At 31.5% G+C, this 101,043-nt stretch overlaps 11 protein-coding genes and 1 pseudogene across 15 annotated transcripts; 5 read left to right on the forward strand and 7 right to left on the reverse strand.

Annotated features, from left to right (window-relative positions):
- Positions 1–2,556: 2,556 nt before the first annotated feature.
- LOC112708805 (uncharacterized) lies at positions 2,557–9,332 on the reverse strand. Its single transcript, XM_025760737.1, has 3 exons — positions 9,200–9,332; positions 5,634–5,763; positions 2,557–3,364 (listed from the first exon to the last, which is right to left on the reverse strand). The coding sequence occupies exons 1-3, from the start codon at positions 9,330–9,332 to the stop codon at positions 2,557–2,559; spliced, it is 1,071 nt and encodes a 356-aa protein (XP_025616522.1).
- Positions 9,333–14,827: 5,495 nt separating this feature from the next.
- Positions 14,828–16,753, forward strand: LOC112712879 (uncharacterized). Its single transcript, XM_025765756.3, has 2 exons — positions 14,828–14,929; positions 15,978–16,753. The coding sequence occupies exon 2, from the start codon at positions 15,979–15,981 to the stop codon at positions 16,672–16,674; it is 696 nt and encodes a 231-aa protein (XP_025621541.1). The 5' UTR covers positions 14,828–14,929; position 15,978; the 3' UTR covers positions 16,675–16,753.
- A 7,450-nt stretch (positions 16,754–24,203) lies between these two features.
- Positions 24,204–30,713, forward strand: LOC112710193 (dnaJ protein ERDJ3B). The gene is made up of 10 exons (XM_025762338.3): positions 24,204–24,534; positions 24,647–24,795; positions 25,355–25,490; positions 25,869–25,983; positions 26,496–26,612; positions 26,900–26,986; positions 29,163–29,222; positions 29,316–29,393; positions 29,782–29,853; positions 30,117–30,713. The coding sequence occupies exons 1-10, from the start codon at positions 24,455–24,457 to the stop codon at positions 30,273–30,275; spliced, it is 1,053 nt and encodes a 350-aa protein (XP_025618123.1). The 5' UTR covers positions 24,204–24,454; the 3' UTR covers positions 30,276–30,713.
- LOC112710195 (ADP,ATP carrier protein 1, chloroplastic-like) lies at positions 27,692–28,611 on the forward strand (annotated as a pseudogene).
- Positions 30,714–34,372: 3,659 nt separating the features above from the next.
- LOC112710196 (telomere repeat-binding factor 4) lies at positions 34,373–40,079 on the reverse strand. 4 transcript variants are annotated; one of them, XM_025762339.3, is made up of 8 exons: positions 39,668–40,079; positions 36,661–36,725; positions 36,132–36,375; positions 35,755–35,999; positions 35,501–35,585; positions 35,246–35,329; positions 34,706–34,994; positions 34,373–34,597 (listed from the first exon to the last, which is right to left on the reverse strand). In XM_025762339.3, the coding sequence occupies exons 3-8, from the start codon at positions 36,279–36,281 to the stop codon at positions 34,563–34,565; spliced, it is 888 nt and encodes a 295-aa protein (XP_025618124.1). In that variant the 5' UTR covers positions 36,282–36,375; positions 36,661–36,725; positions 39,668–40,079; the 3' UTR covers positions 34,373–34,562. The 4 variants fall into 4 exon arrangements, with proteins under 4 accessions (XP_025618124.1, XP_025618125.1, XP_025618127.1 ...); XM_025762340.3 differs by having other exon boundaries at positions 36,132–36,343; positions 39,668–40,066; XM_025762342.3 differs by lacking the exon at positions 36,661–36,725 and having other exon boundaries at positions 39,668–40,054.
- A 2,786-nt stretch (positions 40,080–42,865) lies between these two features.
- Positions 42,866–45,201, reverse strand: LOC112710198 (transcription initiation factor TFIID subunit 13). Its single transcript, XM_025762345.3, has 5 exons — positions 44,607–45,201; positions 44,419–44,456; positions 44,258–44,317; positions 44,055–44,129; positions 42,866–43,235 (listed from the first exon to the last, which is right to left on the reverse strand). Exons 1-5 carry the CDS (start codon positions 44,707–44,709, stop codon positions 43,098–43,100), a joined length of 414 nt encoding a protein of 137 aa, XP_025618130.1. The 5' UTR covers positions 44,710–45,201; the 3' UTR covers positions 42,866–43,097.
- Positions 45,202–46,651: 1,450 nt separating this feature from the next.
- LOC112710197 (phospholipase A1 PLIP2, chloroplastic) lies at positions 46,652–50,294 on the forward strand. The gene is made up of 5 exons (XM_025762344.3): positions 46,652–47,630; positions 48,059–48,547; positions 48,719–48,778; positions 48,895–49,311; positions 49,422–50,294. The coding sequence occupies exons 1-5, from the start codon at positions 47,013–47,015 to the stop codon at positions 50,004–50,006; spliced, it is 2,169 nt and encodes a 722-aa protein (XP_025618129.1). The 5' UTR covers positions 46,652–47,012; the 3' UTR covers positions 50,007–50,294.
- Positions 50,295–54,377: 4,083 nt separating this feature from the next.
- On the reverse strand, positions 54,378–57,793 carry LOC112710199 (uncharacterized). Its single transcript, XM_025762346.2, has 3 exons — positions 57,345–57,793; positions 56,580–56,799; positions 54,378–54,865 (listed from the first exon to the last, which is right to left on the reverse strand). The coding sequence occupies exons 1-3, from the start codon at positions 57,545–57,547 to the stop codon at positions 54,650–54,652; spliced, it is 639 nt and encodes a 212-aa protein (XP_025618131.1). The 5' UTR covers positions 57,548–57,793; the 3' UTR covers positions 54,378–54,649.
- Positions 57,794–61,883: 4,090 nt separating this feature from the next.
- On the reverse strand, positions 61,884–65,396 carry LOC112710200 (cytochrome P450 714C2). Its single transcript, XM_025762347.3, has 5 exons — positions 64,955–65,396; positions 64,432–64,658; positions 63,527–63,768; positions 63,047–63,422; positions 61,884–62,409 (listed from the first exon to the last, which is right to left on the reverse strand). Exons 1-5 carry the CDS (start codon positions 65,259–65,261, stop codon positions 61,984–61,986), a joined length of 1,578 nt encoding a protein of 525 aa, XP_025618132.1. The 5' UTR covers positions 65,262–65,396; the 3' UTR covers positions 61,884–61,983.
- A 907-nt stretch (positions 65,397–66,303) lies between these two features.
- On the reverse strand, positions 66,304–71,283 carry LOC112710201 (acetylornithine aminotransferase, mitochondrial). Of its 2 annotated transcripts, none has more exons than XM_025762349.3 (4): positions 70,956–71,283; positions 69,562–70,056; positions 67,473–67,907; positions 66,304–67,023 (listed from the first exon to the last, which is right to left on the reverse strand). In XM_025762349.3, exons 2-4 carry the CDS (start codon positions 70,006–70,008, stop codon positions 66,484–66,486), a joined length of 1,422 nt encoding a protein of 473 aa, XP_025618134.1. In that variant the 5' UTR covers positions 70,009–70,056; positions 70,956–71,283; the 3' UTR covers positions 66,304–66,483. The 2 variants fall into 2 exon arrangements, with proteins under 2 accessions (XP_025618134.1, XP_025618133.1); XM_025762348.3 differs by having other exon boundaries at positions 69,562–70,059; positions 70,956–71,260.
- A 7,667-nt stretch (positions 71,284–78,950) lies between these two features.
- On the forward strand, positions 78,951–84,096 carry LOC112710202 (uncharacterized). Its single transcript, XM_025762350.3, has 3 exons — positions 78,951–80,335; positions 82,353–82,614; positions 83,584–84,096. Exons 1-3 carry the CDS (start codon positions 79,404–79,406, stop codon positions 83,761–83,763), a joined length of 1,374 nt encoding a protein of 457 aa, XP_025618135.1. The 5' UTR covers positions 78,951–79,403; the 3' UTR covers positions 83,764–84,096.
- Positions 84,097–88,925: 4,829 nt separating this feature from the next.
- Positions 88,926–91,038, reverse strand: LOC112710203 (large ribosomal subunit protein eL43). The gene is made up of 5 exons (XM_025762351.2): positions 90,912–91,038; positions 90,778–90,817; positions 89,800–89,888; positions 89,626–89,708; positions 88,926–89,260 (listed from the first exon to the last, which is right to left on the reverse strand). The coding sequence occupies exons 1-5, from the start codon at positions 90,912–90,914 to the stop codon at positions 89,197–89,199; spliced, it is 279 nt and encodes a 92-aa protein (XP_025618136.1). The 5' UTR covers positions 90,915–91,038; the 3' UTR covers positions 88,926–89,196.
- Between the last annotated feature and the right edge of the window lie 10,005 nt (positions 91,039–101,043).

Raw genomic sequence — 101,043 nt, forward strand, 5'->3', positions numbered from 1 at the left:
ATAAATTAAATAATATATTATACACAAATATATTAGGCCTAATTTGTGGTATTTACATAGTATGTTTTATAAAATCTTTATTCCAACTATTTTTAAGTATTTTTTATTTTTTCTAAAAGATGTTTTAAAGAAAGATTTTTGGATTCGGAAAGAAATATAAGAAGTTTTTTTTTATATTTTATTCTGATAAATAGAATATTATTGAAATACTATACCCTTTACATTTTATTTTTTTTAATAAAAGCATTATCTTAACTTTAAAAACATTAATAATACCCTAGTAATTTGATATCTCCATGGAGGAAACGGTTAAGATCCTATATCATGATTTACTCTAGAACTTTTATTTATAATCTCTATATATATCTTTATAACCTTAACAATTTAACATTCATCTTCAAAATTATTTGAATTATAAGAGGGTGACTACTAACACATAAACCAAGCATCATTGTTTTTTGTTTATTTCTTCTTCTAAGGACAGAGTAATTTGCAATGCAAGAATCTTCTTCCTCTTATCAGAAGCCACAAGCTGATTCAGTAACTGGCGGAAGATATGAGTTTTATAAACTCATCCACAGTAAGCAAAACATGGCAATTTTGTCAGCTGCTGCAAACCTTTCCGAAAGCGTCATCGAGACCGTCGTGCACGAAACTATTAATGAGCTTCAATCCAAGAATCTAATCAAGAAAGAGTTCCAACTGCAGGAGGAAATCATCCCAGCTGGTGAGAAATTAATCCTTTGAAAAAGCTTGAAAACTTTGAGACAAACTTAAAAATACATGATTATTCATATTTGATATTGACCATAATAGCTACATTGTTTCTTTTTATTTTCTTTTGCAAGATTCTTCTTCCTTTGAGGGTAAGAAAGAAGAGAAGCTTTGGCCGCCGCCCGCATCAGCAGCGTCTTATAATCTAACTCTTGAAACGCGTGAAGTGTACGATTTAATCAAGAAAAAGAAAAACAAGGGAATTAAAATAGAAGATATGATCCGAGAAATAAACTTCTCGGAAACCTTCGTCAGAGAATCTATTAAGATTCTTCTAGCAAAGAAAATAATTAGGGTGGTTGTGATTTCAGGGGAGAATTGCTTAATGTTGAAGGAATACGAACCGGCCAAGGAAGTCTCCGGCTTCCAACCATACTCTGGAGGAAGATCACGTTGTTATGAATTCTACTTCTTTGAAGGTTCTATTAATTATTAGTTCTTGGTTCGTTATTTTTCCTAATTTTGATGTTCGTTTACTTTGGAAACTCATGTAGTTTTATGTTTTAGTATATGAATACATTAATCATGAACTGTTGAAAGTAAAAGAAAGATTTAGATAGTAAAATTAAAGAGGTGAATTAAGATTTTCAGTTTACACCAAAATACTAGGAGTAAAAGAGTTGAATAAATAGAATAGAATTTAGAAAGTATGTTGTGTTTAGGTATTAGTAAAGATGAATTTCGTGTTGATTATAAAATTTTGGTAACACTTAGAAGAGACATTTTTTTAATCTGGCTAGGTAACCTACTATTGTTGAAATTAGAATTACATGCCCAAACTCATATAATGTTTGTAGAAAGGAAAAATAGTAGTTGCAAACGAGCAACAATGAGATCATGAGCAAATAAATGGAGTTGTTAACTTGTTCTGATTTCTATTCTTACTTTTCCTGCGAGGTCATAGTTCTTTTGGGGTAACATCCATTAGGTTGAGCCAACGCAGTCAATCAGCAATTTTTTTTTAGAGAAACTTGAGCTTAAACTATAAAAAAATTTAAAAAATAAAATATATTAAAAATATTAAAAAAAAAATTATTTTAAAAATTATAAAATCAACATAAAAATTCTTAATAATAAAAAATATGCGAAACATTAAAAAAAATTAAAAATTTAAAACCGAATTAGAGTTTGACTATAGAGTGAGGGGTAGTGTGATTGTTTCTTTTATCGTCAATGAGATGAAGGTGGAATTAGAGTTTGACTCTTTTGGGTGTTACTTTTTTTGTGTGTATTGGGCCTTTTCTTTCTCTACTTGACTGCTCCACCAGTTGACTTTCTTGACTTTGTGTTAAAATTATAACCAATTTAAGTATATATTAAAAGTTAGTTACCAAATTAGTCATATGTTCAAGATATATGTTAATATTTATATTTTATTAAATTTTATTAATTATTAATATTTTTATAAAAAATTAAAGTAAAATATTTTTATTGTTTGAAAATATTTTTAATTTGATTATATTTTTAATTTTTATTTTTAAATTAAAAATGTCAAATAATAAAAATATGTGATGTAATTTTAGTGAGACTTTTTTTATAGTTTTCAGAATTTTTATAGCTACTACTGTAATTATGATTATAATAGAATTTACCATTCATAAAATATTAATATGTGATTAAGTTGAGTTGATTAAGTGATTAATTCATTTATTTCCTTAAACAATTATCGATATCGAAAGTTTGAATCAGTAAAAAATTAAACATAAATAAATAAACATAAATATTTGTGCAAGAATGTGAAAATTTTTATTTATTTTTGAGTATAAAAAATGATAGAAAGTGTCATGAGAGTAACCAGGAAACGATATCATCAATTTGATTATGGGGACCCAACATCTCTGCCAATTTAATGCAATCGCTTTCCCAGTCATCTTCCCACAGCCATGTCAGCAAGTTCTCTCTATTCACAGACCCATTATTAAACTCCATAATACTCTCCATATCCAAGTGATGATTATTCTCATTCATTCCCACTTTCCAGCACTCTCCACTTTCCCCATTGGAGCTCATCTTGTTATTCACATTATCATTACTACTACCCTCTCTAGTTTGGTCCACACCCAAACTATTATTGCTAGTAGTCATGCTTTCTTCATTTAAGATTCCAACCTTATGGTCAACTTGTTCATCTATGATTTGTTTCTCATACATTGTTGTCCAGTGTACTTTTTCTTCGTCGTGGTCGTCATTGTCGTCTTCGTCTTCTGCTTTCAACACCGTGGTGCTAAGCTTCATGAAATCCAAGTCCATGTCCAAGACCATGAAATCCTCCATGGTGTTGAACAAAGCCTCACTATATATGAAAGGAGTTGAAGGTGCTGGGATAAGAAAGTCTTCATCTTTGTTCTTGTGAGGTGCGGTTTCTTTAGGGTTTTGTGTGTTATTGTTGATGATGATGGATGAACGGCTTGATCTGATGCCACGTGGTCTTGGCTTAGGAGGAAGGACATCGGTGAAGCCCGGGAGGGTAGTGTGTATGGTAGTTGCTACTCTCGGGAAACAGTAGAGTTTCCTGCTGAGGTTAGAGTTCCAGTAATTTTTTATTTCATTGTCTGTTCTTCCTGGCAAATGGCTTGCTATTGTTGCCCACCTAAACCAGTTCAAGCCCAAATATTTCATCCGAATAAATGTTAAAATATAAAATATATATATTATAAGTAAAGTTTCATAGTAGCATAAAAAGTGGTGGTTAAAAATGATCAAAAATTGATTAATTTATAAAAAAAAACAGATGAGATACAATGAGTTGAAAGAGAATCTATAATGCTCCAACTCTCAGTAAGTCTACTATGTTTCATATGCTCTGCCACTGCTAAGTGTCAAATTTGTGATATTTAAAAAAATTTTCACTTTAAAATATTTTGGAAATTTTTCTAAATATCACAAGCTTGACATTTGGCAGTGCTAGAGCATATAAAATATGGTAAATTTACATAAAGCTAAAACATTGTAGATTTACCTTTAACTTATTGTATCACCACCTCTCCTGTTCTTATAAGTTAGTTAACTCTTAACCATACTTAGCTACTACTTCTCATACTACCATAGATTAACACATATATCGTGTATATTAAATATGTGATAATATATCAATAAAAATAATTTTTAATTATATTAATAATATAAATAATGATCTAAAATAATAAATGTTATTAGATTATTGTGTAAAATATTTTATATTATTAATATATCAAAATAAAACACATATAATTCACTCATATTTGTTAAAAGTTTTTATAGAGAGATAGTTTACTAATGCACAGGTGAATTGCAATAAGAAAATTTAGGTGATTACCATTTTTTAGTTAATATATAGTCAATAAATTTATTTTAGCTAATATTTTTCTACATATTTAATTTTTTTTAAAATCATTAATTATCTCGCTGTCTCCTTTAATTTTTAAAATTCAAATGTGTGAACATGTAGTCTATTTTTTCTTATTGATTATTCTTTTAAACTTTTTTGTTGGATATATGTTGACAAAAATATATTATATTATTGTGTTTAATTTTTATTTTAATACGCGTTTTTAAATGCTCTTTAATTAGTAAATAAAAAGTGTTATAAGTGCATCCTTATTTAGTATGTGTTTCTATTTTATATTTTTATCTTAGTATTTTTTAGTTTTAAGATTTCCTGTGAAAAAAAAAAAGAAAACAGAATTTTAACTATTTTATTTATTATATATACATAGAACAAATAAGTATGTAGGACATATAGGATTTAGGTTGATATGAGTTCTCTATGGATAGAATGCAGCATGTTTCACTATTGAGGGATGAGGCCTACAGGTAAGTTAGCTAATTAGTAACTCAATAGAATGTTAAGGATTCTTTTGCTAATTTTTTTTTAATTGAAACTCTTTTATTTAATTCCCACGTACCAAACTAAAAATAAAATACTATTATTAAAACACAAAAAATAAAAAATTGTTTCAAGAATATTACAAACATTGTTCTCTTGGACTGTTTATTTATAAGAATCGATCACAAAATCATATTTAAGATGTGAGATATAGATAGAGATTAAATATTGTATCCTAAAATACTGAACTAATATATTTTATATTTTTTTGGCTAAAAAAATACAAAAACACTAAGTCGAAACATAACTTATTTTTAAAATTTTTTTATTATTACTATTAAATTTTTATAATTATATTTTTTATTATTTTATTTTTTATTCTAATTTTTTATGAAAAAAATAAAAGTAAATTAGACTTTTTATTATTTGTTTTATCTTATATTTAATTTATTACCCAATAAAATATAAAAATATTAATTTTTGTGTTTTTTTCATTGTCTTGTCTTTTATCATATCTTAAAAAACATAGTCTTTGATAGCATTTAAAAAAAAAGACAAAAATTAAATTAAATTTCTATATTATATTTAGTGTAAAATATATAAGACTAAATTATCTCTCAATATTATAATTGGTGGAAATAAATGCACGAGTGAAATAAAAAATCAAGGTTAGAATAGAAATAAAGTTGGAGACGTAAAAATGATGAAAAGCAGAAAAGGGTAGAATGAAAATTTTAAAAATTAGATAAAATTATTTTTAAAAAATAAATATTATTAAAATTTCGATTTTTATTTTTATAAATTTTAGTCCTTTTTATCCTCGCTTTTTACAAACACCGAAAGAGCTAAAATTTTATATCTTAAAATTAAAATTTTAATTTAATTCTTTAACCACCAAACACATACTTAAATTCCAATTCTCCAATTAATCTTAATTCCAATCTTTAAAACCACTTCAAGTATTCTAAAACATTCTCCAAATTTAATGAAGTGGGTTTAATATCCTCTTTCGTTTTATAATTATTTATGGATGAATGTTGTTATTGGGACAAACCTGTTGCCAAAAGAAGCTTGCAAGTTGACGATGGTGTCTTCCTCTTCAGCTGAAAAGTTCCCTCTTTTGATGCCACCTTTCAAATAGTTAACCCACCTCAGTCTGCAACTCTTACCACATCTTAATAATCCTTCACAACCCCAAAAACATCCTCATTATTAACAACCCAATTTTTCGCTTCATTAATACAAAAGAAAAGCATTGTTTTCCCTTTGTAAAGTGTATTTTTTTCACCTCTACCATATATAAACAGTTGGGTAAAGTATATTTTTTATTTTTAAACTTTGGCAAAAATTTTTAAAATATCCTTAAATTTTATTTTGTTTTAATTTTGTCTCAAAAATTTTCGATTTGTATCGAATATACTTTCGACAGTTAAATTTTAAAAAAATTTAAGACCACTCTAACAATAATACATAAAAATTTTACTTGATTTGCTTATGTTGAGGGTTGTTCTTATGAAATTGTTGTTGAATTTATTTTAAATTTTTTGAAAAATTAGCCATTAGGAATATATTTGATGCAAATCGAAAACTTTTGGGACAAAATTAAAACAAAATAAAACTTAGGGATATTTTTAAAGCTTTTGTCAAATTTCAGAGACAAAAATTATACTTTACCCTAAAAAATTTTAGTTGTATCACTAATATTTAAAAATTTTAATTTTACACCTAATATTTTAAAAAAAAATTAGTTTAATTTTATCCCTACAGCCAAGGTTATGTAAACCACTGAAAGTAGATGCTTATTACGTTGGCTGTAGAGGTAAAATTGAAAAACTTTTGTAAAGGTTAATAAGTATAAAATTAAATAAAACTTTCCAAACTTCTTAAAGATAAATTGAGAATTTTTTGAACATTTAATGTAAAATTTAGACTTTAAAAATTAAGAAGAAATTTTATAATTTTAATAAATTTTATAAATAAAAATATATTTTATCATACCTCTTTTTTCTTATAGATAATTAAATATGGATAACTAACTCACATGAACCAGAAGGTTACAGAGACGGTGTTAAAATTTCTGGAAACCAACTAACAAAACAAGCATAACTAAATAAAAAATCAAAAGATAAAAGGAAGGAAGAGTATATCATAAAAATAAAATATATTAAAAGTCATGATTCATTCTCTTATTTATTTTTTAAAAATTTTTAAACAAAAATTTTAAATTTTCATTCTTTTATATTTTTAAAAATAACATAATACTCATTTAAGTATTAAGAGATAATTAAAATAATAAATTAGAACTCTAATAATTATATGATAAAAATTTAGGTGAAGTCGACTTCACATAAAATTAATACCTAAAAATCGTTGGATAAAAATTTAATCAAATCATCTAACGACTCTCAATATCAATTTCACCGATTTCACATGAACTCACCTAAATTTTCTCGACTTCACGTGAACTCGAGTTCACCTTAATTTTTTCCTAATTATATGCACATACACAAACCCCTCTCCCATCAAATCATCACCATCGTCAGTAGTTTGCGTGGCCACCTTTCTCACCACGTTCATCTTCAATATCTAACTTATATATACTACGTAAATTCGAAGTTTAAGGTAAAAGTTTTTAATTGAATTGGTTAGTATAATTTTTTGGGAGTAAAACGCACTAATAAATTATTTCAATTTTAAAATTATACAAATCGAATACACTTTTCAATAATAGCTGACGATTTATTATATATATGCCGTATATAATAAATTAAATCTACTTGATTCGATTTATTGTTTGTACATAGTATTAATATTTACTACTTTTAAGTTAATTATTTATTTTTTTATATTACTTTTAAAATATAAATGTTAATATTTGGTAGTAATTAAATATTAATAAAAAAATACTTTCATTTGTAATTAAATAAAATATAAAAAAATTAAAATAAATAAAAATAGAAATCTAATTTTTATGTTTTAGTTTAAATTTTAAAAAATTTATATTTTTATAAATTTAAATAAAACAATAAATAATTTTTAAAAATTTTTAAAAATTATCTTTTAGTTCATTAGTATTTAAAATATTATTATTGAAATTTTTTATGTTAAAAAATTAATATAAAATATAATTTTTTAAAGTAATATAAAAGTTAAAATTTAATTTTTTTTATAATTAGAAGTAACAGATAATAAATCCAATCAATTAGAAACTAAGTAATATAGGATGTCTCATTGATCATATAACTATCCAATTCCTATACCTTAGTCTGTGTTTGTTTCTAAGAACAAGACAGACACTGAGAATAGAATAGAATAAGACATTGATAGATAGAAATACAAAACTTTGTATTCTTATATTTTGTTTGATGATAAATTAAAACAAATTATAAAAATTTAATTTATTTTTATTTTTTTATTCAAAAAATTTGAGATGAAAAATATAACAATAAAAAATATAATTATAAAAAATTAACAAGAATAATGAAAGAAAAAATGAAAAATAAGTTGTGTTCTTTGTTAGTGTCGTCATGTCCTTTCTGTTAGGATGGATACAAAATATACTAATTCAGTGTCTCTAAATACATTATCTCTTTTCATATCTTTTCTGCCAAATATGATTTTATATCTCTATATTTATGTCTCAGTGTCTTGTCTTTATAAATAAACGCAACTTTCGCTAGGAAAAAAATATTAATTAGAATAAACATTTTTCAGAACAATGAAAGAAATTCGCTGGCATGTCTAGGTTTTCCGTGCAAACATTCCCTTATCTCAAAATTTCATAAAAAATTATACAAACGATTATAAAAATTATTTAAATAAAAACGTTTAAAATATTTTTTTAAAGATATTTTTTAATAATTAAAATTTAATATAAATAATTAATTAAATTATATTATTTTTATTAAAATTAGATGAGATAAATTAATTTAACTAAAAATTGATAAATTATACTTTAAACTAATTTAAATTAATACTTTTTTATAAAAATAATTATAATATTTTTATTATAAAAAATAACGGAAAATAGTGAATAAATAGAAGGAAAACTATAATTAATTCTCTCGAATTTTGTTCTATACACAATTCGACATCTTGAAATTTCTAAATATTTTTTTAGAAAAATAATTGTTACTGAACGATAATTTGTCAATAAAATACAAATAAAAAAATATTGAAATATATTTTTAAATGTTAAAGTATCGGCATACACATTTTAAAAAATTTTGGATGTAATTAAACCGCAAATAAGAAAGTTTTAAAAAGATTAATTATAGTTTTCACTACATATTATTTTTAAAAGATGTGGCCGGGGGAATATAAATTAATAATGGAAACAAATATGTTGTATATCTATCTACATTTCTACATATTACATTGAAATTCAGGTAATTAAAAAATCGTATTTATGTTTTTATGAAAGACATGCAACACTACTACACAATAATATTGATATCTCCCCTTAAAATATATAAATATTTTGAAAAATTAATAAGATAAATTTTACTAACTGAAATAAATTACGGTAAAATCATCAATTTAATTTACCCTAATGCAGAATAGTAGTAATTAAATAGCACTAAAAAGATATTAACTAATTAATAAAGTGATAATACCAACCTGCATTTTTGGGCAATGACCTCCATGAACCTTCACCATTGGCTTTTATATACTTTGTTAATAGTTCATCCTCCTCTTCTGTCCACTTTCCCTTCTTCAACCCCACTTTTTCACAACAAGGAGCCCTTCCCATATTGAATTAGAAGAATGATGATCAAGAAATAATCTATTATTATATCCACTAAATTAATTTTCTACTTATTTATTTATAAAATAATAAAAATAGAGCAAGCAAAAAAGCAGATTATTTACAAGTGGCAGTACAATCAAGAAGAATACTAAAGGATGCATGCAAGAAATTTGTGTGTGTATGTGAATTGAATTGTAGAAAGGCAGATAGGAGTGTGAGTGATTTATAAGGGTGTGTTTATAAGTTTATTATTAATTGTGAGATATGAACGGTGGAAGATTGTGCCACGTAGAGTGTCTATGAATGATACAGTGGTAGCTCACCCACTGTCGGCGAGAACCTCGTATAGTAAATATGTGGGTCAAATGTCAATCATGCATGTCCCATGTTACGTTACGTTTCTATATGGTCCTGTTTATTATTACTACATAGGACTTCCCATGTTACGTTCATGGTCCTGTTTATTATTACTAAGTTCATGCTCTTATTTAATATTTTATAAGAATAATAATGTTACATAGTCCTCGTCTTTTTTTTTATTTTTATGCAGATTTTATTAGAACTTTTTTTTTAGAATTATTTCTGTCTAATTTTCTTTTTTTTTTTGTTTGGATTTCAAATCCTGATGTCTTTAAAAAAAACTTTTAATTAAATTTTTAAATTTTAAATTATAAATTTTAATAATATAAAAATAAATTATTAACTAATATTAATAAAAAGTATTGACTCTTAATATCTTTATTTTATATAAAATACTCCTCCTTTTCTAGCAAGTGAAATAGTACTAAAATGCATTAACATATTTGTCGGGAATGTATGTTCACAATCTAATATATCGTGTGTGAAATAATTTACTATTGTTATTTAACAAAAAATTAATATAATAAAATCTTTGAATAAATTTAAAAAATTATCATTAGTATAGAAATAATAATATTGAGTAATAAATTTTTATAGTTCAATTTAAATTATTTTTTATCATATAATTATTAAAAATATATTAATAATTCATATATATATATATATATATAAAGATTTTTATTGGGTGAAAATTAATAAATTTTATTTAATAAATTATATATACATGACACATATAGAGATATATTATATATGATCATTGAATTAATTTATTCTAAACATTTTTAAGAATTATAATTACTATATATTTGTCAGTAAAAATTTTTTATGATGAATATGATATTAGAGTTTTTTTTAACTTGTGACTATTATGGTAATTAACAAAAAATTTATTATACTTATATTGCAAATACCTAATATCTTAAAATGCTAGTTGTATGGATATTGGATATGATTTAAATACTTATAAAATTAATAAACAGTTAATAAAAAATTTGTCAATTCTCAATAAAAAATTCGAACTATATGATTATAATGAGTGAATTAATAAAGCCTTGGCCAAGAGAATTGAGTTATTAAAAAATGAATTTCTTAGGACATTCTTAATTCATTATAATAATGATAAAATGTTAGAGTTTGACAATTATTTAAATCATATTCTAAGGTTAACCAAAGTTGAAAAGATAAAAAAAAGTTATATATACTTTGTTATTCTTTGATTCTAATTAGTAAAAATAGATCATTTCGTATCATTGGATCATCAAAGAGTATTATTAGACACTAACCTTAATTGATAAATTTAGCATGACTATTTACTACACGCATAATGTTAAATTTATGAGATTACACATACACTAACGAGTATTTTAATTTTTATGTTGCTAAAAAATTATTTAATTATTACTTTTATTTGATTCCAAGAAAATAATTTTCTTAAATCAAATAGAATATTATTATATCTTTTTGTTAGCATAAAAAATATAATAAAAGTGATAATTCATGAGAATGTTAAATGGTGATTAAGAATAATTAATGAGTTTTAAAATTTGAATTTTAAGTTTGCATAAGATTCTAATTAAATGTGTTTTAAATTGAGGTGTGATTTGTCATAAGATTTTAATTTAAATAAGATAAATTTAAATTTAAAATAAAATAAGATTTAAATTCAAAAATTAAAATTAAGAATAACATATCATACTATATATATATATGTAATCATGTAAAGGCACTACTAGAAAAAGATAACACACAATTTGTTTTTTTATCATAACATATATAAATATATGTGAATTTAAGTTTTGAAAAAAAAAATTAGTGCAAAAAAGTGTAAATTAAAAAAAAATAATTCAAATCATACTTTTATTAGACGATAAGTTGATAATAAAAATTAATCTCCGTGTGAATACGCATAATCCCTTCGAACAATCAAAAGAAGAAAATTTTTTAATCTATTTCATCTCGTTCTTTAACCATTTATTTACATGGTTGGAGGTTCATTTTGCTGCCTAATAATTTATATTTTTGAGATACTACCACATACAGTACAGTGAAGAACTTGGTCATCGTTATCAATGATGGATCTTATGATAATTTTGGGCAAAAGATGTACGATAAGCCAACACAGCTTTGAATAATTATAACTTTCGTTTTCTGTCTGTACGATAATAGAAGCTAAGTAATCTGGGATTTTTCATTGATCATGTAACTATATATCCATTTCCCATACCTTAGGTAGTGAAGGAAATATTAATTAGAATCAACATTTTCAGAACAGCGAAAGAAGTTCGCTGGGATGATGTCTATGTATTCCGTGCAAACATTCCTATTTTAATTTTTTTTTGTGCAAGTATAAATTTAGAGAAAAAAATAAGATAGAGTTTGGCTGTTTGGCAAGCCATATATGATTATCAAAATAAGTAGGTAACTAAGAATACAAGTTTCTCTAGGGATTTTTCTATTAGTACCATGGATGGTGCACTATGAAAAATATGAAAACGTTCAGAAGAATTTAGAATGGTGAAAACTGGAAAGAATCAATTTCAATTTTTTTTAATAGAGAATGGAATGTATTAAAAGTGAAAAATAATTTTTTTGAGCTCTTTAAAGATTATACATTATATGTTCATAGGAAGAAGTCTCCACGGTTGAAACCAATCAAACCAAGTTAAACTTTTTCTTTTTCATGCAAATCGGTTCGGCCAGAAAGAAGAGTGATAACCGAATACAATGACCAACATACAATTACCTCTGGGTCTTCCTTGGTCACCAATAAGCATCAATACGAGCCATCCCTCCTTGCTTGCATTCCAAGAAAGACTCATAGCCCTTGATGCTTCATGATGCATGACAACTCCTCATGCTCTACTTTTGATTCCTTCTTCACGTAGCCACCCTAGCTACCTTCCGTGATGAATGAACTCAAAAGTAGAGTCGAGCCATCCTTGAGATCTTCCTCTGACCGAAATCTTCATCATCCATTTTTGGTATGCAGAAGCCAAGATCTCTTCACCAAATCTTACCATTCATGGTTGAAGATCTTAGTCACTACATACTTTATGTTCTCTTTTTCTTGCCATCATTGTGATGGTCTTGTAGCGTGCTTCTTCTTCTCTTCGGTGGCTAGTTTTAGCTTCCATGATTGCTGCTGTGATATGACCGAAAGTGAGAAGCAAATAGAGAGAGAAGAGAGAGTAGGAAGAAAAAAATTAAAGGTGTTTGAATAAACTAATTAAAATGAGTTGCTTCTACTTCTCTTTGCTGAGTTGCGTGTAGCATTGATGATTCCCATTAAATCAATTTCTCTCTCATTGTTCTAAGGTATGTATTAAATTCACTTTAATGAAATTTGAATTCCACCGCATAGTAAAAGATGAGATCCGTTGGAGACAATAAAATTTTGCTTTCTTTGCTTAATGGTTTTGGATCATGCAAGCTTGCCTCCAACAGCAAGCTATTCAATTTTGGGCTTAGTTTAACATGGTTCTGGCTCAATTAATAAAATATTTCAGCCAACATTCATATGACAAAATTGCATAAGGCTGGATTTTGATTTTATTGGGTTTATGATCTCTTCTTTTCATTTCGGCCCAAGAAACAAAATTTTATTTTAGCCATGGTCACACCAATTTAATACTAAGGCTAAAAATTGGCGCAACATAAAACCTGCATTGTAAAATCATCTTAATCTACATATAATAATCTTGCAATTAATCATATTTATATTGTTTGATCATCACTAAATTAAATTAAAATAGAGTTTCCAAACTCATCAATTTATTTAAATAATACTCTCAAATTTTTATTAATAATAACATATTTTATTTCAAAATATTTAAAATTTAAATAAATATAATTAAAATTTTTAAAATTTTAAACCTTATTATTTGGATGATATATAATTTTATATATTTGTTAATAATTTTTTTTAGTGACTTAAAAGGATAAATGCAAGCCTACATCACAATGGACAAGCATTTCAAAGGTTTGGCCATGTCATTGTCAACAACCATTTAGTGTACTCAACTTTTTTTTAACTAAGTTCAAATGTACTCTCTATTTTGGATTATTATTTTAAAATTTTTTTCATCTTTTAAGTGTAAAACAAATAAGAGGACAAATTATTGAAATAAAAATGACATTCTACCATCATACCACTTATTTTAAATTGGTATATAGAGTGGAACTCAGTGCGTGCAAAAATCACTAGATTCTTTTTACAGTTTATGCATGTTTTGCATCCTCACAAAAATTGTGAAACCTCTGCTACGGTTTCTTTCCAAATGCTTCATTAAACGTAAACTGTGAAACCCCTCCAACGATTTACGTGTATTTTAAATCCGTAGACAGATTTATAGAAAGTTACATTTTTGTATCCAAACCGTAAAAGTTGCATTTCTGTAAATTTGGAAGCCAAATGTTTTATTTGGGTGATTCGCCCTTAAAAAAATTAGTATATCATATATAAAAACCAATGAGATTACTAAAATTTATTTTTTTTTACATAATTTATTGATTGAGGTACTGTATAAAAAAATTATTGTTACTGGAGATTAAAAAAATTAGTGAATTTTTTTAAATTTAAAATAACTAATATACAAATTAAATTAAATTAAATAACTATTGTCATTATAAATCGTTCTAGCCTTCTTAAGATTACTAATTCGAAGATAAATTGTGACTGAATTTTGAGAATTACTAAAATTGAGTATAAATCGCTCTAGAAAGTTTAGAGCTACGTATTACATGTAAATCGTACTAACCAAATGTTTTTAGCCTCAAAATACATTAAACTCACTAGGCTACTAGGATTTATAGCCAACTTTAAACCCTATTTATCATAGCACAATTTACACCTTTTTTCAATAAATAATTTTTGAATAGCATAGTTAAATAGTTAATATATTATATAACCTCATTCCCTAGAAACATTTATATAATAATAAAAAGAAGATATTCACGTTTCAAAGTTTCATTAGGAGGAATCCAACAAATTTGGCTTGAGTTTATTTTAAGGTTTGAATTTGTTTATTCCAAAATTTACTTCACTTACGAGCCCATTTAGGCCCAATAGTAAATAAAATTTCCTAATTCCTATATCCACATACAATTTTCTGTATCACTCAGCGACTAATTCATTTTTTCTCCCACTCCTTATTTTATTATTTCTCAACTGAGCCTCTCAAGTCTCAACACAAGTGCAAGTGTCTAACCCACTCAGCATCGCCGTTACCAATCGTCATCAGGTTTTTATGCTTTACAATAACTGTTCAATCTCTGATCCTATTCTTTATTCTCCCCATCTATAATTTCCTTTTAATTTGCTATCCACTTTTTTTTTTCATTTTTGATGTTAGATACTTTGAAAATTCTCCGTTTCTATTTTCTTCTTTGGATATTAGGTTTTGAAATATTGTATATAGCTATAGAAAAATCCAATTCTTTAGACTCTATTAATATTTTTGCGGTTTAGTTTGATTCTGGATTTTAAAAATAACAATATATTTATTCGTTACTACCTAGACTACATATCTCTGTATTTAATTTGAAAGGCAAAGTTTTTTTTTGGTTAAGAATAGCTTGAGATATCAAGAAATAAAATAATTTTTTTCAAAAAAATTACACACTTTTAAAACTCCGTTGAATACGAAACATTAGAAGGTTTAAATTTTAAAATGTTCTAATTTACTTTCTTAACATTTATTAGCTAACTTTCTTTCTCATGTATGTGTACAAGTCAATGTCAATAACTTATTGTTTGTTCAATGTGTTAAGAAATTTACTACTTAACCAGTTATTATTTATTAATGATCATTTATGTGAACTTGTATTTTACTCTTGCTAAAAATTAGTGTTGAAGGTTGAGAATCAACAATGTGTCCCTATACAATTTTGTTTTTAAACGTAAATCTGTCGTCATCATATCATTTTGGTTCTGTTTAGTGCTGTTGTTCATAAGTTTTTTTCCCCAAAATGAATTTAATTCTGAGGTTAAAACTTAAAACATTCTGAATTGTTTTTTGAGTATAATTTATATGTACTGATACACTTATTTAATTATATTTATATGTTTAAGTAATTTTTTAAGTAGTATATTTAAAAAATGATTATTTTTAACTAATGTGTTAAACATATAATTGGTCAATACTCACATGCAGTTATTTTTAAATGAACAATTAAGCGTGAAATTTTACCTGTATGATTAGTTGTTTGACGAGACATGAAAATTAAATTCTTGTTTTTGTTTCTCAAGTTTTGTTGAATGTACATTTTTCATGGTTGTTTTTGTTGAAGGATGAATAAGCGGAAGCGAGAAGGGTTGGCTTCAAATTCTGATAATATGAGCGATGCAGAGCGCATAGTGTATAACGTAATTCACAGCAAACAAAACATGGGGATTTGGATAGCAGACATAAAGCGAGAAACATCTCTCCCTGAAAGCATGATCAAGAAATCCATTAAGATGCTTCAAACCAAGGGTGAAATCAAGGAGGTTGTTAACATTAAAAACAAGAGCAGGAAGCACTATATGGCGGCCGGTTTCGAACCGGCCGACGAAATCACGGGTGGGAGTTGGTATTCAGAAGGAAAACTTGATCAAGAGTACATATTTCGCTTAAGGCAAGTATGCCTGAATTACATCTCCAGGAATGTCATCGCGAATCGTGATGGCATTTTGGAGTTCATCAACCGAGGAGGCTATTTCTCTGGAACCACAACACAAGAGGTAGATCAGATTCTTGGAAATTTAGTTTTGGATGATAAGATTATAGAGGTGAAGAGCACTGGTTATGGGGATTATGAGAAATTCCCTGTTGGTAGAGTTTGTTATAGGTGCAAAAGCAAAGGAGGTGTTAATAATGGTGAAGGAAAATTTGGTGCCATGGCTTCAATTCCATGTGGAGTTTGTCCAAGAATTAACTTGTGTTCACCAGATGGCTATATTTCTCCCAAAACTTGTGAGTTTTATCAGAAATGGTTGGACTTCTAGGTGATTCATGTGTTAGTTCTTTTTAGCTTTTAATTTTGATACTAGTCTAAAACAGCTTTATACATATATTTAATTATAAAATACAATATTTAAAAAAAGTTACCTTTTACATTATTTACGTAATTAGTCATTTAAAAGAACGAATATAATTAGACATTTGTGTAAAATATTTTATATTATTAGCGTATTAAAATCAAACTATTATTTTTATTTACACAATTTATTTTTAATTTATAATTATAGAATAAAATATGAGTGTGCATGTTGTTTATGAGTTTATAAAGTTTATTGTATCAAATTCATTCAAGAAGTTGATAATTGTGTTTGAGCATTCAAAATAACATTCATTTGACCCTTAATAATAACAACGATAAATTTATTCATTTGTCTAGGTCGTTTATTTACCTGCGTAGATTCAAAAATACTGTAAAAAAATACCTTTAGAATAATGTTATTATATATATTTTAATATTAAAAGGCACATGTTAAAATTATTATTAATAAAAATTTTAAATTTTTTTATCTTAATAAATATAAAAAATATATTAAAAATTAAACTTTGTACTATTTTTTAAAGAATTTTAATTGATAATTTTAATTTGTATTTTAAAATACATATTAATTAAATTCTATATATAATTAATATGTATTTTTCATATTATATAATTAATTTTGACTGTGGATAGGATTGGTGCTTCATGATGAGTAAGCATCTTAGGCTCTCTGCTAAGTCTTTTGGTTTTGATGAGTTGGTTCTTTAGGTGGGTGTTCTTCTGATTTGGTGATGGAATTGGTAAAATAATGTTTTGGAAAGAAAGGTTTTTATGTTGGGTTTTAAATGAATGAGAACATGAGAGGCATCGTGCGCATTCATTTAATAGTATATATGCTAATAGGAAAAGTACGAGGAACCAATACTCTTATTATACAATAAGGTGTGGTTAGCAAGTGATGGGTTATTATTTTTTTTTCACGATATTTTAGTCAATGAGTTGTTGTATATACAAGATGAAATTCGAACATAATACTTAATTAATTAAACTAGTAAATTAACTACTAAACTATTTGATTTGTGATAACGAACTCATTCTAATCTTATTTTTCCATGAATCCACTTTTCTTTAAAGTAGAAGAAAATACATGATTTTGATATCTAACATGTATTTCTAACAAACTAAATAATTTATAGTCTTGAACATGATAAATTACATTTATTTTTGTAGATCACAAACTTAGACCATCAACTACATATTCAATGGCCAAATCTAATTAAACATGATACATAGTTTTGGGATCATAAACCTCCCAAAAGAACCTGAACCTCATGTTTAGGTTTAAAAGCAACCAATTTCAAATAATTCTTAGAAAAAGTGTCATCCAAAACAATATAATTATATTTTTTAACAATACGCTATAAAAAGGTTTCCTGATATCAATGGAGTGAATTACATCTCTTATTCAGTCACAACGTGTTGATTGTGCCAAAATAATCTCTTTCAATTTATCCCCTGATGACATCAAAAATAATATACTATAAATGTTAATAAATTACTTTTCTATTTTCAGAGACAAGTAATTATTTATTCATTTTATACAATTCTTTACAAATATTATTTCTTTCAATACTATCAATTAAGAGAAAAGAAAATCATTTATATTTCAATGTTGGTTATGAATCTAACAAATAAAAAAATATGGTTCATGTTATAACTAGTTTATGTTATACATACTAGAGGTGCTACGTGCGATAGTTTAATGGAGGATTTATAAGTCTTAAAAAATGAGAAAAGCTAAGGATTTTATCATCTGTCTCAAATATATATAAATATATATATATATATATATATTATTTTTTTCCACCATACAACCGTCTATCAAATAAATGACAAAAACTCAAATACAGTTATTATTATATAAAATTAATAATAAAAATTTATTAGATAAAAATTTAATTAAATATATTAAATTATTTAATAAATTTTAAATATTAATTTCACATAATATGTATAATATTTAAAATTTTGATTTAATTTTTAATTTTTTTTAATATTACAATTTTAAATAAGTAATGAATTTTACAAAATTTATACTAAATTTTATTAGGACAAAATGTACAATTAAATCAAATAGAAGATAAAATTACATGATTTTACTAAATTTAAAAACGTTATCTGAATCACCCAAAACCATCTTCTTATGTAATTTGAATGAATTCAAATTAGAAAAACCAACAGTAATTTAAATTAGATTCGAATTATACATGCATGAGAGTTCAGGTAGTTCGAATCAGATTGATTCGAATTATACATGCATATAGTGTTAGAGTAGTTCGGATCAGAGTGACATAATTTAAATAAATTTACTAAAAAATTAATAATTTAAATATTAAAAATATATATTTTATTCCATGCATTAAAAATAAAGCTAACAAAATATTTAATTACGAGACTTTTTTAAAATATTCATGAGCTATCAAGAATGAATGGAAGAGTATTGTATGGAATTTGAATTGATAGCTCATAAATATTTTGAAGAAGTCTCGTAATTAAATATTTTGTTAGCTTTATTTTTAATGCATGAAAAAAATATATTTTTTAATTTTTAAATTATTAATTTTTTTAATAAATTTATTTAAATTATGTCACTCTGATTCGAACTACCTTAACACTCATGCATGTATAATTCGAATTAAGCTGATTCGAACTACCTATTGGTCAAATTCGAATTACAAACATCACTACTAATGTGAATTGGCTCATTTTTTTTTTCCCAAAGGTAGAATATAATATTATTGATTGGAAGATTAAGCAACAAATAGAATTGGTCCAACTTTGGACAGCACAACAAAAGAAAACCAAAATAGGATATACTCCCACTTAACTTACTTTAAAATAACCGAGACTAAGGTACTCCCACTTAATTTACTTTACTAACGTACTCACACTTAACTTACTTTAAAACAACCGAGATTAAGAACTCAATAGTTACTTCATTCATGTAATGTCCTTGTAGCAAATTTCTCTTCCATCTTATCTGCTATGGAGAAAACTTCAAAAGGTGAGAAGTTCTTGTCTTCGAAGATCTTCATGTTACGCACTTTTCATATTTGCCAGAAGGTGAAAGTCATCTTTGCTATTTTTCTGTTTTCTCCATCTTCTCCCATCATCTTTCCACTCACATGCACCCACCATTTTCAGAATATGTCGTCATCTCCAGCCATTTCTGATGGTTGGATCTTTGCCAAACACCATATCTGTCTTGAGTGAGAGCAAGAGGCCAAACAGTGGATCACCGATTATGAAGGATTTGGGCATCTAGGGCATTGTGGCAGAACTGTTGGGAATCGGTGGTTCAAATTCTACCAGAAGACCATTGTGAAGAGCACGCCAGAGAAAATTTTTTACTTTGGGAGGGCATTGGATCCTCCAAGGAGCTCGCCACATTTGTTTCTGCTGACATCGTGGAGCATTCTAAAGGCATTGGTGTAACCAGATTGAATAGAGTACTGTCCATTTGCTGGACAGGTTAGCAAGTCTTCCCCTTCATTTATTAGAGTTTGTAGAATAATCTGTGCAATGTTTGGTTGAAATGTTGCTTCTATAATGTCTCTTCACCATTGTTTGTTGTGATCTATTAGCTGTGAGACCCATTCAATTTGGTTGTTGGCAGTAGTATTGTTGTGAATTGAGCTATGATCCACCTGTTTTAACCATCTATCCTCAAAGACCCTAACTTTTTCACCTCGTCCTATCCTCCATAGACAGCCTTCTTCGAGAATTTTCCGCCCTTCCAAAATACTGCGCCAATCCCATGACGAATTGTAGTCTGTCTCTGCCCTTAGAAAGGAAGTGTATTTAAAGTATCTGCTTTTTAGAACTTTACTCAATAGAGAGTGAGGTTGAGAAATGATTCTCCAGCCTTGTTTTCCTAGCATAGCTAGATTAAAGGCTTTTAAATCCTTAAAATTCAATCCCCCTTGAGTATGAGGTCTACAGATTATATCCCAACCAATCCAGTGTTGTCTTCTTTTATTCTCCTGTTGTCCCACCAGAATCTCATTATCATACGCTGTATTTTGTCAATAAGAGTCTCAGGCAGCTTGAAACACCCCAACGTATATATCGGAATGGCAGTGGCTACGGCTTTTATCAATGTTTCTCTGCCGCTGGCTGATAAGAGGGATTTTTTCCAATGCTGTAATTTCTTCCCACCCGATTCTTAATATAATTGAAGGTTGCTTTCTTTGATCTCTGTATCACTGAGGGCAGACCCAAATATTTATCTTGGTTCCCAACATGGGGAATGTTGAGAATATAAGATAAAGTCTTTCGAGTTTCAGGATTGGTATTTTTGCTGAAAAATAAGGATGACTTTTGTAGATTAACTAATTGTCCACTCACCTCACTATAAGATTGTAGGATCTTGGTTATGTTAGCACATACTTGGGGTGTTGCCTTACCGAATATAATTGAGTCATCTGCAAAGAATAGATGAGTAATGTAAGGACATCTGTAGTTCAAACGAATTCCAGTGATCTCATTCTTCTGTTCTCCTCTGTGGAGCAGATGAGAGAGTCCCTTTGCACAGAATAAGAATAGATAGGGGAAAAGGGAGTCGCCTTGTCGCAATCCCCTACATGACTTAAAATAACCATGAGGTTGTCCTTCCACAGCAACAGAGTAGGAAACGGTCGTTACACATTTCTTCATCCACTCCACCCACCTTCTACAAAAACCCAATTTCTCCATAATAGCCCAAACGAATTTCCATTCAACCCGGTCATAGGCTTTGCTCATATCTACTTTCAACGCTAGTTGTTCATCCCCAAACCTCTTATTCTTCAAGAAGTGCATAAATTCGTGAGCAATCAATACATTATTACTAATGAGCCGACCCTTTATAAACGCACTTTGATTATCGCTAATAATTCTATTCATAGTATGTTGTAATCTATGCACAAGAATTTTAGAGATAATTTTATAAAAAACATTACTAAGACTAATTGGCCTCACCTGGTTCATTTTGCTAATGTTGGGGTCTTTAGGAATTAAGCATATGTGTGTATGATTGAAGACTATGAGCATCTTTCCTCCCTCAAATAAGCTATGAACAGCATTAAGAACATCCCTTTTAATAGTGTCCCAGAAAAACTGATAGAATTTTGTAGTAAATCCATCATCTATAGGTGCTGCGAGAGGATTAATAGAGAAAACTGCATCTTTGATTTCTTGATCCGAGACTGGTCTAGTTAGCCTTCGATTGGTATTGTTATCTACCCTTCTCGTCAACCCCTCCTGCTCCTCAATCGGTTCCTTTGGTTTAGAAGTAGTAAATATGTTTTCAAAATATTGCTGCGCAATACTAGCTATTTGTTCTGGATTAGTACCAATCTCACTCGAATCACTTTTCAGCCTGTGCAACTTGTTTTTGCTGCTCCGCATACGAAATTTGGCATGAAAGAATTTTGTGTTCTTATCACCCCACTGCAACCACTGCATCCTGGCTTTTTCTTTCCAGAATCTTTCCTCCCTCTCATAATCATCTTCTAGTTTCGCCTCTAAGACCCGAATCATAGTAGTGTCAGCCCCTGCACCTTTATCCTTCTCTGCATTTAGCTTTGAGTTCAATTCAACAATATTTTTCTTCGAGTTAGTAGACGAATTTTTCTGTCATGCCACCAAATTGGGTCTACATTGTTTAAGCTTGTTGAATAATACAAACATTGGAGATCTTGCAACCTCCATATGCCATGAATTTGCCACCACATGCCTAGCTTCTTCGCTATCATACTATCTTTCCTGAAATCTAAACCTTCTCTTTGTTTTAAAACCTCCTCTATCCTAGGAAATCAGAAGCAGTCTATGGTCAGATCCTGTGTCATCTAAGTGCACCACCGAGCCATTTGGGTAATTCTGTTTCCACTGCATAGAGGCCAAACATCTATCCAATCTTTCTCGAATAAGGTTAACTCCTGCCTGTTTATTACTTACCTTCATATCCAAGATCAACCAGGCTGCCTCCCTTAATAAAGTCTCGAAAAGCTTGAATAGAAGATATAGTTTTCATTCTTTCTCCTTCTTTTTCACTAAAGGCTGAGATAGCATTAAAATCACCAGTAATCAAAATATTTTCTCCAGCTGTATCCAATATAATTAAAATCTGATTGTATTGAACGTTTCGTTGGGCCTCCTCATTATGCAAATGTACTCCAAAAATCTCCCAAATTCTGTTCTGCACATTGTCTCTCCATGTGAAATGAATAAAAAAATTATTATGCTGAATAGTATTAATATCTTCACATTCCTTCTACATTAATACCAACCCTCCTGCTATTCCTCTTGGTTCAACATAATAGAACCTCTGAAAACCTGCTTTTCTGCCTTGTTTCTCCACAAACGAAATAGTATTTTTGGTCTCGCATAAGAATACCACTTCGGGGGAATGGGTTCTACATAACCCTTTGATGCTGTGAACTGTTAGGGATTTCCCCAAACCCCGACAGTTCCACATGATCATCTTCATGAACCTTGGGGTGCCGCTTTTGGGATGGCACCCTGAAGTCCTTCAGAATAAAATTCAGTGGATGAAATAGAGTCTTCTTCGATCAAGGACTCATCTTGTTGCTCTAAATTCCGCTTAACACCAACAATCTTGCTCCCTACCTCCGTCACTTCCATATTTCTCGCCAAATGTTTGATTTTTGGTCGTTTACTACTTCTTTTAATACCTCTCTCCGTGCTGCCTACGTGAAACACCCCTACTTCTTCTATCCGTATCGAACCTACCATACCTCCTGGCACCGGTTCTGTTCTAGTGTATGGAGTAATGTTTTAGTTTTCCTGCGGATTTGAGATATGATACTGAGCTGATGCTTTTAGAATGTTGGTTTGGTTTAGGTGTATTTGAGAATATGGTGGATTATGGATACGGTTGGGGTTATGGTCATTGAATGATAGGTTAGAAAGGTTTTTTAGAAGGCTTACTGATGTAGGTTTATTACGAGGTTAAAATAATTCAGGTTGAGAGAATTAGCTCATTTGAATTACATAAAAAGATGATTTTAAATGATTCAGGTAACGTTTTTAAATTTAGTAGAATCATATAATTTTATCTTCCATTTAATTTAATTGTGCATTTTACCCTAAATCTTATGATTTGATTTAAATCTTGTTACAATTTTTATTTTACGTATTTAATTTATCTTTTTAATTTAACACAAAATTTCAAAATTTTTATATCTTGATTGTATCTAAATTTTCACTTAGATCAAATTTGTTTAAAGTAAAAAATTAATAAATTAAAAAATAAAAACTTAATCAACATTGAATTAAAATAATAAAACTTACGCATAATAAAAATAATAAATTTAACCGTAGTTAACTTTTACGTTATTATTTTACAATTATCTTTGGCTTAGAGAACTTTAGCACATAAAGGGAAGACTAGTGAAGAAAAAGAGAATCTTACGTGTGAATGTATTATTGGCTCGAACTGACAGAAGGTGTTACGTGATTGGCCACGTTGGACGCAACACACAATCACACTTGACAGTTGACACTTCCCTTCCTTCCTTCCTTCTTCCGTGTCAATCGGAGCAGCAACAAACAAACAAGGAATCAAATCACTCACTCAAGTTTCTGAAACTCAACACAACGAACACACTAAGCCACATTGTTTTCATTATTCCAAAACCCCCCAAGATCTGTGGATTCTATAATCACATCACACTCTTAAATCTCAGATCCCTAATTAACGACCTATCTTCCATTCGTTTCATTCCATGGAGCATCGAACACCCAAGCTTTTCTTCCTCCTTCTTCTATGCGCTATTTGCTATCATTCTCTCAGCGCCATCGCCATGTATTAATTTATTTCCTTTTTTTTTTAATTGCGAGTTTACCAAACACGGCACAAGCATTTTCCGTTGGAATTTTGCAAATTTTCGTTGGATCTCATTCTTAATTTTGCGCAGAAAGAGCTATTACGACGTACTTCAAGTGTCGAAAGGTGCGAGCGATGAACAGATAAAGAGGGCGTATAGGAAGCTGGCATTGAAGTACCATCCTGATAAGAACCAGGGGAATGAGGAAGCCAATAAGCGATTTGCCGAAATTAACAATGGTAGTTACTTAAACCATATACGCTTCTTTGTTTCTTTATCTATGTTTGATTCTTTGGTTCTTTGGCTTTTGCTATGCTATCATGTGTTTGGTGATAGAGCAAGTTCTTCATTTTAAGTATATATGAGGTTAGTTTCTATGTGACATCCAATCAAGTGCTACAAGGTATAAATTTTATCTTCTTGATAGCACCTGATTAGATGTTACTGTGAAAGAGTTCAGCTCATTGACACTACCTACAGTGTGATATTAGACTAACAAAGAGAGTTTTATCCCGTAGGGTCAAAGTCAATTTAGCTCTAGCCGAATTAGCTGGAATACCCTGTCCTAGATACTAATGATTTAGAGTGAAAGGAGAAAAATTGTATAAATGGTGGCTTACTGCATAAGTTTTGCTTCCAACTAGTTGTCTAGGAAAAATAGATGAGATGTCGTAGCTTTATCCCTACTACCGGAGTTTAAGAATATTCTATGCCTCAACACAGTTCTTTTCAATTTTATTCTAAAACCCCCCGTCCAATCATACCCTCAGAGGGTGTTTTGTTTTTTATTGTTGTCAGCATATGAAGTGCTGTCGGATAGCGAAAAGAGAAGCATCTATGACAGGTATGGCGAGGAGGGTTTGAAACAGCACACTGCTGGTGGAGGTAGAGGTGGTCCTGGAATGGGAATGAACTTCCAAGACATCTTCAGTAGGTAAGTCTATAATCCATGCATACATACTTATCTTCTACACATTGACTTACTGGCCTTAGTAGAAAACCTTGTATCTTATTTCATGTTGAATTTGACACTGTGAATGAATATATGCATGTGCTTGCAAAAACAATAACAACCAAAACTCTTTTCATACATTGGAAGTATATATTATAGTTAGTTGCTTTTAATTCCCAATATCCGCATGCGTTTTAATTGACGGCCTGACCTCGCCCTCTGACCATTTTTAGAAGTTATGTTCATATGAGGAACTTTTTCAAGATCATAAATAAGCAAAATGCGGCAGCATTGAGTTTGTGTTTTCTCCTGCTACACTTCATTTCATGATCATAACAACATCATGAATTCTTCTTTCAGTTTCTTTGGTGGGGGTCCAATGGAGGAGGAGGAAGAAAGGGTTGCAAAAGGTGATGATGTGATTGTTGAATTGGATGCAACCCTGGAAGATTTATACATGGGAGGTTCCCTTAAGGTGAGATCATGTCTAGCTAGTGTTTTGGTTCCATGCATAAAATTCATATGCCTATTGTTAAGACACATCCATCACTGAGATATGGGATATTAGCATGACACCATCTACCAACTTTTGTAACATCTTTTTTGCCAAAGATAGATTCATATAGAATTAAATTTAATACAATCAGTTTCACATGAAGTTACTCTTATACTGACTAAATCAACCCATGAAATGAATTAAAAATAAATATTAGCGCCATTACATAGCAGAACTGGATTTAGAGCGGCTAAAATGATTCATGTGCACATCACACTCGATCTCATTCACCTTTTGCACATTTTTCATTTGCATATGGCAGAAGATTTTCCTGGAGGATTCCCCCTATTGCCTATTATGTTCTATTTGTTCAGTAAGCTGATACTGTAGCACACAGGCATGGAAAAGTTGTAGATTATCATACTAATTAACTATTGTCTGCCTACTTGTAGACCATTTTTTGCTCTTTTAATTTACATTGTAATTATCAGGTTTGGAGGGAGAAGAATGTTATTAAGCCAGCACCTGGGAAGAGACGCTGTAACTGTAGAAATGAGGTTTATCACAGGCAAATTGGCCCTGGGATGTTCCAACAGATGACAGAGCAGGTAAACATCAATGTTGAAAGATTGATCTTTTCCTTATTTTCTCTTTTTCCTGCCAACCTCCCCGGCAAACAAATGTTTAGGATACAGATTTTATATTTTATGATAATAAACATAAAACATTTCTTGGTTTATGGCATCTGTCTTATATGATTGAAATTTTTAGTCAGTTTCAAGCCAAGTTATTTTTTCCCGTTTTATGGGGATAGATAGAGAAGATGTTCCACTTTATTTTATTCTTGTCAACATATGTGAAGTTTTTCACTCATCTTTGTTGATTTACCTGTTAGGTCTGTGACCAATGTGCGAATGTTAAGTTTGAAAGAGAAGGTTATTTTATCACGGTTGATATTGAAAAAGGCATGCAAGATGGGCAGGTACGCTTTCTCACATGCATGTGTGTATCACCTTTTAAGCAATAACCAATCATGAATATTTCGTGTTTTGTTGCCTATTTTCATATAAGCTTTTCTCTAAGCTATGTCTAATTATGTCTTATCTAACTTTTGAAGACAAGAGGCTACATTTAGATGGTAGAATTAGAATTAACGTGTAGTTTATAAATCTGATATTAATCCTACTGGAATTGAAATTAGTTCAAAATTTTATCATTGTATGTTAAACTTTTGGTGGATCATTCATGAAAAGATAAATTTAGCATTTTAACTTTTAACTGTATCTTACTCAAAGAAAGTTTCTGGGGTGAAATTTATCTTGGTTTTATATACCAAGGGATTTTATGAGTAAAGTAAAAAAAAAAAAAAAAAAGTGTTCAAGCTGCAGTTAATTGTCCACAAAAAAACTTTTATTAGAACTTGAAATGGAGAGAGAGGCAGACAGAAAGATTTCATGTATAAAGAGAAACAAAGAAGTTAATTGATTGTTAGGTGTCCTAGGCTAAACTAAAATTTTGATACAATATTTTACAATTGCTTGGTGCAACGGAAAGTTAGCATTGTTGAAAGAGAATTGTCCCCCCTCCCTCTCCCTCTCCTCTCTCTATAGTTATTGTTGAAAGAGGAATGTAAATTGGTTTCACTTCACCTCCACCCATTTTTGTTACAATATTCTTAGGCCAAGAATTCGGTAACCCTCTATAAAGAGATGTTATAGGTAGTCCTTTCAAAATCAATTATAACTTCAACATCAACATTTTTATCCAAAATTTCAAAAGTTCCCCCAAATTTTGATATTTTCTTTTTTTAACCCAACCTTTGTTGCCTCCATGGAGGCTGTCCTTCAATCAAAGGGCTTCTCGCTCTCTCAACAAATCCCAGAAACTAGGGTGTTTACTCATCACAAGGCTTGAAGCATAGATTTTTCACACCAAAAATCAAGAATTCTTGATGGTTCTTATCTAACAACAACAAATGGATTATTCTCTAAAACCATTACTAGGTTCCCCTCAAAATCCAATATTAATAACGGGTTTTCACAAAGGACACAACTTTGTTCCACTACAAAGTTGAGGCTACTACAGTTGTTGATGGGTTTGTTGGTGATGTTGAGGTTGAAGTTGAAAAGCAAAACTTTGTGAGTATTGAGTTATCCACGCTCAAGAAATTGTTCTATTGGGGTTGATTTTCTTTTCCTTGTTCAATTACATAATCCTAAGGGATATGAAAGATATTTGTGTTGCTAATGCAAGAGGGAGCAGTGCTAAGCTCATACCATTCTTCAGAGATGGGAATCTTTCCGTAGTTGTTGGGTTCATCCGTTCATGTTGTTGTACACAAAATAGATCAATGTTTTTATCAAAATTACAAGCACTTTTTTACACTAGTTGTTCCATTCAGTGCTTTCTTTGGTGCCTTTGGGTTTGTTTTGTACCGACTCACCAACTACATCCACAATGAGCAGCAACCTTCTTAGCATTCTGGGACAAGCTGAAAGAAACAATTAGACTATTAGAGTGAAAGGGAGGAAAGTTTGGTTAAAAGGGAAAATCAATCCCACTACATGTACACCCTTTATAATAAACACTGTTTTGACTCTAGTATTTTCTTAACAACCATACGTGGGTTCTCTTTGTTTTGTTAATTAAAAAATAATTTAAATACGCAATTAATTATTAACAACTGTATTTTTATATGGGTGTCAAGAGTTTTTGGTGTACATAGTGTTTTTTCAAAGAAAATACATAATTTAAGAGAACATTTGTAATTTCAGATAAAAGGAGTTGGAGCTCAAATCATAATTATTTTCGGAAGAGCTATTGGTAATATTTCTTTTGAGCGGCTACTGAATCATTGGCCATCAATGACGGGAAAGTGAACTGAAAAGTGTTTTCCCTTCATCAATCAAGCTCAAAGGAGAAAAGCTTAGAAGCTTTCCATTTGACTCCATAGTCCAAATTCATACCCTTCCCATTTTTCACTTTAACTAGCATATCCTAAGTAACCAAAGTTATTAAATAACTAAGCCTTATCTTTGTAACTGGAGTTGTATCCATTGGTTAGACTAGGCCATTGCATTTTGTTATAAATCATATGTACAAATTTGCATGGACTGTAATGCAGTTTAGTCACAATCTGATTTTTTGTCCTTTTTCAGGAGGTACTTTTTTATGAGGATGGTGAGCCCATAGTTGATGGAGAACCTGGAGATCTAAGGGTTAGTAACTTAGTTTCTTTTCCAATTTATATAGCAACTGTTTTGCATTTTATGTGTGCAGCATTCTAACAACATAGATGGTATTTTGAACAGTTTCGAATCCGAACAGCACCCCATGACATCTTCAGAAGGGAAGGCAACGACTTGCACACAACAGTCACTATAACACTGGTAAATACTTTTCTAGGCTTATCGACTAATAACTGAACTTGCTGGCCTTGAGTATGTTCAGTAGGTCCATGGCATATATTAACTAGTAAATTACTATTTTACTAACTCTTGGCAAGTGGAATCAATGATTTTGCAACAATTAGGACCTGTTTGGTTTTTGTTTCCATGTTTTATTTTCATTTTCGGTGTTTTCTATTTGGTAGAATTCAGCAAAAATAGTTAATTCAATAAATTCCTGTTTTCTATATTCATTTCTGGTAGAAAATCTGAAAATAGAAAAACCTTGGAAATGAGAATGGAACCAAATACTCAGTCCCTTAGCTGCTTTGTTTTTAGTGTCCACAAACCTCTGCATTGTGAAGTTTTTTTTTTCAACCTTTATCTTCAGGTCCAAGCCCTTGTTGGTTTTGAGAAGACTATTAAACACCTAGATGAGCATCTAGTGGACATAAGCACCAAGGTAAGCAATGAGATTTTCTTGTTGCAATTCTAATTGTGCACATAGATTAAGGAATGATTGAAAAATCAATATTGACTGTTGAGTAATTATTCTCAACTTCTCTCTGTAAAAACAATATTATCTGTGTTTTTTCAATGGATAATTATTTGTGGAAAAGTAAGATTTTCAAACTGAATAGTTATATTGAATTGGAGGTAGATAATGTAAAATTATAAGAAAAGGCACAGATGTAAGACACACCTCTTTTTTTTTTCTACCATCAGGGAATCACAAAGCCAAAGGAAGTGAGGAAGTTCAAAGGAGAGGGAATGCCACTACATGTGAGCACAAAGAAAGGAAATCTTTATGTCACATTTGAGGTTCTATTCCCCACATCATTAACGGAGGAGCAGAAAACAAACATAAAAGCAATTCTTGGTTAAAATACAGGATGATTCTTGTTATCCCATCCTTAATGGTCCTTTTTAATGTAACATGATTAGGTAGTAAATGTAACAGACTTGGGCTTCTTGCCCACTGGCCCCCACCTACCCCCCTCCTCCCCTCTTTTTGGTTAGCAAAGAAATAGGTAATTTTTTCCTTAGATATTGAGGAGCACGCTATTGTCATTGTTGCCTAGTAATTCTGGTGGCAGTGCAATCTTGGCGTGCTATTTCTTTTTGGTTAAGATACCATTGATATATTAACACCGGCTGAAAAGACATGATTACATTAGCTTTGTGCTATTTAAATCATTACATGAGGCAAATAGATAGATAGTTCATATTCAATTATTGTTGCTCGTATGCAAGTCATGCTTGATCACTGACATAAATTACAATGTGTAATGCATTGCCAAGGACTTTATTGTGTTTTGTTTTTCTTTCTGTTTGTTATTTAATAAATACATGTATGTTCATATGATTAGGAATAGCTTATTTTGATTAAATACTTTTCTCCAGAAAGTTCATGCGATTCAAAACTGAATTCCGTTCAAGATCTATTGCCACAAAGCTCAGGTACTTTGGCTGCAACCTGCAACCAACTTGACTAGTAAAAACCATAGCATAGTGACTATTAACAGTGAGCACCACAAACGCTGCCACTAATATTTATGCTTTATTAAAAGTAAACGCAATTCTCGACTTGTCTTTGCTTTTATTTTATCTATTTATTTTGAATTTAGTCATATCCAATGAGCAGTATTGGCTACATATCATTAACGGGCGTCCTTTCCTTTTGATAATCATGATAACTAATGGCGAATTAAATCCTACTTTAATCGCTGAAATTGATGAGTTGCATAAATTAAGCCCCTAACTTTTCAATGATTATAATTTGGTTTTCTAGATGTAAAAAAGTGTACCAATATAGTCTATTGCATACTGTCCGTCACCAAAGTTCAATATCATTGATGATATGGTTTAAGTCTTATCATGCTGGACATATTAAAATAACGTGGTATGTGTTGTGGTGTTAAAAAAGGCATTAAATAACATCATTTAAGAGTTTGAACAATCATAAAACATTACACCTCTCCTTTTTTATCACTTCGTTTTCTCTTTTTTTATCATTGGGTACCCAACCCATTGTGGGTAGGGTAAGGTGCGGTGCGAATTTGCTTGTGGATAGAATAGGGTAGAGTATAAGTTGGGTGTTGGTTCAGGGTATATCCTATCCTATCATACTTGCACCCCTAATATAATATATAATATACATCTAAAAATTATTTATGTAGTGAAAAAAAGTGGATATTGAACCCACAACTTTTTTCTTGTAAAATTTCAAAATAACTACTAAGTTAATAATTTAAATTACTTATATAGTACATTTGTTATTTAAAGAATAATATTACAAGAATTTGGAATTAGAAGAGTAACAAAACATTTATCTTTATTTGTGATATTTTAATTTTATTAAGAACTTGATGATCATGCTATTTGTAATTTTATGTTTGATTTTTTTTAGATTTTATTATTTTAATTTTAATTTAAACTTAATTTTTTTTATTTTATTAATATGTATGAAATATAGAAGGATTGAATTTTATATTGGCTTGAAAAAATTTGATTTTCTTACAGGTAGGATAGAGTTGAGAACTTTAACGTATAAATAGGATTAGGGTTAAGAAATTTTCAATCCACGAATAAGATAGAATTGAATTTTAAAAAGATTTTCAACCCGCAAAATTAGAGTAGGGTCCAAACTAAACCCTACCATATCCATTTTGCTAGCTCTATCCTTCATTGAACAAGTGCATTATCATTGGCTAATATTCTCTTAGATTTTGCAAATGAAACCGGAGGTGCATGCCTCAACTTAAAAATGAGGTGTATAACATTTTAGAATTGTCCAAACCCTCAAACGACGTCGTTTAATGTCTTTTTTAACATCAAAACACGTACAACGTCGTTTTAATATATCTAACATTGTAAAACTTGAAACATGTCACTACTGGCATTAAACTCCAGTAACAAAAAATACCCGATAGACTACATTAATGCAATCTTTTAAATTTGAAAGACCAAATTATAACCATTAAAAAATTAGAGACTAAATCAATAGAATTCACCAATTTTAAGAACAGAATGTACATTTACCACAATGAGAAAAATGTGAAAAAGAAAAGTCACACTATATCACCAACATCTATTCAAATATACACTTTCTCGTCGTGAAAAAAATAACAATAAAAATAGAATTTTAACTACATATTGAATAAAAAGTTGATATTAAATATACATTTTATCTTTATCATTTTCAAAATTGTTAAAACTGTTCCTATATTTGATTCAATTATATTTTTTATGTTTGAAAAAAAATATTTTTTCATTTAATTTTTTTTAACAATATAATCATTTAATCTTTTAACCTATTTGTTAGCTGGAGGAAGATTAGCTGGGGTATAGTGGAGAAAAAAGACTCCCTGTGAGCCAGAGTGCTTCGTTCAAAATACAATTGTGGAGATGACATTCTACCAAAAATTTCTAGGACTAATGACTCTAATCTCTGGAAGCACATTTGTAGTCTGATTAAAACGAAACCATGCAGCTTGCAAAACAAAACAATAAACATGAGCACCAAATGAGCTCAGATAAAGAATATTAAAGTTTATAATAAAAAATAAAGTTAGTCCGATCGTTTAATTCGTTTAATTATTCAATCAATTAGAGTATATTTTAGAGATATTAGTGATTTAATTAGAAAAATGGATATTAACTACTTCTGTTGTTGGTTACTACAATGTTAGTTTCTTGATAGTTACTATCCTATATATAGTATCTCGGCAAAAGATTCAATGATCCAAGAACATTTAGATCATTAAATGATCCCATCACAAAACATATATTTTAAGTTTTTTAATAATGGTAAATAGTCCTTATTTAATTTTAATTATAAATTAGTCTTTTATATATTATTTAATTATAAAATTTATTTTTTTTTATAAATTATTTTTTTATCATTCATCTATCATGTTTTGAGAATTAAAAATTAAAACAATAATAAATTAGATCTTCCATTTATGGTAATAAATATTTTGTAATCTTAATCGATTATAATTTTATCATTGATCCAATTACATACATATTGGGTTGGAAAAATCGTGTTTGTCAGAAATTCAATCGTTTGGATGCACAAACCAATCGATTGAAATTCAGACTTTCCAAACTTCAATCGATTGGAATTGATACACAATCGATTGAAATCATCAAAGCAATCTAAGTTTAGTTAATTCAATCGATTGATTTCTGTTACCTCAATAAATTATTATTTTCGAAAATCCCATTTTTATGCAAAGCAAGTTCGCCGCACTATAATTTTTATAGAGTTAGCCTAATCTGACAGACTTCACTTCAAATTTTAAGAAGAATGGCTAACTCAAGTTTTTAAACTTCACAATAGACGATGACAACCATTATCATCGTCTCCAGAGTACATAAGAGTACACAAGAATATTGAGAAAATAATAGTTTATTTTTAATTTATAATGAGAAAAAATTCTTGTTAAATATGCTTGTGTACTATGTATTATTGTAGACGATGATAATGGCTTAAAAATTTGAATTTCGTTGGTTTTGAAAAAAATTCGACCGAAGTCGAGTGAAGTTCGGCGGGGTTAAGCGAACTCTATAAAAATTAGAGTTCGGAGTTAGGTGAACTCTATAAAATATATAGAGTGCGGCTAACTCGCCCTAAATAAAAAAAATTCGTATTTGAAAAATTAAAGTTGAAAAATGGGATTTTGGAAAATGATATTTTTTAAATGATAAGTAAAAATAATTTTAATGATATTTTTTCCTTCGTATGGCTTAGTATAACCTTTTGATAGTTTGACAAATATATGAAACTAACTTGTCTGGACTGGTAAAATTGGTAAGAAAAAGTTAAATGTAGCATGAAAAGCTAACTTGTCACTCAACATTCCATGGTGTTTTCTTTATTGGCCAAACATATAAATTTGATTTTTTCTTTTACTCTAAACTAATGAAGGCCAAAATTAAGTCCAAAGAAGTCTACTTGCAAAATACATGAACAGTGGTTAACATATGAAACTAACTTCATATTAGTTTGTATATTGCTTCGAGTTCGGATGCAAAATCGGTGAACTGTGTTACTAAATATAAACATCACCTAAGTGCAGCTTCAAGAAATGAAATTCGATATATGAACAACTATTTTTACAGAGAGCAAAATCCAGGAGTCCATTGATAGACCCGACACTGACCAACTTAAGATGCCAAGATGACAGCTTCACCGCGCGAACCTGCAATGTTAAACCCACAAGATCAGTGCTTATGAACCCAAAAGCAGTGATAACTAAATCAATTAGAGAATTCACTATTTAGTAGGTAGGATAGTTGAGTTGAAGTACAAGCATCATAAATCTGTTGTACTAGCTGTAACATCGCCTCAGCATCTTCAGCTAAGTGTGCAATTCGTTCTGCCTCCTTGACTGCTTCAGCGGCTAAATATGACTTGCTTTCGGCCTCAGCAATTCTGTAGGCTGCAGTTTCAGCAGCTTCCTTTATTGTCTCATTAGATGCCACAAACTCGGGGGGTGGTGGTGGTTGTTGCCGTTGTGGCCACACATTCTTTTTCACAGCAACTGGTGATTTTGGCACAGGTGAATAGTCCTTTTTAATCTTGTAACAGTTTTGTACCTGCATTCGGTGTAAAGAGTTGGCAAATCCACATAGAGAAAAAACAAGTTCTGAAATCATTCAGCCTAGATATGTGAAATTTCTTCTTAGGAGGCATGAGAGCAGTCTCAACATGAGTAATTTAGGTCAATGGCTTAAACAAAGTGCGGAACAAAAATATATTGAGGGAACTATACATCTAACAGTAAAAGCATGAGTTGAAATAATCAAGATGAATAACTATAAAAGTAAAAGGATCACATAGGACAAACCTTTTCAAGTTTCCCTTGACTAACAAGCCTCCTCAACCTGGTGCTCAATGCCCTTCTGAAATTCTGAGGAACCTTGTGTTTTTGCTGCATTTGACATAACACGCGAGAATATTGAAAACAGAACAATATGGACAACGGACAGTCCATATTAAATTTCATCCCCCCCCCCCCCCCCCATCGGACCATATTGAAAACAGAACAATATGGACAACGGACAGTCCATATTAAATTTCATCCCCCCCCCCCCCATCTGACCTCAATGAAGTTAACAATGGCATTCAGGTCAGATCCATTAGCATCTTTCAAAGCTGACAGCGCTTCTAAAACCATTGCATTGTACCTGAGAGAGGATAAACAAAGATAAACAAAAGCAACAAACAATTCAAAAGTAACAAAATACCTTTCTTATTTTGTTGAGGCATACAACAGTTTTAACCACAACTACAATCCAAATGCACATCATTTAATTGCACTAATCCATATAGAATTAGTGACATTAATTCATATACCTCGGACGATTCTTGGCATCTTCGTCATTTTGAGAAGAATCACCCACAGCAACAGAAGGATCAGGTTGATGAATCATAGTGGTGACAATAGTAGCATCTTCCCCGGCAACAACAATAGCATTACTAGCAGCAGCAGCAGCAACTGGGGCAGCAGCAACAGGAGCCCCAGCCTTGATTTTAGGAACCCTAGATTTTTCCTTGGACCCTTGAGTGCCATTGCTAACACTCAAATTCCGCCATTTATCCTGAATTACAACAAAAGAACAAAATTAAAACCCCACACTCAAATTTCACCGTTTATCCAGAAAACCTTAGATTAAGATAAGACGCGAATTTGAAAAACGAAATTGAAGAGGCTAATCGGGGGAATTTTGCACCTTGAGGTCGATATTGGAACGTGAAGTGAGAAATGGTGCGAATTGAGGGTCTTTGAGAATGTTCTTCCACTTTCCTGGACCGTGTTTTTCCACGCCAGCGATGAGTGCGTCTTCTTCATCTTGTGTCCACTTTTGCTTCTGATTACCCATCTTCTTCGTCTTCTTTCTTGAATTCTTCAGCTCAGTGATTCCAGTTAAGAGCTTCCTCCAAGCTGTGGAGGTAACCAAGACTTTGATATAAGGTCTGTGTTAATAACAATAAGCAGTGATGTAAATAATCAAATAATCAAATAAAGACAAAGAAACAGAAATAATCAAATAAGCATCCTTTTAGCTTAGATCAAGTGAAAGGAACCATAAAAAAATAACTATAATTGCTCCCACTCTATGCATTGCATATCACTGAATCCCGAACTAACACAAGTTCCTTATGCTTTCTCAATAGTCATCGATTCCGAATACCAATTTTAATAACAATAAACTTAAAATAGAAATCTAAGAACCCAGAAAGGGGGGAAGAGAGAAGAACCTTGAGGAGCGTCAGTCGTCACCGAGAAGCAGGGCAGCACCGTAGGTCGTCAGTCGAACGAGGAGCTGGGAGTGGGAGAGAAGACGAGGTCAGGGGTCAGCGTTGTTGCCTGTACACACCTAGTCCTAATTGTGTAATGTGTATGATGACTGGGCCGGGGCCGGGGCCAGGGCCGGGGCCGGATGACCCGAGATATGGCCCGGTCCCAGTTTTACTCTCTTTTTCAGATTTTATTTCTTTCTTCCTAGTCAATTTCGGGTTACTCGGGTCCAGGTTCGAGTTGGACCGGGCCGTGTGTTTGCCATGTATAATGGAGTTGCCACTAATTTTGTTACCAGAAATTTGAAGAAATTTATTAATTTATAAAAATATTTTTGTTTTGAAAAAACATTCAATTTGAAAGTTTGGTCAATGGTTATGAGAAAAAAATTACAAAAATTTAATTTTATTATATTTTAATAGACTTATTAAAAATAAATTATGTTAATTATTAGAAATTAAATAATATTTATACTTTTATCTTGAGACAATAAATTAAAATGAAATAACATTTTTACAAAATTAATGAAGAGTTTAAGGACAAAAGACATCATTTATGAAAAAAATATTTTTAATTTTATTGACGTGGTTACATATTTTCTAATGGAATAAAAAATTCAAATAAACATAATTTTTTAAAAATAAAATATTTTTTATTTTTAATTACACCTTATGCAACAAAACCAAGGTAAGTGTTTACTTTTACAATTTAAAAAAAAAACGTAAAAATGGTCTAATAACACAATCTACAAGATAAACAAAAAATGTATATAAAGAATTGTGAAAATTTATGTATAATTATTTTTATATAAAATTATTAAATAATTTAACATATTTAATTAAATTATTATCGGAAGTACACACAAAGAAAAAGAAAGATCCAAACGGTAATCAAAAACCAAATACTATATACTGAAGTACACAAAGATAAAGAGCAGCGCATTAGAATTACAATTTGAAATATATTATTTCTAATTATATTAATTATATATTAAAATCAGTTATCAAAATTAATTATTAGTATAAAATATATATTAAAAATAAATTAAATTACATATATACTTATATATAAATAAATAGTCACTAATTTTGATACTTAATTTTAATATATAAATAATATTTTTATATTATTTTAATGAAATTTTCAGGGAGAAAAAAGGTATTAGTATCTCTATTCATACTGTATTCTCGAATATTAAAAAGAAGCATCAAGTAAAAGATTTTTCAATAAATATACAAAAGACTGGAGCTTTATTTATTTTCGTATATATTGCAAATTTAGCATATTGTACAAACACACACAACTTTATTTCCAAATCAAACTAAAACATCCAAACACAAAAACAAAGATAATTATACATAATAACTTGATCAAGGAATATATTAAGATTATTCCTTATCTTATTTAAATGCCACACATAATACAACCAAACTAATTAACACCCCCATGCATTTAGATCAAGGTTTTGAAAACTGGACCAGTCATCAAACCACTTTAGTCACTGATTTACTAATTTATTAGTTCAACCGGTCCAACCAATGGTTCAACCGAAAAAACCGTTTTAGAATAAAATAATAAATAAATTATAAAGGACCAAAGATGAGGGTACTCCAAGAACTCCTATTAGATGCAACAGCATTCAACATTATCACATTCTCACACACACATACAAAGCCTTAAACAACAACCACTTAACTCAAACAACAACCACAGCAAGTGACTTGGAAAGAAAATGTAAACACCGAAACAATCACAAGCATACAGAACATGTGAATATTATTATAGCAAACATAATAATAAAATAGCTCTTCTAATGCGTCTCCGAAAATTCCCAAATCAAGAAAACTACATAATCAGATCCACTTGATTCAGAAAGCTACGTATATTAGAAAAATTAAGAATCAACTAAAAGAAAAAGAAAAGGAAGGCCTGGTTGATTCGATTCAATTGCCTGAGATGAAGAATCAAACAGGGCTGAGAAGCTGAGAGTTTAAATGTAGTGCAAATTTTAACAAAGTTCACCACAATGATTAACAACAAAAAGCACTGAAGGAACACTCAGTAATATAAGCAGTGCAAATTTTAACAAAGCTCATCACAATGATTAACAACAACAAAAAGTACTGAAAGAACAGTGAATCAGTAACATGGGCAGTGCAAATTTAAAATTTAAAAGTTATTAATTTAAAATTTATCATCAAATACAATCAGTGAGCAAAGATAATCAATCAAGCACTGACTGAGCATTCTGTTCTGATTCTGTGACTGGGAAGCAACAAATTCAAATTACAGCAACAAATTTAACAAATCCTAGTAAAGTCCCGATTTACAGCAAAAAGGCAAATTTATTGATTACCAATTCAGCAACATGCAGAAATACAGGGAGAAGGGAAATCTGGAAAAGAGAGAACACTAAACCAAAACATTAACCAATAATCACAAAACACTAAACCTTCACCCAGCAAAACCAGCAACTACAAACAAAGCCATCAGTAAATTTGAACAAAAAAATTAAGAGCCATCAGCAACTAACAGAGCCATCGAGCCATCAGTAACAGAGCAAAGAATTGAAAGCAACAGACTGACAGAGCCATCGAGCCATCAGTAAATTTGAAAAAAAAAAAATTACAGCCATCAGCAACCAGCAAATACAAGACAGATCCATCAGCAGCAGACAATTACAATTTACAAAACATTCCAAGAAAAACGGAACACAAATTAAACAACAATCTCAGAACTTCAAACGAAGAAGAAGACCATACAATCAGAATTCAGATATTTTCATAATATTGTTAATCAGAACTTCAAAATTATTAATTAACAATATTCAACCATTATTCAACCTATTATTCAACCTAGGAATTCATAGATTAATTAACAATTATTCAACCCATAAGGCCATAACAAGTTCAGAGATTATTCAACAATAATTATTCAACAATTATTGTTAAAAAAATAGTAAAATACCTAGAAGAACAGAGCTGGCGACGGAGGCATGAACAGAACTGGCGACGGAGGCAGGAACAGAGCTTGCGACGGAGGCAGGAACAGAGCTTGCGACGGAGGCAGGAACAGAGCTTGCGACGGAGGAACAGAGCTACGCGACGGAGGCAGGAGGCGAGCCCGGCGACTGTGCTTCCACTGCTGAGAGTGACGTTAGCTGAGTGAGGGACTGAGTGAGCTTCGAAGCTCCAACCGGCGACGGCATCAGGAGCAGTCCGGCGGCTGAACGAAAGGGAGGGATTGAGCTCGCCGGTGTTGAGAGGAACGACCAGCTCGAGGGTGAAGGGAGGGACGAGAGAGGGAGTGTGAGCTGCGCCGTTGGAGAGTTGGTAGGGTTGGTAGGGTTGGGGGTGTTTTACTGTTAAGCTAAACGGCTGCGTTTTGGCGTTTTTGGGCAAAATAAAAAAACCGGCCGGGTCCCAGTTCGGTTCGGTTCGACCGACCGGTTCTCGGCCGGTTCAGCGGTTTGAAAACGGTTTTGATTTACGGTTTTTTATGTTAAACGTAGCTTTCTTTCAATTTTTTCCTCGTTTATCTGCTACCATGGATTATAATAGTAAATGAATAGCATAATATTTTTTAAGTTGAAAATCAAAATCAGCTTATAAACTAATACTTAAATTAGTGAAAAAAAGAAAACACTTTGAAGGGAGCATGCAATAGAAGAGCAAAATTTATATGACAATTTTTATCACTACACTATGTGAGAAGGGGCAAAAAGAAAAAGAAAAAAAAAAGAGTGAAAAAGATCGATGGACCATAGTACTTAAAGCATCTTACCCAGCAAAGATATATTGACTCATGAGAAATTATGAAATAGCAAATGAACTAATCTTAATTCAAGGATCAAAGAGAAAAGCACAACCAATAAGTAGTTTTAACAGAAGGAAGTACGTAACTCTTGTAATGTAAAGCCAGAAAGTTTCAACATTTATCCACATGACTCAACACACCTAAACCTGCAGACTTGTTCTAATAAGCAAAAAGTGAAAAATTACAGAGATGCCATAACTAAGTTGCAATAAATTAAAAAAAATTCAACAGGAAGCATAGGTGTCTATATTGTATTAGTTATAAGCAGCAGTATTCTAAGCAGAAGATAGAAAAATTCCATCACAATTCTCCCCAACCAAACTTGCATGATGAAGAATAATATAACTAAAACAATTCATAAGAGCTCAATTTCAGCCCTCTACATGAAATGTCCTGTCACCACTATTTATAGCTTTAGTGTATTTGGTTGGAAAGGAATTCTAGAGTTTTAAAGCTTTCTCATTCTTGAATTTATTTGAGACAAGATTACTAATTTGGCAGAATTTATTTCAACGGTTAAAATTCGTTCCATCAAAACGATTTAATTTGACAAACTCTTGATTTATGATTTTGAATGTGGTGTTTTGATCTTAAGCTATCTTCAAAAATATCTCTTTAAATTTGTTGGAAGATTATGATTAAAAAGATGACAAAATCTTATATTTATTTTGGTTCTAACGCACGATTAGATTATTTTTTTAGAGAGGTATTTGTCAGTACACTTAATTGCTATAGGATTGATGACAATACTTTTTCCAAATATAATAAAATCTATAAATTTTTTAATTAGTAATAATAAAAATTCCCAATTCTCTTGAATAAAAAAAATCTCTCAATAGTTAAAATACACACTTAATTAGTATCTATAAATAGTAAACAAGGGTTTGTTTATATATATTGCACATAACAATTATAATGTGTTACCTACATAAATCCTTGTGCCTCTTCTATTGTTAATAGGATACCATGTTTCAAACATATACTTGTGTCCCTTTAGCCAAAATTATATTGTTTTAAACATACACCATTTTTAAAAGATTGTGTCAGTTTTACTAAATGATATTATATACTATTATTATAATTGACAATATATAAACGGTTGATAATTGTTAATTAATATTAATTAATTAACGGAAATGTTTTGTAGTCAAAGAAAATCAGCGAAAAACAGTCATAACTTCTCTTATTTAGCATTCATTAATTGTTGCGACAATTAATGAATGCTAAATAAGGCAAAGTTCTGTTTTTTTTTTTTGTCTATCTAGCATTACCCATTAATTAAATTTGTAAATAGTTAAATACCTTTCACCAACAACCGTACTTGTTCTCCATCTAGCAGTGAGTGTGCTTGCATGTGGTGGTTCCATAAGAGAAAAGAGAGAGAGAATGGTGGTGTTGTGTGGTGTTGGGATGGGGTTTGGAGAGGAGGATGATGATTGTAGTGGCATGATGGAGGAGTGTAGAAAAAGGTTTTTGTTGCCACCACCTTTTCCTATGGGGGATGCCATGCCCCAATTTCAACGGGGACACTCCATTCTCTCTCTTTTCGAAATACTTGTTATTTATGGGTGTGTTTGGATTAACCTATTCATTTTACATAGAAATAAGTTTGTGTTAGGACCGGAAGTCTAGACCAAATTCAAGTTCGACTCACGAAAATTAAGTTTGGCACACAATTCAACTCATTAACATTCGAATCTATTTCATAAGCTCAAACTCGGCTCAACGAAAGTTCACGAACTCATTCAAACTCCCGAACTAGTTCAAATAATAAGAACATAATCTATAATTTTATATCAATAAATTATAACTTATATATATATATATATATATATATTAAAAAATATTAAAAAAATCAATTTTATATATTGTCTATTTATCAATTATAAATTTTTTATTTATGTCCTACATCAAAATTATATATAAAAAATGACTAAAAAATTTTACATAATTAAGATCAATATATATGTAAAATTATATATATATATATATATATATATATATATATATATATATAATCGAGCCAACTTACGAATTAATGAGTTAAGTTTATCCAAATTCAAGTTCAGCTCATTTAATTTGTGAACTCAATTCCAAGCTCAAGCTCTGCTCACCAGTTCACGAGTTCAACTTGTCAATATAATTTATGTTTGACAATTCTATAATTTATGAACTGGTTTGACTTACTCCGGTTCTAGTTTGTATCAATATAATTTATGTTTGACAATTCTATACCAAAATTAATTTTGATAAATGTTGGATAACCTTTTAATTTCCTAGCTAATTCTCTGTTCAACTCCATTAAGAATACATCATCATAACAAAAAATATCCTGCTAAGACCAAATAATTTCTTTTTGGTTTAAGATAGTTACTCTAGGGTGTTAAAAATTATTTTCTTCTAATCACAAGATCATGGAACAAATAAATAGGAGAACAAATATATTAGGAAGTTACAATTCAACTATTTAAATATCTACGTTGGCTATTTTCAAATGTAAGACATACTCAAATTCCAAAAATTTGATCCAGAGATGTCAGAACAGGAATCGTGTATTCGGTGCAATTCAATGATCTTTTTCTCATTCATCATTCAACTGGTTGTCCACTTCAAAAACCTTCCTCAGTTTCTCTTCATCTGATTCAAAAACCTTTCTTGCTTGTTTCAGCTCTTCATTCATAGATAACAATTCTGTACATCGATTAAGTTTTGGCAAATCCTGGAGCAGTAAAAAAAATTGGGATTAATCCTGAACAAAAATGTTCAATCATGTATTATAATGTAAGGTGTATTGGCCTAAATCAAGCTATCATGTATTAGAATGGTCACAATACAAATATTTTGAAGTGTGGAGTCACACAATTTCAGATATACCAATCATTTATTTTATATTTCTTAACAGTTACTGTGTTGTATTAAACAATGTCACAATGATCCTTTAATGGTAAAGAGTGAAGATTGTATGAGCCTTAACCTGTTTTGATAGATATATTTAGGGTTAAAAATAAATTAAGAAACACGGGCTACATTAGATGCACCTTCTTGCATGTTTCACACACTTGACTTTTAGTTTAGTTTCAACTTGTGGATTGGTTGACAAAAACTTTAAAAATCTAGCATAAAAAACTGAATTGGATTAATGTTTATGGATACTTAAAAGTTTGAACAAATTATGAAGAATTAGCCATTTAGCCTCTTAATCCATGACAGTACAGCTTCATATATCATGCCTCAAAGAAATTGATGAGCAAATGGTGTTAAAGGCTAACAATAAGTGCATTTTCTTGGTAGTAATAACCGTGCATTTAGTAGCATAATTCTGAATAATTTTGCACATAAGTATCAATGCAGATCGATTCTGCAGAGCTTTCTCAGTGTACACGAGCAAAGATGGGACAAGATTTCAATATGAGTGGTTTCCTTTGTGATATTTCATTCAACGCAGAAACTAAAAGAACTCCAACGAGTTCCAGAATAGAACATAATCTTCAATTCTTCATGATAATTATTTGAAATTCTTTTATGAACAAAGAAGTACCTTGCGAATCAAATAAAGGAAATCCTCAACTGATAGTTTCCCTCTCTGTGATCCAATATCCTGAGCTTTATGTACCTTCGTAAGATAAAATTTCGAAGCACAATAACAACAAAAAATTCAAATTAATCCAGAACACCGTAATTCAGTTGAACAAGAACAATGAAAAAATTAGGTTTAAAAAATAAATAAATAAATTTGGTTACCAATTCCGTGACATATTCCACAATAATATCCTCCATAAGCGCCACACTTTCAGGAAGAGGCTAATTGTGCAAAACATAAAATAGTTCAAAGTTTAATAGCCATTAAATTCACATCCCAAAAAGTAATTAAGAAATTAAAAAAAATAGTTTAGGGCACTTACATTGGGATCATCTCCAAAGCCGTACATCATATGCTGCACTGTATTAGCAAGCATAAAGAAAATTATTAGTGACAATTACATGCATAACTTGCAAAGAACTTTTTTTTTCCTTTCTCTTCAAAGAAAAGGAAAAAGAAAACAAAAAATTGCAACGAAAAAAGGAAGGTTGGATAGGGGTGATTACTGACGTTCTTTTTGGAAAACTCCTCTTTTGCGCTTTGAAGAAGTTTCGGAAGGTTGAGAAGAAGCAGCTCTTGGTTTCGACGAGCTTCCACCACCGGCACTGCTCATTCTTCCGCACAAGAAGAAGAAGAAGGAATGAACGACAATGAGTTCCGATTTCTTTCCCTTTCACAAGCCGGTTTTTTTTGTGTGACATTTTGGGCCTTTATTTAATTTTTGGGCTTCTGATTTCTTGGGATTACTGGGCTAGCACCTAGAAGTCCAGTTTTTTATAAATCCAACTTCAGCCCAGGTGAAACGGATGGCTCACATTACCTGGAAAAAAAAATGAAGAAAGAAAGATCACACTTCGCAACTTTTTTGTTGGTTAGGCTGAATTGGGCGACGGTTGGCATAAAACTCATTAAATTGTAACGAATCTTTCCTTAAGCCTTAACCACAAATACCTAACTTCATAACCACTTTCGTAACTATTTATTGAACCTCTTACTTGTATGCTGTATCTATTATTGCTTTTATCCCCAAACTATATTCCTAAATCCCCATGCTATACTATACTATTGTTTACGTACACAAAAGGAAAACAGGTTAATGAAAAAAAAAAAGAAGAAAGAGGAGAGTTGCACTGTTGCGTGCTTGTGTGGGGCGTGTGTTTTTGGCGAGTAGCAGACACCGATAACAGTTACGCGTAGCCCGAGAAAATAGCAAAATACTGTTCTTTCACGCTTTTACTGACACGTCACCGGATATTTGCAATTTTGCATGTTGTTCACCACCTTCATCGACACCACACCATGACGTGGCACTTCTTCGATGATGTTGGGGAACCTCTATTTGGAAAATGTGGGCCCAATTCCAACACGCACTTTCTTACGAAAACTGCAAGGCTCAGAGAGTTCAGAGTTCTTCACTACCCGACACAGTAGCCTCCCCCTCACGTGAGGATCAAGCCCAAAATCGAAAAACCCCGTTCAACGGGTTTATGAATTATGATTTTATGGCTAAGTGGCTAACCACAATCCAAACACGGAAAAGTCACCGGTTTTTTTTCTTTCTCAATGTCAGCAGCCTGGACGACGACGTTTTGCATCCTGAAATAAGTAAATAAGCTCTCAATGATTATTTAAGAATGTCACATTCAAGCCCAATAAAACTGTAATTAGATCATTCCATAGAAATCATCAATGTCTGATGATGAAATGGTGGGACATATGCAACGATTCCTCTACTGTAATTGAATTTAGCTCATGCTATGCCTCCACCTTTTTTATTTATTAAAAATTAATACAAAAGTTTTGTTTGGTGACTACACAAGTGTAATTTTAATAGGCTCAAGGATTTTATACATTATTTAATTAAATATATGCATTTAAATAATAATTCGATGATATATAATTAGATATTTTTAGAATTATTTTAGAAAAAAATAAAGATCAATAATTTTAATTTATATTAGACTTGCGAGTCGAGGTTGGTCATCAAATTATGTCATTAGACTAACGGGGTTGGTACTTAGACTCAGATCAAAATGGATCTAAAAAAATATAAAGTATGTGAAATAAATGATGTATCTAAGAGATATTTGGCTTCCCTTACGTAGTCGGTGATAGTTATGACATTATATCTTATCTCGTCTGTCTAAAATAAAGAAGATATTTAAATATTAGTTAGAGATTATAAGACCGATTTGAGAGGTTAGTAAAAAATAAGGTAACTATATTATCTTATCTCGTCTGTCTAAAATAAAAAAGATATTTGAAATAAATTAGAAAAAAAGAGACAACCCTAGATATTTGGGTCAAATTCGTAACACATATTTTTAATTAATTATGATTAAAAATAATAAATTATATTGATTCTTAAATTTTACAAATTTTTAATAAAATTAAAACTATAAATTATAAATGATAATTTAAAATTTAAAATATATGATTTAAAACTTAAATTTAAAAATTAAAAAAATTCTATCTTTTTTAATTTTTTTTGAAATATATTGACATTCGTCTTAGCGAAGTCAAAAAAGAAAAGATAGGAGATAGCACTTAGATAAAAAAAATAATAATTAAAAGAAAATATTTTGGCTGTGAGCTGCATAAAGAAGTTTGGTGAGCGGCTTTGATTCCATTGCCAATCCATGCTTTACTCATTTATTTATTGTTTATTTATACCTTGTCTGTCGCTTTAAATCCTCCCTCCTCTTTCTCTCTCTTTCATTCTTTCTTTCTGCATTTTGAATCCAAACTCCAACAGAAAAACCCCCAACTCTTTAGGAACAAATTTTACACCAAACTCCTAAAGAGCCGAATAAAAAAAAAAAAAATCACCGCTCTTCTCTTCTCCACCATCATTGCTTCACTTCTTCTCAAAACTAACATACAGAAAAAAGAGAGAAGAGAAGAAGAGAAAAAGGAATGGAATCTATCTGCTTAAACACCGGGATCTCAGGGATAGTTCCGTCGATCTCGATTACAGGCTCGTTAGACTCACGCGCCGCCGCTAACTCAATCTCTTCTCAGCTCAAACCGCCGCCGCAGAAATCCTCCGTGTTCTCCAGATTCTCCTTCCGGTGGCCGGGTGGAGCAGCAGCAACGACAACCGGTAATAGCCGGTACAAGGGTTTGGCACTCGACGACGCCGTTTTGGACGAGAGAGATTCGAGAAAAGAAGAAAAGGCCATTCCAGATGAAGAAAACGAAGGAGAAGAAGGGGAAGGGCAAAACGGTAATAATTGGGTTCTCAAGATCCTGGACGTGAGGTCCACGTGGAAGAGAAGAAACGAAGAAGAGTGCGTGGGGAACAAGGAAGAAGATGAAAAAGACGAAGATGATGACGATGATGACGATGAAGAAGATGACGACGTTTGTGATGTTTGCAGGGTTGATAATGATGATGAAGAAGAATTAGCGAATGTTGAATTCGATAGACACTCGTTTTCGAGAATGCTAAGGAAAGTGTCGTTAACGGAGGCAAGGGTATACGCACAGATGTCACATTTGGGAAATTTGGCTTACAATATTCCCAATATCAAGGTACATATATGAATCAGCATTTGGGAATTATGGTGATTTTGCAAGTTTTAGAATCTTACATGTGTAGGGGGTTTTGTGAGATTTGATTTGAGCCTCAGATCTACCTTGTTTTGTTCCTATATTGTTTGATATCTATGGATACATTTCATGAAGATTTAGAAAGTATAATTTTGTTTGATAAACCCCTTGGTGGATTGATCTCAACGTTTTGGTTGCATTGCATTATTTATTGTTGCATGTACTTTGGCATATATAGAAAGGAATCTCTTTTAACGGTTGTTATATGATTAAGTTTAAACTCTGTTGTGTAATTAAAAATATGCATCCTTTTGATGATTGATTGATCATTATTAAATGGATTGAAAGATCTAGGAGTCCAGATTTTTACATGTAGAACTGAGTTGTAGTTTGGCTTTTGATAATTTTAGCCAGGGAAACTCTTGAAACATTATGGTCTGCGTTTTATAACTTCCTCCATAGAGAAGAGGGAACTGGCGGCAGCAGCAGCTGCTGAGAAAAATCCTCCGGAAGAGGAAGGAATTAAAAAGGAAGATGAGCAAAGAAAGGAGCAGAAGAATGGCGGATACAGGATAAGTGCGTCTGCTGCTTTTAACATTGCTGCCTCTGCTGCCTCCTATCTGCATGCTCAGACACGGAGCATACTTCCATTCAAATCTTCAAATCATGCGGCCAGTCAGGATTCGCTTGAAGGAATGAAGAAAAGTGTTGACATTGGCATGACGGATGCAGAGATGGCATCTTTGATGGCAACAACTGATTCAGTGACAGCTGTGGTTGCGGCGAAAGAGGAGGTAAAGCAGGCTGTTGCAGATGATCTAAACTCAACGCATTCATCACCTTGTGAATGGTTCATCTGTGATAATGACCAAAGCCACACAAGATATTTTGTTATTCAGGTAGGGAAAAACTAATCTCGGAAATGGTTTTGTTTTTCGGAGTAGGAACTATACCTCTTGGATTGAGTTTTTAGTTTAGTTTGTGAACACTAAAAATTATTGTTCCCAAAATCAGCTTTTATTTAGTTTATGATATTTTTGTGTAATACATTGCCAATTTCGAATTTATAGGGTTCTGAGACATTGGCATCATGGCAAGCAAACCTACTTTTCGAGCCAATTCAATTTGAGGTAATTGTTTAAAGTTGTAGAATGAAGTAATTTCGTTGTGTCATTCTTCTTGTTGAGTGTCCCCAATGTTCATCTGCACCGAAATCAAGAAAATGATATACATCGTTCTTCTTCAGGGTTTGGATTTCCTAGTGCATAGAGGGATATATGAGGCTGCTAAAGGGATATATCAACAGATGCTACCAGAAGTTCATGCTCACTTGAAGGCTCATGGTTCCCGTGCAAATTTCCGCTTCACCGGTCATTCTCTTGGGGGAAGCTTAGCATTACTTATAAATCTAATGCTCTTGATAAGGAAGGAAGTTCCATTGTCCTCTCTGCTTCCTGTGATAACATTCGGCTCCCCATGCATCTTGTGCGGAGGTGATAGTCTGCTAAAGAAGCTAGGATTGCCTCGGAGTCATGTTCAGGCTATCATGATGCACAGAGACATAGTTCCTCGAGCATTTTCGTGCAAATACCCCAACCATGTTGCGGAACTATTAAAAGCTGTTAATGGAAATTTCCGTCATCATCCTTGTCTCAATAACCAAGTAAGTTCCACTTATCCGAATCTTTAGTTCTAAGTAAACAAAGAAATTGCATTCTTATTATAGGCCTCTGAGTTATTTGTTAATGAATTTGATCTTTTTGTTAACTGCAGAAGCTGCTATATGCACCAATGGGCGAACTTCTGATTCTACAGCCAGATGAGAAATTTTCACCAAGCCATCATCTCTTGCCTTCAGGCAGTGGTCTATATCTCTTGAGTTGTCCTTTGTCTGAATCCAACAACACAGACAAGCATCTTCGCGCCGCAAAGCTTGTATTCCTGAACTCACCTCATCCACTAGAGATACTCAGTGATCGATCCGCGTATGGATCTGGGGGATCCATACAGCGAGATCATGACATGAACTCGTATTTAAGGTCAGTGAGATCTGTTATCCGCCAAGAACTCAGCCAGATCCGAAGGTCAAGGAGAGAGCAACGTCGCAAGGTGTGGTGGTCTCTCGTGTTACCGGACCGGGGAATTGACAGTGGCAGCATTGTTGTTGGGAGGTCCATGGTATCGGTGAACTTGGGAGAGAACCAGTCCCCTTTCTCAGGCATTTTCCAAACTGGAAGAGAGTCATTGAAAAGGTTCAGTAGGCTAGTTGCATCACAACACATGCACTTGTTTGTGGTACTTTTGTTCCCTGCAAGGTTGCTACTATTAGGGGCATTCAACGTGATTAGGTTCAGATAAATTAATAGAACATTCATTATTTGTTTTTGGGGACAATTCACAGTTGTATAGCTAGAGGGCACATGGGTAGGGCAGTTAGGTGATTCTTTATTCATTGATGTTTCATAAAGGAAATGTCTTCATCGTCACGTCAAAAGTCCAAAAAAAAAAAAGAAAAAAAAGAAAGAAAGAAAGAAAGAAAGGTCTTGATTGTGTCTCATGAAAAAAAGGTACTTGTAAAATATTGCTCAAATATAAAACTCACAAATCCAATTGGTTTATTATTTACCAATGTTTGATTGGTTTAAATGATTTTGCTGCTTTTATTTTTCTTTTAGGCAATTTTTCAATTGGAGTCTTACAAATGAGATAAAGAACGAAAGGGAGAATTTCACTTTGATAGTGGATTAGTCTTTAACTCAAATGGGACTTGTATTTTATTTCAGTCTTTTGGGGAAACTTTTGGTTAAGAATTACTTCTTTAAAAAAGGAATTAGCTAGTAGCCTAGTACCTTTTCTTTTTTAAGATAATTTTTTTTGGGCTCATTAAAAATAATTAAGATTTTTCGATATTTTTCTATCTAGATGTATTAATTTTTTAAATTAATGAATTTAAAAATTAAAAGAAAAGAAAAGAAAAGGTATTTTTTTATAAAAAAGTGATAAGTGTTTTAAATATGATAAAAATTCACATGCAATTATTTTTGTGTAAAGTTGTTATTGAAATATGTTAAATGATTTGATATATTTGATTAATTTTTTTTAATGATTCTCAAATATCAATTTACATAAAAATATACAACTATATGTGAATTTTTATTTTTAAATATATTATGTTTATATAAAAAATTAGTTATTTTTATAGAATATATATTAAAAATATAAAATAAATTAAATAATACATATATTTATATATAAATATATATTAATTGATTTAGAACTTATTTTAGTTGTATATATAGAATATAGATATAGATATAGATAGATATAGAATTTAAATGTTTTTAACACAATTTAGAAGAGAATGGTTTAGCATTCAACAACTTGGTTAGACGAAGCATTAGGTTAAACTGATTTTCTTCTCTCTCTTTTCTCCAATTGTCGTAAAGAGAAAAAGATGGTTTGCGTAATTAATGGCTTCTGCCTTCTCTTAAATTAATAACCAAACTTTTTCAGCAATAATAATGAGTTGTTGGCAAGATGCAATGACTCGTGCATTACGTGCGTAACTGTGTATTCCAAAAATGTACTGTGTTTTATGCATATATAAATATTAAATAATGTATTTTTGTTTCGCATTTTATAGAGTCTTATTAATAGTTTACCTAACAATATTTTTTCAAGATATTATAGATAGAAAATATAATTTCTTAAGTATTTAATACATTGAAATATTTAGGGTTTAGTTATAATTAGTTGCTAAGATATTTAATATATTTTTTAAAAAAAATAATAAAAAGTTTAGGATGCATTGAATTTAAGTATTTTATATTTAATTTAGGATATTTTGTTACCTGAACATTTAGTTTTAGAAAAATGTTAGATAAATAAATTATTTTTGTAATCAAATTTAACTAAAAATTTTTATACATTTCTTTTTTTAATTAATTTTATTATCTAATAAATATTGAATTAATTTAATTAAATTTAATTATAAAATAAATTACAAAAATATTATTTATACATTAAAATCAATCACTAATATATTTGTGTATATTACATGTGTGATTTAATTTATTTTTAATATATATTTATATTCTAACATGTATTTTATATTGGTAGCTAACTTTGTGATTTAATTTATTTTTAACGTGTAGCATATATTTTATATCAATTACTGATTTTGGTGGCTAATTTTAGCGTAAATATAATATAGTTCAATAACTTAATTATGTAGCATCACCATTAGTTTTAATAACGTGACTTGAAAAGGTGGAAGATGAAAGAGCTTCTAGCTTTGCAAGATAAGCATGATAATAAGGGAATATAGCGCCAAATTTGATGAAAATGAGAGAGTTGGAATCCATGATTTCCCTATGGATTTTTCTCATATTGAAACACATGTTGATGATTCACATGTGGAACCATAGAAGATATAGCCGACAAAGTTGGAACAAGATTCTCTTTCGTCTACTCAACAAGTTCTCATCTGTGTTCTATGGATGGCTCGGTTGCCACTCTCAGACAAATTAAAGAAAAGATTTGAAAAATTTAAAAAGAAAAGAAAAGAAGAAACAGTCCAAGTGGCTATGTTTCATTGCCTATCCATCCAACAAAGCAGTCTCAAAATGAAAATCTGAGTCATAATTTTCCAATTTCTCCGAATTTGTCGGCATTACTTATGAGTACGTGGACTTGGACTTGGATTTAGATTTGGATTTGGATATAACTCTCATTGCTTTTCCTCAAGACCAAATATAAATTAATAAATTAAAAAAAAAAGAGATAACTTTTGCTTGTATCCTTTTTCTTATGTCACAAAGCGCAAAGCATAAACATGAATGAACTTATGAAATAAAAGCTACGAAGAGTTGACAAATAATAAAAGGTTTGAAATTTATTGGGGCCGGAAAGTACATTTTCTTCTATTTCTAAAGTACGTGAAATATTTTATCAAAAACCTCAACAAAAACGATAATATATAAACAGAAAATTTTTATTAAAAAAAAAAGTAAAAAACAAAGACTCTTGAACTTTTGACTACATAAATGAAAGCTTTTAAAAACATTTCTTTTTTTTTTTAATGTCATTAATTCTTTACAACACTTACTAGCAAAATGCTAACATTTTTTTTTTCAAAAAGAAATGTTTAATAATAAGCTCTAAAAAATCTCAATGGAAGGCTTCACCCAACCAACAGCAAGTAGGTAGCTCATGACATCATGAAACACACTTGAATAGTACAGTTACTTACAGCAACTCTAATGAATCGCTTTGTAGATATTTTGTACGATTGCACTTTCCAGCATACATGTTTTGTTCTTGTTCTTTGCTTTGCTGATAGAGCTGGCAATACATACCCGTTGCGAGTAAGTAGAGATTGGTCCGGGTGAAGGAGGTGAAAATTGAATCTACAATCTCCTTCATATAATGACTTGAAATAAGTAAGTAACTACTAAAGTAGTTATTTAATTTAGTAATTTAGAGTATTAATTTTTTATTTTTTATTTTATTAATATATATAAAAATTTGATATTTCTATTAATAGAGTAAGATATGGTAAGATTTAAAACTTTAGAGTGCAGATAAGATAAGGATTGAGAGATTCTCAACCCGTAAATAAGATAGGATAAAATTTTAATGAAATTTTTAACTCACATGTAGAATTAGGGATCCAAACCCTACCCTACCTTACCTTATTCATTGCCAGCCATAGACGCAGATGCATAGGGTAGCTAGTGGGCAAATACTACTTATTTGTCGTTCAGATTCCAAGTATCCTGAATTCCTGATTGCTTTGTTTTTGTAATTTTATTTTATTTTCTTAAATCAGTGGCGTCAAGCAAGTAGTTGAAATAACAGATGAAATTGACCAGAAATTGAAACATCAACATGATTAATTCATTATCGATGGTTACCGGTGGACCCAATAATGATATAGCCACTAGCAAGATAAAGTACTTCGTTTGAAACCTAGATTTGGCAATGCCATCATTTCATTGGTTTGCAGCAAGAAAACTTGGGGAAAATTTTTACAAAAGGTGTGATCTGTTGTTAGCACTCAGTTATTGTTCACCAGATAATTTAGATTTTATCTGTCACCAATAATTTTTTAACCTACAAAATTGAATCAAATTAAAAATTAAAAATAATTTTAAAAAATTCCAAAAACATTAAAAACAAAAAAACCTACTAAATTCATTAATAATAATCAATCCAAATAGAGAGTACTTTTTCAACATTTGCTAATTCTTTTGAATTACCCCTTTACTCATGTTCACCTCTTTGTTTTTCTTCCAACACCACAACTTCACCTCTCACTACCGATCACCCACTGCCACCGTAAACTGTTGCCGCCACTCTAAACTCAATCATAAATTCTAATCCCTAAACCTTTCAAAAAGTAAGAGTTAAAAAAGTTTTTTTTTTAAATAAAAAAGAAAGAAAGTTGACTAACGTTAGTTAATTGAAAGTTAATTCCTTATACTTATTCTATAACAATATGCCAAAAACAAAACCTTATTTTATCGTTAATTTTATCATATCTCATTCAAAATAAAGAGAAGTTTAAGCATGAAATGTAAACAAGCTTTCTCTATATGCTCTATATATAATATCAGACATACAAGTTTACTCTATATTTTTCTCACCCCCTTCCAAACACATCTATAATATTGTGACCATACCAATGGGTTAGAGTTAAGTAAATTATGCTAGCAAGATATCACTATGTTTTTACTACTATAGATGCTGCTTATTTATTAATGTGAAGTAGGACAATTACAAAGTGTTGCCATGGTAAGTCACAAGACTGGTCGAACCAATACCCTGCAGTACCTTTGACAGCATATACTAAACAAACTGCATTCTACATTCCTTTTGATTTTGCATTTAGAAACAAGCAATGTAAAATTGGAAGATAAGTTGAATACAGATATCGCAGACTTAACCAACTCTTCACAAGGAACTCAACCAACTTTCATAAGAGTGGAAGAAGCAACTAATCAGAGATTAAGTTTACCGGCCAGGTACCAAGAGTGCATCGCCAGGCTTCCGAATGACATGATATTCGCAAGCGAAGATAACCCGTGAATCATACCAAACTTCTTGTTCATGGCTGCAAGCTTTGGGTTCTTCTTTGCAACTTCCACATTCTTTGACCACCCAACTTCCTCCCCAATATTGTTTTCTCTCTCCACTTTATGTCTTTGCTTCATCATCTGTTAACAGAATAACAGATCTAACGTATTATGAACTTTTGAAAGGCATAGCAGTAATTGTTGGCAGCTTACTGGCACAGAAATACAATTATGACTTAAAAATTAGTTGGGAGTTAGGAAGAGGACTGCAAAGTACAAGTATTTATTAGAAATTATAAGAGTAAATCAAGTAATAGTAGAGGAATTGAGGAAGCACGGAAGGAATAAAGACAATGCATAGGATATTATACAAAGCAGACGCAATTTTCCATACAAAATTAGAAAAAAGAAAGAGTAACACCTAAAAGTAAGAATGAATATTAGGTTAATAGGAAATAATTCCTAGATTCAAAGCAACAAACAACCCACAGGTCAACTTAGTTTAGGATGAACACCAATTCTTGATTTACTTTTTCTGTCTTTTTTTCGGGGGCAGCAGTTAAAAGAGGAGACAACATTAACAAGAGAAGGGTGGTATGTAGAACTCAGAGGATAACATATACTCCTTTAAGCTTATTACATAACAATATTCTGACAAACTCGGCTTGAATGTGCAGAAAGTATCATGAGCTTAATTTGGTAAACTAGTGGAGTGGAGGAAAACCATATTAACAGGTGCTGAAGGAGCATGTTTTGGCCATTTATGAGGCTGTTCTCATCTATGGTTGCATTGTTCCATTATTTAGTATCATCAATGCTAATGACATAATAAAGTGCATGATTGATGATTGATATGAAAAAAGATTTCAACATGTATGCAGAATATTAAATAAGATCATTTTTCTCCTCCATAAAAGATTATAACATGCCATTTTCCACTATGAACAGCTACATAGATCAGTTAATACCATTGTGTCTCATTATTTGTTCTTGTCATAAAGATAAGACAAAGTTTGTGATTGTTATTTTTGATAGAATAATATATCCATACTATTTGTCAAAGGATACTTTAAACCTGCTGAATGTAACCAGCAACTAAGAAATAAATTTTCATGTGCTTATATTGTTTTGCCCTTCGAACATTTGGGACCAAGTTCCACCACTGCTACCGTGATCCAGAAATGTGATATAAAAAAGAGATTCAAAAATTGTGCCCCAGGTTTCAAACTTCTGCTGAAAGAAGAGTTGATGTGTATGAAATCCTTGAAAAGAAATTTAGTTTGGCTTTGAAACTTGATTCACTAGCATCAAGTAATTCTGGCAATATACATCTCAATCAATTTCCCATGTTGAGTTCTCGATTCAATAGAAGAATCATTTTCGTTGGTGTAATTCCATTTTTTTCCGAAAGATACTTTAGTCTTTGTCACTAATGCGAGCAACATGTTTTGACCTTGTTATTACTGTAAATGCCAAAAATAAAGAAAAATAAAGAATAAAAGGACAACTCGGTGCACAAACATCCCATTAACAGAGTTTAGGGAATGGTAGGCAGCATAACCTAATAATTGCATCAATGGCTGGTTTCACAGCTTGAAACCGTGGCCTTGAGGTCACACGGAGAGAACTAAATTGTTGCTCCAAGGCTTTCCTTCAATTAAGTGAGAGAGATCAGACATGACTATACTTGATTTGACTTCCACCCAAACAGGAACCGCATTGCATGCAGCATGCAATTCACAAGAATATGAAGTTATATACTTAAATCTAGATGGATGATCTCCGCGGAAAACGGTAGCAAAGGTATATTCAATATTGTTTAATATATTGGAAAGATGTAAGGACCAAAAATTACCTCAATGGTCATAGGTGTAAAGACAAACAAGTTTGTAAGGTTGAAGGCAAAGGACGACAGCAAGAACCCAAGCTGGTACTTTTCAGTAGTGGAGGAAGACTTCCAAGGGTGAAGATACCCAAAAGATGCCACTGATATGGCGCAACACACGCCCACCATCGAGAAGTACGCCGGGAACATCTTGCTCTGCAGGTTCCCAAACTGATGCCTTGGCAGGTTCCTGAATCAAAACACCCATACACGATTCAAACCAAGACAAATTAGTAATTATATCTAAAGTTATAATAGTCATCATCTTAGTCTTCAATACAATTCATGGCAGTAAATTAGTACCCCAATGTCTATAATACAAAAATATATCATGATTCAAATTTCTGCATGATAAGAGTACAGTCATAGGTAAACTAAATCGGTAACATAAATATCTCCCACTAACAAATTGACCATGCAAACTAGGAGCACGAAAATAGCATTAATGTACTTTTTTTTTCCAATTTCTTTGTTAGCATCTTACGTGAGCTACATCACTCGATAAACAAAACATATCATCACCTTGCATCTTAATTAACACTCCATTAGTGTCATCTGATCAAAGCAACAAAGTAACATTTCATAGGGTTTTGCTAACCAATGTCCTAGGGCATTGATTTACATTTCTAATGGTGGAAAAACTTCAACCATAACTAGTACACTTTATAGGAAGAAAACACTACATTCGAAGAGTAGTACCAAATTGTTGTTTGTACGGGGATAACGGATTCTTACTTGAACATGATGATGCCGCCGATGAAGGTGACCCATAAAGCAGCACCGAAGGCGGTGGAGAAGCAGAGAAGGTGAGAGAGTTTGAGGTAAGTGGAGATTCTACTTGCGGCTGAGTCGGAGTTGGATCGGAAGGTTTCAGGTGAGAAAATGACTCCGACGGCCAAGAAAACCACCGCGGTTAAGAAGCGAGTGACCCAACCCATTGTGGAACGATTCTTATTCGGTGTTTCTCAACACTTTGCTTGTGGTTAAGAACCTTCGTGGCGTGGATGGTTCTAGAAGAGAGAGTAGGTGCGCCGCTGTGACCTTAAATTCATTCATTAAGACAACAATGACTTCGTGACAACAAGGCTCAAATTTTTGGCATCCTTGGAAAATTTCTATCCTGGCTAATGCGATTTTTTTTTGAAGTTGGAAGTGAGATTGAAATTCGTAATTTTTAAGTGGATATAGAGATTATGGTCCAGTTTGAATAAATGGTCTAATTAAATTTTTTTAAAAAAATAATTTAAATAATAAATAATTATATTAAAAATAATTTATAAATAAGTTATTTTGTATTTGAATTTTTAGTTTTAAAAATATTTATTTTATAGAAATATGGTAAAAAGTAGTAGTATTATGAGAGAAGTCATTTTTTTAACTTCTTTATAAACTCTTAAATAGCTTCTTAAAAAATCAATTTTAAAAATTACACTGGACATTAATACTATTACTTTTCATAAATCAAAAATTCAAAAAAGTTACTTTTAAAACTTCTCAAATGGACTCTATGTCGTTAATGAGTTATAATTTAAATGGCATAGTGATTGTTTGGGCATCATTATTTTGATAAAAAAAAATTTCAATGAAAAAAATATTTTTTAGCGTATTTAGCAAATATCTACTAGTAAAAATAAAAGCACTAGAAAAAAATATCTTTTTTGAGAAGTTATAATTTACATCTTTTTTTAAAAAAAATTTTCTTTAAAAAAATATATTTTTTCATATAATAAATAAACAAAAAAATACTTTTATATTGTTATATCCAAACATAATTAATAGAAAAAAAGATTTTTTTGCATGAGATATCTAAATATAAAATTACTTTTACTTTTTTATAATATCTTTTAAAAAAAGACGACTCAAGAAAAGATATTTCCTTAGAAGCTTACCAAACAAGTCCATAATCTTTTTATACTCTCGTAAGAGATCGTGGGTTTGAGTTTTTCTATCTTTGATAAAAAATAAATAGAGAGACTATATCATTTGAGTTATAATTGGTTTGGCCGCTAATACGGGATTATATTTGAAGTTGTCTATAATTATATATATATAATATTTATAGTTATATATTTATTATAATATTTATGTCTTTTAAATATTATTGTTTTATCATATTTGTGTTATGTGTGTATAATTTTTTGTGGCACTTTGCTTGAATTAATCTTAGGGATCTTGTTAACAACTCAACTAAGGACATTTACTAACATAAATACAAGATTTTAAATTCTTTTAATAAATATATAATAAATCATTAAAAATTCAAATTTTGTAATTTTTCATAAAGGAATTTAATTGATAATCTTAAAAGAAGGTTTTGTTAACGAAATTTCTTAGTTTTTAATAAGGTAGAAAAATATAGTTTTAATGATAAAACTACTTTTGGAATAGGTAATTTATGTTTGGGTAAATTTTAGATAAGATTAAATCGATGTTTTTATTTTTGTCTGAAGACCAGATGTAAGTAAAAAATGAATAACTTAGTGAGATTTAAAGGACTTTATCATAGACTAACAAAATTCACGAGATAAAAATTAATCGGTTAAAATGATTTTTAAAAAATTATACATATGTTAATTTAGACTTCAAAAGATTAGTACGTTTAATACGTGATTATTAATTTACAAAAGATATAATTGTGAATTTGATTTTTTTATCAATTAGATAATAATACATGAATCATTTTATAATTATTTCTCAAATTAGTCATGATGTTACATTTCGTATTTTAATATATTCTACAAAACTTTAATGTATTTAATTTTATCTTATTTGTGATTCATATTAGTCTCTAATTTTATTTTAGTTATAAAATCATTAGTGACATGTTGAGACAAACTGATATTTGTCATATTAGATTTTTTACCGACTAATATAGTAATTGAAAATTTTTACTTCAATTTGTTTTTGAAAAACTTTTAAAGCCCTCAAGTAAAATTAGGATTAGAATTTTAAAAATTTTGTAGAAAGAATTAATGTAAAAAAGTTTTAATTATTATATTAAATTATCGTTAAAAAGTTCAGTATGACAACGATTAATATCTCAGTACAATATTAATAATTGTGACCAAAATAATATTAGAAGTTTAGAACCAATGAGTAACAAATGTTAAGTTAGGACCTCGAATGTAACTTTTAACATGTTATTATCCAACTGATGAAACTCTTAATTTAATTGTGTTATATCTTTTAACCATTAATATAGAATTGTAAATTTGTAATATAGATATTTCTTTAAGAATCATTTAAACCATTAATCTCAAAAAATAACTACTGGCTAAACAATGACAGGGAAATGGTCGTTGTTTGATTTAAATTGGAATTCAGAGGAAAGGAAGAATTTGCATTTTCAAGACCTAGATACATTGAAAAGACAAAAATACAGTTCCAATTCCCAAGTTGCTCACAAAGAGCCAGTTAAAATGGGGTAGATTTCCTAAACTCTTAAATTTTGTGTTCTCTAGCTTGGACTTCAAAGTTCAATCTCTTTAGAACAACCCCATTTTTGGTGTTTTATTTATTTATTTTTATGAGATTTAGATTTTTTAGTATTTTTTAATTTGAAAATCCCACTTTTTTCTTGATTGTTGTTAGTCCAAATTGTCATATGTGTAATTTTGGGAAAAAATGGACAAAAGTACACATAAAATTTTACAGGATGGGCAGATGTATACTCTAATTTTTTTAATGAACTAGTATATATACACTAATATTAAACACCGTTGTCATTTTTACTTTTTGTCGTTTGAGTAACTTTTCTAGTAGTATGACTGCCAAGTGACTTGTGCATTGTGTGACGTGACTCTTTTGACAACGACATATTGAAAACTAAATGATAAATTATTGAATTTGTTAAATTTGAATAAAATAAATTTTACAAGTGATTTAGAATTTTTATTTTTCTTTCTTCTCCAAAAAGTAGATGTGGATAAAGGGATCAGAAATAGCTACTAGGATTATGTTCGAATTAAATTTTGGAGAAGGAAGAAAGAAAATGAAAATTCTAAGTGTGTGTTTGAATTACAATTTATGAACGGTAGTTTGTATAAAATTGATTTGGTAAACTTGATTTTGATGAAAAGTAAGTTTGTGTCAAAGTAATTTATGTTTGGCCATCTTTATATCAAAATAAATTATAGTAAAATAAATGTTGTTTGGATTACACTATTCAAAATCACTTTTAGATAAAAAATTACTAAAATAGACATCAACTTAAATAATTTTTGTATATTATCTTATCATTTTAATTTAAATATTTAAATAGATATTATTAATTAATTTTATAATAAAATTAATATTTATATACTAAAATAAAAATAACATATAAAAATTGGCAAAATATATTTTTAATCAAAACTAACAAAATATAAATTTTAGAGAGTACTAAGAATAATAAAAAAAATTAAATATTTACCTTAGTAGTAGTGATTGAAATAAATCAAAAAAATTTTAATGATATTTTTTATATAGTATATTTTTAGTACTCTTAGTATTTTTTTTTAGTATGTTATATTTTTTATTATTATTATTTACTATTAATTTTTTGTTTAATTTACTTTATCTAATAGGATTAATAAATTATATTATAAAAAGATAATAAAAAATAATACAAAAAATCACAATTATAAAAATGTATAATGTCAAACAAATAATAAATAAAAAAATAATAAATAATAGAAAAAGAGAGTTCATATAAACAGAAATAATAAGAATTTCATACGTAATACAATAACATGCATAAAGGGTAAAGTTAGTAAAATGTAAATAAAAATTAAATATTGATGGCTAAAAGCCCATTAGTGAAAAGTTAGTGAAAAGCAGAAGCTCAAAATTATTGCTTCTTATAAACGTGAGTTTGAATACAAAATCACTTCTACGTTTATGAATAAAAAATTTGCCAAACTAAAAATTGAAGCTTTCAAGAAATCTAAACTTACTTCTTCTCTTCTAATGTATTTTCCAAACGCATTCTAAATCACTTGTGTCATCAAAAAGATCATGTCACTATGTACAAAGTCTCTTCTATTGCCAAAAAAAACCAGAAAAAAGATAGAAATGACAACAAAGCTTAATGTGTCCAGATTCATTAAAAAATTGGAAGATACATCTATCCACTATTCACTGTATGAAAATCTAAGTGTACTTTTTTGTCCATTCTTCGGTAATTTTTATTTGTATCAATAAAAACTTATCTTTAATAAAAAAAATAATAATCTCATATAAATTTCCTATCAGAAGTAACACCACCAAATGTCAATGGGTACAGTAAATAATCCGTTGGTAATGTTCAAATTTTATTAGTATGAGTTTATGCATATATATCAACTTTCCCAAAGATGATACAAGAACAAAAATCTTTGAATTATACATATATTTTCTAAATTCTTGTGATATTTAGAATAACACCATAGCCAGGTTCTATAACCAAACGGAAGATAGGTGAATGGCAATAACTCTGAGACAAAGAGATCCTAAACTTGATCAAAATGAGACACAAAATCACCTTCAATTCTGTCATGGCTAAGTGTTGCCCAGCACAAATCCTAGCCCCTAATCCAAATGGAACATATGCTTGTGGGAATTTGCAAGCTCCAACAATCCCATTTGAGAATCTTTCTGGATTGAACTCGTGTGAATCATGACCCCAAATCTCAGGGTCTTGCATTAGTATTGGGACTGAAATCTCAATGTTCATTCCTTTTGGAATTAGGATACCTTTCAAGTGAATGTCTTCCAATGCTGATCTCGAAACAAACGCCGCCACCGGATAAAGCCGCATTGTTTCTTGAATCACCATGGTCAGCTGCAAGGATAGCATTTTCAAATTTTCAATAGAAAATCATGTGATAATGATAGCTAATATATCGATATGATGAAAATTCAGGTGCAGTTGATTTCACGTGAAGTTAATAACTCAGAGTCGTTAGATGATTTGATTGATTTGACTAAATTTTCATCTAACGGCTCTCAACTATCAACTTCACGTGAAGTCGACTGCACCTGAGTTTTCACCTTCAAACTATGTACAAAACTAATATATTGATTGCTAGAAGGTGGCTAATCTTCACGCAAAGATGATAGTTAAAATATTGACATGCACATATTATGTTAAGTAATTTAGTTAAACATGTTAAACATTTTAACAATTCTCAGTTATCATCTTCATATGAAGATATTTTCATGTGAGTAGCCACTTGTTAGAATGGCATTTGAATAAGTTTTTGCATGTTCATCCTTGCATGGAGAATAGCATGCAATTGGACAAAAAAATGTGTCAAGTTTCTCTTAATCTTGAATAATTTAAACAATACTTCCATGCCATTTGGTTGAAATCAAATACAAAAAAAGATTCAAAATAACTAATGATCCAAGTGTCAATGCAATAAAATGCAGCATCATGGAAATTGGAAACAATAAACTCTTTTAACACATGAACATACCATCTTCATTTTTCTAAGCATACTTGCATCTGGAGGATTGTTGCCACAAACTTGAAGAACCTCGGCCCTAACTCGATCTTGCCAATCCTGGTGTATGGCTAGCAACATCAAGCACCATGATGCTGTAATTGCAGTACTCTCATGTCCAGCAAAGAATATGTTCTTGCAGTTATCTATTATGAACCTGTCACGAGATATCGAATCTGATAAGATTCCATCACTTCCCTCACAACTCTTTGCACCTTCAAGTATCATTTGTAAAAGATCTTGCTCTTCTGCATCCTGCTTCAACCGCTCGTCTATGATCTTTGATATCATTGAGTTTACCTCTTTCTCCAATCTCCATATCTCTCTGTTTCTTTTAATTGGCAGGCATCTAAACCAGAGATTATAACACAATTTTTCAAGATATGGAAACAAGAACACTATGCAAAAACTTTTCATGAACCATACAAGTCTTTTTTGTAACCATATACATACCTAAAGCCTGGAATTCCAGCATCCTTTGCAGACAAGAGGTTTTGAAGATCCCTAAGCTTTGAAAATATTTCATTTCCTTCAACATAATTGATCCCAAAACAAGCTCTTGCGATTATGTCTGCTGACAAGCTTCGCAAATCGTCGTCGATTCTAAGGTCCAAAGCCTCTCCTTCATTATTGAGTCTACTTTCCCAAGACTTCAGTGTTATATTGGTGGAGTGAACAATCAAGTTAACCATTTCCTTCATCATTATATTGTAACAAAACAAAATTTATTAGATAGCAATTCTAAATCAATATTGAACACTATAGCTCTAGTTTTTAGTTTGATTTGCAATCTCAAAATACTACATGTAAGTTTCTTCTCTATGTACTAGTCCATTTTTCTTGATTGAAGTGACTAGTGCAAGGAATTTTAAATAGTAGGCTTACTCAAACTAAATGATGATCAAGGAAAAACCAAAGACAAGAGATCTAAATTTATCAATTAAGTGAAAAATCACAAATCGGGTCGAATGTCAATCTTAATTAGCCTAAAACCATAAGATAATGACCCTATGAATCTTTCCAATTACATATTATTCATTTAATCAAATCTTAATCAACATGAGCATATATTTAACCCCTCACAAATTACGAATTTGGCGAAAAAAAACCTTGAAAGATGTAATGACAAAATAACCCCCAAACATATCTTCCGTTTGACAAATCGAACCAAACTTTCACTCAATTTAATGATATACTTATATTAGTTTGGTTCATTTGTCAAACAGAGCATATTTTTGGAGTGTCATTTTGTCATTTACATCTTTTGGAGACTATTTTGTCAAAATAGTAATAGGATACAAAATAGCTATTTACTCTGATCATATTTAGAAAATTATTAGTGGTTTTAATGAAGTTACCTTGACCTTATCAAGGTATAATGAAGGAGCAATGATCTTCCTCTGATGAACCCAAATTGGTCCACTTGATGACAATATACCTTGCCCTAAGAGTGGCCCTAATTCTCTGGATTGAAGAGAAGGCTTCCCTAGATTCACAGATGTGTAAAGGGTGATTTCTTTCACCATTTCTATATCAGACACCACCAACCACTCTACACTCCCAGAAGAAAACAAGTATATGGGACCTGCATGCATGCAATTTATTTTATTTTATTTTATTTTATTAATAGTGGAGACTCAAGCGCAGTTGTCTTCATGCGAAGTTAATAGTTAAGAACTGTTAGATGATTCAGAACTGTTAGATGATTCGACAGATTTGACTAAATTATGATGATGTGTTCTAATAATTCTTAACTATCAACTTAAGACGAAAACATCTGCATGTGAGTTTCCATCTTTATTAATTCTTTTCGAGAAAACCAAAATTAACAAAGCCTACAAAATAATAATGAGAAAAAGGACAATTAAAGTAGTTACATACCATATTGTCTTCTCCATTTTTCAACATGAGGAAACAAATTGTAATACCACCTGTGAGATATAGAAGAAGAAACACCTTTGTCTTTGTCTTGGTGTGAAGATGCAACATTATGAACTTGATGTTGTTCTAGAATCTTCTTCTTTTCTGGGATGTTACCAAAGTAGAAGTGAGGAGAAGGTCCATGAATACCCTGCTTCTGAAGCTTTGATCTCAATGATCTTGGCTTCAACAACAACTCATTCACAACATGCAACAACACCAACGACAACCCTGCTAAGACAACACCCTTTATGTTCATCAGCATCATCTTCTTCAACACCTTCTCTATGATCCTATCACTGCTTCTTTGGTTTAAGAAAGCAAAATGAGTGTTTCTTTAGTGCCAAAGAGAGTTATGGACTTATTAATTACATGGTTTTTTACATAATGCTCTCTCCACTCAGTTAATGGGGTTGTAAGGTTGTTTAAACTTCTAAGATTATTCTACCCGTTCAAACTTACTCAAGTAGAATCTAATTTTAATTACTCAAATTAAATAAGGGTATTGTTAATTAATGATTGCTTAAAATATTACAAAAACAAAGTTTTTTAAAGAAAATATAAAAAATGTGAATCTGTTTAAATTTTTATATACATTAAGGAAATCTATCCATTATCCTTAAGTTTCTGAGAACTCATTGAGTAGTTGACTTGATTTTGTTTTTGGGACTCGTATATACAGATATGCCCCCTTTGTCCATAAATGCTATGAGGTTATTTGAATGAACTCTCTTCTTTTTTCAAGAAAAAAATTAATGGTCTTATTTAAAAAAAAAAGTAAGGATATCTCATATAAAAATATTTTTTTTTATTTATTAATTATATTTAGGCATAATAATATAAAAATATTTCTTTATTATGTTAAAAAGAGAAAATTGTATCTTTTCAAAAATATATATATATATATATTTTTAAATACTTTTAGTTTTATTTAAAAAATTTTGCCAGGCGCACTAAAATTGTATAAAAGATCTTTTTTTATTATTTTTTAACAATTTAATGACATAGAAACATACATTATGTTACTTTTGACAAATATATATATATATATATATATATATATATATATATATATATATAGTGATATTATTAACCTTAACAATGTTTGAAATGTTTAAACTAAATTAACTTACCCATCTCCTTTTAAATGAAATATTCAGTCTTTATATTAGTTATACTATACTTAAATGAATTAAGGGATATAAAATAATTTATACTTGATTGCATGTAAAATAATATTCTGTCAAATTTAATAAGATTGTTTGTTTTTCACATTAACTATTACTATATGATTGTCAAATTTAGATTCATTTGTTAATCTTAGACCAACTATTTCTCCTTATTCAAGACATATTATTCATCATTGCTACAATATTCTTATGATGGAGATTACATTCATGCAGAAAAGTCCATGGACTTCAACCTAGTCGACAGATATAGAACCAATGAAGTTACAAATAAAAGGCCAATTCCCTCTTTCTCATAATTTCTTACTTTTGATTATCCTCATCAAGAACTGGCAAAGCTTGGGATAGAATTTCAGCTGCTTGCTCAATCTCCTGCTCAGTTATGATCAATGGTGGAACAAGCCTAATAACATTTCCTTTTCCAGCCGTTAATACCAGGAGGCCAGAATTTCGGCACGCGTCGACAAGGGGTGAGGCAGGTACATCTAGATCAATCCCTATGATTAGGCCAAGACCACGGATTTCTCTGACATGTCTGTTTCCTCCTAACTTCTGCTTAAGTAGGTCTTTGAAATATAGGCCTTTCTTGCATACAGAAGAGAGGAACTCAGGTTTTGAGATTTTATCCAAAACAGCAAGAGCAGCATTACACACTAGAGGGTTTCCTGCAAAAGTACTTCCATGGTCACCATAATTTATAGCAGACGCGACTCTCTCGGTCACTAGGACCGTTCCAATGGGCAGACCGCCAGCGAGAGGCTTGGCAAGGGTCATGATATCTGGGAAGACACCATATGCCTCATGTGCCCAAAGATACCCAGATCGACCTAGACCACATTGGACCTACAAAATCAAAAAGAATAATCAAATGTGCTAATTCATTAATTTTTAGAGTTAAATAAGTTTTGAATTTAGCTAAAAGATGCTCTGAGAACACATTAAGAAGATAACAATGAATTTTTTTTGAAGTTTTAATGTACTTAATGCATTGGAAATATAAAAGAATTACTCACAATTTTATTCTCACAATGTTTCAATCAATACAAGATCAACAAAATGAAAAAGAGAAAACAAGTCAACTAACCATTTTGAATGACAAAATCATCAACAATAGAGGGATGTTAGACAATCTTTTTCCAGGAATCATAATGCAAGTGAAACCGATCAAAATAAAACCCTTCGATCTTTGGTTTACTTGCACAAATTTCTGATTTGAAAGAGATTCACCAACATAAGGCATCTGTCTACTACACAAATGCAATTAAACTTAAAGATTAGATAGTGGTGCATACCTCATCAAACACAAGAAGTGCCCCAGTTTCATCACAAGCTCGGCGTAGAGACTCTAAAAATTCTCTTGTGGCACTGTATATTCCACCTTCTCCTTGGATTGGCTCGACAAAAACTGCAGCAATATTCCCCTGCTTAATCCGTTCTATTGCAGCATCTGCATTTCCATACTCTAAAAATGTCACCCCAGGCATAACAGGTTCAAAAGGTGCTCTGTAATGCACTTTACTAGTCAAAGCAAGTGCTCCCATTGTTCTCCCATGGAAACAATTGCTAAAAGCTATAAATTCTGTTGCCGGTGCTTTTCCGTCAGTACATGTATGCCTCTGATACTTTCTTGCAAATTTAATAGCTGCTTCGTTAGCTTCGGTTCCGGAATTAGCAAAAAATACACGATCAGCAAAAGAACAAGCCACTAGACGCTTTGCTAGTTCTATCTGCATCAATGACAAAAGAAACGTAGAAATGGATAAAGGTTTAATGCGATGCTGCATGGAAACACATGCAGAACATGACATGAAGTAAAGCATAATTAAGACTATATTCAGTTATAATTAAGATAGACAATGGGATAATGAACTTCATTATTTTTATTAGGTAAATAAAATGCAGTGCATTAGTTTCTATAAACACTTGAAAAGTAGGGTCTAAAACGCAAGGAGCAATTTAACTACCTTTTGGATTGCTTCTATTATGCACTGACTAAATCCCCATTTTGGTCCCTGACATTCACGCGATTACTCATTTTGGTCTCCGAAATTTAAAATTACCTATACTGGTCCTCCAGATTCAAGTTTTGGCACCAATATGGTCCCTCAACTCTTTCCGGTGATGATTAGGCAAATGGAGTGCTGAGATGACACCCTTCCTGTCACGTTGGACGCTGTAACGGCTAGTTAATGTGGCGAGGGTTGTATTTGTATCCAATTTAGTCCCCCTTATTAAAACTTTGTCATTATAACTCAGATAAATAATAAGGTAATTAGGGTTTCATGGACTAAATTGGATACAAATACAACCCTCGCCACATTAACTAGCCGTTACAGCGTCCAACGTGACAGGAAGGGTGTCATCTCAGCACTCCATTTGCCTAATCATCACCGGAAAGAGTCGAGGGACCATATTGGTGCCAAAACTTGAATCTGGAGGACCAGTATAGGTAATTTTGAATTTCGGGGACCAAAATGAGTAATCGCGTGAATCTCAGGGACCAAAATGGGGATTTAGTCATTATGCACTACTAATAAACTTATTTCAATATGTATGACAAATTAGCCATAGAAAGCTTTAAACAATGTGATGTACACCATGCTTCATCTGATATTTTGTTTTTCCGTTTTTTAATTGTTGTACCTTTTTTTCTTTCCTTGCAATAGTTCTAGGTTTTCAGAAGTTTTATAAGCACTTCCTACTCTTTAGTTTACAGATGTTTGACAACAATAACTCAGTTTCTCAAGATTTAGCAACTTCCACTATGAAAAAGACAGCTTCAATCCTGAAATTTTTCTTTTTCTCACAAATTGTGGTAGATCACAATTAAGCTAACCAAACTTCTATCAATCAAGTCCTAAAATCCTCTCTCTTCCAAACATTTCTAGAAAAATTTAATTGCACTCAATTCTTCATCCATTAAGACAATGATTGGCATGCACTAGATGAAGGAACCAATAAACAATTTAATAGTCATTCCCATGTCCAACGATCCAAACTTGGGGTTGAAAAAAAAAATTACTAACAAATTTCAAATTTGCTGTCTCTGCAAAATCATGTATTATCTTATAATAAACAACAAATGAAACAAATCGGTATTTGTTCCCCTGCAGTTGCTTCTATGTGTTCTAAGAAGACTAGTGTTTTCAAACAAAGTAACAAACCATGAAAATCAGAGTCATTGATTAAATTCTTTTCCCCATAATTTCTAAGAAATTGATGGCAATTTCATAATGTAGACATAACACAGACAGACAGATAAATAATCGCATACCTCACACCAGAAAAATTGAGTTCTAAATTATAAAATGTTCTATGATTTCTAAGGTATTGAAGTTAATTTATAGGCCCATAGCTTAGAAAATCATGGCATCCACACACCTGAGGAATTGTATAATACATATTGCTGACATGAGTAAGGGTGCCGGCTTGTGATACGACTGCTTTCAACCATTCTGCATCCCCATGCCCAAGTGCATTGACAGCAATCCCGGCACTCAAATCCAAATACTCTCGCCCCTCGACATCATATACCTTACAACCTTGCCCCCTCTCAAGAACCACAGGTGCTCTAGCATACGTTCCCACTAAATACTTCCCTTCCATCTCAATCACTGCATTAGCCTTTGCTGATCCTACCTTCCCGGCACTAGCTGCTTCAACATCCACATTAAGGCATGCCTTCGGAACAACGCTTTTGCAATTCGTTCGAATAACTGCTGCTCTTCCTCTGGCCGAAGCTTTTTCTCTCTCCAAATTGAATAGTTTCCTAATGTTGTAAGATGATTGAGAAATTGAATGGTTCAGACAAATGTGAATGGTACTCATTGTGTTCAACAACAAAGGCCTTGAGTCCTTAACTCTCCTTTATCACTTCTGCTGAAACAAGAGATAAATAAACATAAACAAAAAGTAGTTCTCTTAAAATTCACACACTCAATTGAAGCTAGAAATTCTGTGTTACCTCTGTTGAAAGTAAAACTAATACATTGGCAACTTTTTAAAAGGCCCAAAAATAACCTCAAAAAAAAAGAAAAAAAAAACAACATTTTTTCAATATATATATATATAAGAAGGTTAAGTATAAAGAATCTAGATTCTCTAAAGTGAGAAAATTGGTAAAATAATAAAGTAAGGGTTTAATCATCATTGAATTTGTAACTTCCATCACATGTGAGCCCCACTACTTAATTTAAGAGTGCTCATTTTATCATTTTACCAATTCCTTCCCAAACTATAGAGGATCTTGATCCAAGTGTAAATGACAAGTTAAGTTATGAAAAAAGAAGCAAATATAATGAGCAGCAAAAAAACTACTCTTTGTGAAATGCCAAAAATGAGTCTCCTTACTAATTGATTAATAAATATAATATTGTTATTGAAATACAATTTGCAACTCCACACAAATCTAAATGTACAATATAAATACAAAAAACACAGCAAACCAATCATGGAAAAAAAAACACTAATCGGAATTTATTGTACAATAACCATTAACCAAGCAATAAGAAAAGTAGACAATAATATAATAACAAAACAAAAAATTAGAACAATTTGATAAATCAGAACCGCATATCTGCATATATTAACAAACACCAACAGCCTGTTACAGCCAACAACATCACAAAATCAAAATCAAATTCTGAAGCAAAATATACTTTTAAATATAAAAATAAATTACATGATCAGAAACTTATTATTAATTGGGATAAAATCAAATCCATGAAACAAAATGCCAAAATCCAAGCAGAAAATGAGAGAGCAGTGAATCTTACCAGGAGGCAGGGACGAGGGAAAAGCGGCTGCAGAGGCGAGGGACGACGGCGAAGCGAGTGGAAGAGACGGCGGGGTGGTGGCAACGATGCGGGTCGCTGAGCAGCGATGCAGGGGGAAATGGAGAACGGCGGCGGTGCAGGAGTTGAGCGGACTAAATGGAGCAGCGATGCCGGCGCGGCGGAGTGAGAGAGCAGAGAAGAAAAAGAGAAGAGAAAGGTAGCAGCACTGCCGCAGCACTGGGTTAAGGCAAGATATTTCACGATGCCTAGATTGAATTACCAAATTTTTATGAGAAAGTATAAGGAGTTCATAAAATATTTGTACAATGAATACAATGAAAATTTAAGGAATATTAGAGATATAGTTATTAGTATTATTTTTTTTTTTTATCAGCTGAAGTTTTTGAACTAAGTATAATCATGACATAATATTAGAATTTTAGATCCGAATGATTAAGGTTCGAATTTTTTGTAAAAATATTTATTATTCATTAGTGCTGGAATGATTATTTTAGATAGTACGAGTGATGTTTATTTTACTCAATTTTTATATATTACATTTTTACTAATCATGCTACCAATAAATAAACAATCTGCTATCAATTACCTGTTGATATAAAAAAAATATATTTAACATGTGATAAAAAAAGTTTTATTGTATTAATTGTAAATAAGTTGTATTATTTATTTATTATAAATTTTATTATTCTACAATGATAAATTTAGTTATTTTAGAAACTTGATTATTTAGTTCAAAAATATATTAATTAACGGTTTTATTATATATTTAAATATTTTTATCAATTAAATTAAATTAAATTGGTTTAAATTCAACAAAAATAATTAGCACAATAAATATGTGAATCACATGCTTCTTCTTTTTATATTATTTTTTGTTCGTATCTTTTCTTTTTGTCGTCATTCTTTTGTTGTTATGGCTATTGTTGTATTTTTTTATTTTTTCTCTTCTTCTTAATCTCTGTTTAGTTGATGTATAAGATGCGACATGAACACAAAGATACAAATATTAAAGACACAGAGCGATAGAAATATATCTATGTATTGTGTTTGACAAAAATAATGAATAAAACACACAAATATTTGAAAAAAAAACTAAATTACTCTTTATTCAAAAAAGGTTTGGGAAGATAAGAGGACAAAATTTAAAAATTTAAAAATTGAATAAAGATAAAAGAATACAAAATTAGTGTAGTTTCAGTATCTCACTAAATTAGAAGTACACAAATTTAGTATTTTTATGTTCATTCGTATCCTTCAAAAATTTATGTCTCACCAAACCAAATAATAGGCATGTGTCCATGGACATCAATCAAACATTACCTTAGTTATTGTAGTATTTCTTATTTTTCTTCTTCTTTGCTTTATTTTTTCTCTTTTTTTTTTTGTCAAGTGAAATGAGAAGAATTATGAATAAATAAAACACAAAGGAAAAGATGAAAAAAAATGACAAAAAAAAAGACAATGATAAAAAATTTTGAATATTTAAAATTTTTTCAGAAAGTAGCACTAGAAATTTTTAACCATGAGATAAGAAGTTTTTTAAGTTTGGCACCAAAATTTCTTAATTATAACACATATTTTTATTAAGAGTGTGAAATAAAAAAAAATCTTAAGAATGTGAAACAAGGTGACTAGGATAGAAAGTTTTGAATTGTGAATAATTTAATAGAAATAGCACTGAAATTTTTTAACCGTGACACAAAAATTTCTTAATTTTTAACTGTAAAGAAGAAGGAGGAGAAAGAAAAAAAAGAAAAAAAAACTAAAATTAATTATTAAAAATTAGGAATTTAGCTTGTAATTGTTAAAAATTAATTATAAAAGCCAACTCAGTAATTAGTTAAAGAAATATGTCATATTATTAAAATATAATGGATACCTTAATAATCTTTTTGTCAGAAATATGTTCTTATTACAAATTTAAAAACACACTTGTCAATTTTTTAAAAAATCTTTCAAGAGTTATTATATTGATATTATTATAAAGATACTATTTTATTAGAGTAAAAATATTTTGATTATCGAATTAGTATTTACCTGTTATGTAACATTAAAAAAATTATATTAATTAAGTCATAATGGCAAACTTTATTATTCTAAACATGATTTTCGATGAAAAATTCTTCCGCACCTTCTAATTATTCTTTGTATATATTACATCCACTAACTTCTATTCCTCTATTGCAGCCTACTTTAAATTCATTGCTTATAACAATTTTCTTTTGTCTAACAATAATGTTGCTAGTTGCTACTAATAGTGAGACTAATAATACTCATACCGTACCTGCTAACTCTTTTCCAATTGGAGGCATAGAGATTCAACAACCTTTTGAGTCCTCATAACATTCAATAAAAAATTCACACCCAATGATCACTCGCTCTAAAACCAAATCCACCAAGCCTCGAGGCCTTCTTGCTGCCACAACTAGTGTGGACTTAGTCAACAATGCACCAAAATCAGCAAAACAAGCATCACAAGTTTCCCATTGATTGCATTGATTGCATTCTTCAATGGATTGTCCGACAAAAAAGTGTATATGTCACAACTAGAGGAATTTGTTGCATCTGATTCTACAATGGTATGTGAGTTACACAAGGTTATTTATGGTTTGAAACAAGCTCCAAGAACTTGGTTTCAAACTTTGGCAGCAACCCTCTACATGTTTGGATTTCAAAATACTCGATCAGATGTATCTCTTTTCATTAAAAAATTTTCTTCTTCTATTATATATCTTCTAACTTATGTAGATGATATCTTGGTCGTTGAAAGTAATGCTTCAGAAATTGAAACTTTAATTAAATATTTGAACACTACTTTTCCTCTCAAGAGTTTGGCAGATTTTTTTTTTTCTTGGATTAGAGTTTTCATTTTTTAACAGGGGATATGTTAAATCAAACAAAGTATGCTCAAGATCTTCTTGCAAAGTCGGGAATGAGCTCCTCCAATTCCATGCCAACTTCAATGATGAGCTCGTTGAAATTATCAACGAACGGCTCAGAACCTTATAAGGACCCGAAGCATTATCACATGATTCGTGCAAATGATCAAGTGATAGATATATTGACAAAGCCACTTTCAATTAGATTGTTTGAGAGGTTTTGCAGTAAACTTATTAGGATTAGTGACAATTCCCATCTAAATTTGAAGGTGAGTGTGTTGTGGAGAGTCATAGTTTGGGTCAAAAATTTATTAGTAAAGAAGAGTTGGTTAGTGAGTGAAATTTGTTAGAATTCTTGGGTTGATATAGTTGTTACGAGCCAGAGTCTTTTATTGTGCATGATCATATATGTGCACGAGAACTCTATATATCTCATGCTCAGATAACAATCTATCATTCTTAGCTTTTACATTTTCAGTGCGGAGGATCCTCCCATAAACATGCCTAAAATTTCTTTTTATAAAGACACTTTGTCGGATTATTATTAGACATATTAATTAATTAATTATTTTTAAATTTCTTAACAAATTAAAATAAAATTGATTTTTTTATAACAATAACAATAAACCAAATTATTATTAGATCAGGTCGAATCAATCAATTTACATAATCCACTGTATCATTTTTTTTAAAACAAAAATTAAGGATATATTTGTCTTTTTATAAAAAAATTTAAACATGATTCGGTTTAAATTGTGTAAATCGATCGGATCAAATCGAGTCTAATAATTACAATGCTGACAATTGAATTTATTATTGTTGCTATAATAAATCGATTTTGTTATGGTTTATTAAAAAATAAATTATTAACCAGTTTTTAATAAAGATGTCCAATAATAACGTCTTTGAAAAAAAAAAACATTTTAAAAAAAGAGATATTTTTGGTATTTTTATCGAAGCGGTCTCCTCTCAGTACACTCTCTTTTTCTTTTTCTTTGCTCTGCAAGAACTATAATAACGCGTTTGGATAGGTTTATAAGTAATTTTTTTAATTTTTAATTTATGAAAAGTTATAACATTAATATTTGGTACAATTTTTAAAATCAAATTATATAACTTTTTAAAAAACTATTGAAGTGTTTATGGAAAAGTTAAAAAAAATAACTTCTCTTATAATAAAATTTTTTCATAGAAAAATTAAAAACAAATGACTCTTTTTATAATAAAAATTTTTTTATCACTCTTATTTTAAAATAAATATTTTTAAAACTAAAAAATCAAATACAAAATAACTTATTTATAAGCTATTTTTAATATAAATATTTATTATTTAAACTTTTTTTTCAAAAGGAGCTTAATTAAATTGTGATGAGTTAAAAAATTAACTAACTCAATTAATAATGACAAACATTGATCTAATGGGTCAAACACCCAATTAGTTTTGATTGTCTTGGTTAATGATTGTAGACCAAAATAGCTGCAATCCAAAGAGATCTCGGTAGGCTTTCTAACTCTCAAAACCCAAAGAAATAAAGTAAAGAAATCAGCTGGGCTGAATGAAAAATATATTCAACCCAAGTCCAAAAAGATTCCACCAAGTTGAAGCCTTCCAAAGCCAATGCTCACAAGTTTGCTTAGGTCAGAATCAGAAAGAAATAGAAAGCTTCGTTCTTCTTGTTCATTCACCAGAGAAAAAAAAAGAAGAGAGAAATGATAAATCACAAAAGTAAATGTCTAATCACTCTAATCAAAGCAAGTCAAGCTAAGTCAAAAGATAAATGTGATTTATTTTCATTTGCATGCAATTTATTTTCTTCATTCTTTCTCTAACTTTCTGCTATACCATTTCTGGATTAATGAAAAAAGTAATGTCTGATTACTTCTGCTGAAAATCAATAGTGATGGTTTCAGTGGCTAAGAGAAGGGGGGTTGAATCTTAGCCCCCTTTTCGATGTTAACACTTGCTGACCTTCAGAGAAGACTTTTCTGTTTTTGCTCGTCACTGGACACGAGCAACTTTGTTTTGTCTCGTCCCTTGCCACGAGAATTTTTGTTTTGTCTCGTCACTTGGCACGAGATAATTCTGGTTTTTGCTCCTGTGTAGTAGAAAACAGAAATGGAGTAGAAAGAGAAGAAGATTGCACCCAGATATATCCTGGTTCGGCTGCTAAGTGCAGTGCAGCCTACATCCAGTCTCCATCACAAACATGATGGAATTTCACTATAATCAATCTGATTACAACTTTGTAAAGTGCTAACCCAACTTACAAGGGGATTCCTACAGAATCATGATACACAACATAGATGAACAAAGGAACTCTCAGACATCTATGGCTTTTTCTTTTAACTTTGCACTCTCTGCCTTTTTCCGCTCTATGGCTTTTTCTTACAAACCTCACTGTTTGCCTTTTTCCATGAGACTCAAGACATGACAAAATTAAACAGAAAAATTACAAAACAGAGAACATTGAAGGAGAAGAAAAAAACTGTTAGCTCAGGTAGCTCTGAGAACACTGTGCCTTGCACTCTCAAATTTTCTCCTTGCTTCAAACAGTGGTTGTTCCCTCTTTTTAAAGAAGAGGCAAGCCTCCACACTTGAAGCCAAAACCGAACCAACTTCTTCCTCCTTCAACAAAAACAGAACCGGTTCGGCCACACAGAGAAACAAGAGATAACCATGCATTAGCCAACATGCAATTACCTCTAGTCCTTTCTTGATCATCACCCTTCATCAATCCGGGCTCTCCATCCTTGGCTTCCTCTCCAAGATGGATTTCTGGCCCTTGATGCTTCATGATGATGATGACTTCATCTGCTTCAATCTCTGCCTTCAACCATCACTTCGCCACTCTAGCTACTCCCTGTGGTGGTTGAGCAGAATCAAAGACAAGCCATGCTTCAAGAATCTCTTCTCTTGGCCGAATCTTCAATGTCCATTTTTGAGCATGAAAAGCTCAAAATAACCTCACCAAATCTAACCATATTTGGTAAGTATCTTAGCTACAACTCATTTTTATTTTAGTATGTTTTCTTGCCATCATTAGCTTGATGGTCTTGATGCATGCAGCTTCTTCCTTTTCTTGGTTGAAGAACATTTCTTCCATTGTTTTCTGGACAAGGACCGAAGAAGAAAAAGAAGAAAGAGATGAGAGAGAATATAACTTTGGAAAGAAAGTGATTAAGTGAGTTGATCAAATCAAGTGGAAAAGTGCTTTCTCTTCCCTTAGAGTGACGTGTAGCTTTGAGCACATCAATCATGTCACTTCATTTTCTCTCTCATGTTCCCCATGCATTAATTAACAATGTAATAGATTTTGAAATCTATCACATGGTTAAAGGCTTGGTTCCGTTGGAAGCACTTTGCTTTCATTTTTCTTTGATATCGGACCAAGATTGGAACCAATTATCACTAATAGAATTTGGACTTGTAACATTGAGATTAAAACTGGCCCATTTGGTTAACATTTGCTTTCCTGATGAAATTGATTTCGGATCAAGCATAGAACACATAAGAAAGCATTTGTTTGGGCTTGCAACAACAATATTTATTCTGGCCCACTCAATAATTCAGCCTCATGGTATGAGAAACATGTAGCAAGGCTGATTATTGGGCTTAAACCAGAAATTCATTTTTCGACCCAATTTATACCTGCACAGCAAAATTAATTAATTAACATATATGAATCAAAATTGGATTAATAATTTTGCTGTTAATAATGTTTGGTCATCATTAATTTAATTTAGAGTTTTCCAAACTCATCAAATAGCTTACAAAGTTACTTGGAGTCAAAGCACATTTTCAAGGGTTTAGATTTGGGATTATCACTGAATAAGATCATCTCTGCTGCTCTGTTGACCACGGTCAAGCAAGAAAATTACCTTGGTTTTATCAGAGCTCAAAATCCAAGATGTTGACTTCAGAGAAACCTTAACCGTGACACAACACAATATACAAAAAGAAAAATATTTCTGGTAAAAAAGCAAGAAAAGGGAACCAAAATCTGGGTTTTGTTTTGAGAGCTTCCTTGAGAAGAGTTCAACATTTTGGACAGTATTTTCTAAGTTAAAGAAGCATTCCGCCAAGATGAAGAACTCAATCAGAGTTAGCTGAATCCGGTTCAACTTATAGCAACAGAGGCTATTAATGCATTATTCTCCTTCATGTTTTACAGTTTGTATTTCATTTTCAATATATATCTTTCTGTATTGTCTTTGAGAGGTAAAAGGTTGAAAGAGAGACATTGAGAAAAGGCCTAAAAGTGAAAAAGGCTAAGTGAAACACTTGAAAGAAAAACAAAGAGTGGATTCTGATTTTCTTTGTTTGTAATTTTCTGTTTTGTGTCCAGTACCGATGAGGTATCCCTTGCTAAGTTGGGTAAGCACTTAACGTAAAGAGTTTAGGTATTAGCATAACCAAATCAAATTTACGAAAAAACTTGAGAGTTTAGAAGGGATTGTGTGAATCCTAACAAATTAGTGTATGTAATATTTTGATTCTAGTGAAAATTTCGCCTCTGTTATGGTGGAAACTAAATGTAGGTTGCATTGCACAAACCAACTGAATCAGGATACATGACTGTGTCATCTTTTTTTTTTTTCCTACTGTTCTGTTTTTGATATTTATGAAATAAAATAAAATTATCTCTTAAATTTTTTACTACACTGTTCAAATAGATTTTAAGTGTAAGATTTATATTAAAGGCTTAATCCATTAATGTAAAAGAGGACCATAGATTTAACCTCTCATTCTCTAAGTCCTCTGTAATCTTCAAGTTTTTTATTCAAATTAGGCCTAAGAAAAGATATGATAATTAAACTGAGATCAGGTTAGTAAATATTATATAAATACTATATTTTTTTTTAAATTTTGCTAACATGTGTTATTAGGACACATGATAAACTTATTATTAGTAAAATATTTTAAATATTTTTTATTTAATAAATATAAAACAAATACATAAAAAATTTAAATTTTTTTATATTTTTAATAAAAAAAATTTGTTCTATAACCTTAACATTATAGATTCGAACTTCGTAATTCCAAATTCACTACTCAAATCGATTAAAATTAAGTACAACCAGATTTTGTCCAATTATTGGCCAAGATACAATTCCTAATATAATCAGATTGAGTTGGATTTAATCGGATATCAGATGATCCGAATCCCCGTCCAAAACCCCTACAATGTTATTCTTCTTGTTCAAGGACCGAGTGAATTGCATTTGCATGAACGGTTCAGAAGAAGTTAAGGGCGTATTGCACCTTCGCTAAGAAGGTACAGCAAGAAACAAACCTAGCATTAAGTATCCATTCACTCCCCTAATCTTAAACTCTTCGCACACGCCGCTTTTGATGTACGGCATCAATACAAACACAAAACAAACTCAACAACAATAAATACAAGTCACTCCTCCCTCCCATTGGCACAAACAAAATCACACAAATAAACCCCACATTATTATTATTATACTGTACTTGAACAACTACTGTACTAGCCCCAAAACTGAAGAAATCAACCCTAGAAGTGAATCCGTTCATTATTATGTAATGCATCATAAGAAATCCGAAGTTCAGATCGGAAAAGAAAGCAGTGGCGTCTCTTCCGATTTCATTTTCAACCAACCAACTCACCAAACTCAAACCGCCACAACTTACAAGAGACCACTCTTGACCCAATCCCTCTCCAAATCCCCAACCCTCTACCAACTAGCAACGTCTTCGGCGGCGGCCTCGTCGTCGTCGTCGTCGTCATCCAAAAGTGATAACAATAACAGAATTCAGTTATTGCTTAACAGGATTCAGTTAGTCGCTAACAGAATTCAGTTTCAGTTACCTTCGATTCGCGGCCTAAGGTTCCACGTCACCATCGTTATCCTCTCGTTCTTTGTGTTCTATCTGATTATCGTTTTCTTTCCCGACAGCTTCTTGCTCCTTCTTGAGTTCGTCTCCGCCGTCTCTGCCGCCGGGGCCTTGCTCTTTTCCCTTCAATTAGCCCTCCCACGCCTCCCATCCTCCATCCGCCGATTCAGGCCGCGGCCGCTGCTGCCGGTCTTCTGGGCCGTGGGGAGGAAGAAACAGAAACAGCAGGGCTCCTCCTACGGTGGATCCACGGGTTTTCGGGAGCAGGTGTTCTCGAACGGCGACGTTTACCAGGGGGAGATAAGGAAGGGGAAGTGTTGGGGGAGTGGGGTTTATTATTATAGTATGAGTGGGAGGTATGAAGGGGATTGGGTGGATGGGAAGTATGAGGGTTTTGGGGTGGAGACATGGGCAAGAGGGAGCAGGTATAAAGGGCAGTTTAAGATGGGATTGAGGCACGGTTTCGGGGTTTATAGATTCTATACTGGGGATGTTTATGCCGGGGAGTGGTCGAGTGGACAGAGCCATGGCTGTGGAGTTCATACTTGTGATGATGGGAGCAAGTATGTTGGGGAGTTCAAGTGGGGGGTTAAGCATGGTCTTGGACACTACCATTTCAGGTAATTCCTTGTCGTGTTTCTTGATTTTAATTCTGGAGGATTTAATTTTGATGATTGGTTTTGTTAGTTAGTTTTTCTTGTTGATTGCTTAGATCATGTAATTCGATATAGGCACACGGAATTGTGAGGAATTTTATGCAGGATGTTGCAGAGATAGTGTTTTGATTTCTTTTTCAGGATGATTTTTGTTTGAGCTTTAACCTGTCGTAAGCATTTCCATTCTAGGAATGAGATGTAGGAATAAGCTTAAAATGGATTATTACAATATTTAATCTGACTACATATGTAGACATACGCTAAGAGATCCGAAAAGAAAACATGTGAATGATATCAGGCCTTAAAGTAAATGGGAGTTTTAAGACCTACTTCAAGATGTAGGACATAGAGTCTAGGTACAATTCTACCAGTAATGGAGAAGGTTTCTGGGAAGAATGGCGAACACAGCCATTGGCTGAATCTTGTTATTAACAAATGGGAAAAGAGGAAACTCAGAATAGACTCCCCATTCGAATCCGAGGTTTAGTTTCAATAGTGCAAGCTAAGAAATTCCTCTTTACCTCCTTTGGAATTCCATATTCCTTTTACTTACGAACAAATTCCTAGGGACAAACAGAGCAGTAACTCCTTGATATTCACCTTACCAAATTTTGAACTTGAAATTCAACAACTGATCCTTCATAAATTCAAACTATTCAATTTACTCACCGTGGGAAGAAAATTTGAATTGTTTGATTTTGAGCTAGAATTTCAGAACTTGTTAAGATCCATAAAATCGGAGTGAAACAAAATTGATGGATATGCCATACTAGTGTTTGTACTCCTATGTGTGCTTGTTGTCTATTTGTGTTGAATAAAGGGTAGCAAAAAGAAAGGAAATGAAGGCTATAGAGATTATAAAGCATTTTGTGATACTGATTGTTATATTTTAGATATAGAAGGGGTTGGTTTCCTTGTCTTTTGACTGGTTAGTAATCAGCTGAATATAAGCATAAACATGATGAATTAAGGCAGAAACTGACCAAGTAAATCATGTTAATAGCCTTTTGATCGTTCTTTTGATTGTCATTGGATTCAGATATTTTGCCAATTCCTTGCTGGTTTTGGTCACTTGATTGATAAACGTGGGCATTTTTTATTCTGTTCATTAAGAACATAGCTGACAAATAGAATCAATAAGTATAGAAAATGAAACAATAAAATTATAAAGTGAAGATTTATATACCCCAGTTTTTTAATATTTGTGGTTTTAGTACTTGCCAAATTTTAATTTCATATCGGCGTAGCCTGCCTTATATCACTCAAAGCTTGAAAACTCTTTAGGATGTCTAAAAGGAAAATGATCTATTATGTTCCTTACATCATGGCTTATTGTAATCCATTTGGGATTGATTTCTTTGTGATTTCATGTCATATTAGATCTTTGTAACTATTTATGTACCTCAGTTGCCATTTTAAAGTCCCTTACAATGTTAATAGCAGCAGCCATCTGCTGTAAAGCTCCTCCATGGTCTGTTGTACGATGTCACTGCAATATTGTTACTTGATGACTAGAGAATGTGATCTCATCATACCACTGTGGTTTATAATACCGAAATTTTATTCACTGCCACATAAAATGCAGTGACTATTCTTTTGTTGTTCTCTTTTATCCCTTGTAGGTCTACTTAATTAAGACAATTAAGAAAAGCAAAATGACTATATTTTCTTTGACCACTGCACTTTGTTATATACTCTTTTCCACATCTAGATAGATACAATATGCTTTATCAATGCAAACTAGACTGTGCTGTCAGTATCAGTGAGTACAATCCTAATCGGTATGCCTATAACGAAACTTGGAGCTTAATCCTACTGTGCATGCATCATTCTGATTTCTCTCAGATTTGGCATCCATCTCTTCTAAGGAAGACCCATCAGCTGAACTGCTCAGAGCGTTAATAGCATCTTTTTTCTTTTTGTCACCGATAAAAGTATGCAGGTTATGTATACATTTAGAACTAACTGTGTGTTTCATCAGAAATGGGGATACATATGCTGGTGAATACTTTGCGGACAAAATGCATGGATTTGGGGTATATCGATTTGCGAACGACCATCTTTATGAAGGAACCTGGCATGAGGGTAGAAGGCAAGGACTTGGAATGTATACGTTCAGAAATGGGGAAACCCAATCTGGTCATTGGCAAAATGGAGTTCTTGATGTCCCAAGCACACAGAATGCCATGTATCCAGTTTCTCCCGTTGGTGTCAATCATTCTAGAATACTTAATGCAGTGCAGGTACACTCTGCTTATGATTTTGTTAACCTCGGTTTATTGATAAGTGCTCTTTTCTCGTTAAATAGTTTAAGGATAAAGATGAATGATTTTGAATGCTTTGTCTCTTGGGTCCACACATTGGTCTTGATTATTGATTATCATTATCAATCTAAATTATTATCATTCCCAATTTCTTTGATTATGTTATGGCAATGGCAGGTTGATGTCAATTTTCTTTGTTTAACATTCCACAGTTAATTGTATGATTTGATCTGATTAATTTGTGTTCATATTGTGTTTGGGTTTTTAAAAATTCTTATTGGTGTGGCAGTGCTTTCTTGTGAGCATTTGTTGCTACATTTTTCTTGTAAGGTTAAGATCAGTTGCAGCATTATAATTTTATTCGAAGTTGTGCAATATAATAAGTTTCTGGAAATTAAAATTTCTATTAATTCAATTATTGAATTATAGTTATCTATGCAAAATATTTATGCCAAATTTTGAGAGAAAGAGAAAAAAAAAGAGTATAAAAAGCAATCTGATCAAACAATTGTTGTATTTAGATGTTAACATATGTATTACATTAGCTGCATTTTACGATGAATGATTTTAAATTAATATCAAAACTTTAGCTATAATCTTCAGGATATAAACTTCAACTTTGTAAAAAATTCGCAATAAAAAATTATTATAAGGGTGTAAAATCTGCTTAAATTTACTATGGTAAGTTGATCCTAAGTAGTAACCCATATAATGTGTGTGTGTGTGTGTGTATTTGCACTGCCACAAATTTTGTTTAAAAGTACATTTTCAAATTTGCTTTTAATCACCACATATGAAGGATCCTTCGACTTAAATTACAAGGAAAGAAAGAACAGTATCTAGAGCTACACATCAGGGGAAAAAGGGTTGAATTTGACAGAATTCAATGATATTTGTGGATGATAAACCGGTAGTGGAAAACTATACTAATTCTTTGTTTGATCACAGGAAGCAAGGCGGGCAGCTGAGAAGGCATACGATGTGGCCAAGGTAGATGAAAGGGTGAATCGAGCAGTAGCGGCCGCGAATAGAGCAGCCAATGCAGCTAGGCTAGCCGCGCTCAAGGCTGTGCAGAAACAAATGCATCCCAATGTTAACACAGAGAGCATTAGAGTCCCCATTGTGTAAGGCTGCTTTTATATTAGCAGAGAATCATAAGATTGCTGTTTAAGCAGCAAGCGGATTTTATTACCTTATCTGCCATGAGTCTTGTATAGAAAGGAAGGGTAATAGCTTCCATATGCTAAAACTATAGATATCTCCTCTTTTACTTTCTCCACATTTTGTAAATGTCTGTAGATGTAAATGCTGGTTTGAAGGTGAAACCTTTATCCAGCTACTGTTGTTGTAAATCTTTTGGTAAAGGGAAAAGAAATATGAACCATAAAATGTTTCTTTGTCCCACAACTTTTATATAAATTGCTTCAATGACCCTGGTATGAAATGTCATTTATTCAAGTATATTTCCTGTTATCTTAATGGGTTTTTTTCCCAGATAAATATTAGTTGGTTTCAAGTTTGGGTTGGTATAATGCTGCTAGAAATTTGGGAGTGGTGTAAATGGGTCTTGGATCTTTTTCAGTTTCTTTCAGCCATTTGTGTTTATGTAATCATGATTTATGACTGTTGAAAGTGTGCTTTAGTATATAAAAGTTGCTTTTACGCAAAGGTGTTGTGCTAAATGGCACAAAAGGAAAGAAATGTAATGAGTTGTTCTATGAATGATACGGTGGAATTAAAACATATCAACTCATAGAGTAGTAGTAGGTAGGTGAATCTTAAAAATTAGTTCCAGGTGATCGTAAATTCTACTCTTGTGAGTCTGGCTTCATAATCTTTGGTTTCGTGGGAATTACCATTGTTGTAAGACAGCATGGTTGTGATACACCACTACACCAGATTAATTGTGGTGGTTCACGCTTTAAGCTCCATCTTCTACCAACTAGGTGTGGAGGTAGCAACACTAATCCGAACTGCAGGTACTTTAATTCACTCCATTCACGTTAAACTCAATCCTCGTACATCATACGTGCTAGGATTTCTGTCATGTTATTAAAGTATAGTGAATGAGAATGTGCAGCATTAGACTAATAAAAAGCTGCTTCCCATATAGGGTTTAGGATTTTGACACAAACATCCAGAGTCACAACACATGCACCCTTCATCCTTGTCCAAGCTGCACCCGACTTCATTGCCGACGACAATGCGGCGAGCCACGCAAGTTGACTTTGAGAATGAGAGCTTTTTTATTGGTCATTTTTGTTGTCCTTAAATTAATTATGTGATATTGAACTTAAAAAAAAAAAGATGATAATGATAATGATAATAACAAGGAAGAGGAGAAAAAAATAATAAAAAAAATCAAATAAGAAAAGAAGAAAAATGATAAAAAAAAAAAAGAGGAAGAGAAGGAGAAAGATGGAAGAAATAAAAGGATTAAAATTAATTGTTAAAATTTAGGGATCTAGCTTGTAATTGTTAAAAATTAATTATAAAAGCCAACTCAATAATTAGTTGAAGAAATATGTCATATTAACAAAATATGATTGCCACCTCAGTATCTTTTTCATTGGAGATGTGCTTCCACAAATTCAGAAACACGGTTGTCAATTTTTAAAATCTTTCGAAAACTATTTTGTCGATAATATTATTAAGATACTATTTTATCCGCGTAAGAATCTTTTAAATATCGAATTGGTATTTACCTCGAAAAAATTATATTAATTGAGTCATAATGGCAAACTTTATTATCCTAGACATGTTTTTCGATGAAAAATTCTCTTCTTATCATACTCATCGGCAATATTTTTATTAAAAAGAGGGAATTGGAGGCTTATTTGAATTGTATTCAATGGAAAATGAAAGCTGATGATGATCCGATTTTGAAGCACAAAGAGGAGGAATTGAGAGCTGAGTATAATCTAATGTTGGCCCAAAAAGAATTGCTTTGGTACCAGAAGTCAAGAGATCAATGGATTCGGTATGGTGATAGAAATACTAGCTTTTTTCATATGCAAACCATCCTTAAAAGAAAATCTAACAAGGTTTATGGGTTGCTGGTCAGTGATGGGTCCTAATCCGATGATCTGGAAGTTTTACAAAGAGAGGTTGTTCATTTCTTCAAAAATATTTTTTGCTCTACTGAGCCTGTTGAGGTTAATTGCATAGGAGAAATTCTTATGCCATCTCTTAGCCAATATGCTTGTGATAATTTGTCTAAACCAGTGACAATGTTGGAGGTTAAAGAAACTCTGGATAATATGAGCTCGTTCAAAGCTCTTGGGCCGGATGGTTTTCAAATTTTTTTCTTCAAGGAATATTGGAATATGGTGGGTCATGGGGTGTGGCATACTGTTCAGAAAGCATTCTTAGGGGAGATGTTAAGCCATTTTTTGTTGGAAACTTTGATTGTTCTTATCCCTAAATGCGACCCTCTAACTAGATTGAAGGATTTTCGGCCAATAAGCCTTTGTAATGTAATTTATAAGTTAGTAACTAAAGTGTTGGTTAATAGATTATGACCTTTTTTGGATGAGATTGTTAGCCCAACTTAAGGAGGGTTTATTCATGGTAAAGGAGCGCCTGATAATATTATTATCGCCCAAGAAGTTTTTCACTTTCTTAAGCGGACAAAGTCTAAAAAAGAAGTTATGGCTTTTAAGATTGATTTAGAAAAGGCTTATGATAGAGTTGATTGGAATTTTCTTCAGCACACTCTTGAATCCTTTGGCTTTCCTTCTCTAATTATTCGACTTGTAATGAATTGTGTTCAGGCCTCAAATCTTTCCATCCTTTGGAATGAGAATAGATTGGACAGCTTCCAACCTTGCAGAGGGATCAGGCAAGGAGATCCAATTTCTCCTTATTTATTTGTTTTGTGCATTGAGAGATTGGCGTGCTTCATTTCCAAACAAGTTGACGAGGATATTTGGAATGATGTGGATGTTTCTAGAAGGAGATCTAGAGTTTCTCACTTGATGTTTACAGATGGACCTCCTCCTTTTTTGTAAAGTGAAGAAAAATCAAGTTCAGAATGTTGTGCACACCTTGGAGTTATTTTGCAAATCTTCAGGTATGAAGGTTAACATCGAAAAATCTAAAAGTATTTGTTCTAAAAAAATCTCTAATAGAAGGAAGGAAATGTTGTCTGGTGTTTCTCATATTCCTTTTACTAGTGATCTAGACAAATACCTGAAGGAGAACCTTAATTATCCTCGAGCTGCCAGGTCTATTTTTTCGGACTCTTTAAAGAAGATCAAGAATAGGCTGGCTAGTTGGAAAGGTAGGCTCCTTAACAGAGTAAGCAGGCTTTACTTAATTAAATCTATTATTTCTTCTCTTCTTATTTATCAGATGCAAGTGACTCTTTTTCCTACTTCGCTTTGTCAAAAGATTGATTTTGTGCTTAGACAATTCTTGTGGAAGGAAAAGGTGGGGGAGCGTTGCTTAAATTTGGTCAAGTGGAGCAAAGTTGTCACTCCAAAAAAATAGGAAGCTTGAGAATTAGAGATACTCAATGTGTAAATTTTACTTTATTAGGAAAATTTGTTTGGCAATTACTACATAATGAAGATAAGTTTTTGGTAAGAATTATGTCAGCAAAATATTTATCTGCGAGTTCTTGCTTTTCACCCAATTTTTCTAATAATGTTTCAAGCACTTGGCGAGCAATTTATAAGACAATAGAAAAGTTTCATGATGGTTTTGATTGGTGTACAGGCAGGATGTCTCAATCCTTTTGGTATCATGCTTGGCGATCATGTGGAACACTAGCTACTTTGATTCCTTTTGTGCACATTTCTGATTCTCACTTGAAGTTAGAAGATGTCTGGCATCATGGACATTGGCGGTGGGATATTCTTTGCACAATGATTCCGGAAGAAGTTAAACTTGATTTGAGACTCTTTGATTCTATCAAGCAAGCTGGAGATAAAACAGGTTTGTTTTGGACAAATTCAAATACTCTCACCTACTCGACTAAAAGCGGGTATGAATGGCTATTGAAGAAGAAATTTGGCTGGAATGATAATGAAAATTGGCTTTGGCTTTGGCGCTTGAGAATACGGAATTCCCACAGCTAGCTACCGGTTTCAAAGAGGTCTTGTTACTTCTGATTTTTGTCAGAGATGTTATCTTACTCTAAAAGATATTAATCATTGCTTTAGGACTTGCCAAAAAGCTCGTCAAATTTGGATTAGTTTAAACTTGGGAATGACCGCTGTGGATTCTAATTTGGATTTTGCGTCTTGTATTCGTTCTAACCTCAATAAAAATGAGTTTCTCTTTGCAGCGGCCTTTTGGTGGATTTGGAAGGATAGGAACAATGACATCTTCCATCAAGATGATCTATGGAGTAAGGAGAAAATTGTTCACTTGGCTAAACATGCTGCTCGAGATTTTTCCAATATCATTACTACCCAAAAATATATTATTCCTTCTTCTTTGCAATATAACTGGGAATCACCTCCAATGAATGTCTTTAAAGTGAACTGTGATGCAAGCATTTTTGAAAATGAGACAGCATAGGAACTTGGATAAAAGGTTGTTCTGCCAGTATACCTCTTTCTAGTGTTCTCTGCCATGAGCTTCATGCTATTTGGAGAGGGCTTGCTATGGTTTGGGACTGCAAGTGCAAAGAGGTCATATGTGAAATAGATAATCTTGATGCGTTTCTTCTTATTTCGCGAGACACAACTAGCATGATTAGGAATGACTCTAATCTGCTTGACAAAAGTAAAGAAATGCTTTAACATAATTGAATGTACCGCTCTTTTTTCTTAAGTCCTTTTTTTGTGTTATGTTCGGTCACAAAAAAAAAATACTCACTTTGATCTACTGCACCTTCTAATTATTCTTTGCATATATTAAATCTACCTCGAGGCCTTCTTGCTGCCACAACTAGTGTGGACTTAGTCAACAATGCACCAAAATCAGCCAAACAAGCATCACAGGTTTTCCATTGAAAATAGGCCATGGAGATAGAATTGAATTGTTGGGTTGGTAATTATAATGCTCCTAGAAATTTGGGAGTGGCGTAAATGGGTCTTGGGTCTTTTTCGGTTTCCTTCAGCCATTTATGTGCATGTAATCATGATTCAAATGACTATTGAAAGTGTGCTTTAGTGTATAAAGGTGGCTTTTACGCCACGGCTAGAATATAACATGAAGGTGTCAGTGTGCTAAACGGCATAAGAGTAAAGAAATGCAACGAGTTGTTCTATGAATGATATGGTTTAATTCAAATATATCAACTCATAATAGTTAGGTTAATCTTAAAAATGAATAGTAAAGGTATCAACAAAACATATATTATAAATTGAATAGTAAAGGTGCTATTAGCCTATTCTATTATAAATTGAAACAGAAATGAAATCAGTATCCACCAACATAGTACAAAAGTGAATAACACTAAAGACTCTCGAGTAACAGTTCTGATACACCTTAGGAAAAATCTGCAAAGTTCCTTTTCCCCCATCAGCTATCCAAACCAAATTGACAAATTATAAAGAAGTTCCAAAAGTTGTATAGATTTTGCAAACAAGTTGGGACATAATCGAGTGTTTAACTCTCAGTCTGCTCCCTCAGCCTCCGAATTGTGCTCCTAACAGTCACGGCACTCGCAGTACTGTAAAGAACAATATGAGCAAATCATATAGTCAACTGCTCATATAGTCTACCATTGTTGAATAAAGAAAAATAGGCTTATTGGGCTGAAATATACATTTAGTATCTACAAATATATCATTTGATTAGGATCTTTATAAACATTTTGCTTTCATTTCAGTCCCTAATTTTCCCTTAGTTATTTTTTAGTCCATGTCTAAATTTTACTTCTAGTAAGTATTTTTAAAGTATGCATTTAGAGACCAAAGTTTAATAAAATCCAAAGGAAACAAAACCAATATAACTTATATTTATAGGGACCAAAGATATATTTAAGCCAGCAAAATAATACAATAGGAAAAAAACATTATGGTATGACCAACTTACTTCAAAGTATAGGCACCTCCAGCCTTCACCTTTCCGCAGTCTTTGCATCCCCAAATACCAACAGCCTTTCTCTTAACAGCATACTGTTTAGAATGAGCACATGATTGATAGCGAATTAGGTTTTTTGTTAATATATATCATAAAATGATCGTGAAGACCGAAATAAAATATTACCTTTCCGCAAAACTCACAGAAAAATTTGCTGTGCTGGCTGACTTCCATCTTCTTAATCTGCTTCCTTAAACTAGCACCATATCGAGTGCCTGCAATTCGAGACCATTAGCATGTCACTCAAAATAATATGACATCATATACACATAAAAGAGCACAAAGAGCAAACTTAAAAAGCACATAAAGATAGAGTATCATTGACAGTTGAAATAATTCACTATTAACCGATAACTTTGGATTTATTGGCAAAGGGATAACAGAATAGATTGATCATTCCATTTCCATTCAATTAACCCTAATAAAAACTAATGTATTCTGCTGAAATACATATTGATGGTACTTTTTGAAGAAATATTCTTGCTCATTTTGACAATCTCCAATAGAGAACACAAAATTCAGGAATTCCTAAATATATGACTTTTGAACAAGGAGTCAAAGAATGTAAACCAAAATACCAAATCAAAGTACGATTATCTTTTTTCATTCCCGAAGAAATGCATTTTCTATCGGAGCCCTCTTCCATAATGGTAAGAAAAACAGTATTATTGAAATCAGTACACCAATCAATTTTAACACAGTTAAAAAATGAAAAATAGTTGCATGCAGAGTGCATCCAATGCATGCTCAATGCAAATCCACAACCAATCATTTCCATTTATAGTGTTTAAAAATTATATTATAAAAAAAGGCAGAAATTTGTGGTTATAAATGAGTTGATAAACAATCACAAAAACTGCAATACTTAATGTACGCAAACAACCAGCAGCATTGGCACTTCCAGACACCATCTTATTGTTTACCACCCCAAAAGCTTAATGCATTCAAATATCCACATTTAACTATTCCCTCCTTAATTTCCAACCGTCCAATAAGAACAACAACAAACAGAAGCAGCTCTCTTCTTGAAAAATAAACTAAAAAGATCCAAAAATTGAAGTGGAAAAAAAATAAGAGAGAGACAAGATCGAATGTTTGCCATACCGTATTTCCCAACGATACCGGCCTTCTTGGTTCTCTTCGTCTACACGTGTAAAATAATAAAACAACAATGAGCATGAGAAAATTATTGCAGAGAGAGAGAGAGAGAGAGAGAGAGAGAGAGAGAGAGAGAGTACCATCTTGGAAGGACAGGGAGAAACGATGAGAGAAGAGAAGAGAAGAGAAGAGAAGACGCTGATACTTTTGGTTGCGCAGCTGCAAAGGGAGGGTGTTTCAGGGTTTCTGATATAGCAAAAGCCAAACCTTATTACTAGGGTATTATCGTGTTAATCAACATGGGCCGATATGGACTCGGGTAAAGGCCCATTTCCTTCACTGAAGGCCCATCCAATATTTCAAGCAAAACCAAAGCCTACCTGTCCAAAAAAACGAAGCAAAAACAAGACCCTGTCCAAAAAAAAAGCGCAAAAACAAAACGTTTCAAAAATCAATTTACAGTCCAAGTCCAAAAAAAAAAATAATTTACAGCGGAAACCAAAATAAATAAATAAATAAATTTACAGAAATAGGAAACTAAGTTAGCTGATAAAATATTTATGATTTAAAATTCTTTAATCCTAAACTAACTTAGTTTTCTATGATTTTTTATTTATGATTTAATTAATTTGGGTTGATCTAATGATTAACTCACTAGTTTACTTAAACAATATTGATTATTCGAATCTTGTTTTATCCATGCAACAACTTATTGATCAGCAATAAATCTTTAAATAGAACTCAAATTCACTGCGTATTAGTTCTTAATTAAACAAAAATTTATTATTTAAAGTTTACAATTTAAAATAAACAAAATAATTTAAAAAAATGACCGATATTAATTTATAAAATAATTTTTTTAGCATTATTCATAAATTTATTGTATAAAAGATGTTTTTAGGTAAGAAAAAATAAGAAAACTAATTTTTACTTAGTCAATATTAATCAATTCTTTTAAAAAATTTAAATATTCTCATTTTTTAGGATTTAGGAATTAGGTATTAGATGGGTAGCTAGTTAAATAATTATAATAAATTGTCTCGTTGATTTCGTTACAACTCCAAAATAGATTATGGTCTCGGTCACCTTCCTATTTTTAGCAACATAACTGCACTTCTCATAACTCTAACCGTTCTTTTTGTTTGATTTTCTCGATTTCCATTGTTTCTGAAATCATTTTGAAGATAATAGATGATTCAACTTCAGATTGCCAGCTGAACCAGAGCAAAGTGTATTTTGAATTTGAATCCAATGAAGTTCCTGAGGTGTTGTTTAATTCCAGTTAATATTTTTGTTTGTAGTTTATGATTGTGGAGCTGAATAATTTTGTGAACCTTGCCTGTGATATTTGATGTTCATTGATCATTGTTTGAATTGAATGTAATGTACTAGTTCTGATGAATTTTATGCATTTTATATCAGACTTTCGGGTGTAAATCAGGAATATTTGGGTGTACCTTAGAAAAGTTTGGGTGTATTTACAAGTTTTGACTTTTCATTTGACTGAGGGTGAATTGTCTTATTCTTGTAGTTGAATTGTTTTAGTTTCTATTTGATGATGATTCATGAATCTGATTTTTGTATTTGCATTCTATACTTTATGCTTCTTTTAATATGGTGTATTTTGGACTTTTTTGGGTGTATTTTGTAGCCCCTCTGTGATGGTGATGAGCAGTTTGTTTCCAAGATTGGGTGACTTTTAATACCCTTGAAGATGCTGTAAAATTTTACAAGGATTATTCGAAACCTGCAGATTTTTCTACAAGAGTTTGGAGCACAAATAAGAAGGAAAACAAAATTAAGTATCAATTGATTACATGTAGCAGAGATGGAAAATCGAAATCGAAAAAATATCCGACGGAGAAGACAAACCCATCAGCAGGATTAAATTGTCCCGCAAGAATTTATATACACATATTGAAGGACATCGGTGTTTGGATCATTTCCAAGGTCGTGTTGCATCATTCACATCCTTACTGTACAAATCAAGCAGACATGCTTAAACAGCACGGGATACTAAGCATGTTCATGCGTCGTACAATAGAGAATAACGAGAAAGCCGGTATCCGACCAAGCAAAACTCACCAATCATTTGTGGCAACAGCTGGGGGTTACCACGAGTTAAATGTTATCAAAAAAGGCGTGAGAAATTACATCACGAGAGAAGTGAGGAATGTTTCGAAACTAGAGGATGCAAAAGAATTTGAAAAATACTTATTAAGAATGAAAGAGAAGAATTAGAATTTCTTTTTCGAGATTGAACTCGAGGACGATCAGTCGATTAAACTTGCTTTTTGGGCGGACGCAAGGAGCAGAGTTGCCTGTGAGTATTTCGGAGATGTTATTTCATTTGACACCACCTACAATATAAACAGGTAATATGCTATTCTAGTTTATGATGTTGAATTAATGTTATTTTATAAATCTACAACAAAAGTGTATATTGGACTTTTTTGGGTGTAGATGGTTATTATTTGGGTATATTTAACGACTTCAATTCTGTTTTGTCGTAATATGTTTCAGGTATAATATGGTTGTTGGTTCTTTTGTCGGGGTAAATCACCACGGTCAGTCAACACTTCTGGGATGCGCTTTGATGAAAAAGGAAGATATTCAATCATTCAAATGGTTATTTGAATGTTGGCTTCGTTGCATGGGAGGAAATGCTCTGAAAGGGATTCTCGCCGATCAATGTGCATCAATGCAAAGGGTTGTCGAGGCTTGTATGGCCACAATAATTCACCGTTGGTGTATTTGACACATCGTGAAGAATATTCCAAGCAAATTAAACGGCTACAAGAGACACCTAGAAATCGAACAAGACATGAGCCATATTGTTTGGAACTCTCATACCAAATAATCATTTGATAGGAATTGGAATGATTTTTGATGAAGTATGGTCTTGTGGAACACAAGTGGCTCTTAGGTAATGTCTTTTAAAATCTACAGCAGAGGTGTAAATTGCATATTTTTTGGTGTATTATAGTTCTGATTTAGGTATTTTTTGCAGAGCTTTACGAAGACCGTCATATATGGATTCCAATTTATCTCGATTATCACTTCTAGGCCGGGATGAGAAGCAGACAAAGGAGCGAGAGCATGCATGCCTTTTTTAATAAGTTCATTACGCAGAACAGCTCACTTATTCAATTAGTCAAACAATACGATAATTGCCTTGGAAGTAGGGAGCAAAGAGAGAGAGAATCAGATGTTACAGATTTTTACACCGTCATACCGTGTGAAACAAAATCCTCAATAGAAGCTCAATTTCAATAGGTATACACTCACCAGAAGTTTAGGGAAGTCCAAGCACAATTCAGAGAGAATGTGAATTGCATCACAACATCAATGAACTCCACTCTAGGCCATTTGGTATACAAAGTTGTAGAACAAATTTCCAACTCAACATTTAACAAGTTTGCGGTTACATACGACTCAGTAGCAGCCCAAGTGAAATGCCAGTGCTTTTAATTCAAGTCAAGAGAGATATTGTATCGTCACGCCCTAAGCGTGTTAATCTTTGAACGTGTAAACAAAGTGTCATCGAGATACATATTGGAACGATGGAGCAAGAACGTAAAGAGGAGACACACACACATCAAGAGCAGCCACGACGAGCCAGTGTTGGAGCCAAGGAGCTAGAGGTTTAATGAATTGGTATTTCGTTCACAAAATATATGCAAATTTGCATCAGAATCTGATGACCTCACTGCCATTTTGTACCGCGCCTATGATAACGTCGTAGTTGAGATGCAAGAGCTGAAAGCCAAAAGGAAGGGGACATGTTCATTATCTCACGAAGATGCTAACTTAGAATCCGTTAACGAGCTTCAAAGCCCTCCAAGGGTGAGAACAAGAGGACGTCCGAAAAATAGACTAGGTTCAAAGTTAGACAAACAGATTGCAAATGTCTCAAAGAAAAAGAAAACGAAATCTCTAAGCGAGGTAAAAGTGATGTTCTTTGAACAGAGGGTAATTGAGTTTATTTTTTTGTTAATAGTTTTGTTAATATGTGAGTTTATTTTTTCCAGTTGAACCTTTTTGATGGCGTATCAGTGGTGCAACCAAATTCCAGCCAATATCATAAACATGTTATGAATTATCAGTTCAGAGATCCAACAGTAGGGGATAGATTTTTGGGTGTATAGTGACGGTATTTTGGTGTAACGATCAATTTTTTTGTATGTATTTTAGCATTGTCTTGTTTTTGACATTTTTCTTTTTTATATATATATTTTTCATATGCTGTTGTTTGTGTTGGAAATTAGTGTCTTAGTTATATTTGTTTGTTTTAAATTTACAATACATATACAATTCAATTCCTAAAGAGGTTAACAATTCAAATTTCTAAATTTCCACAACTTTTGGTTAGTTTTTCCATGGAAATATGTAAGCACTCAATTTGGGTGTATAGCAGTTATTTTTGGATGTATTATGAAAGTAATTTGGCGTATTAGTATGTTTGGTAGATTTTTTTTGAACCTGTAATTGACAGTTTTTGAATACAGCACAGACAGATTATTTATGCAAAAACAATTTATAATAAGATTGGATTAAATATACATAAACTTTACAAAAAGTGTTCAAACTATCCCAAGACTATACACCACTCAAACTAATCACTGTTAATTTCATCTGAATCTATTTGACAATATGGACTCAATAACACTGCAGATAGTTTGGACAATCTTATTGCTTCGCTTTCCTTGATCGCTGTATCTCTATCCTGATTCATCTCATGAAACAAAATCCGTGAAACATACTCAACTCTAAAGTGGTCCACCTCCACCTACAGTATAAATGAATATTCTTTTACTGAACTTCGTTAATTTAGTAAAGTAATAGAGAGGTATATACTTTTAAACACAATTACTTGTGTCCAATTCTCGCAGTTATATCTCCCATTTTTAATGTTTTGAGACTCGATTATTTCAAGCCATTTCATTACATAAATCGCACAATCATAGCTGAAAACCAAAAATAAATTAGCAAATTAAAATAGGACAGTAAGAGAAAACACAATTTTTAGAGAGAAAGATTTATACTGCATTTTTTGGCCTGCAATGTTGATGTACGGCGGTTCAATTTCACGATCATCTTTTTTGAGAGGTGCCCCCGGCATATACTCTCATTCTAGAAATCACATACTCCCAAAATAAAAAATAAAGTAAAATATAAGAAAGAATAAATTTAATACCTGAATACACCCAAAGGATCGCAAAATACACCTTATTTTGAACAGAAATACACACAAATATTAAAATACAAACAACAGAATCAACTTACAACAAATTTATTAAGTTTCATTCTGGGTTTGGAGGGATACGTCTTGTGATACGGGTCAAGGATACAAATTTTTTTTCTAACATCAGCTACCCATAACCACCAATGCTTCGCATAGCAAACTGGTGCAAATATTTGAAGCATGGCCATATTGAACAGTATTTTAGTTTAATTGGCACATAACTAAAGAATTGCGATAAGAAGTTTTAGAAACGAAAACTTACATATGGATGGGATGCCAATTTTTTCAGATCCAAAAAAGGTATAAACATTTTGTAGTCTTCAATATTAAATGGCTTTTTATTTTTGGATGTAAGAACTCACTGCCCTCATGATTTCCAATAGCCATGTTCTGCAGTATTTGTGTACGTAATATTTAATACACCCAACACATTTCATAAATATACCCAAAATTGATTTTAATACACCTTACTGCAATAGTAGGTGGGAGACAGTAAATTTCTTCTTCAAGTCTATTTTGTTTGTTTAGAATCAAACACATAGCACTTACAATCTAGAAAAACAAAAAACACAAATTAATTATATCAATCAATATTGCAATCACAGCTCATAATAAAATCATTAATCTTATTCTAATATTACCTCAACTTCGATATGTGTACTAGCTTTTAGAGATGTGAAGTGGATTTTTGACAATTGTATTGGTTGTTGAGCATTGAGGATGCACATCGACTCCCAGTCATTAGTACTTCCATCCCCATAGGTCTTTATATGTGTGGCCCAAAGGTAGCACTTTTCTTTCAAGTCGGCCGACGATTCCTTCCTCCTTGCAGGAGTTTTGAACTTTTCAAAGATTTGGTCGGCAGGCTGCTTTTCGAGCAGGAGACTTTTATCCTCTGCAAAATTCAATGCTGCCTTAACCCTAGTGTTTACAATTTGTTCTACCAGCTCCTCTAATTCTTCAATTAGTATTGGTGTCTCAGAACTTTTTCCCTTCTCAGATCCTGGTCGCCCCTCTTGAGTTAGCGTTTCTTCTTGACTTGAATCAGTGAAGCCGAGGCTGAATGATGGCACTGAAAATTATTTTGGTTCATAGGATACCGTGTTGGCGATCATCATCAATGCAACAGTGACTTCAGGGGGTAGATTACTGTGTGTTGACATATAAGATACTATAAGAATAAGAATAGATGAATGATATCGAAAGAGAGTTATATTGTGTAGAACTTACATTTTAGAAGGAGTTGGTGGCACTGTGGGTGTGCTTTCAGCAGGTTGCTGGGGTTGTGGAGTGCGGCAGAGTTAGAGAAAAGGATTTAAATTATGAAAAAAAAAACCAATTTCACCTCAATCCAAATGAGATACACCTAAATAAGAAAATAATACATCTAAATAATAATCAAATACACCCGAATATTAGTCCTCACCCTTTAATTGTTTCTTTGCTAATTTTCTTGCTCGGAGACTTTGTGGGGGATGGTTTAACTTGTATAGGGCTTGCTGCTGTTGACTGCGACGGAGGCATGCATACTTGAATCGAAATTCTAAATAAGACAAAAATAAAAAGTAAAAAAACACCCTTAAAATAGATTATTAGAAGGTTGAAATTTGGTTGTAAAACTCACATATCAAGTGGTTCAGATTGTGAATGTGTCTCCATCCGAACAATGATCATCTTTTGTTGAGTTGGGTCACTGACCAATTCTTTTTCCAGACCCACCCTGAAATCCACGAAAATAATGTCAACATATACTTGAAGCATTGAAAAGAAACACATGCTCTGTTTTTTTAGAACTTATGTAGTTATAGATTTTTCTTTTTTTTTCTTGCCTTTTTTTCTTGAATAAAACATTAAAGGGCTTTCTTTTCTAAAAAAAATATGTACAGAATTAGAAGCAGATGGTAACAAAAGAATTAAGCAAATAGTATTAGAAACAGAAATTACATGCTATTCATGAATTTGTTTACACTACTTTGATCCGTTTGTGTTTGAAACAAAGGATCATTTTCGCTTTCTAAGTTCACCTCCGGCATTCTAAGCATAGAATAAACATCATTCAGTAAAAATACAATTTAATTAAATCAGGATCTCAAAATTCTATCAAATAATGGATCTTACATTTCGGATGAGTCATAGTGACCTTCCGTCGATGGGAGTCCACCTAACCACCTTCCTTCATCCTAAGAAAGCAAAAATAATTATCAGCAGCAACAAACACCTTAAAATTGGCAATATACACCTAAATTCAATATACCCTTGTGCAGCCTTTTCATTGGTTTTCTTCTTTTTTGATTCTCTGAAAAATTCTTCTATTTTTTCAGTTCTTACACCAGTTATGACAGTACATGCAAAAGAATATGTTAACAAATAATATTTTGATGATAAAGGTTTAGATAGCTTTATAACGTATCTTACACATCATATGATTCAACTTGTTCTTTAGAAGATGAATCATCAACAATGTGCTTTCTTTTTTTAGATTGCGTCCTGAAAATAAAAAAAGTATGAATCAGACAAACACAATAAAACTGATGATAAAATACTCCGGAAAGTAGTGCATACTTTTTGGGTGGAGTCTGAATTTTTTTCTTTGATTTTTGTTTAATTATTGGTGACGATTCGTCACTTCTGAAATTAATTTAGAAATACTCTGTTAATACATCAAATTTTGATAACAAACAGAAAAGAAAGCAATGCAATCACAATTTCATAATCGTACTCATCATCGGATTCACTTTCACTTTCTGAAGTGGAATCCTCCAAAATCTGGTTCCTTTTTCTGGATACCATTCTAGAGAGCAAACAATCATTAGAAAAAAACACCCTAAAAATAATAAAATACACCAAAAAATATTACTTACTTTTTAGTTGTCCAGGTGGGTTGTTTCCTTCTTTTTGTTGCTTCCTCTAAGTCTTGTTCAGACTGAGACTCAGAGGAAAAAGCAAATTCACTCTCCGATGAATCACTCTTGGATGAACTTACCTTCTTCTTTTTTGTCTTTTTCTTTTTTTTTCTTTCTTTTCTTTCTCTTTCATTTCCTTCAATTTCTTTTTCACTTCCTCTTTCTTGACAATGCCCTGAAACAGTCGAAAACGTTATTTTACACCATCTACATAAATAAAATATACCTAAATTAGAGAAGGTATTTTGTTTAGTTACCATATGGTCAATTTCTACTCTGATCCTCACAACCAGTAGCTTTATATTCCAATGGCTAACTCAGGACAGTCCAGAGATTGCTTCTCCTTTCTTGTCTGTGTGTTTTGTTAGATGAAAATAGACTATCATCAAGGCATAGAGGCAGCCATCGATCAATTTTTTCTTTTTCAAACGGTAATTGGTTATGCCTTTGATGATGAAGTTGAGGACATGGCTGCCCCATTTGCACTCCGTTATGTTGTCCATTCGAAAAATTGAAGCCAAATGGACAGGAGATACTTTGTTTATCGTAGTTGGCAACAAGAATGCCATTTGAATATAGATGATGAAAATCCTCTTGAACATTATGCGATCTTGATTGTTGTCAACACCGATACCCATCATCTGATCGGTCAGATTTTTTAATGTTTTTTCCTGAAACCTTCTAAAAATCTCTTTGTTCTCCTCAGAGAATTCCTTAAAAATCACTTTTTTAGGAAATAGGTCTCCTATAAAAAAAATCAGTTACACTCTAAATCACTTGAAATACACCCAAATATCAGCTATATACAGCTAAATTTATTTTTTGATTATATGAGATCAGAATAATATATTAGAAAGAATAGATTACACAGAATGTAAGTATAGAGGTTTTCTATAATCAGTTACCTGATGCATTGAGGCCAAGAGCATCTTCTATTTTTTTGGGTTTAATTTTCAACGAACCATGCCTTGTGTACAATAATATTATATGCATACTCTTGAATACACCAGCACAAGCACAACAGCACTTGTTACACTTGAATACTCTTGATATATATACCAGTCACATACACCTGTATTTTTTTTGGATTACATGACATTATATGAGTTCAAAATAAAATTTAAGTTGAAAATGTCACTAGAAGTACAGTCACATTCGAATTCGATTGATATACACCAAAAAATATGCCATATACACCCAAATATGAGTTCACTTGAAATACAGCACAAAGTTTATATGTATACAAACTCAGTTCAAAACATGCACAAAAACAGATGAAAAAATATGTTAAATCATTCACCAAAATTACGTAAAACAGTATAAACAACTTGAACAATTTCACCAAAACAGTAGTATCAACTTTAAACCAAGAATATATGATGAATCTACTTAATAAAAGAAAAATACGAGGATAAAATGCTTCACCTTTGAAATCAGAAAGAGAAATATGAAAAACCTAGAAGATCAGTGAAATAGTATATTCAATAATGTTTCTTCTTTCTTTTTGATATTTTTTTTTATGGAGATTTTGATGTTTGCTTGTTGATTTTGTTGACTATTGGCGAGGAGTTTGAAAGTTTCTTCAGCGTTTTCGAATGTGCTTTGAATCTGGACAATTGTGGATTTGATTGAGAAAGAAAAAGAGTCGTTCATAATGGTGAGTAGCGCGCTTTGGAAACGGTTGGATAATGCGCATGTTTAACACGCTTGAGTTGGGTGAGAGTAGTTTTTGTTGGGTTTGGCCCAATTTATAAGACTTGTAAATCAAAAATGTTTGTATGTGTAGCATGACTATTAGATATAATCCCTTTATATTTTCCTCGGCATACTTTCATTAATTAGACACGTTGATTTAACTATACAGAATAATAATTCGAATATTTTTAAATTTTTATTAATATTTAAATGAATAATTTTTTTAAACAATACTAACTACTAAGTAAATAAATTATTTTTATAACTAAGTCTAATTAAGTCTATTTTTTTCTTATGCATTTCTCTTTTTTTTAATTAAAATTTTTTGTTATTAATCTTTAAGTTATTAAATCAACTTAGTTGAACTTAGTTATCAAAATAATTTGAGCATGTAACATCATTGATTAAATATATATATATATATATTTT

The sequence above is a fragment of the Arachis hypogaea genome, chromosome 9 (genome assembly GCF_003086295.3).
Source record: "Arachis hypogaea cultivar Tifrunner chromosome 9, arahy.Tifrunner.gnm2.J5K5, whole genome shotgun sequence".
Taxonomy (NCBI): Eukaryota; Viridiplantae; Streptophyta; class Magnoliopsida; order Fabales; family Fabaceae; genus Arachis; species Arachis hypogaea.

Coding starts and splice junctions, on each gene's coding strand:
- LOC112708805 (XM_025760737.1), bottom strand. CDS start 9,332: ATGGGAAGGGCTCCTTGTTGTGAAAAAGTGGGGTTGAAGAAGGGAAAG. Junction 5,764..9,199: donor GTCATTGCCCAAAAATGCAG/GTTGGTATTATC, acceptor GGGGTTGTGAAG/GATTATTAAGATGTGGTAAG. Junction 3,365..5,633: donor CAAGCTTCTTTTGGCAACAG/GTTTGTCCCAAT, acceptor GAACTGGTTTAG/GTGGGCAACAATAGCAAGCC.
- LOC112712879 (XM_025765756.3), top strand. CDS start 15,979: ATGAATAAGCGGAAGCGAGAAGGGTTGGCTTCAAATTCTGATAATATG.
- LOC112710193 (XM_025762338.3), top strand. CDS start 24,455: ATGGAGCATCGAACACCCAAGCTTTTCTTCCTCCTTCTTCTATGCGCT. Junction 24,796..25,354: donor ATTTGCCGAAATTAACAATG/GTAGTTACTTAA, acceptor TATTGTTGTCAG/CATATGAAGTGCTGTCGGAT. Junction 25,984..26,495: donor ACATGGGAGGTTCCCTTAAG/GTGAGATCATGT, acceptor TGTAATTATCAG/GTTTGGAGGGAGAAGAATGT.
- LOC112710196 (XM_025762339.3), bottom strand. CDS start 36,281: ATGGGTAATCAGAAGCAAAAGTGGACACAAGATGAAGAAGACGCACTC. Junction 36,000..36,131: donor GTTCCAATATCGACCTCAAG/GTGCAAAATTCC, acceptor GTTGTAATTCAG/GATAAATGGCGGAATTTGAG. Junction 35,330..35,500: donor CCATTGTTAACTTCATTGAG/GTCAGATGGGGG, acceptor TGTCAAATGCAG/CAAAAACACAAGGTTCCTCA.
- LOC112710198 (XM_025762345.3), bottom strand. CDS start 44,709: ATGAGCAGTGCCGGTGGTGGAAGCTCGTCGAAACCAAGAGCTGCTTCT. Junction 44,457..44,606: donor AGGAGTTTTCCAAAAAGAAC/GTCAGTAATCAC, acceptor TTGCTAATACAG/TGCAGCATATGATGTACGGC. Junction 44,318..44,418: donor GCTTTGGAGATGATCCCAAT/GTAAGTGCCCTA, acceptor TTGCACAATTAG/CCTCTTCCTGAAAGTGTGGC.
- LOC112710197 (XM_025762344.3), top strand. CDS start 47,013: ATGGAATCTATCTGCTTAAACACCGGGATCTCAGGGATAGTTCCGTCG. Junction 47,631..48,058: donor ACAATATTCCCAATATCAAG/GTACATATATGA, acceptor TGATAATTTTAG/CCAGGGAAACTCTTGAAACA. Junction 48,548..48,718: donor CAAGATATTTTGTTATTCAG/GTAGGGAAAAAC, acceptor TCGAATTTATAG/GGTTCTGAGACATTGGCATC.
- LOC112710199 (XM_025762346.2), bottom strand. CDS start 57,547: ATGGGTTGGGTCACTCGCTTCTTAACCGCGGTGGTTTTCTTGGCCGTC. Junction 56,800..57,344: donor GGCGGCATCATCATGTTCAA/GTAAGAATCCGT, acceptor GTTTTGATTCAG/GAACCTGCCAAGGCATCAGT. Junction 54,866..56,579: donor TTACACCTATGACCATTGAG/GTAATTTTTGGT, acceptor TTCTGTTAACAG/ATGATGAAGCAAAGACATAA.
- LOC112710200 (XM_025762347.3), bottom strand. CDS start 65,261: ATGATGCTGATGAACATAAAGGGTGTTGTCTTAGCAGGGTTGTCGTTG. Junction 64,659..64,954: donor AAAATGGAGAAGACAATATG/GTATGTAACTAC, acceptor GCATGCATGCAG/GTCCCATATACTTGTTTTCT. Junction 62,410..63,046: donor TGCTTAGAAAAATGAAGATG/GTATGTTCATGT, acceptor CTATCCTTGCAG/CTGACCATGGTGATTCAAGA.
- LOC112710201 (XM_025762349.3), bottom strand. CDS start 70,008: ATGAGTACCATTCACATTTGTCTGAACCATTCAATTTCTCAATCATCT. Junction 67,908..69,561: donor TGTATTATACAATTCCTCAG/GTGTGTGGATGC, acceptor TCATTGATGCAG/ATAGAACTAGCAAAGCGTCT. Junction 67,024..67,472: donor CACTTCTTGTGTTTGATGAG/GTATGCACCACT, acceptor TTGATTTTGTAG/GTCCAATGTGGTCTAGGTCG.
- LOC112710202 (XM_025762350.3), top strand. CDS start 79,404: ATGCATCATAAGAAATCCGAAGTTCAGATCGGAAAAGAAAGCAGTGGC. Junction 80,336..82,352: donor CTTGGACACTACCATTTCAG/GTAATTCCTTGT, acceptor GTGTTTCATCAG/AAATGGGGATACATATGCTG. Junction 82,615..83,583: donor GAATACTTAATGCAGTGCAG/GTACACTCTGCT, acceptor GTTTGATCACAG/GAAGCAAGGCGGGCAGCTGA.
- LOC112710203 (XM_025762351.2), bottom strand. Junction 89,889..90,777: donor CGGTATCGTTGGGAAATACG/GTATGGCAAACA, acceptor CTCGAATTGCAG/GCACTCGATATGGTGCTAGT. Junction 89,709..89,799: donor TCTGTGAGTTTTGCGGAAAG/GTAATATTTTAT, acceptor CATTCTAAACAG/TATGCTGTTAAGAGAAAGGC.